Genomic DNA, 144,179 nt, shown 5'->3' with positions numbered 1-144,179 from the left:
TATAGAATATAGGGATAGCAAGTTGAGTGAAAGACACAAATGGACAACGCTATCAAATGCACACACAGAAAGTCACAGTTTGTACAATGCAGAGGTTATTACAGACAATAATACTGCACTGGACTAGCTTACACAGCTAAATAACAATAGATATAACAGTACTATAAAACCCTGACTAAGTGCACTCTTTCTTAACTATCACTGTCTAAAAAGGCAGGTAGAATGCTTAAGTGTCATATAAAGTCACAGCCTTATCCCCCTGCTGGCAAAACCACCGGGTACTGTGGGCGATATAAAATCGGTTTAGAGAGAAAACCTGACTTGCGCCCATGCCCTGGTGATCTAGTGGGATCACCTGTACTGCCACAGTGTCCACCGCCAGCGCGCGCGGCCCGCCTCCCACTGACCGCACCGGATCGTGATAAAGACCAGGTCCCGCAAGCGGGACCCACTTACCACCTTTCGAAGCGTGGCCACGCGATCCTGGACAGCCCCAGCCGTGTGTGTCTAACATGAAGAAAACCGGAGCCTCCGCTGTAGGTACCCGGCAACCAGGGCTCGGGAGTGTACAGCGCCGCTGGGGAGAGCTGGAGCAGCAGCAGTGAATGTCTCCTGACATTTACCACCGCTGCTACCCTTGAAGTCTTCACTTTTTCTTCACAAAAAAGCTCTTTTTAGGGCTGCCTGGAGCAGCCCCCCTGTTCAGTGCCTGCTTACTGCAGCACCAACTTACAAAACTGAGCTCCTGTGCAGGGAGGCGGGGTGACATAGGAGGCGGCGCTGTGCATTCTGGGAACAGTCAAAGCTTTGAGCCTTTTGGTGCCTCGGATCAAGATCCTACTCTACACCCCAATATCTATCCTTGTGGAGCCCAGTGTACCCCGCAGCAGAAACAGTGAGTACGACTGTACCTATTTTATCTTCATTCAAAACACTCTATCAACCTTATGAGATTCGCAGAGCATTCTACTGGGGGCAGCATGTTCTCCCCTAGAAATGATAATATTTTATAGCTTATGGACCAAAATATCTAAAATGTCATAAACATTTAAAAATTAATGAAATAAACTGAATTTTTGTAGTGTTAAAAAAGTTCTTCTATATTGCAGTGAACTATTTTGTTGCAGGAGAAAATATTAATTATGGGCCTAATTCAGAATGGAATGCTGCTGCGGCAGCGTTCACTATCTTATGGCCAGTGAAGTGTGCGCACACGCAAAAGCCGCATGGTGCATGCACACACAGTGAGATGCGACGGCATCTCACTTGTGCGATCGCCTCTGCCTGATTGACAGACAGAGGCGGTCGCGGGGCGGGATGGGGTGTGCAGCGGTGTAGGGCAGGTGCGATTCGGACAATGCAGGCGTGTCCCGACTGTTTGCGGGGCGGAACGCGGCGGACGGTGCACCCTAAACGTGGCGGGTAACTGTTTGCATGCCACCTTGTAATGCCTCCGCATGTCTGCTGTTGTGGGCGGGATATCGGGCTGGATCCGACATGCGTCCCCCGTAGGTCAGAGTTATTGATCGTAGATGTGCATTTTTTCGCACATTTGTGATCAAGTCTGAATTAGGCCCTAAATTCCTGGAAAATGATACTACAATATGTAATAAGTGCAGATGCACCCCACTGGTTTCTTTTTCTCCCCACCAGCCATGTGGACTCCAGATCCTGTAGAGAATGAGATACTTGCGATTATGGATATTTTGACTAGTTGTCTATGCTGTGGAGGGTTCCTCAAAAGGTGATCATATGATTGCCTTACAATGTGTGTTCATATTTGTTGCTTGAGCGGTGCAATTAATTGTGTTAATCCGTGTTTTGTGATTGGCTTGTTTACTGTATGCCCTAAACTCTGCATGGACCCTGACCACTGTTGTTAACTATCTGCATGTTCTCTGTCTGGATATTTACTCTGTTGCTATCACCAGTCCTAACCTTTGTCTGTGCCTTTACCACTGTCGTTATTGCTCTCTGGGGCAGATGTACAGGGTTGGACTGGCCCACAGGGGTACAGGGAAACCCCCAGTAGGCCCCACTGCCTGGGGGCCCACCTCCTGCTCTAGGGATCAGGTTCCAGATTGTGCACTTATATTATACATTATACATACGTTACCTTAGGACTATGGTGTACTTTCTACAGTTCATTGCTGTTACTAATATGGTACATTATCATGCATGCACTAGCAATATTTCCTATACTTTACTATACTAAATCAGCTAAACCTTTGTGGCAGCTGGTCATGCCCCCTCTGAAAACTGGCCACACCCCAAACAAGGCCCCTATAACTGCATTCCCCAGTGGGCCCTTCATGTCCCAGTCCGACACTGTGTACTAAGCCTTGGAGAGTGATAAAGTGCAGAGAGGTAAATGGGTCTATTTACTAAGCCTTGCATGGAGATAAAGTGGACGGAGATAAAGTACCAGCCAATCAGCTCCTAACTGCCATGTGACAGTCTGGGTTTGAAAAATGACAGTTATGAGCTGATTGGCTGGTACTTTACCTCCGTCAACTTTATCTCCATCCAAGGCTTTAGTAAACAGACCCCAAAGTACCAACCACCCAGCTCCTAACTGTCATTTTTCAAATACGGCTTGTAACATGGCAGTTATTAGCTGATTAGCTAGTACTTTATCTGTCTTTGCTTTATCTCTCTCCGAGGCTTAGTACATCTTCCCCCTACCTCTGCTGGTTTCTCTGCTTCTTTGACCGAACAACTACCTGTGTTTGTTGCGGAGCTGGTTTCTGAAGTTTTGTCTTCAGATTTTACCTGTGCCAGCATTAACCCTGCAGCAAGCACGTGGTGGCATATCTACAGCTGTGAACACATTCAGCCAGGGGCAGAGAAGGGGAGGGTCTGGTCCTCTATGGGAGGCCTGTCATGCAGGTGTAATCATGCCCCCAAGATGATGTGCTTGTACACAGGGAACCAGTTGGGAATGGTTGTGTCCACCCACTTGGCCACTCCACACTCACAATCCCAACATTCCAGAAGTCCACCTAGTGATAGAAACGGGTGCCGCTGTCTCCATCTTTAAGGGTCCTATGCAAACTCCAGCGGTAAATTAGTTTATTTAGAGATTGAGAGGCTGATTCAGAGGTGCCAGTCTGCGACTCTATGCAAATACTGCTACATACTGTAGCTCTTCCCTTGTGTAGATCCTTGCATCCTAGTGTGCAAGGACTGAGACACCCACTTCCAGTGTTCGTACATGCTGTAACATCATCCTCAGTTGCACCATCAAAACTTGCAACAGCTCTATGGTAAGTTCAGTTTCTCTATGGTCTCCTACGTGAGTGGTTGAGCATCTGTGTATTCAGCCACATTCACCGACATATCTGCAACACTCCCATAACATGCACATAAGACAGAGCCATCCCCGTGCGTGCACTAGTACACCTCCCTGTCATCGCCCAGGAACACCTTTACATTTTCAATACACTTGTAAGTGTGTCTGAATTCACAACTGTGACTTTGTATGAACACAATCGGGACATATGCGCTGCCACAGGAGCAAAAAACTGTACAGTACGTTCAATATCAGCAGTCTGCCCACCTCTGAATGAGGCCCTGAATGTTGAATGTTACAATGATATGCATACTTATGACATTTTATACTTTTATACTTCTGGTTAGGTATTTGTGAACCGGAAGTAATTAACTAACCTAGTGGATGACAAAATAAAACGAATAAAGCATAACGAAGAATATCAATCGACAATCACCCGTAAGAAAGCACAGTTCCTGTCAAATGAGATCACAGCAGCAAACAATAGGCCAGCTCAACTTTTCCGCACAGTGGAGATGCTTTGCAAGCCAGCATGCCTGCAGACTGATGAGACCCTCTCCAAGGCAAGATGCAACGAGTTTGCAAACTTCTTTGCAGATAAAATGTCCACCATCCGGGCTGGAATCTCCACAGTGCCATCAAAGTAGTGCCAAACTACAAAGCCTGCCAATATAAGCTACCTGCCTTCATGGACCAGTTTTGACCCAGTGGATGTAAAGGACTATGCTGAAATTGCTCGGATTTTGCGTCCCACCACCTGTGATCTGGACCCAGCCTCAACCAAGCTTCTAATAGGTTGTGTGGATATAATTGGTCCTGTCTTTGCAAAAATTGTTCAATGCTCTTTGCAGACAGACATTTTTCCTGGACCTCTAAAGGAAGCAATTGTTAGATCGCTTCTTAAAAAACCTAATTTAGATCCCGACTGCATGACCAACTACAGACCGGTATCAAACCTTCCTTTCCTAGGAAAGGTTATTGAGAAAGTGGTTGCAAATCAACTGGAAACCCGCCTGACAACCCATGATATTTATGATCCATTTCAATAAGGATTCAGGAGAAGACATAGCACTGAAACAGCCCTGGTGTGTGTGTGTGTTAAATGATCTTCTGATGGCAAGAGACAGAGGTGACTGTTCAATATTAATCCTTCTGGATCTCTCGGCAGCATTTGATACCGTGGACCATGGGCTTCTGATTGAGCGACTGATACATTTCTATGGTCTGGATGGCACAGTCCTAAGCTGGTTCAAATCATTTCTCACAGGCAGGTCACAGAGAGTATCATCTGGATTATACTCATCACCACCAGTGCCATTGCCATGTGGTGTCCCACAAGGTTCTATACTATCCCCCATGCTTTTTGCAGTATACATGCTCCCACTGGGCGAAATAATCAGGCGCCATGGCCTGGTCTACCACTGCTATGCAGATGATACACAACTGTACTTGTCCTTTGCTCCGGGCACTGATAACCCAATAGCAACCCTAAATGGCTGTCTAGCTGAGCTACAGGAGTGGATGAGCGCCAGTTGGCTGCGACTGAACCCGGATAAAACAGAGGTCCTTATAATACGACCGCAACATCAAAGGACAAGACTGCAGCATAGCCAACCAACTGGAATTACAGTCGGGGATTCAGAATTACAGACCAGTGATCGTGTGCGGAATCTTGGCGTTGTCCTGGATGGTGGCTTGACACTTAAACATGAGATATCAGCCACAATCAAATCCTCATTCTTTCACCTGAGGAACATAGCCAGAATCAAGCACTTAATTCCCTCAGATGATATGCCAAAAGTCATACATGCATTTGTATCATCTCGATTAGACTACTGTAATGCCCTCTACCTTGGTCTCCCAGCAAAAGAATTGCAACGCTTACAGCTGGTGCAAAACACAGCTGCCAGGCTGTTAACCAACCAGCCCCGTTCTAGCCACATAACACCCATCCTCTACTCCCTTCACTGGCTGCCTGTAAGATGGCGAATCATCTTCAAGATTGGCTTACTGAGTTTCAAAGCATTACATGACCAGGGCCCAAGGCACCTGAAACAGCTTCTGACCCCATACTGCCCCACTCGATTACTGCGATCTGTAGATGAAGGACTTTTAGCAGTACCTAGAATCTACCGTAGTTCATCTGGGGGTCGAGCTTTTAGTCATGCGGCTCCGACTCTATGGAACTCACTTCCACGCACAGTGCGAGAGGCCCCAACTATAGAATCCTTCAAAAGTAGACTCAAGACTTTCCTGTTTACTCAAGCATTTCCATAGTGTCCCTTTTAGTATCTTCATGCTTCTGTATTTTATGAAAATGTACTTCATTATTTTCTGTACTATATTATGCTATGTATCTGTTAAGCGCCTTGAGTCCTATTGGAGAAAGAGCGCTATATAAATAAAATTATTATTATTATTATTATTATTATTAACTGTTAGGGTATATAAGGCCTCATAGACCACCACACCACTATGCCTCTATGAAAGATCTGTCACACTGTATAGATCGAAACAAGTTGGTTTGTGGTGCTAGACCTAAAAGAAGGACAGATTGGACCTTGAGGAAGTAATATCACCTAGGGGATGTATAGAGATGCTCATATGTATTATATAACAATATTTTTCAGGCTTACACCATTATGTCTTTTATATGCATTGTTTGGTTAGTTATTTTGTGACATATTTGTTATGATTTTGATGTGTAAAATGTCCACTTTGTGGACATTTGTTACATTTGCATATACCAGTGGTTCCCAAACTGGGTGCCGTGGCACCTGCAGGAGTGCCCTGTGTTGGTATTTCAGGACTAACTCAAATTATTTATGGTCAATGTAATAGGCGAAACCAGTGCTGGTGAATTCCAATCATAAAATATGTGGGCAAACAGATGCAAATCCTGTTCCTCACCACATAACTTAACCTAAGGATGACATTTAAACACAATTTACTTAATTGAAATTTTTTGCCTGAATTTAGCAATAAGAAACTCTTGGCCTAGGGGTGCCGTGAAAAAAATTCTGATACTCTGGGGCGCCGTGATTCCAAAGAGTTGCGGTGCCACTGGCGTACACCATTTTGATGATCCGGAGAGGAGCCAAAAATTACAGAGGAACCATATTTCTACTAAATGATTTATTCCATCCTAAAAACTAGTTATTTTAAAGTAAGCATGCAACCATAAAGGGCCCCATACACTAGAACGATAATGCCCGATTTCAGCCAATTTCGGGCATTCAGGCCAATATATCGGGTGAAATCGTGCATTTTGGATATGTTTCCGATCCGCTGCGATCTGATGCGCGTTCCTGTGAGGGTCAGATTGGCTCCCCTAGATCGTTAGTGCTGCACTCGTGATATGTCGGTTCCTGCAGGCATGGCTGGGATCGCATACGATATATTGCATGCAAAATGTAACAAATCGTTTGGAATCGTATGGAACCTCTCCCGGGAAGCTTCCGGGAGAGTTCAAGGGAAATCGCCTCCGACTTCAGCCTCAGACATATCGTTCTAGTGTATGGGGCCCTTAAGAGTGACACCTTAGTGGAATTATAAAGATCAATTTGGACCTATACCTTTCATCTAGAAGAATACATTGGCACACTTCCTTAAGAGAGACTGTGCACATTTAATTTTCTGTATTATGCTATGAGAGGTTTTATGTTTTTTATTGCATGTGACATGTTATATCAGGAAAAAGAATCCTAGATGTTCCAAGGAGTCCAATCATCCAGATACGTATGTCAGATAAGGAACCTTGTATTTGTTTTTTTTCCTTGTAAATGTGTTCTAGCCCATTGAGTTATACTTCCTTTCATAAAATAAATAATGGAATAAATAAACATCTTTTTATTTAATAGTGCCTGATAACCATGGGCCTAATTCAGACCTGATCGCTAGCAGGCGATTTTTGCACTGCTGCAAACAAATAGTCACCGCCTACAGGGGGAGTGTATTTTAGCTGTGCAAGTGTGCGAACACATATGTAGCAGAGCTGTACAAACAGATATTGTGCAGTCTCTGCACAGCCCAGGACTTACTCAGCCGCTGCGATCACGTCAGCCTGTCCGGGACCGGAATTGACGTCAGGATCCCTCCCAACAAATGCATGGACACACCTGTGTTTTTCCAACCACTCCCAGAAAACGGTCAGTTGACACCCACAAACGGCTTCTTCCTGTCAGTCTCCTTGCGAACTCCCATGCGAATGGATCCTTCACACAAACCCATCGCTGAGCGGCAATCCGCTTTGTACTCGTGTGACGCACCTGCACATTGCGGTGCATACGCAAGCGCAGTTTAGACCTGATCGCCCTCTGTACGAAAACGCAGTCTAGCGATCAGGTCTGAATTACCCCCCATATATATGTTTTGATGACATGACCATCAAATCGCAACATTTATTTACTCATTTCTATTTCTGGAGTTTAGGTTTCATTATATATTTCTCCTCTTTGGAATTAGTTGCCTATATTATATAAACCAGAAAGTTTCATATAAATGAAACCTCATAGCATCTGTATTGGCATGTGAGTGCATCACAAAACTCCCCCCATAAGGGGAGAACCATTAAACTATGGGGCGAAGATGATGTTGGACATGACACACACACAATCCATTAATGAAAACATTTTAAATATTTTTTAAATCAGTAAGGGGTCTATTCATGAAGCAGTTAAAAGAGTGGAGACTAGTAGAGAAGTTGCCCATGGCAACCAATCAGCTTTGAAGGAGGCCTTTATCAAGTACCTTCTATAAAAAGGTAAGGGAGATGCTGATTGCTTGCCATGGGCAACTTCTCCACTGGTTTGTTTCTCCACTCTTTTCACTGCTTCATGAATAGACCCCTAGGCACCATAAGTAAAAGGCTTTACCAGTCCCCTTTGCTCTAACTAGTTGCAAATAGTAAAAATAATTTTATACTTATATATCTGGACCTCTGTGTCTCAGTGGCGGGCCTACATTTTTCAGACCCTGAAGCCTGAACTGCTATGGGGGCCCCTTCTCAACCAGCAACAACAGTGGGCCCCTTCCCTGGTTACAGCCCCCTCCCCCTTCTTTAATGTCTACCACTCACAGCACTCCCCACCTTCAGTAATCACCTCACAGCACTCCCCCCTTTCAATGATCACCTCACAGAAATCCCACTTCATTAATCACCTCGAAGCTCTACCCCCGTCCCCCCTTCAATAAACACATTACAGCACACACTGCTCAGGGCCAGCAAAATTACCTTATTATCCCGGGCTTCTTCTCACCTTTCTTTGCTCCCAGCCTCCTTCCTACGATGGGCCGTCTCAGACGCCGCCATTTCTGGGAATGTCACAAAGAGAAATTCTGCAGGCTGACGTGAATTGTAGTTTTAAACAGATACACGTTTCACGTTACTTACAGAGCGCAAATCACAGACTACAACTCCCAGCAGCTTCCACGGTACTAAGCGAAACGCATCCAAGCTGTAATAGCAGCTATGATGTGCTAGAAGCCTGGTTGTCATTGGTGAGAATCTGATTTTTGGTGTTAAAATGCACAAGCGAGACAAGTTTAATGATTCTATCACTAAAATAACCTTGTTTTACTTCAGGGCCCCTCCGTAACAAGGGGCCCTGAAACTTAAGCTTCATTAGTTTCAATGTAGGTCTACCACTGAGTCCAATCATCTCTTTTTCTTTTCTTCTTTTACAGATAGGGGGCGGGATGTACTACCATTGTTTTACTCATCTTTTACCATGAATCTCTGAGACTCCATAAGTGGAGTCACCAGGTAACCATGTAGGAGGCTTTAAGACACACCTTCATCGGTTCAAAGTGGTGTTTACTCCCTCTTTATTATTTTAGTTGTGTTCGTTCAAATATTTATAATAACGTATAATTTGTATTTGATTAATGAAATGACCATGTAAAGAACATGTAACTGATAGAGATGAGCGGGTTCAGTTTCTCGGAAACCGAACCCCCCCGAACTTCACCCTTTTTACACGGGTCCGAGGCAGGTTCGAACCTTCCCGCCTTGCTCGGCTAACCCGAGCGCGCCCGAACGTCATCATCCCGCTGTCGGATTCTCGCGAGATTCGGATTCTATATAAGCAGCCGCGCGTCGCCGCCATTTTCACACGTGCATTGGAGATGATAGGGAGAGGACGTGGCTGGCGTCCTCTCCGTTTATTGTTGAACTTGATTGCTTTATTGCTTAATTGTGGGGAGGACTGGGGAGCAGCTGTTAGGAGTACAGTGCAGAGTTTTGCTGATAAGTGACCACCAGTTTTTATCCGTTCTCTGCCTGAAAAAAACGCTCCATACCATATCTGTGCTCAGTGTGCTGCATAATATATCTGTGCTGAGTGCTCACACTGCTTAATTGTGGGGACTGGGGAGCAGCTGTATTATATAGCAGGAGTACAGTGCAGAGTTTTGCTGACAGTGACCACCAGTATACGTTGTCTGCCTGAAAAACACTCCATATCTGTGCTCAGTGTGCTGCTTTATTGTGGGGACTGGGGACCACCAGTATAATTAATATTATATAGGAGGAGTACAGTGCAGAGTTTTGCAGACCAGTGACCACTAGTATACTATATATAGCAGTACGGTAGGCCACTGCTGTACCTACCTCTGTGTCGTCATTCATTAAGTATACTATCCATCTACATTCTATACCTGTGGTGCATTTTAGTTTTGCAGTTTGCTGACACAGTGACCACCAGTATACTATATATAGCAGTACGGTAGGCCACTGCTGTACCTACCTCTGTGTCGTCATCCATTAAGTATACTATCCATCTACATTCTATACCTGTGGTGCATTTTAGTTTTGCAGTTTGCTGACACAGTGACCACCAGTATACTATATATAGCAGTACGGTAGGCCACTGCTGTACCTACCTCTGTGTCATCATTCATTAAGTATACTATCCATCTACATTCTATACCTGTGGTGCATTTTAGTTTTGCAGTTTGCTGACACAGTGACCACCAGTATACTATATATAGGAGTACGGTAGGCCACTGCTGTACCTACCTCTGTGTCGTCATCCATTAAGTATACTATCCATCTACATTCTATACCTGTGGTGCATTTTAGTTTTGCAGTTTGCTGACACAGTGACCACCAGTATACTATATATAGCAGTACGGTAGGCCACTGCTGTACCTACCTCTGTGTCGTCATTCATTAAGTATACTATCCATCTACATTCTATACCTGTGGTGCATTTTAGTTTTGCAGTTTGCTGACACAGTGACCACCAGTATACTATATATAGCAGTACGGTAGGCCACTGCTGTACCTACCTCTGTGTCGTCATTCATTAAGTATACTATCCATCTACATTCTATACCTGTGGTGCATTTTAGTTTTGCAGTTTGCTGACACAGTGACCACCAGTATACTATATATAGCAGTACGGTACGGAAGGCCACTGCTGTACCTACCTCTGTGTCGTCATCCATTAAGTATACTATCCATCTACATTCTATACCTGTGGTGCATTTTAGTTTTGCAGTTTGCTGACACAGTGACCACCAGTATACTATATATAGCAGTACGGAAGGCCACTGCTGTACCTACCTCTGTGTCGTCAAGTATACTATCCATCCATACCTGTGGTGCATTTCAGTTGTGCGCAGTAAATATAGTAGTAGGCCATTGCTATTGATACTGGCATATAATTCCAAACATTAAAAAATGGAGAACAAAAATGTGGAGGTTAAAATAGGGAAAGATCAAGATCCACTTCCACCTTGTGCTGAAGCTGCTGCCACTAGTCATGGCCGAGACGATGAAATGCCATCAACGTCGTCTGCCAAGGCCGATGCCCAATGTCATAGTAGAGAGAATGTAAAATCCAAAAAACAAAAGTTCAGTAAAATGACCCAAAAATCAAAATTAAAATCATCTGAGGAGTAGCGTAAACTTGCCAATATGCCATTTACGACACGGAGTGGCAAGGAACGGCTGAGGCCCTGGCCTATGTTCATGGCTAGTGGTTCAGCTTCACATGAGGATGGAAGCACTCATCCTCTCGCTAGAAAAATGAAAAGACTTAAGCTGGCAAAAGCACAGCAAAGAACTGTGCGTTCTTCTAAATCACAAATACCCAAGGAGAGTCCAATTGTGTCGGTTGCGATGCCTGACCTTCCCAACACTGGATGGGAAGAGCTTGCGCCTTCCACCATTTGCACGCCCCCTGCAAGTGCTGGAAGGAGCACCCGCAGTCCAGTTCCTGATAGTCAAATTGAAGATGTCACTGTTGAAGTACACCAGGATGAGGATATGGGTGTTGCTGGTGCTGGGGAGGAAATTGACAAGGAGGATTCTGATGGTGAGGTGGTTTGTTTAAGTCAGGCACCCGGGGAGACACCTGTTGTCCGTGGGACGAATATGGCCATTGACATGCCTGGTCAAAATACAAAAAAAAAATCACCTCTTCGGTGTGGAATTATTTCAACACAAATGCGGACAACAGGTGTCAAGCCGTGTGTTGCCTTTGTCAAGCTGTAATAAGTAGGGGTAAGAACGTTAACCACCTCGGAACATCCTCCCTTATACGTCACCTGCAGCGCATTCATCATAAGTCAGTGACAAGTTCAAAAACTTTGGGTGACAGCGGAAGCAGTCCACTGACCACTAAATCCCTTCCTCTTGTAACCAAGCTCCTGCAAACCACACCACCAACTCCCTCAGTGTCAATTTCCTCCTTACCCAGGAAAGCCAATAGTCCTGCAGGCCATGTCACTGTCAAGTCTGACGAGTCCTCTCCTGCCTGGGATTCCTCCGATGCATCATTGTAACGCCTACTGCTGCTGGCGCTGCTGTTGTTGCTGCTGGGAGTCGATCGTCATCCCAGAGGGGAAGTCGGAAGACCACTTGTACTACTTCCAGTAAGCAATTGACTGTCCAACAGTCCTTTGCGAGGAAGATGAAATATCACAGCAGTCATCCTGCTGCAAAGCAGATAACTCAGGCCTTGGCAGCCTGGGCGGCGAGAAACGTGGTTCCGGTATCCATCGTTAATTCAGAGGCAACTATAGACTTGATTGAGGTACTGTGTCCCCGGTACCAAATACCATCTAGGTTCCATTTCTCTAGGCAGGCGATACCGAAAATGTACACAGACCTCAGAAAAAGACTCACCAGTGTCCTAAAAAATGCAGTTGTACCCAATGTCCACTTAACCACGGACATGTGGACAAGTGGAGCAGGGCAGACTCAGGACTATATGACTGTGACAGCCCACTGGGTAGATGTATTGCCTCCCGCAGCAAGAACAGCAGCAGCGGCACCAGTAGCAGCATCTCGCAAACGCCAACTCGTTCCTAGGCAGGCTATGCTTTGTATCACCGCTTTCCATAAGAGGCACACAGCTGACAACCTCTTACGGGAACTGAGGAAGATCATCGCAGAATGGCTTACCCCAATTGGACTCTCCTGGGGATTTGTGACATCGGACAACGCCAGCAATATTGTGCGTGCATTACATCTGGGCAAATTCCAGCACGTCCCATGTTTTGCACATACATTGAATTTGGTGGTGCAGAATTATTTTAAAAATGACAGGGGCGTCCAAGAGATGCTGTCGGTGGCCCGAAGAATTGCGGGCCACTTTCGGCATTCAGGCACCGCATACAGAAGACTGGAGCACCACCAAACATACCTGAACCTGCCCTGCCATCATCTGAAGCAAGAGGTGGTAACGAGGTGGAATTCAACCCTCTATATGCTTCAGAGGATGGAGGAGCAGCAAAAGGCCATTCAAGCCTATACATCTGCCTACGATATAGGCAAAGGAGGGGGAATGCACCTGACTCAAGCGCAGTGGAGAATGATTTCAACGTTGTGCAAGGTTCTGCAACCCTTTGAACTTGCCACACGTGAAGTCAGTTCAGACACTGCCAGCCTGAGTCAGGTCATTCCCCTCATCAGGCTTTTGCAGAAGAAGCTGGAGACATTGAAGGAGGAGCTAAAACAGAGCGATTCCGTTAGGCATGTGGGACTTGTGGATGGAGCCCTTAATTCGCTTAACCAGGATTCACGGGTGGTCAATCTGTTGAAATCAGAGCACTACATTTTGGCCACTGTGCTCGATCCTAGATTTAAAACCTACGTTGTATCTCTCTTTCCGGCAGACACAAGTCTGCAGAGGTTCAAAGACCTGCTGGTGAGAAAATTGTCAAGTCAAGCGGAACGTGACCCGTCAACAGCTCCTCCTTCACATTCTCCCGCAACTGGGGGTGCGAGGAAAAGGCTAAGAATTCCGAGCCCACCCGCTGGCGGTGATGCAGGGCAGTCTGGAGCGAGTGCTGACATCTGGTCCGGACTGAAGGACCTGCCAACGATTACTGACATGTCGTCTACTGTCACTGCATATGATTCTCTCACCATTGAAAGAATGGTGGAGGATTATATGAGTGACCGCATCCAAGTAGGCACGTCAGACAGTCCGTACGTATACTGGCAGGAAAAAGAGGCAATTTGGAGGCCCTTGCACAAACTGGCTTTATTCTACCTAAGTTGCCCTCCCTCCAGTGTGTACTCTGAAAGAGTGTTTAGTGCAGCCGCTCACCTTGTCAGCAATCGGCGTACGAGGTTACTTCCAGAAAATGTGGAGAAGATGATGTTCATCAAAATGAATTATAATCAATTCCTCCGTGGAGACATTCACCAGCAGCAATTGCCTCCAGAAAGTACACGGGGACCTGAGATGGTGGATTCCAGTGGGGACGAATTAACAATCTGTGAGGAGGGGGATGTACACAGTGAAAGGGGTGAGGAATCGGAGGATGATGATGAGGTGGACATCTTGCCTCTGTAGAGCCAGTTTGTGCAAGGAGAGATTGATTGCTTCTTTTTTGGTGGGGACCCAAACCAACCAGTCATTTCAGTCACAGTCGTGTGGCAGACCCTGTCGCTGAAATGATGGGTTCGTTAAAGTGTGCATGTCCTGTTTATACAACATAAGGGTGGGTGGGAGGGCCCAAGGACAATTCCATCTTGCACCTCTTTTTTCTTTAATTTTTCTTTGCATCATGTGCTGTTTGGGGACAATTTTTTTGAAGTGCCATCCTGCCTGACACTGCAGTGCCACTCCTAGATGGGCCAGGTGTTTGTGTCAGCCACTTGTGTCGCTTAGCTTAGTCACACAGCGACCTTGGTGCGCCTCTTTTTTTCTTTGCATCATGTGCTGTTTGGGGACAATTTTTTTTGAAGTGCCATCCTGCCTGACACTGCAGCGCCACTCCTAGATGGGCCAGGTGTTTGTGTCGGCCACTTGTGTCGCTTAGCTTAGCCATCCAGCGACCTTGGTGCGGCTCTTTTTTTCTTTGCATCATGTGCTGTTTGGGGACAATTTTTTTGAAGTGCCATCCTGCCTGACACTGCAGTGCCACTCCTAGATGGGCCAGGTGTTTGTGTCGGCCACTTGTGTTGCTTAGCTTAGTCACACAGCGACCTTGGTGCGCCTCTTTTTTTCTTTGCATCATGTGCTGTTTGGGGACAATTTTTTTGAAGTGCCATCCTGCCTGACACTGCAGTGCCACTCCTAGATGGGCCAGGTGTTTGTGTCAGCCACTTGTGTCGCTTAGCTTAGTCACTGTTAGGTTCCTGGTGCTCAGAACAAGGGAGATGTTATGAAGCGAGTCCAGAGCACCAGGACGTAATGCTGGGAAAGGGGAATGGAAAGGGAATAGCCCCTGGCACCCTATCTCCGTTGTCTCACCCGTGCTGTCAGTACACTCTTGCGAGACTATGGTTGCTTGAGCCCATGGCAGCCGCGTTTGAAGGGCGGATTACGTCTGCCCAACTTCGATGCCCCCTCAGGTCTTAATGAGAGACAAAGAGTGAACCGAGACAGGGTGATAACAAGGGGCCCTCTGACTAAACAACAAGGCCAGGGGCTACTAACAAACCTAAAACCAAAGTATGTGCGGCTTGCCGCCAAAGGAAAAGAACAACAAAGGAAATGCTGACCACACGCCGACACAATACTTTTGTGTACCGGCGGTGACAGCATAAGCAGAACCCTCTGCAAAACACCAGTGACAGAAATAATAAGGGAATACAGTGGCCTAAGCCAACGGACGCGGCCGTGCCGCTACTCACGGAACCGGTACGAATACTGGCAAACGGACAGGAACTCCCAATGCTGCTGACACAGACTCTCAGAACTGGAGGACAGGCAGAATCCCAAACGACAGACCGGTGGACACCAAGAAGCCAGAAACTTGCACAGGCAAAGGTACTGGACCTCAGGACAGGAACCCCTCACGGCAGGACACGGAATCAGACATAGGAATCGACACAGGGACTGACACAGGAATCGACACAGGAAGCTCAGGAACTAGCAGGAACCAAGCTCAGAACTCAAGCAGACTGAAAACCCAGGAATATCACCAGCATCTGTGAATTGCAAACAGCCAGCATATAACAGAGAGGCCTAATTAATAATCCCATGCAGCTGCCTTGTTGCATGATTCCAAACTGACCAGATGCAATTAGCAGCCAGGTGAGGCTGAACACAAGGGAACAAGCTGCAATTACACAGACTCACCAGCGGCAGCAGACAAGAGTATTCTAAAACAGAGCAACAGGAAATCCTGGCATGCAAGACAACTTTATAAACATAAAATAGGAATGAACCACTACCTGTGGTTCATAACAGTATCCCCTCCTTAAGGGTGAGCTCCGAGCACCCCATGACACCTACGGGGAACATAAACAGAAGTATAACATGAAATACAGAACAAAACTGCAAAACAGGAATGAGCCACAGCCGTGGCTCATAACATCACCCCCCCCTTGAGGAGGGGTCAAAAGACCCCAAAATTCAGACTATCCAGAACAAGGGATACAAAAAAAAACCTGACACACTGGTCTAACAGACAAGAAAAAAAAAAAAACAAAAACAAGTTGTAGCAACAACTTGTAACAGTTCCCTTCCCTTGATGGTGGCCACTGGACACAAGACAAGGGAAAAAAATTCTTTTTTTTTTTATCAAGGCAAGAGTCAAAAATTATTTATTTTTCTTCTTCTTCTTTTTACAAAGCTCTTTAGGTCTGACCAAGGTAATTCCCCAAACATTGTCTGAACTGATGGTACCACCCAGCAAGGCTGCGTTCAAATCAGAGACAGGTCTCTTACCCTTGGGAGCTGAACTTTCTGGTAAAGTACTATTATTAGAAGAAGAAGTCAAAAAAGCACATCCTGCAGTCAAAACAAGTTAAACAACGGGCTGGGACTCTTGTGCAGAGTTTACAGTATTTGGTGGACTCTCAGCAGACAAGACGGGTGACTTAGAGGAATCTGAACCAATTTCTTTGGAACCGTATCTTTTAACAATTGCATCACAGAATGCTAGGGGATCCTGAAGAATGGGATCTTCAGCTTTCATTAGACTGGTCGCCCACTCAGAAGGCTCTCCTCTAAAAGAATAAATCAGATAGAGCCCAAGGTTTTCTGAAGTGATGCCCAGAAATGGTCTAGACAACATAATAGTGTAATAGTGTTTGAAAAGCGCCAGAAATTGGGCAAAGTCCCCATCAAAGGTTATGGATGTTGAGATATCAGAGTCAGGATCTGTTTCCTTCTCATCTGACTGACTGGAGTGCTTTGCTAGGACCTGGTCACTATTGACCTTACTCGAGGCTGAGACTCTCTGAACCCCACCCGGGGCTGAGACTTTCTGAACCCCACCCGGGGCAGTGACTTTCTGAACCCCACCCGGGGCAGTGACTTTCTGAACCCCACCCGGGGCAGTGACTTTCTGAACCCCACCCGGGGCAGTGACTTTCTGAACCCCACCCGGGGCAGTGGCCTCCGGGAACCCCGCTGGGGCAGTGGCCTCCGGGATCCCCGCTGGGGCAGTGGCCTCCGGGATCCCCACTGGGGCAGTGGCCTCCGGGAACCCCGCTGGGGCAGTGGCCTCCGGGAACCCCGCTGGGGCAGTGGCCTCCGGGAACCCCGCTGGGGCCAGCACCTCGGATTCTTTTACTGGGACCGGGCCGTTGACCTCCCTGACCTGGATCGGGCCATCGGCCTCCCTCTCTGAGTCGATAATTATTGAAAGTTCTCCCGGGACTATGACTTCCGGGACTTTTGCTGAAGCAATAACGTTCAGATCCTCCACTAATGCTATGCTTCTTAAGTTCTTTCCTGGGGAAGCGACTTCTAGACCCTTCTTTGGGGCTGCGTCTCTCGAGACCCCACTTGGGGATATTACTTCAAAGATCCCTTCTGGGGTTTTGCTTCTCGAGTTCCCCTCAAGAACTATGGTTTTAGAGACCCTTTCTAGGGTTGCGCTTTTCAAGTCCCTACCTGGGGTAACAGCTTCTGAGACCCCTTCCGGTATGGACACCTGAACTATAATATTTGATGTCCCTCTATAAGCTAGGGCATCGGGTACCGCTCCAGCACTCTGGGCATCGGGTACCGCTCCAGCACTCTGGGCATCGGGTACCGCTCCAGGACCCTGGGCTACGGGCACCACTCCAGGACCCTGGGCTACGGGCACCACTCCAGGACCCTGGGCTACGGGCACCACTCCAGGACCCTGGGCATCGGGCACCACTCCAGGACCCTGGGCATCGGGCACCACTCCAGGACCCTGGGCATAGGGCACCACTCCAGGACCCTGGGCATCGGGCACCACTCCAGGACCCTGGGCATCGGGCACCACTCCAGGGACTTGCAACTCCGCTTCCACAGGAACCTCAAGAGAGGAGAGAAACATTCTCTTTTGATTCCTGAATCTATAATGGGGCTCCCTTGCCCAAGGACCCCAATTATAGGACAGAGAGCCTTTTTGTGTGGGTTGTGTGACAAGTACCTCTGCCACAGTAGAGACAGGAGTAGGTCTTGTATCATGACTCAACTTGGCCAGAGGGCAAGACTCGTCACCACACTTTGGCTTGCGCAACTCACAGGTCTGCAGATAATGGCCTAAACCCCCACAATATAGGCATAAGTTTAAGTTTCTGTGACGCAGACGCTCCTCTTCTGAGAGCCTGGGCCGCAGAAAACTTTTAAACCTTTTCTCTTCAATTAAACCAGAGGATTCTCTTGTCACCATACTGTGAACAAGAGTCTCTTTAGAGATAGATGTACTCTCAACGACTTCTGGCAAAATGAGCAAGATTTTAGTCAGAAGGTTTTGCAGTTGCTTTAGGGATTGCTGCAAAACTTCTAGTCGCTCTGGTCTCAAAGCACTGAATACAGAGTTCAGGGCTGCGAGAGATGCCTGCAGGGCTTGCATAGTAGACATAGGAGGATTTAAAACTAGACAAGACAAGGCAAGGCAAGACTAAATTTTGCTAAACAAAACAAGACTTTTTTTTTTTTTTTAACACCGGACTGGATTCTAAACACCGGACTGGATTCTAAACACCGGACTGGATTCTAGACAAGACTGGATTCTAACACCGGACTGGATTCTAACACCGGACTGGATTCTAACACCGGACTGGATTCTAAACACCGGACTGGATTCTAAACACCGGACTGGATTCTAAACACCGGACTGGATTCTAACACCGGACTGGATTCTAACACACTGAAATCTAGACAGGACTGGATTCTAGACTAGACACTGGACTGGGCCAAAAAAGAAAAAAAGTTTTATTTCTTTTTTGTGGTATGGCTGGTGATAATGTTAGGTTCCTGGTGCTCAGAACAAGGGAGATGTTATGAAGCGAGTCCAGAGCACCAGGACGTAATGCTGGGAAAGGGGAATGGAAAGGGAATAGCCCCTGGCGCCCTATCTCCGTTGTCTCACCCGTGCTGTCAGTACACTCTTGCGAGACTATGGTTGCTTGAGCCCATGGCAGCCGCGTTTGAAGGGCGGATTACGTCTGCCCAACTTCGATGCCCCCTCAGGTCTTAATGAGAGACAAAGAGTGAACCGAGACAGGGTGATAACAAGGGGCCCTCTGACTAAACAACAAGGCCAGGGGCTACTAACAAACCTAAAACCAAAGTATGTGCGGCTTGCCGCCAAAGGAAAAGAACAACAAAGGAAATGCTGACCACACGCCGACACAATACTTTTGTGTACCGGCGGTGACAGCATAAGCAGAACCCTCTGCAAAACACCAGTGACAGAAATAATAAGGGAATACAGTGGCCTAAGCCAACGGACGCGGCCGTGCCGCTGCTCACGGAACCGGTACGAATACTGGCAAACGGACAGGAACTCCCAATGCTGCTGACACAGACTCTCAGAACTGGAGGACAGGCAGAATCCCAAACGACAGACCGGTGGACACCAAGAAGCCAGAAACTTGCACAGGCAAAGGTACTGGACCTCAGGACAGGAACGCCTCACGGCAGGACACGGGATCAGACATAGGAATCGACACAGGGACTGACACAGGAATCGACACAGGAAGCTCAGGAACTAGCAGGAACCAAGCTCAGAACTCAAGCAGACTGAAAACCCAGGAATATCACCAGCATCTGTGAATTGCAAACAGCCAGCATATAACAGAGAGGCCTAATTAATAATCCCATGCAGCTGCCTTGTTGCATGATTCCAAACTGACCAGATGCAATTAGCAGCCAGGTGAGGCTGAACACAAGGGAACAAGCTGCAATTACACAGACTCACCAGCGGCAGCAGACAAGAGTATTCTAAAACAGAGCAACAGGAAATCCTGGCATGCAAGACAACTTTATAAACATAAAATAGGAATGAACCACTACCTGTGGTTCATAACAGTCACACAGCGACCTTGGTGCGCCTCTTTTTTTGTTTGCATCATGTGCTGTTTGGGGACAATTTTTTTGAAGTGCCATCCTGCCTGACACTGCAGTGCCACTCCTAGATGGGCCAGGTGTTTGTGTCGGCCACTTGTGTCGCTTAGCTTAGCCATCCAGCGACCTCGGTGCAAATTGTAGGACTAAAAATAATAGTGTGAGGTGTTCAGAATAGACTGGAAATGAGTGGAAATTATGGTAATTGAGGTTAATAATACTATGGGATCAAAATGACCCCCAAATTCTATGATTTAAGCTGTTTTTTAGGGTTTTTTGAAAAAACACCCGAATCCAAAACACACCCGAATCCGACAAAAATTTTTCGGTGAGGTTTTGCCAAAACACGTCCGAATCCAAAACACGGCCGCGGAACCGAATCCAAAACCAAAACACAAAACCCGAAAAATGGCCAGTGCACATCACTAGTAACTGATGAGATGAATGTCTGAGATGAAATATGCATGGGAGGCCACATAAATAATGAGAGTCAAGAATATGAAATGATTGGGGGGGGGGGGGGGGGGGATAAGTACTGCATCTCAGCTGCCCTGCTTACTATTGAGAGGTAGTGGTGTTCATTAGCGGGATCTATGTACTGTAGCTAATCAGCTAATAACCGCCATGTTACAAGCCGTATTTGAAAAATAACAGTTAGGAGCTGGGTGGTTGGTACTTTGGGGTCTATTTACTAAGCCTTGGATGGAGATAAAGTCGCTGGAGATAAAGTACCAGCCAATCGGCTCCTAACCGCTATGCCACAGGCTGTGATTGAAAAATGACAGTTAGGAGCCGATTGGCTGGTACTTTATCTCCAGCGACTTTATCTCCATCCAAGGCTTAGTAAATAGAGCCCTAAGTCTTGGAAAGAGATAAGGTAGATGGACTGCCATGTACAGGCTGTTGGTTGGGACTTCATCTATGTCCACTTTATCTCTCTCCAAGGCTTAGTACATACAGTAGACCCCTTAATCCCTTCACTGCTGGGGCCACTGCTGTGTACCAAGTAACAAGGGTGGTGACTCCTTTCACAGGCGTCCACTGATCACAGAGTTTGATGCCTGAGAACGTGATTTGCTTCTGTAGCCTGGCAGAATTTGTAACCTGTATCTGGGAGAGAGAAAGTAGAGGCGCTGACCTCCATCTACTCGCAATGTCATGCCCTCCAGGTTGAATGCTCATCTGCCCGTAAAGTACGGTCACAACGCAAGTCACGTTCAGGGGTGCTGAGAGGAGGCCCAGTCCTGTATGGTGAGCTGAGGCTGCCATAGAGGCATACATAGCTACTCCCCTCAAGAAGATGTGGCATCATGTAGGAAGGGCCCTGGAATTCCCCACCCCCCACACATACACACATGCATGGCCAACCATCTCCTTGATGAACAGCCAAAAATATCTCATGTCAGGCTCAGTATATATTCAATCCTCACAAAAACAGGGAGCGCTGATGGGCAACATTGTGAAGACACCATTAGCCTCACTACACACCTTGCACTAATGGCATAATCAACTGGAAGCAAAATAGGAATAGTAGGCGCAGCTATGGTAAAACTCTATAGGGCTATTAGTGGGTCTGACAATAATAGGATATCATTTGAGATAGAATAATTGGGATCATTCAGAAACAACTCTCTTCACTTTCACTTGCAAAGATAAATATTATAATACATTCATAAAATAAGCTGGTCAAATACCTAACAGAAATGATGAAGATATTTTACATCCAGAATTTTACTAAAGGCTCTATAATAGTATTTTTTTTGGTGCTGTTATTTTAACTGTTGGCCGATATAAAGTAGAGAATCACGTGCCACCAATTAGTTTAACTGAATATAATAAACAAGTTGCACATGCTAATACTTAACAGGATAGACCGTGGGTGCACTATGATCTAGAAGCATAGAATTTGATGGCAGTTACTGTAAGAACCACTTGGCACATCTAGTCTGCCCTTTCTTTTTACTTATTGGTAACCTCAACCCTATTTGACCATTAGTTCTTTGTAAGGATATTCTTATGTCTATCCCAAGCATGTTTCAATTGCTCAACTGTCTTAATCTCTATCACCTCTGATAGGAGGCTATTCCACTTCTCCACTACCATTTCTGTGAACACATTTTTCCTCAAGTTTCCTTTAAACCTCCCTCCCTCTAGTTTCAGCGCATGTCCTCATGTCCTTACACGCCTCTTCTTTTAAAGAATGCCTTGTTAAAACCCTTGCTATATTTGAAAATTTCTGTCATGCCCCCCTTTCCCTTCTCTGCTCCAAACTATGGACCTGATTCAGTAAGGAATGCAAATTCTGCTAAGTAGCAGAATTTGCAATCCTTTGGATTGCATGCTGGGAGCCGCCCATCGCAGGGCAAGGCCGCCAAGCATGCTATCAGCCGGTCCCCCCCCCCCCCCCCCCCCTTGACTATGCTGAAATTGCGGTCGCACTGCAATTTCAGCGTGATCGCTAAAAATGAGGTAGCCTCCCGCCGCCATTTTTCTGATCGCAGCGGCTGCGTGTGACATCACGCAGCCACCCCGATGACTTCCCTGTCACGCCCACCGACTGGCGCCACCCCCATTTCTCCATCACCGCCCTGTCAATGCTCTGTCTCTGCCTTGGAAATGGAGCGTTGCCACTCCGTGAATGCCTCTGCCTGATTGACAGACAGAGGCGTTTGCATTTTCTGCGGGGTGCCTGCAGGAAATGTGGGCGCATGCACAGGACGGGCACTGCACATGCGCTTGCATCCTCTTCGTAGTTTTTGCGGTTGGATTGCGTATTGCGATCCAATCAGAATTAGGCCCAATGTATATTAATACATTTTAGTCTTTTTGAGTAAGTTTTGTGATGTAGGCCATTCACCATTTTAGTTACCCTTCTTTGCACAGTCTCTAAAGTATTTGAACACTTCTGTAAATATGGCCTCCAGAACTGAACACAGTATTCTAGATGATGCCGTACCAATGACCTAAACAGTGGCATTATTACTTCTTTCTTTCTGCTACTGATTGCAGCCAAGATTCTGACTAGCCTTCCTCATTGCTTTGCTACATTGCTTACTAGAGGACACAAGATGATAGTGGACTTAAGGAAGTGCACCTCCGCTAATGACTGCTGACAGTGTGGTATCGCTAGTGGACTCCTTCAAGTTCCTGGGGACCACAATCTCCTGGGACCTTAAATGGGGGTCCAACGCTGATGCCACTGTCGGGAAAGTGCAGCAGAGGTTGTTCTTCCTCAAGCAACTAAGGAAGTTCAACATCCCACAGAAGCTTCTGCTCCTCTTCTACTCCGCGATTGTGGAGTCGGTACTGTGCTCCTCGATACTGGTGTTGTACGGCTCCACCAGCACGAGGGACAGATGCAGGCTCCAAAAGGTGGTCAGGACCGCAGAGAAGATCACTGTGGCCGACCTTCCCTCAGTCCAGGACCTGTACCTGTCCAGAGCTAAAAAGCGGCCAACGAAGATAGTAAAGGACCAGCTACACCCCGGCCACAGCATGTTTAACTTTCTTCCTTCAGGCAGGCGTTACAGGGCCATCCCCGCCGAGTCCACCAGAAGCCTCAAAAGTTTCTTTCCCCAAGCGGTCCGCCTGCTGAACTCGTGAACATTGACTGACTAGACGTACATGTAACTCACTCGTGTTACTACGGTATACCTACCTGTCTGACTTGCCCCCACCCACACCTGTTTATCTGTTACCTACTTGGCTGTTGTATAGCAAACCGAAGACAAATTCCTTGTATACGCAAGTATACCTGGCCAATAAACCTGATTCTGATTACTAGCCTATAAGTTATCTGAAATAGTGACACCTAGATCCCTTTTATCTTCAGTATTTTCCATTAAGTGTCATTAAGTGCCTCGATTTAGCTTTTAGGATGTTGAGACCCAAGTGCATGATTTTGCATTTTTTGACATTACACTGTCCTCTAGCCAGGGGCGTAGTTAGTACTTTGTGTGCCCCATAGCAACATTTTGAAGGTGCCCCTGTTTCAGTGCTTCTTGAGAGACACATCTCTGTAGCAGTTTTTAATTTTATGCCTCATAATAGTGTTCTACTTTATTTTATAGACCACTAGCTGAAGTCCTCGGCGTTGCCCAGATTTAAATCTTCAAGTTATTACGGTATAAATAGTTGGATGTAACTGTCAACATTTTAAAAACTATTCAGAGGTTAGCAGCTCTTCCAACACACCCATGAGGTGGCTGTCCAGTGTCTTTTTTTGGGTGGAACGGGGGGTGTCACCAGTAGCCCTAATTCACAGCTTTCCATTCTGTTACATTTTATAATTACTTTTACATTGCGACATAGGTGTAAAGTTTTCCTTCTGTTACCAATGTTGCTATTCCAAGGCTTTTGGATACACAATATTGTGTGTCTTCCCACCTCCATTTCTGTCAGTTATTTAGTTAAATTGATTTATGGTTATTTCAGTCAGTTATTTCAGGTCACTGAATTATGGTTATTTCTGTCCGTTATTACCGTTCATTAAAGTTTTCATCCAAATACATCCAATGGAAGGCCCAGAACAGGCTCCCCGGGTCAAAGTTCTGCCCAGCGCATGCCAATGGGGGATCCGACTGGGCCCCCAACCCGCTAGTATGTCTTCTGGGATCCAGTGTTACCACTCTGTGATGTTTTCTTCCAAATCTATCCAGTGGAAGACCCAGAACAGACTCCCTGGTCACAGTTCTGGCTGACGCATTCCGCCTGGAGGTCCGACCATCACTTTAAAAAGAAATAACAATCTTACACTTGGAAAAATAAAAGGCCTTTATTTATTTTTTTAATGGAAAATAACAGCTTCATAAAATGAAAGAAAATAAATAAAAAACAAAACATAACTCCACAAATTAATATGGAAGATTTGTTCCAAGCTAGGACGTAGGCAAGGCTTTGATCTTAGTTATTATTCTTCATTTATAGGGTGCCACAACGTGCCTGCAGCACCAGAGTGCACACCTGAGTACAGTGAAAACATATCAGAACATAAAGTGCATACAAAAGGACAACAGGACATAAAGTGCATATAAATACAGTGCAGGCATATAAGGACAAAACATGGATTTCCTGCACTTCATGCAGTAAATATATGTACATGAGCTCATCAATCCAAATTTCAGTGAACTTGACAATATCACGAAAGGGACAGTAGAAATTTTAAGGGCTAGATTTATCGTGGAGAGATATAAAGTGGAGTGAGATAAAGTACCAACAGCAGAGCCGGCCCTAACCAAAATGATGCCCTAGGCAAGATTTTGGCTGGTGCCCCCTAGCACCACCGCTAGTTCCGCCTCTGACCCTGCACCCCTTTCCCAGCATGATCGCCCCTCACCCATAGCAGTCCTTATTTTGGTGTTCCTACCCCCTATATTTTAAATAAGAACAGTGTGCACATTCGGCGCACAGCCCAAAAAGGGGTGTATTTTTGCTGGCAAGGGGAATGGCCACACAATAGTAACCCCAATTCAAATTACGCCACACAGTAGTGCAACTTTATTCACATTTTATCATGCGATAGTGTACCTAATTCACGTTACATCACACAGTAGTACCACTTTACTTTTTATACGTTACTCCTCACAGTAGTGCCCATTATTCACATTATATCACACTGAATTGCTGCTTAGTCACATTATACCACACCATATTGCTCTTTATTAACATTAGACCACACAGTAGTGCCCTTTCTATACGTTACACCACACTGTAGAGCACCTTATACACATAATGTCACACATTAGTAATGCATTTATACACATAATACCACACATTAATGCCCCTTACACATATGACACACATTATTAATGTCCTAATAAACATAAGGCACCTTACACATTATGACAACCTTTTTTAATGCCCTTATACACATAATGTCCCTTACACATATGCCGCACATTAATAATGCCCCTATACACATAATGACACACATAGTACCTCTTACATATATGCCGCACATTATTAATGCCCTTATACACATAATGACACACATAGTGCCCCTTACACATATGCCGCACATTATTAATGCCTTTTTACATGACACACATAATGCCCCTTACACATATGCCTAACACTACTGCACAACCAACCCACTCACACACTGCACTCACACGTCCGCTAACACTGTGACCTCTACTCTACCTCTGCTCGGATACAGATGTGTCCTCATAAATCTTGTCTCAATGCTAACATCGGGCACCTTTTTTAATGAAAATGCATCTTATTTGCATTGCTATGTGGCTAAGATGCACAAGCAGCTTCTGCCGATTAGAATGATATGCAGCATGCCTATATACTGTGTGAGACTGTGGCTGTATCTGCATATGAAATGCTACGTACAGAATATAGGCATGCCGCATATCATTTTAATCAGCAGAAGCTGCTGATGCCCCTAGGCATACCAAGTGCCCTAGGCATTTGCCTAGTTTGTCTATGCCTGGCTCTGACCAACAGCATTCATGGGCCCTACACACTTAAAGATATAGCTGAACGATATGAATGTTCTCGTTCATTAATGAACGAGAACTCGTTCATATCATTCAGTGTGTAGGCACCAACGATGAACGATGCGCGGCTTCGCGCTCGTTCATCGTTGGTGCCAGCTCATTTATATATGCATGCCAATATGGACAATCTCATCCATATTAGAATGCAGGGCTATGGGGCCGGGTGACGGGCGAGTGAACAAACTTCATTCCCCCCGTCACCGGGTCGGCCGTCGGGCACCTCGGCGGCCAATCGTCTAGTGTGTAGGGCCTATAAGGATGGTGTAATGGTTAGCATTACTGCCTCACAGTACTGAGGCCATAAGTTAAATTCCCATCATGGCCCTAACTGTGTGGAGTTTGTATATTCTACCCATGCTTGCGTGGGTTTCCTCCCACAATCCAAAAATATACTGGTAGGTTAATTGGCTCCCAACAAAATGAACCCTAGCATGAATATGTGTGCATGTATATGTGATAGGGAATATAGAGTGTAAGCTCCACTGGGGCAGGGACTGATGTGAATGGCCAAATATTCTCTGTAAAGCGCCGTGGAATATGTGTGCACTATATAAATAACTGTTAATAAATAATAAATAAAAAACTAATCAGCTCCTGTCATTTAACAAACACTGCCTGTAACATTGCAGTTAGGAGCTGATTGGTACTTTATCTCTCTCCTATTATTGTTAATATGACCTGCTAATCCTGCTGCTATTGAAATGGTTGAATAGCACAACAACTGCAGACTCTGCATTTAATCGTCATGGTATCCGGATGGTAGATAAACAATACATACTGTAGATATTCAGTAGGACAACACCAGATGGTCTAGGGAGTCCCAGATCATCTCTGCCATAGTATTGCTGTTTATGTTCTCTTGCATAGACTGGCATGTTGATACATGCTGTAAGTGGGCATGGCTAGAATGAGAGTGGTGAAAACAGGTGACGGGTTTTGGGATATGTTCTAACCGATCATTTCACAGGAGCACTGTCAGCAAAGACCTTCATGAAGAGTTATGTACTGATTATCAGAAATAGGGGCCCATTTATCAAATAATATGTGTGGCTATGTCCCCGACAACACCCATTTTTGGGGGTAAGCCACAAATATTAGGTATCTCTGGTATGTATAAAGGAGGGATTGCAGCAGGTATCTCTGATACCTGCTACGATCCTCCATTTCCGCCCGCAGCTGCGCGCAGCCTTCCCGGCTCTCTGAGTGACCGGTTCGGCCCACCTGCCCATCTGGCCCTTCTGGCATGTGCTAGATGTGCCAGATGGCCAGTCCGGCCATGCTGTGGACATAGTGTTTACCGAAGTAAACCTGTTTATTTACTATACTTAGATGGACAGCTGGAAAATTCTAGCTAAAAAGCAGCCAATAACAGGGGCACTCTGTTACATCTATATATCAATTCTATAAGGTGTTTTACTGTGAGAATGAACGGCTGAACGTCAAAAACGGGATTTTAATACCTACCGGTAAATCCTTTTCTCCTAGTCCGTAGAGGATGCTGGGGTCCACTTCAGTACCATGGGGTATAGACGGTTCCGCAGGAGCCATGGGCACTCTAAGACTTTTCAAAAGGTGTGAACTGGCTCCACCCTCTATGCCCCTCCTCCAGACCCCAGTCATAGGAACTGTGCCCAGGGAGACGGACATTTCGAGGAAAGGATTTACTTTAATACTAATGGTGAGATTCATACCAGCTCACACCTCAACCATGCCGCACAACATGGCATTCAACATAACACACGCCAACAGGCAGGAACCATTTGCAGCAACATGCTGAAAACAAATGTAACACAACTTGTGTAACTATAATGAACAAACTGCAGGTAAAGTACGCACTGGGTCGGGTGCCCAGCATCCTCTACGGACTAGGAGAAAAGGATTTACCGGTAGGTATTAAAATCCTGTTTTCTCATACGTCCTAGAGGATGCTGGGGTCCACTTCAGTACCATGGGGTTATACCAAAGCTCCAGTATGGGCGGGAGAGTGCGGATGACCCTGCAGCACCGATTGACCAAACTTGAGGTCCTCATCGGCCAAAGTGTCAAACTTATAAAATTTAGCAAATGTGTTTGACCCTGACCAAGTAGCTGCTCGGCAAAGTTGTAAAGCTGAGACGCCCCGTGCAGCCACCCAGGATGAGCCCACTTTCCTAGTAGAATGGGCCTTCACTGACTTCAGTACCGGCAAGCCTGCAGCAGACTGAGCGTGCTGAATTGTCCCTCTGATCCAGCGCGCAATAGTCTGCTTAGAAGCAGGACACCCAATCATACTGGGAGCATACAGGACAAACAAAGCCTCTGTTTTCCGTATCCGAGCTGTTCTTGCGACATAAATTTTCAAAGCTCTAACCACATCTAGAGACTTTGACTCAGTGAAAGTGTCAGTAGCTACTGGCACCACAATAGGTTGGTTTATGTGGAAGGACGAAACCACCTTTGGAAGAAATTGTTGACGAGTTCTTAACTCTGTCCTATCTTTATGGAAGATCAGGTAAGGGCTCCTCCCCAAAATACCTATAAAGGGCTCTTGTGAGACAAGGCCCCCAACTCAGACACACGCCTTGCGGATGCCAAGGCCAAAAGCATCACCACTTTCCAAGTGAGAAACTTCAATTCTATCTCCTGCAGAGGTTCAAACCAATCTGATTGAAGGAACTGCAGCACCACATTAAGGTCCCATGGTGCCACTAGCGGCACAAATGGAGGCTGGATGTGCAGAACCCCTTTCACGAACGTCTGAACTTCTGGAAAGGAGGCCAATTGTTTTTGAAAGAAAACTGATAAGGCCGAAATCTGGACCTTGATTGACCCCAATCTAAGCCCCACATCCACCCCACCTGCAGAAAATGTAGAAAACGTCCCAACTCAAACTCTTCCATAGGAGCCTTCTTGGATTCACACCAAGATACATATTTTCTCCAAATACGGTGGTAATGTCTAGACGTTACTCCTTCCCTGGCCTGAATAAGAGTGGGGATGACTTCCTTAGGAATACCCTTTTGGGCTAGGATCCGGCGTTCAACAGCCATGCCGTCAAACGTAAGTCTTGATACAAGCACAGCCCCTGCCGCAGCAGGTCCTCGTGAAGAGGAAGAGGCCGGGGATCTTCTATGAGTAACTCCTGAAGATCTGGATACCAAGCCCTCCTTGGCTAGTCTGGGACAATGAGGATCGCTCGAACCCCCGTTCTTCTTATTATCTTGAGAATCTTTGGTATTAGTGGAAGTGGAGGGAACACATACACCGACCGAAACACCCACTGGGTCACTAGTGCATCCACTGCTATTGCTTGTGGGTCTCTCAACCTGGAACAATATCTCTGAAACTTCTTGTTGAGACGAGATGCCATCATGTCTACTTGAGGAACTCCCCAATGACCCATCACCTCTGCGAAGACTTCTTGGTGGAGGCCCCATTCTCCTGGGTGGAGATCGTGTCTGCTGAGGAAGTCTGCTTCCCAGTTGTCCACTCCCGGAATGAAAATTGCCGACAGAGCTCTTGCATGTCTTTCTGCCCAGAGGAGTATCTTTGTCACCTCTGCCATTGCCGCTCTGCTTTTCGTTCCGCCCTGACAGTTTATGTACGCCACTGCAGTTACATTGTCTGACTGGACCTGTATGGGTTGATCTTGAAGAAGATGCACCACTTGTAGAAGGCCGTTGTAAATGGCTCTCAACTCCAGAACATTTATGTGAAGACAGGTTTCTTGACTTGACCATCTTTCTTGGAAGCTTTCCCCTTTTGTGACTGCTCTCCAGCCTCGGAGACTTGCATCCGTGGTTACTAGGAGCCAATCCTGAATCCCGAACCTGCTCCCCTCCAGGAGGTGAGAACTGTGAAGCCACCTCAGGAACTAAATTCTGTCTATGGATGACAGGATTATCCTCTGATGCATGTGTAGATGGGATCCGGACCACTTATCCAATAGGTCCCACTGGAATACTCTGGCATGGAATCGGCCGAACTGTAGGGACTCGTAGGCCGCTACCATCTTTCCCAACAAACGTATGCATTAATGAATCGACATCCTTGTTGGTTTTACAATTTGTTTGACCATTCTCTGGATTTCCAGAGCCTTTTCCACTGGAAGAAATACCCTCTGTACTTCTGTGTCCAGTATCATCCCCAGAAACGATAATCTTGTCGTCGGTTCCAACTGTGACTTTGGAAAATTTAAAATCCAACCATGCTGTTGAAGTACTGTCAGGGAGAGTGCAATGCTCTGCACCAACTTTTCCTTGGACCTCGCCTTTATCAGGAGATCGTCCAGGTAAGGAATTATGTTAACTCCTTACTTTCGAAGGAGGACCATCATCTCCGCCATCACTTTGGTAAATACCCTCGGTGCCGTGGACAGCCCGAACGGTAACGTTTGAAATTGGTAATGACAATCCTGCACTGCGAACCTCAGATAAGCATGATGCGGAGGATAGATAGGAACATGCAAGTAGGCATCTTTTATGTCCACTGACACCATGACGTCCCTTTCCTCCAGACTGGAAATCACTACCCTTAGAGATTCCATCTTGAATTTGAACCTTTGTAGGTACAGATTCAGTGTTTTCAGGTTTAGAATCGGTCTGATCGAGCTGTCCGGCTTCGGTACTACGAAAAGGCTCGAATAAAACCCTTCTTCTTGTTGTGACAAGGGAACCAGGACAATCACTTGATCCTGACATAATTTTCGTATTGCTGCTGATACGACTTCCCTGTCTGGAACAGAAGGTGGTAAGGCCGATTTGAAAAATCGGCATGGAGGAACGCCTTGAAACTCCAACCTGTACCTCTGGCACACTATTTGTACGATCCATGAGTCCAGGCCAGATTGAACCCAAATCTGACTGAAGAGTTTCAGACGTACACCCACTTGAGCGGACTCCCGCGAGGGAGCCCCAGCGTCATGCTGAAGATTTTGCAGAAGCAGAGGTGGACTTCTGCTCCTGTGAACCTGGAGACGCCGTGGACTTTTTTCCCTTTCCCCTTCCTTTACCTGCAAAAAAAGGGGAACCTTTGCCCTTTTTGTATTTATTGGGCCGAAAGGACTGCATCTGAGAATGATGCGTCTTTTTTGCTGGCGCTGGAGCATTAGGGAGAGAAGTCGATTTACCTGCGGTAGCCGCAGAAACTAAGGCGTCCAGCCCATCTCCAAACAAAGCCTCGCCCTTGTACGGGAGAGCCTCCATATTCCTTTTGGAATCGCGTCTGCATTCCATTGGCGAATCCACAACGCCCTACGAGCTCAAATCGCCATGGTAGCAACTCTTGATCCCAAGAGACCAATATCTTTCACGGCTTCTAGCATGTACCTAGCCGCGTCCTTGATATGACCTAACGTTAGGAGTATCTCGTCTCTATCTATCGTGTCGATGTCTGATAACAAGTTCTCTGACCACTTTTCTATAGCACTACTCACCCACGCACAGGCAATGGTAGGCCTGAGTAGTGTCCCATTGGTCACATAAATAGATTTCAACGTAGTCTCTAACTTGCGGTCTGCCGACTCCTTTAGTGAAGCCGTCCCAGGCGCAGGGAGAATCACCTTTTTTGTTAACCTTGATAGAACACTGTCTAAAATGGGGGGTGACTCCCACCTCTTCCTGTCCTCTGCAGGAAAGGGGTAAGCTGCCTGAATCCTTTTGGGAATCTGGAATTTCTTCTCAGGGTTTGTCCAGACTCCCTCAAAGAGTCCGTTCAGTTCATAAGATGGAGGGAAAGTTACATTAGGTTTCTTCTCTTTATTAAAGTAAGCCTTTTCCTGTCTTAAAGGAGGGGGCTCCGTAACCTCTAACACCTCCCTTATAGCAACAACAATCATGTATTGAATGTTTTTTTGCCAATTTTGGATCAATTCCCCTGGAATCACTGGTGTCGACACAGGAATCAGAGTCCGTGTCGGTATCAGTTTGTACCACTTGTGCAAATTACCTTTTTTGTGAACCAGAGGGGTCCCCTGTGGATGAAAAGGCATAACTATGAAAAATCACATCTTCCACGGATTTTCTCCAGTTTTCTGCATGAGACTCAGATTTATCCAATCTCTTACTTATATTATTCACACTATCACGTAATTCTTTCACCCATTCAGGCTCATGGTGCGACGGCAGTGCCACCACATTACATCCTTGTGTCCCTAAAATGGCTTCCCCAAGGGAAGAGCTCCCTGCCTCAGACATGGTACACACGTGCAAAATCACACCACAGACACTCCGGGGCTACTGGAGACAGACCCACAGTAAAATCTGTCAGAGGGACACAGAAAGGAATTTGCCAGTCCACAACTAAGCGCCAAAATAAGAAATCCCTGGGTATCGTATTTTATACACAGAGACCCTTCAAGCACTTAAATAAAGCCAATAATAGGATTTAGCACCGAATAATACATTCTCCCCCCCTTTTGTGCACCCTGATACTTGGTCAGATTTGGAGAGGAGGATCAGCGTGTCTTCCCCTGCTGTGTGCTGGGCGGAAATGGCGCTGAGAAGTGTGCTGGCTGCCTGAGGAAGAAGCTCCGCCCCCTGCAATTGCGCATTTCCCCTCAGGCATTACAAAAGATCTTTATACTGGCGGGGGTGTAGGACAGTGTAAAACAGAGTATGCTACCTTTTGCCAGTGAGGGAAGGGTTCATGCTGCCCAGGGCGCCCCCGCGCCCTGCTGGGCCCTGTGTACATGGATAGCATGCTCGCGCAGCGTTCCCGCTCACTGCGCGGTACCTTAAGCCGTTACGATGACCGGAGGTCCCTCTCTGCAGATCACCGGTAACACTACTCACCTGACATCTTCTGACTTCTGGCCCTGTTAGGGGGGTGACGGCGTGCTGTGGGAGTGAGCGCATAGCCGTAGCTAGTGTTCAGTACCCTTCAGGAGCTAATGGTGTCCTGTCAGCAGAAGCAGAGCCATGAAACTATATAGGAAGTTGGTTCCTACTTCTTCCCCCTAAGTCCCACGAAGCAGGGAGGCTGTTGTCAGCAGTCTCCCTGTAAAATAAAAAACCTAAACAAAGTCTTTTAGTTGAACTCTGTAGAGCTCCACTAGAGTGCGACCAGTCTGCCTGGGCACATTTTCTAAACTGAGGTCTGGAGGAGGGGCATAGAGGGAGGAGCCAGTCCACACTCTGGAAAAGGCTTAAAGTTCCCTTGGCTCCTGCGGAACCGTCTATACCCCATGGTACTGAAGTGGACCCCAGCATCCTCTACGACGTATGAGAAAATAATAATAACAATAATATCTGTCGAATTCTACAGGTTTCCACTAGTTTCTTTAAATCCCACTACACACATGAAGCGGCTCCGCTGGGTGACAGGTCTCCCCCTGTGCCTAGATGCTAAAATCAAGTTGGAGAAAGGACCTAGGACATCATGGGGAGAAGCTACGACACCAGGGGAAGGAACTAAGCCAGTGGGATAGTTCTACTATCCACACCACCAACTACTCCCTTTAGTAACCCGCGAGGCACCGAGGCCGATGCGTGGCGAGCGAAGTGAGCCTGTGATGGTACATTTCAGGTACCCTGTTCGGCCATGGCTCCTCCCCCTGGTGACGTCAGAGGTCCGTACTCCAACTTGGTTTTAGCGATAACCCTACTGTAAAGGGCAGTGGTTCCGAAACTTGGTCCTTAAGGACCTCATACTGGGGGTCATTCCGAGTTGTTCGCTCGGTAAAAATCTTCGCATCGCAGCGATTTTCCGCTTAGTGCGCATGCGCAATGTTCGCACTGCGACTGCGCCAAGTAAATTTGCTATGCAGTTAGGAATTTTACTCACGGCTTTTTCATCGTTCTGGCGATCGTAATGTGATTGACAGGAAGTGGGTGTTACTGGGCGGAAACAGGCCGTTTTATGGGCGTGTGGGGAAAAACGCTACCGTTTCCGGAAAAAACGCAGGAGTGGCTGGAGAAACGGGGGAGTGTCTGGGCGAACGCTGGGTGTGTTTGTGACATCAAACCAGGAACGACAAGCACTGAACTGATCGCAGATGCCGAGTAAGTCTGGAGCTACGAGGTGTGTAATCGCAATATTGCGAATACATCGTTCGCAATTTTAAGAAGCTAAGATTCACTCCCAGTAGGCGGCGGCTTAGTGTGAGCAAATCTGCAAAAATCAGCTTGCGAGCGAACAACTCGGAATGACCCCCACAGTTCAGGTTTTCCAGGTCTTCTCACAGAATTGCAGGTGAAATAATCGGCTCCTCCTGTGGATCTTTTAAAATGTGTGAGAGAGTAAAGTACACCTGTGCACCTGCTGGGGGACCTGGAAACTGTGAGCTGTTGGGGGTCCTTGAGGACCACTGGTCTAGGGAAAACACCATCTTCCCACAGCCTAGATATGACCATAATGTGAACAGTCAGTGTGTCAGTAAGGCGCATCCTCTGTGCTATCTGACTCCTTTTCCGCTTACTACGTTACACGCCTATTCACGTCTATAGTCAGAGCACAGGAATCCTCCCGCATCGCCGCACACACTGCTAGTATCCACTATGCATGTCAACAGGAACACATTGAACACAAATGACACGGGGCCCGACCTGCACAAAGTGACATCGGAAGCATCCAATGTGCACAGAGTACAAGCTGAGCTGAGTGGGCGGGGCTTCCATTGCACCAGTGAGCGCAGGAGATGGGCGGACAGCAACAGCTGTGCACTTGTGTATACCTTGACGCCCGCTGTCTATGCTGAGCGCAGCACAGTGATCAGAGCTGTCCCCGGTCTCGGCGTACTGCATTACGGCGGCAGCAGCAACAGCAGCAGCGCACTAATAGCAACACTACCCCGTTGGCCACAGGCTGGCAGAGGCAGTAAGTACCCTGGGTGACATGGTGCTGGCCGGGTTACATTTGGAAGAGTCTCTTCTGTATAGCATGTTGGTGTATATTACTGTGTGTGTGTGTGTGTGTGTGTGTGTGTGTGTTACTGTTGTACAACTGTCTGTTGTTATTATTACACGGTCTCACTGGTCTCAGTCATAAAGTGCAGCAGAATATGCTAGCGCTATATGAATAGAAAGTAGATAGTGTATGTGACTGTATAATCAGAGCTGTAACTAGACTTTTTGGTGCCCTGTGCCAGGGAGAGAATTGGCACCCCACCATTTTTGCAATAGGGACATAAGATGCACGCCTAGTGGGAAAGGGGCATGAAAGACTGATCCCCGGGAAGCCCGTGATATGAGCTCCGTCCGATATTTTATTTTATATATACACACACAGTATATATTACACATACATTTATTTTCGGGCAAGAAAATGGATTTGGACACAAATCCTCTTTATACCACATTCATGCACTTAACTTGAGAGCCCGCTGTTATTGAGTTACAATAACCTTTATTAAATAACACATTTCAATATACTGCCATACTGGGGATTAAAACCTATAACCTGTTGAAATGTAATCACACACCCTACTCATTGAGATATTTGATCCTGCAAAAAAAACTATGAAATCTATAATTAGTTGCTGGTACTTTGCAAAAAAAATAATCAGCATTGCAATTGAGCAGATCTATGTAGTGTGCAGCCACACATCCAATCTCTTGCAGCCACACACTATATAGATCTGCTCAGCCGCAATGCTGATCATTTTTTTTTAACAAAGTATAAGGTAAGCTTCAAATAATTACAATTCTCTATCTTATGCTGGCCATACACTTGTGCGATGCCCCACGACGTGACATCGCGGGGCATTGCACCTGAACTGCCAAAGTGATTACCATGTGATCATGCGATAGATCGCATGGTAATCACGTGATGGGCACGTCACTGCCGAGTGGGAGCGGCCTCAGGCCACTCCCGGCGGGTGCCCTTCGCACATTGCAGTGCGATATATCTCATGTGGGCTTAAAACCACATGCGATCGCACTGCGATGCAAGAAATATTAAGTGCAGCACATAATATCTTGAGACGCGATATTCGACCGGCGTGCCCGTGCATCACGTCTCAATGTACTAAAATGTGCATAAAATCCTTCGATTTCTCTCACAGATGTGGTCGAAATCGAAGGCTAGTACCGATAATCTCATAAGTGTATGGGCACCATTAGAATTATCTATCTTTCTATTCAAGGGCAGATAGCTCAATTAATAGATTGTCTGACTGCTATGCCACAGGCTGTGGGTTTGAATCCCGGGTATATCAGCATCTTGAAATGTAATAAAGCACAGTGTGACTGAGGGGTACATTTACTAAGCAGTGATAACAGCGGAGAAGTGAGCCAGTGGAGAAGTTGCCCATGGCAACCAATCAACACTGAAGTAACATCTACAATTTGCATACTATAAAATGATACAGAGCTGCTGATTGGTTGATGGAGAAATTTCTCCACTGGCTCACTTCTCCGCTCTTATCACTGCTTAGTAAATGTACCCCTGAATAACAAAGAAATCTCAAGTTGAGTTTATGAATGTTATATATGTAATTAAAACAGATTAATGACAAGTGCTGCCAACAGCGCCCCCTACCCTACAGCGCTATGTGCGGTGCCCCCTCCGCACACACCTAGTTACGGCCCTGTGTATAATAGAGGTAGACTGGCACTGATGGGATTGTTAGGGCCAGATGTACTAAGCCTTGGAGAGTGATAAAGTACCAGCCAACCATCTCATATCTGTCATCTCTCAAACACATGCAAGAAAATAAATTACTTAAGCAATTGGTCTGGCGCCGATTATGGGCTAGTTTTGCTGTAAGCAGCTACAAGAGGTCTCGCATCTTCCAACACGGTAATAACATCTTCGCACTATCTGCATTTCCTAGGACTGTGGCTATACTCATAAGATGAACTACAAGTCCCAGCTCATGTGTTAACAATTGAAATCATCCTAAATATAAGCAGTGCTCTGATATGCCCATATCATTATTTTTTAGATGGTTTGTAAATATGTTGAAACAACCAATTATGTGGAATATGTAATAAATTTGTAATTTCTTTTAAACATAACCAGTTAATTAGTGCTGATTTATTTGTTTTGGTATTATTTCTCAAACACAGTCTGTAACATGGCAGTTGGTGCTGATTGGCTGGTATTTTATCTCTCTACACTTTATCACTTTTCATCTCCCCCTTAGTAAGAAAAAAAAAGATTTATTACAACCAAAAATTGACTTTTCAAACCTCTTTAAAAACTTGGGAGCATTTTCAATCAGTTGCCGACGTGTCGTATTTTATCTGCATATTATGGTAAACAGATTCCACTGACATCTTCATAGTCTGCAAACAGAATCTGCCGTCTCAATCTGCCGCTTATTAAAGATCACAAGGACTATCATGATGTATACTATTCTACATACGGGGCACCCAGGTATCACAGCATACACTATTCTACTGTACATAAAGGGGCACGCTGGTATCACAGCATACACTATTCTACATACGGGGCACCCAGGTATCACAGCATACACTATTCTACTGTACATAAAGGGGCATGTTGGTGTCACAGCGTACACTATTCTACATACAGGTACAGCTGGGTATCACAGCATACACTATTCTACATACAGGTACACCCGGCTATCACAGCATACACTATTCTACATACACGAACACCCGGGTATCACAGCATACACTATTCTACTGTACATAAAGGGGCACGCTGGTATCACAGCGTACACTATTCTACATACAGGTACACCGGGGTATCACAGCGTACACTATTCTACATACAGGTACACCCGGGTATCACAGCATACACTATTCTACATACAGGTACACCCGGGTATCACAGCATACACTATTCTACATACAGGTACACCCGGGTATCACAGCATACACTATTCTACATACAGGTACACCCGGGTATCACAGCATACACTATTCTACATACAGGGCACCCGGGTATCACAGCATGCACTATTCTACTGTACATAAAGGGGCACACTGGTATCACAACGTACACTATTCTACATACAGGTACACCCGGGTATCACAGCATGCACTATTCTACATACAGGTACACCCGGGTATCACAGCATACACTATTCTACATACAGGTACACCCGGGTATCACAGCATGCACTATTCTACGTACAGGGGCACCCGGGTATCACAGCATGCACTATTCTACATACAGGTACACCCAGGTATCACAGCATACACTATTCTACTGTACATAAAGGGGCACGTTGGTATCACAGCATACACTATTCTACATACAGGTACACCCGGGTATCACAGCATGCACTATTCTACATAAAGGGGCACCCGGGTATTACAGCATGCACTATTCTACAAACAGGGGCACCCGGGTATCACAGCATGCACTATTCTACATACAGGGGCACCCAGGTATCACGGCATACACTATTCTACATACAGGTACACTCGGCTATCACAGCATACACTATTCTACATACAGGAACACCCGGGTATCACAGCATACACTATTCTACTGTACATAAAGGGGCACGCTGGTATCACAGCGTACACTATTCTACATACAGGGGCACCCGGGTATCACAGCATACACTATTCTACATACAGGTACACCCGGGTATCACAGCATACACTATTTTACATACAGGGGCACCCGGGTATCACAGCATACACTATTCTACATACAGGGCACCCAGGTATCACAGCATACACTATTCTACTGTACATACAGGGGCACCCAGGCATCACAGCATACACTATTCTACATACAGGTACACTCGGGTATCACAGCGTACACCATACTACTGTACATACAGGGGCACCCAAGTATCACAGCATACACTATTCTACATACAGGAACACCCGGGTATCACAGCGTACACTATTCTGCATACAGGAGCACCTGGGTATCACAGCATACACTATTCTACATACATGGGCACCCAAGTATCACAGCATGCACTATTCTACATACAGAAGTACCCGAGTATCACAGCATACACTGTGCTACATACAGCGGCAACCGATTATTACGCATGCACTATTCTACATACAGATGCACCCGAGTATCACAGCATGCACTATTCTACATACAGGTCACCTGAGTATCACAGCATGCACTATTCTACATACAGGGGCACCCAAGTATCACAGCGTGCACTGTTCTACATACAGGGGCACGCAGGTATCACAGCGTACACTATTCTATATACAGGGGCACCTGAGTATCACAGCATGCAATATTCTACATATAGGGGCCCCTAGGTATCACAGCATGCACTATTCTACATACAGGGACACCCAGGTATCACAGCGTACACTAGTCTACATACAGGGGCACCCAGGTATCACAGCGTACAGTATTCTACAGGTAGGGGCACCCAGGTAGTGTAGCTGAGTCCTAGAATGTAGAGATTATTATTATTAGTATTATCCTTTATTTATATGGTGTCACAAGGGATCTGCAGCGCCCAATTACAGAGTACATAAACAAAATAATCAAAATGGGAAAATAGTGACTTACAGTTAAAGACAATAAAGGACAAGTACATAAACATAGCTGCGGCAGCAGATGACACTGACATAAGTATCAGGGTGGCAAAAATCTATGGGGTTATGTGCCGTCAAAGAAGGTTTAAGTAAAAGAATGATATGCACATGAGGGTTTGAGGGTCCTGCTCGTGAGAGCTTACATTCTAAAGGGGAGAGGAAGACAGGGATGACACAGATGGGGTAGACACTGAGCGAGGAACAGAGGGTTAGGATCAGATTAGGCTGGGTTTGGTGAAGAAGTAGGTGTTCAGAGTCTGTTTGACGTTTTTAGAGAGGTGGAGAGTCTAAGGGGTAGAGCTAGAGAATTCCAGAGAAAAGGAGCAGCACGTGTAAAATCTTGGAGGTAGGAGTGGGATGAGGTAATCAGTAGGCAGGAGAGGCAGCGTCCATTAGTGGAGCGAAGAGGACAGGCGGAAGTGTAAAGGGAGATAAGGACAGAGATGTAAATGGGAGAGGAGGATGTGAGGGCTTTGTAAGTGAGTGAGAGAAGCTTGATTTGGATTCTGAAGGGGAAGGGGAGGCAGTGAAGGTCTTGTAAGAGAGGAGAGGTGGACGTAGTATGTTTGGTGAGGAAGCTGAGCCGGGCAGCAGGATTGAGGATAGAGTGGAGTGGAGAGAGTCATTTGCCAGGGATGCCAGATTGGAGGAGATTACAGTATTCCAGTCTGGAGATGACCAGTGAGTGGATAAGGGTCTTAGTGGCATCCTGGGTGTGAAAGGGTCTGATTCTGGAAATATTTTTGAATTGAAAATGACAGGTTTGTGAGAGGTACTGAATGTGTGGTTTGAAGGAGAGGGAGGAGTCAAGGATTACTTCAAGACAGTGCACTTGGTGGCTAGAGGAGATAGTAGTGCCATCAATAGATAATGATATTGTGGGAGGTTAGATTATGTGGGAGGGTAGGAAGATGATCAGCTCAGTCTTATACATGGTAAGTTTAAGAAAGCACTGGGTCATCCAAGAAGAGATAGTAGAGAGACAGTTGGATACACAAGTGAGGAGAGTTTGGGAGAGGTCAGGGGAGGAAAGGTAGATTTGAGCATCATCAGCATAAAGATGACATAGAGATGATATTGTAAGTCAAAAAAGCTAATGAGCTCACCTAAAGAGGACGTGTGGAGAGAGATAAGTAGCAGACTAAGAACAGAACCTTGGGGGACACCTACAGTTAGTGGAAGTGTGGGGTGAAGTGGAGTCATGGGAGGAGACAGAGGAGGAACGGTCAGAGAGGTAGGAGGATAGCCAGGAGAAGGCAGTATCTCAAAGATCAAGGGTGTGAAGGATTTGCAGAAGGAGAGGGTGGTCCAAAGTGTCGAAAGCAGCAGAGGGGTCAAGAAGAATAAGCAGAGTAGTGGCCCTTGGATTTAGCAGACAGCAGGTCACTGCAGACTTTTGTGAAGGCAGTTCCAGTGGAGTGGAGAGTACGGAAGCCAGACTGGAATGAGTCAAGCAGCGAGTGGGAGGAATGAAAGGCAGTAAGACGGTTGTAGGCAATATGCTCAAGGACTTTAGAGGCAAAAGGAAGGAGAGAGATGGGTTGGTGATTGGAGAGAGTGGATTAAGGGTAGGTTTTTTTAAGAATAGGGGAGGTGCTTGAAGGCAGAGGGGACAGTGCCTGATGAGCAGGACATGAGGTGGGCAAGATGGGAACAGGAAGAAAGAGAGAGGTAGGTGGGGTGGTAAGGGAAAGGAGGGGCCGGTTGCTGATTGGTGGGATGTTATGTCCTGATGTATGGAGTCAATTTTAGATGTGAAATAAGTGGCAACGTCAAGAGCAGAGAGTGAGGAGGGAAGACGAGGTGGGGTGGGCAGAGGAGGGAGTTGAGAGTGTCAAAGAAGCGATGGGGGTTCGAAAACTGGGAGGGAGTTCTTGAAGTATGACTGTTTAGCAAGGTAAAGGGCAGCACTGAAGGATGACAGCATAAGTTTGAAATGGAGGAAGTCTGCCTTAGAGCATTATTCCCTCCACTGTCGCTCGGTGGTATGTGAGCATTTTTGTAAATATCTGGTACATTTGGTGTGCCAGGGTTGAGGGGTTGATCTGCGAGGGCGAATAGTGGTCAGTGCAGCGACAGAGTCACGAGCAGAAGTAAAGGGAAGCATTGTATAGGGAGGTGTCTTGTTCAGGGCACGAGAGAGACAGAGAAGTGAGTCGAGCAGGGGGATTCAGTATGAGATGCTGGCGGTCAGGAGACCGATGCCGGGATTCCAACAGACCGAATACTGGCAGCGAGCGCAGAGTGTCCCCTCACGGGCTTGCTGCGCTCGCCACGCTTCGGGCCCGCTGGGGACCTTCGGTCCCCGTCAGGTGGTGGCGTGGACCACCACTCGAGTGGGGATTCTGGCTGGTATTTCACCGGGTGTCGAGATTCCGGCATCGGTATCCTGACAGCCGGGATCCCAACAGCTGGCAAAATGCATGCTACCTGTGCCGGGAGACAAGGAAAGTGGTGTCGATAGCCTCAGTGTTACACTTAGTGATGGTTGCCTTAGGAGGTAGAGATGGAGAAACAGAGAAAGATAAGTAAAGAGAGCATGTGGTGGTCAGAGAAAGGAAATGGGGAGTTACAGAAATCAGAAATATCTCAATGGTGAGTGAAGACCAGATTAAGGGGGTCATTCCGAGTTTTCACTACTATCTGGGGGCCAATGTGTTTTTACTACTGTGTGGGGGCCAATGTGTTTTTACTACTGTGTGGGGGCCAATGTGTTTTTACTCCTGTATGGGAGCCAACATGTTTTTACTACTGTGTGGGGGCCAATGTGTTTTTACTACAGTGTGAGGGCCAATGGTGGTCATTCCGAGTTGTTCGCTCGCAAGCTGCTTTTAGCAGCTTTGCACACGCTAAGCCGCCGCCTACTGGGAGTGAATCTTAGCATAGTAAAATTGCGAACGAAAGATTCTCAAAATTGCGATTACACACCTCTTAGCAGTTTCTGAGTAGCTTCAAACTTACTCGGCATCTGCGATCAGTTCAGTGCTTGTCGTTCCTGGTTTGACGTCACAAACACACCCAGCGTTCGCCCAGACACTCCTCCGTTTCTCCAGCCACTCCCGCGTTTTTCCCAGAAACGGTAGCGTTTTTTCGCACACACCCATAAAACGGCCAGTTTCCGCCCAGAAACACCCACTTCCTGTCAATCACATTACGATCACCAGAACGAAGAAAAAACCGTGAGTAAAATTCCTAACTGCATAGCAAATTTACTTGGCGCAGTCGCACTGCGGACATTGCGCATGCGCATTCGCGACTAATCGCTCCGTTGCGAGAAAAAAATAATGAGCGAACAACTCGGAATGACCCCCTAAGTGAGCTAGTGTGGGGATATCGATAGGGATGTTGAAATCACCTAAGATAATGAAGGGAATGTCAGAAGAGAGGAAGTGAGGATGCCAGGAAGCAAAGTTGTCAAGGAATTTGGAGGGAATGCCAGGGGAACGGTAAATGACAACTCGAACGAATAAACAAGAACAAGTTCTTGCACAGATTTTGTACTTGTAGTATTTTTTTATAAAGTTTTTGCCTTCCATGTCATACTACTGTTTTTTTGTTACCTATAACTTGCAGAATAATCTCTCTCTCTCTCTCTCTCTCTAAAAGATTAAAAAACAAACAGTAGTGTGACATGGAAAACAAAAACTACATAAAAACATACTACAGGTTGAGTATCCCTTATCCAAAACGCTTGGGACCAGAGGTATTTTGGATATCGGATTTTTCCGTATTTTGGAATAATTGCATCCCATAATGAGATATCATGGTGATGGGACCTAAGTCTAAGCACAGAATGCATTTATGTTTCATATACACCTTATACACACAGCCTGAAGGTCATTTTAGCCAATATTTTTAATAACTTTGTGCATTAAACAAAGTGTGTGTACATTCACACAATTCATTTATGTTTCATATACACCTTATACACACAGCCTGAAGGTCATTTAATATAATATTTTTAATAACATTGTGTTTCAAACAAAGTTTGAGTACATTGAGCCACAGAAAACAAAGGTTTCACTATGTCACTCTCACTTAAAAAAGTCTGTATTTCGGAATATTCCGTATTTCGGAATATTTGGATATGGGATACTCAACCTGTATAGGTACAAAAGCCATGCAAGAACTCGTGTGTGGAAACAATAGGCTTTAATCCACGGATTTTGAATATCTGTGGTGCCAGTGGTATGTGACCACACTAATGAAATAAAACTCATACATACTCAGCACTCACCAGTTACACTCCAAACTGCATTTTACTTAAATTCAGTGAACGTTAGTTCCAAAATATTGCTGTATCTTCTTCAGCTGACCAACTACATCAAGGTCTCCCCTTACTGGCCAGTACCTACGGGTGTGGTTCATCAAATCGACAGTATCTAGGTCGACAATGTTTAGGTCGACCACTATAGGTCGACAGTCACTAGGTCGACATGGATGGAAGGTCGACAGGGTTTCTAGGTCGACATGTGCTAGGTCGACAGGTCTAAAGGTCGACATGAGGATTTTTTTTTTTTTTTTGGTGTCGTTTTCTTCGTAAAGTGACCGGGATCCCAAATTAGTGCACCGCGTCCCCTCGCATGGTGCCTTCGCTCCGCTACCGCTTCGCTCGGCACACTTTACCGTTCCAATCGTAAAAAAAAAGATTTAAGAAAAAAAAAACTCATGTCGACCTTTAGACCTGTCGACCTAGCACATGTCGACCTAGAAACCCTGTCAACCTTCCATCCATGTCGACCTAGTGACTGTCGACCTATAGTGGTCGACCTAAACATTGTCGACCTAGACAGTGTCGATCTTTAGACCGGATCCCGTACCTACACCTGACTGAGCGACTAATTCAGACCTGTTCGATCTCTAGGGTTTTATTGCAGTCCTGCGTTCACATAGTCGCTGCCCATAGGGGAGTGTATTTTCGCTTTGCAAGTGTGCAAACGCATGTGTAGGAGAGCTGTACGAACAGATCTTGTGCAGTCTCTGAGTATCCCAGGACTTACTCAGTCGCTGCGATCACTTCAGCCTGTTCAGGACCGGAACTGACGTCAGACACCTGCCCTGTAAATGCATGGACACGCCTGCGTTTTTCCAAACATTCACAGAAAATGGTCAGTTGACACCCACAAACGTCTTCTTCCTGTCAATCTCCTTGCGAACGCCCATGCGAATGGATCCTTCACACAAATCCATCGCTGAGCGGCGATCCGCTTTGTACCCGTGCGACGCGCATTGCGGTGCATGCGCAGTTTAGACCTGATTGCCCGCTGTACGAAAACGCAGCCTAGCGATCAGGTCTGAATTAGCCCCAAAAACATATGATTATTACTTTGCATCAGGACTCAAAACAGAATTTATACACACACTATGGGGTAAATTTACTAAGATGGGAGTTCTATTTAAGATGGGATGTTGCCCATAGCAACCAATCAGATTCCAGGTATTACCTTCTAGAAGGTGCTAGATAAATGAGAAGGGGAATCTGATTGGTTGCTAAGGGCTGCTAAAATGAGGGCTGCTAAAATGAGAGTAAACAATCCTAAATAAACTCATATACTGTACATAGAAAGAAGTAACAACGCTATTACAATCAGTACGTTATATACATTTGACACACAGATCGCTAATAAATGATATTAATAAGAATGTAATAGAGCAATTCACCACTAAAAAGGTGCATGTGACAAAAGTATATAAAGCAGTTATAAAAACAATTTCACCAAAGCAATTAGTCTATAAAAGATAATCAGTCCCCAGGTAGATAGACAGGATAATAGCCTGTTCTTATTGATACCTCCGATCTTAATCGCAGTCAAAGGTTCATATTAGTAAATATAGGGTTTTGTAGTGGGTATATAGTTACCATCAGCTTTCACCGCTAGAGGGATAATTCCTTTAATAGATGAAGTCTTGTAAAACCGGAGCCCTCCAGTGGACACGGTGAAGTGGATCTTGTCCATAAATAACGCAAAGGTATCCCAAAGGCTTGTGTAGCTTATGAGTTCGGAGGTTGGTCCAGGCAGGAGTCTTGGGGTCTTTTATATAGCAATGGATGGTGAATGAAAGTAATACTGACTCGTTTCGCTGTCCCAGGTTGGCAGTTTTATCAAAGCTTTTGGGATACCTTTGCATTATTTATGGACAAAAATAAAATACATTGTCCCCAAAAGGAAAAAGAAAACAGTAAAAAATAAATAAATTGCCTCAGCCCACTACCTGTTGATGTATGCAGGGTGTGTGATAAACTGAAAAGAATGTTATACAACACTCACTGAGCCCATGTGACAGAGTGGCTGATGAGGGGTGCATGGGACACTTTGATTTCACAATGAGCCTGGTGGTTGGGCAGCCGGCAGCCTGTGTCAATTAGCCAGGTGCTGTGGCAAGCTGCTGAGGGGAGCAAATGGTCTGTTCATGTTTTCCCTGTAGATAGCTCAGTGGCTGCACATAGCAGAACACAAAATAAAATAGCTGGAATGTTGTGTAAAAAATCAAATCATTCTATTGCCAATACATAAAACCAAGGTAAATAGGCTTATCTGGTATAAGTAAATATGTACTGTTGCTGATATGTTCTACTGCTATACTGGTGTATGATATCAGCCCATGTTTCCATAAAATATTAACCATATGCAAGTCAGTCCTGTGGCCATTGCCATTTCAGTGGTGGAAATAACTTATACATACATAAATAGGTTATTTAAATATATGTACACAACAAACAAATACCGGGAGGGCGCTCAATGATATATAGTAACAACACTTTAGAGCTCATTCAGAGATGGACGAAGAATGCTGCGTACGCAGCCAGATCTGCGTCCATCTCTTCATATGCTGGTGGCCGCCCAGCACATGGCAAGGCCGCCTCCTGATGCGTTTGCAAAACTCTGTATCGGAACTAAGGTTGACTCCTGGCAGAGCATCCCGGCTGCACTGTCAGGCGGTCGGCTGCCATTTTTGTAATCTGAGCAGCTGTGTGTGATGGTCCCGGCCCACCCCCTTTCGGCCCACCCCACCTCCTCAACGCCATGTCGCTGCCCAGCGATCGCCCGCCTTCGTCAATCAAATTGCGGTTGCATCTGTCGGGGATGCGACCGCAATGTGTATGCCCACGCAACCGCGATGCGCTCGCTGCACATGCGCAGTTTGTCTTCATTGGGAAACTGCGCTGCGGCCCGCATCAGACCCCCTTAGTGCTTCTATCAGTGTAGTTGACCGTATTAAACACCTAAAACTATGTAATGAGATGTTTAGGGTCACAGAGTCAGGTTCCGATGCTAGTGTGTTCGGAGCCACTGTGCAAACTATAACTTTGCCCCCTTCTACAAATATGTACTCCTGACATGTCCCTTTACAATGTTTCATATTTTCAAATGTAACTGACAATATATTGTACAATAAGTAATAAGGGATACAGTAGTATGGTTAGAGGGGTAAGGGTACAGTAGTGTGTGCAGGCTTAGGGGGGCAAGGGTACAGTAGTGCGTGCAGGCTTAGGGGGGTAAGGGTACAGTAGTGTGTGCAGGCTTAGGGGGTAAGGGTACAGTAGTGTGTGCAGGGTTAGGGGGGTAAGGGCACAGTACTGTATGCAGGGTTAGGGGGGTAAGGGTACAGTAGTGTATGCAGGATTAGGGGGATAAGGGTTCAGTAGTGTGTGCAGGCTAAGAGGGGTAAGGGTACAGTAGTGTGTGGAGGGTAAGGGCACAGTAGTGTGTGCAGGGTGTGTGCAGGGTTAGTGAGGTAAGGGTACAGTAGAGTGTGCAGGGTTAGGGGGGTAAGGGTACAGTAGTGTGTGCAGGGTTAGGGGAGTAAGGGCACAGTAGTGTGTGCAGGGTTAGGGAGGTAAGGGTACAGTAGTGTGTGCAGGGTTAGGGGGGTAAGGGTACAGTAGTGTGTGCAGGGTTAGGGGAGTAAGGGCACAGTAGTGTGTGCAGGGTTAGGGGGGTAAGGGTACAGTAGTGTGTGCTGGGTTAGGGGGGTAAGGGCACAGTAGTGTGTGCAGGGTTAGTGGGGTAAGGGTACAGTAGTGTGGGCAGGGTTAGGGGGGTAAGGGCACAGTACTGTATGCAGGCTTAGGGGGGCAAGGGTACAGTAGTGCGTGCAGGCTTAGGGGGGTAAGGGTACAGTAGTGTGTGCAGGCTTAGGGGGTAAGGGTACAGTAGTGTGTGCAGGGTTAGGGGGTAAGGGAACAGTACTGTATGCAGGGTTAGGGGGGTAAGGGTACAGTAGTGTATGCAGGGTTAGGGGGATAAGGGTTCAGTAGTGTGTGCAGGCTAAGAGGGGTAAGGGTACAGTAGTGTGTGGAGGGTAAGGGCACAGTAGTGTGTGCAGGGTGTGTGCAGGGTTAGGGAGGTAAGGGTACAGTATAGTGTGCAGGGTTAGGGGGGTAAGGGTACAGTAGTGTGTGCAGGGTTAGGGGGGTAAGGGCACAGTAGTGTGTGCAGGGTTAGACCGGTAAGGGTACAGTAGTGTGTGCAGGGTTAGGGGAGTTAGGGCACAGTATTGTGTGCAGGGTTAGAGGGGTTAGGGCACAGTAGTGTGTGCAGGGTTAGAGGGGTTAGGGCATAGTAGTGTGTGCAGGGTTAGACCGGTAAGGGTACAGTAGTGTGTGCAGGCTTAGGGGGGTAAGGGTACAGTAGTGTGTGCAGGGTTAGGGGAGTAAGGGCACAGAAGTGTGTGCAGGGTTAGACCAGTAAGGGTACAGTAGTGTGTGCAGGATTAGGGGGGTAAGGGCACAGTAGTGTGTGCAGGGTTAGGGGTGTAAGGGTACAGTAGTGTGTGCAGGCTTAGGGGGTAAGGGTACAGTAGTGTGGGCAGGGTTAGGGGGGTAAGGGCACAGTACTGTATGCAGGGTTAGGGGGGTAAGGGCACAGTAGTGTATGCAGGGTTAGGGGAATAAGGGTACAGTAGTGTGTGCAGGCTTAGGGGGGTAAGGGTACAGTAGTGTGTGTAGGGTAAGGAGGGTAAGGGCACAGTAGTGTGTGCAGGGTTAGGGAGGTAAGGGTACAGTAGTGTGTGCAGGGTTAGGGGGGTAAGGGTACAGTAGTATGTGCAGGGTTAGGGGGGTAAGGGCACAGTAGTGTGTGCAGGGTTAGACCGGTAAGGATACAGTAGTGTGTGCAGGGTTAGGGGAGTTAGGGCACATTATTGTGTGCAGGGTTAGAGGGGTTACGGCACATTAGTGTGTGCAGGTTTAGAGGGGTTAGGGCACAGTAGTGTGTGCAGGGTTAGGGGAGTAAGGGCACAGTAGTGTGTGCAGGTTTAGAGGGGTTAGGGCACAGTAGAGTGTGCAGGGTTAGGGGAGTAAGGGCACAGTAGTGTGTGCAGGGTTAGACCGGTAAGGGTACAGTAGTGTGTGCAGGGTTAGGGGGGTAAGGGCACAGTAGTGTGTGCAGGGTTAGGGGGGTAAGGGTACAGTAGTGTGTGCAGGGTTAGGGGGTAAGGGCACAGTAGTGTGTGCAGGGTTAGACCGGTAAGGGTACAGTAGTGTGTGCAGGGTTAGGGGGGTAAGGGCACAGTAGTGTGTGCAGGGTTAGGGGGGTAAGGGTACAGTAGTGTGTGGAGGGTTAGAGGGATTAGGGCACAGTAGTGTGTGGAGGGTCAGCACATTTTTGTGATCACCATACAATCCTGACAACATTTTTGTGACCGCCATTCATAGCGCAGAACGTTTTGGTGGTCATCATACAATCCTGAGAGCGATTTTGTGGCCGCCATACACTACAGACATCATTTTTGGGACTGCCATATAATACGGAGACCACTTTTGGGGCTGACGTGTAATACAGAAAGCAATTGAATGACCACTATACAATTCAGCAGAGTTTTGAGCCACACAACATTATCTTCTCATAGATAGAGTGTATTTATTGGAAAATATTAATGCGTGAAGCAATCATTCTTTCAATGTATGATTAAACTGAAATGAACCCCCCCCCCCACCCAAAAAATAAATAAATTAGGTTGTAAAATGTGTGTCTCATTTGTACATTGAGGTGACTACAAACATGCAAAGAAGGTGGAAATAGAAGCAACAATGGGGCAAACCAGAGTATATGTAGAAAGAATAGAAACGATGGGGACAATACAGAAGGGTGTAGTATGGTATGCCTGCGGCCGGGCTCCCGGCGACCAGTATACTGGCGCCGGGAGCCCGACCGCCGGCATACCGACAGCGTGGCGAGCGCAAATGAGCCCCTTGCGGGCTCGCTGCACTTGCCACACTGCGGGCACGGTCACGCTATTTATTCTCCCTCCAGGGGGGTCGTGGACCCCCACGAGGGAAAATATGTGTCGGTATGCCGGGTGTCGGGATTCCGGCGCCGGTATACTGTGCGCCGGGATCCCGACATTCGGCAACCAGAAAACCACCCATACAGAAAAAGATGGGAAAGGATAACAGAGACTAGGGCATAATAGAGCAGACAGGGAACTGAGGGCTCCTTGGACACACTTACTGACACAGACACCTTGCTGACACAGGCACTGCTTACTGACACAGACACCTTGCTGACACAGGCACTGCTTACTGGCACAGACACCCCTTACTGACAAACATTGATACGGACACCCCTTACTGACACAATCACATTGACACAGACACACTTACTGACACACAGACACTTTTGACAATGACACCGCTTACTGAAACAAACTTACAGAGACAGACACCTCTTACTGACACAGACACACTTACTGACAGAGTATATTGACCAGTAAAGGCTCTATTAATAGGATGTTGCGCTTCAAGCCTTCTCATTACAACTAAATCCAATAAATAGTGGGATACATTTATTTTTAGATCGTAACTATTGAGTTTTATTTTATGCTTTTGTCTTATATACAGCAGCGCTAACAGTTTCCTTTGTATGTACGTCTTCTCAGTGGGGCTGCCTCAGGTACATCTATCTCACTTGCATTAACTGTTACACCGATAAACACGGTCCTCTGCAAGAATGCTAATTTCTGCTCTCGGTAATGGGCAGGTGGGGAATTGTGATGGCATTCTGTATGTACTCACATATTTGCAACAGCCATTACTGTACACTGTCTTAAAATTAAATTCATTAAAATGAAGATTTAATTGCTACACTTATCATTCAGCTTTATGTATGGAGTTTTCCAGTCAAATAAGGATCTTGCATGTATGTACAGTAAGAGTGACTAATAATCCAATGCTATAGTTTGATGTGGTTATTGTTTTAAAATGTAATGAAAAGGATAAATTAAAGGAAGATGTTTAAATGCTATGAAAAGCCAATGGACATCGCATAAAGTTAAACGAATTCCTGATTCAGTCCCTACTATGAGTTAAACCAGGGGTTGCCAAAAGGTAGATCGTGATCTACTGGTAGCTCGAAGAGCATCTGCAGGTAGATCATGACCAACTTAACTAAACTTAACCAGCTCCCAGTAGTGCAGCGCGCCGGTGATGTCGTGATGTTACCCACGCGCTGTAAGGGGCCCACTACTGCTGCTTCTCTTCCTTCTACTGCCCGGCCTGCCTGTCATGGGGAGCTGCTGTACCGCCTGGCTGCCTGCTCGGCAGTTAGTATGTGTTATTTAAGTGTTATATGGAGAAGGTAGAGGGAGGAGGACCCGGGGACTGATACAATTTAATATATATTTTGTTTGTTTGTGGGGGACATTTTTTTTCTTCTTGTATGGAGCAATATATTTTTCCTACTCTGTGGGGATAATATATTTTTACTACTGTGTGGGGACAATGTATATTTACTACTGTGTGGGGACCAATATGTTTTTACTACTGTGTGGGGGCCAATGTGTTTTTACTCCTGTATGGGAGCCAACATGTTTTTACTACTGTGTGGGGGCCAATGTGTTTCTACTACTGTGTGGGGACCAATGTGTTTTTACTACTGTGTGGGGGCCAATGTGTTTTTACTACTATCTGGGGGCCAATGTGTTTTTACTACTGTGTGCGGGCCAATGTGTTTTTACTACTATGTGGGGGCCAATGTGTTTTTACTCCTGTATGGGAGCCAACATGTTTTTACTACTGTGTGGGGGCCAATGTGTTTTTACTACTGTGTGAGGGCCAATGTGTTTTTACTACTGTGTGGGGGCCAATGTGTTTTTACTCCTGTATGGGAGCCAACATGTTTTTACTACTGTGTGGGGGCCAATGTGTTTTTACTACTGTGTGGGGGCCAATGTGTTTGAGGTTTTTACCTGTGGAGGGCCAATTTGTGATTTTGGGTGAGACAGTCCCTACACCCTGTGCAGCGAGGAGGTACACCCCCTTTTTGTCTTACCATGCCCCTTTTTTGGATGCGCACCTATGTCGCACGCTATTGTCCCACATAGGTAGATCATGAAAGCTATTTAGCTTTCAAAGTAGATCGCCAACTCCAAAAGTCTGGCCACCCCTGAGTTAAACCCTGGAGAGGTAATTCAGGACTTTTAATTGAACTGTTAATTCATAAAACACATGAAAATCTTTATAGAATGGGAACATGCATTGACTGTTTTCTTGCAGGAATAATGGAAAACAATTGTTCCTCTGTGGATTAGTAAAACGAGAAAGGACATAAAAATGGGTCAGCTCCAGTTGGTGGAGCCAGTGATGGCAGTCTACTGCTTTGCAAGTTTTGTGAGCTACCCGATAATGCAGCAGTTTGTATATCAAAGGCTGTGGGAGGAAGAGTTTAATACTACTGTCATGTACAATGACAACACATCTGCTTGTGAAACAAACCAGAGTAACCCCAACTATATACATCGAAAGGTAAGACTGTGCCAAAATATATTTATTTTTTGCAGTATTTTCTTTCCAGATTAGTAGAATGTAAAACAGTACTCAGTACCCAGTAAAACAGGGGCAGACTCCATTAGCTGTAGTTTGAGACGCGCTGTCTGCTCCTGCAGATAGAGAAGTGGCCGGAGCTATTCCGTTTACAGATCCGCGAGCAGCCCTGAGGCAGGAGATCACCGTTATCGCTGCTCGCACCCTCCAGCTGATCGCAGGTCTGTAATTGAATAGCACCAGACATTATACTTGCAGGATCAGATCAATGTGACTCAAGGGAGGCAGTCAATTTACCGCCTCACGGGATCCCGGCGGTCAGGATACCGACGCCGGAATCCCAACACCAGCCGGCTGGTTACCCCTCTTGGGTGGTTTTCCACGCCACCACCCGGAGAGGAATAGAACCCTCTGGCGACGCAAGGTCGCCACCGGGCCCGAAGCGCGGTGAGCACAGCAAGCCCGCGAGGGGACACGCTGCGCTCACCGCCGGGATCCTGGCTGTCGGGCTCCCCGTGTCGGTCACCTGACCGACGGGATCCCAACTGCTGGGATCTCATACTGATCCCGACTCAAGCCACGGCTAATTGAATCTGGCCCTAAATATTATTTGAACACACTGGAATAAATGCAAACTAGGAAAGAAGATATATTTTACATATCCAAAAACAGACACTCATGGTGGGATGTTTTGAAGTCCGAGGTCGTTGGAGGTGCAGGATGCTGGCGATCTGGGACGTTTTTCTTAAAGGGGCAATCACGGTTTTGCCTTGTAAGTGATTTCTCCTTTAAAAAAAAGTCAGAGATCAGGTGGCATCCCGCACCACCGGCGACCTCAGACTCTATTACATCCCGCCGTGAAAATTTAAGAGATTAAGCAAGTCTTAATTCGGGCTTGTATGCGCTGCCAAAGTTTTTTCAGCCAGGCGATTATCAGCAGACTGCGCATGTGCCGCGATCGCACTACGCACGTGCCAAGGTACTTCTGCAGTCACGCTCACACTGACATCTTATGTGCAGAGTGAGTGAGAGTAAAGTTACATTTGGGGGAGTTAACGTGGGAGTGGCGGCAAAAATGCAGGCGTGTTATGGCCGTTTTCGAGGTGTGTATCTGCCTTCAGCTGAGATCATGTAAGTAGAGAAACATGGCGTCAGCGTCATTACTGCCACAGCCAGTCTGTGTAGCCATAGGTTAAACCTAGGAGTCGATGTTCCTCGTTATTGCGTTGGTGCTATGTATGAGTACGCAATTGTGGAAGACTTTGCAATGGCTCCGGTGGGGGCGTCTGTCATCTTTCCTGGGTGGCAGCTTCACTAGAAGTTCCGTAACCTAGAGAAACGCAGCGGCCTGTGCATTTGTGCACAAACGGGTATTAGGCCCAGAGAGTGTAGGATCTGCCATTGGGGAGAAGACACCAAAGGTACAGTAAGCTTGCTCTGTATACCACATCTGTATACCATATAGAGAGTGAATGTATCCTGTGGCAATAAAACTAAACAGCTCTGCCTGATAACATAAATACACAGATACAAAATATGAATCCAGAAAGTTAATGAAATGTAGTTAGTAAAACATAAAGGGGTATATGCAATTGCGGTCGAATTCCCGAAATTGTCGAATTTCGGGAATTTTTCGCCAAAAAAAAAATTCGACAATGCAATTCAGTACTTTCCGACAAAAAAACGGACTTTCAAAATTCGACTTTTGACAAATTCGACTTTTTTGCAATGATACACATGCTGCAATTCGACCAAAGCCTATTCAATGGAAGTTTGGAAATTCGACAACAGTGCTTTTAGACAGTAAATTCGTCATTTTCAATCCGCCACACTTTGGAGGGTGAAACTAATAAAAAAATTTTAAAACATGTTTTTTTTGTGTTTTTTTTTCTTGGTAATATCATATCTATTTATATTAGAAGGGATTAGGTACTTGGTTTGTCTTTTTTGGAGGCACAAGTATTATTTATATATTTTTAAAAATAATATATATATATTTTTTTTGGATGGAATGGTAAAATCCCTGAAAAAAATGGCGTGGGGTCCCCCCTCCAAAGCATAACCAGCCTCGGGCTCTTCGAGCTGGTCCTGGTTCTAAAAATGCGGGGGAAAAAATTGACAGGGGTTCCCCCGTATTTTTAAAACCAGCACCGGGCTCTGCGCCTGATGCTGGTGCAAAAAATACGGGGGACAAAAAGAGTAGGGGTCCCCCGTATTTTATACACCAGCATCGGGCTCCACTAGCTGGACAGATAATGCCACAGCCGGGGGTCACTTTTATACAGCGCCCTGCGGCCGTGGCATTAAATATCCAACTAGTCACCCCTGGCCGGGGTACCCTGGGGGAGTGGGGACCCCTTCAATCAAGGGGTCCTCCCCCCCAGCCACCCAAGGGCCAGGGGTGAAGCCCGAGGCTGTCCCCCCCATCCAATGGGCTGCGGATGGGAGGCTGATAGCCTTGTGAAAAATGTCAGAATATTGTTTTTTCCAGTAGTACTACAAGTCCCAGCAAGCCTCCCCCGCAAGCTGGTACTTGGAGAACCACAAGTACCAGCATGCGGGAGAAAAACGGGCCCGCTGGTACCTGTAGTTCTACTGGAAAAAAAATACCCAAATAAAAACAGGAGACCGACACCGTGAAAGTAAAACTTTATTTCATACGTCGACACACACATACTTACCTATGTTCACACGCCGACATCGGTCCTCTTCTCCAAGTAGAATCCAGGGGTACCTGAAAAGAAAAGATAAATACACTCACCTCATCCATGGTCCAGAGGTAAATCCACGAACTTGTCAAAAAAACAAACCGGACACCCGTACCACACGGACTGAAAGGGGTCCCATGTTGACACATGGGACACCTTTCCACGAATGCAGAGAGACCTCCTCGTGACAGCTGTCACTGAAAGGTCTCGTAAGCCAATCAGCGAGCGCAACGTCCTTGCACTCTGCTGATTGGCTCTGTGCGCGTCTGAGCTGACAGCGCATCGCAAAGCCTCTCCATTATATTCAATGGTGGGAACTTTGCGGCTAGCGATGGGGTCACCCGCCGTTCAGCGGCTGACCGCGGGTAACCCCACCGCTGACGGCAAAGTTCCCACTATTGAAAGTAATGGGAGAGGCTTTGCGATGCGCTGTCTGAGGTCACACGCGCACAGCCAATCAGGTGAGCGCCACGGAAGTAGCGCTTCCGGATTGGCTGAAGGGACCTCAGTGACAGGAGTCACGTGGTGTCCCGGCATTCGGGGAAAGGGGTCTGATATGTAAACATGGGACCCCTTTCAGTCCGCTGGTACGGGTGTTCGTGTTTTTTTTTTAACAAGTACGTGGATTATCTCCCGGACACTGGATTGAGGTGAGTCTAATTTTTTTCACAGGTACCTCGGATCGTCGGAGACTGTGGCAGTCGGCGTGTCAAGTATGTGTGTGTCGGCAGTGTGTAATAAAGTTGTACTTGTCACGGTGTCGGTCTCTTGATTGAAGGGGTCCCCACTCCCCCAGGGTACCCCGGCCAGGGGTGACTAGTTGGATATTTAATGCCACGGCCGCAGGGCGCTGTATAAAAGTGACCCCCGGCTGTGGCATTATCTGTCCAGCTAGTGGAGCCCGATGCTGGTGTATAAAATACGGGGGACCCCTACTTTTTTTGTCCCCCGTATTTTTTGCACCAGCATCAGGTGCAGAGCCCGGTGCTGGTTTTAAAAATACGGGGGATCCCCTGTCAATTTTTACCCCGCATTTTTAGAACCAGGACCAGCTCGAAGAGCCCGAGGCTGGTTATGCTTTGGAGGGGGGACCCCACGCCATTTTTTTCCGGGTTTTTCCCGTTTTCCCCCGTTTTTTTAATTCGCGGCAAAATCCGGCAAATCGGCCGTTTTTCGCCCGCGGGACTGTCGAATCCGTTTTTCATTGAATATGGTGAATTCCGGCAGCCACCTGCCGGAATTCACCTGTCGAATTGTGTCGAATTAAAAAACGGCGATAATTTGCCGCGATTCGCCGTGAATTGCATATACCCCAAAGGAGGATATGTATAAGTCAGTACATTTGTGTCATCCTCAGGTGGAAAGTCAAGGATCACTTCCCAAAGTAACATCTGTCTGTGCCTGGGCCAAGGAGATTGCAGAGTTCAATAGGTTCTCTCCAACCACTTAACTGGCTCATATTTCTTCCAAAAATTGCTTAGAAATTGTCAGAATTTTTTATGATTGAATTAGATTAAGAACATCAATTTGAAACTCATCCAACATTATTTAATTTAAAAACATTTTTTTTCCCTCCCACAAATTTTGTGTCAAATATCTAAAAAAAAAAACCCCACAAACATAAAACCATCGGTGACCGATACATCAGACCTTTGATGAACGGACCATCGCAACGATTGATGGCTTCTCCTGTTTGCAGCCGCTGGTCATACACTGTGGGGCTGGGTGCTGCTTTATTTACATTTACCTGGCAGGTGCTCCTCTCTGCAGCCGCCAGGTGGAGGTGCAGCCAGACTGCCCGATTAGCAGTGATCCGGTGCACAGCAGGCACTGATGAAGGGATCAAGGATGCAGGGAGGCCAGGAAGTCCTTCTGAGATTTGCGGCAGCTGGAATATTATCTTCCAGCATCCGCCCACTGGCTGATTCTGACTGGTCACATCTGATGTGACCATGCCAAGCAAGTGGTTAAACTGTACTTTTTTTTTGATCCCTTATAATGGGGGTGATTCAGAAGTAGATGGTGGTAAAGCACTGGGTGCAAGCACCCAATGTTTTCCCTCTGTGTGTGGGTCCAAAATACAATTTGCATGCATCCCGATGTTACTGCTGGGAGACGCAGGTCAAAATTGAATCAAGATCCATTTCATTTTGATGGCCGTTTATGGGCGGTAACTAAGGGGGTGGCACGGCGTGTCAGGTCAGTGACTGAGTCTGAGGACGCAGTAGCACTGAAACCGGCGGCCATGGTCACTCGGACAGTCTGAAGGTGTGGCCAGTGGTGCACCTATAGTGCATCTGTGTACACACATGGGCGGATTTGTGCTGCAGCTGGTGTGCTTCTCAATTGGATACCCATTGGATGCCTCATTAGCATAAAGATGTAGTAGGGGCTGCACCCACCTCTGAATCACTCCCAATAAGTATATGCTATACAGATGTGGGCTATTTCACATGTTTGTTATATCCAAAGGTGCCCCCCCAATAGTACAGTCATCCCCACGTTGTAGCAAAAATGAGATTGTCCAGAAGTATAGTTAAACCTGTAATTGGGCAGTTACTATAATTGTAATTCACTGTAAAGTCAGTTGATATGTTATATAACTGCAGTAAGCCATCATGTTCTGAGGGTGCGTAGCACAAATTAGCAGGGGATTAGCACAGATTAAGGCAGAATGCACGTTTATTTGCACCGTGACAGATAAATGTGCCTATGTAATCAGTGGTTATGGTGGTTAGCAGAAAGGAGTGTCACGCTGAAAGCTGCGCTGTTGCTTACTGATAAGTGTCTGGGAGCCCCAGATACTGTGCTATAGGAAGGACGTAAGACATTAATCATAAGCATTTTCCTGTAATGGCCCTTCTGCATTAGGCTGCAAATTCCAGCTAATAGACTGACCTAACTTTAGCCCTATATACTTTTTTTATTAGAATTTCTTTCTCTATTTGTTTAATGTAAACTTTACACAGACTTGTATAAAAATGCCCTAGTTTATTTGTCGGTGCTAGTAAGTCTACGTGCAGACTACATCATGCCGTAGAGTGTCCATTGTCTTCTGTACAACCAATGCACTTTCTGGCAATCTTTTTGTTAAGGGTTTGTCCAGTTAAGGGCTTTCCTGCTCCGTATGACCACCAGATAAGTGCACTTTCTTTCAGTATTTCTCCACTGTTAACAAGAACACCTTTGATGACTAATGTCAGTGGGTGGTGTCCTGCCACAGGAGCTGGCAGCCCTCCGATACCCTGGCCAAAACCTAACACATTTTTTAGGATGGCCTGTTCTTGAAAAATTAGTCCGTGTGTAAAGTGACAGCAGTACAGTGGTAATCATTGGAGGCTGTATAAGGCTAAACAGAGGTGTTCTCATACATCTAACCCCAATATGCCACACTGCGCCAGATGCCTTGCGTGAGTGAGCCGCCAGGTCCCAAGGAGACTGTGCTGAATAATGTGATATATGACACTTATATATTGTGTGTGACTGAGTCTGTATATGGAGCAGAACAGAACTTTTATTTGAAAATAGCTGCTACATTGTAGCACTTCATGTACAGATTCAGAGACTCAGTCACACACAGATATACGAGTGTCATATATCACATTATTCAGCACAGTCTCCTGGTGCATCTCATTGTGTTGTGACTAATACCCCTTTTCCACTACTGAGCACGGGTCGCAGCCGGGAGCCTGACACGGGTGCTACCCGGCTGCGGCCCGTGCTCAGCCCCCTTTCCCACTGCGCTGACCAACTCGGCATATTGCCGAGTTGGTGACGCTGCTAGTGACGCGGCAGGGGCGGCACTGGGTGGCGCTGGGAAATCACATGATCTCCCAGCGCCGCCCTTCCATACAGTGTAAACGGGAGCCGTGTTGCATCGACACGGCTTCCGTTTAAACTACAACCCTACCCGGATCATTCCCGTGTCCTACCCAGGTAGTTACCCGGGTAGGATTCACGGGTCACTTGATCCGGGTTTTTGTGGGGGGACCCTTTTCCGATAGCAAAAAACACGGGTAAATGCGCGCCCCGTGCATTTATCCGTGTTTTTTGAGCTAGTGGAAAAGGGGTACAAGATGCATTTTCGGCAAAGAAAGAAGCAAAAAGACTCATGACACTAGAAGACTCTCACATGACCTGGCGTGCCAAGAGAGGCTGTTTGGCGTGACTGCAGCAAAGATGTATGAGGACATACTGTATATGTATGCTGGTCAGTGGCGTCATGAGGTGGGTGCGGGGGGTGCGGCCCGCACCCGGGTGTCACCCTTCAATAGGGTGACACCAAAGCGAGCCGCACACTCACACGCACGCAACCCCATCCCCTGACATGACAAAGACAAAGTCTGGTCCACGGCTATGGCCACACCCCCTCCTCCCAGGCCCCGCCTCCTAAAGCCCGACATTCTCACCTGTCAGTGAGATCAGCAGGCAGCAGCCACAGAGCCGTGCAGGCAGTGCTCTGGCCGCCCCTCCCCTCTCCTCCAGAGTCCACTCGGGTCCTGACTGAGCCTGACAGTGACTAGTGATGTGCACCTGAAATTTTTCGGGTTTTGTGTTTTGGTTTTGGGTTCGGTTCCGTGGCCGTGTTTTGGGTTCGGACGCGTTTTGGCAAAACCTCACCGAATTTTTTTTGTCGGATTCGGGTGTGTTTTGGATTCGGGTGTTTTTTTCAAAAGACCCTAAAAAACAGCTTAAATCATAGAATTTGGGGGTCATTTTGATCCCATAGTATTATTAACCTCAATAACCATAATTTCCACTAATTTTCAGTCTATTCTGAACACCTCACACCTCACAATATTATTTTTAGTCCTAAAATTTGCACCGAGGTCGCTGGATGGCTAAGCTAAGCGACCCTAGTGGCCGACACAAACACCTGGCCCATCTAGGAGTGGCACTGCAGTGTCACGCAGGATGGCCCTTCAAAAAAATACTCCCCAAACAGCACATGACGCAAAGAAAAAAAGAGGCGCAATGAGGTAGCTGTGTGACTAAGCTAAGCGACCCTAGTGGCCGACACAAACACCTGGCCCATCTAGGAGTGGCACTGCAGTGTCACGCAGGATGGCCCTTCAAAAAAATACTCCACAAACAGCACATGACGCAAAGAAAAATGAAAGAAAAAAGAGGTGCAAGATGGAATTGTCCTTGGGCCCTCCCACCCACCCTTATGTTGTATAAACAGGACATGCACACTTTAACGAACCCATCATTTCAGCGACAGGGTCTGCCACACGACTGTGACTGAAATGACTGGTTGGTTTGGGCCCCCACCAAAAAAGAAGCAATCAATCTCTCCTTGTACAAACTGGCTCTACGGAGGCAAGATGTCCACCTCATCATCATCGTCCGATTCATCACCCCTATCACTGTGTACATCCCCCTCCTCACAGATTATTAATTCGTCCCCACTGGAATCCACCATCTCAGGTCCTCGTGTACTTTCTGGAGGCAATTGCTGCTGGTGAATGTCTCCATGGAGGAATTGATTATAATTCATTTTAATGAACATCATCTTCTCCACATTTTCTGGAAGTAACCTCGTACGCCGATTGCTGACAAGGTGAGCGGCGGCACTAAACACTCTTTCGGAGTACACACTGGAGGGAGGGCAACTTAGGTAGAATAAAGCCAGTTTGTGCAAGGGCCTCCAAATTGCCTCTTTTTCCTGCCAGTATACGTACGGACTGTCTGACGTGCCTACTTGGATGCGGTCACTCATATAATCCTCCACCATTCTTTCAATGGTGAGAGAATCATATGCAGTGACAGAAGACGACTTGTCAGTAATCGTTGGCAGGTCCTTCAGTCCGGACCAGATGTCAGCATCAGCAGTCGCTCCAGACTGCCCTGCATCACCGCCAGCGGGTGGGCTCGGAATTCGTAGCCTTTTCCTCGCACCCCCAATTGCGGGAGAATGTGAAGGAGGAGATGTTGACGGGTCGCGTTCCGCTTGACTTGACAATTTTGTCACCAGCAGGTCTTTGAACCTCTGCAGACTTGTGTCTGCCGTAAAGAGAGATCCAAGGTAGGTTTTAAATCTAGGATCGAGCACGGTGGCCAAAATGTAGTGCTCTGATTTCAACAGATTGACCACACGTGAATCCTGGTTAAGCGAATGAAGGGCTCCATCCACAAGTCCCACATGCCTAGCGGAATCGCTCTGTTTTAGCTCCTTCTTCAATGCCTCCAGCTTCTTCTACAAAAGCCTGATGAGGGGAATGACCTGACTCAGGCTGGCAGTGTCTGAACTGACTTCACGTGTGGCAAGTTCAAAAGGTTGCAGAACCTTGCACAACGTTGAAATCATTCTCCACTGCGCTTGAGACAGGTGCATTCCACCTCCTTTGCCTATATCATGGCCAGATGTATAGGCTTGAATGGCCTTTTGCTGCTCCTCCATCCTCTGAAGCATATAGAGGGTTGAATTCCACCTCGTTAACACCTCTTGCTTCAGATGATGGCAGGGCAGGTTCAGGTGTTTTTGGTGGTGCTCCAGTCTTCTGTACGCGGTGCCTGTACGCCGAAAGTGGCCCGCAATTCTTCTGGCCACCGACAGCATCTTTTGCACGCCCCTGTCATTTTTTAAATAATTCTGCACCACCAAATTCAAGGTATGTGCAAAACATGGGACGTGCTGGAATTTGCCCAGATGTAATGCACTCACAATATTGCTGGCATTGTCCGATGTCACAAATCCCCAGGAGAGTCCAATTGGGGTAAGCCATTCTGCGATGATCTTCCTCAGTTGCCGTAAGAGGTTTTCAGCTGTGTGCCTATTCTGGAAAGCGGTGATACAAAGCGTAGCCTGCCTAGGAACGAGTTGGCGTTTGCGAGATGCTGCTACTGGTGCCGCCGCTGCTGTTCTTGCAGCGGGAGGCAATACATCTACCCAGTGGGCTGTCACAGTCATGTAGTCCTGAGTCTGCCCTGCTCCACTTGACCACATGTCCGTGGTTAAGTGGACATTGGGTACAACTGCATTTTTTAGGACACTGGTGAGTCTTTTTCTGACGTCCGTGTACATTCTCGGTATCGCCTGCCTAGAGAAGTGGAACCTAGATGGTATTTGGTAACGGGGGCACACTACCTCAAGAAATTGTCTAGTTCCCTGTGAACTAACGGCGGATACCGGACGCACGTCTAACACCAACATAGTTGTCAAGGCCTCAGTTATCCGCTTTGCAACAGGATGACTGCTGTGATATTTCATCTTCCTCGCAAAGGACTGTTGGACAGTCAATTGCTTACTGGAAGTAGTACAAGTGGTCTTCCGACTTCCCCTCTGGGACGACGATCGACTCTCAGCAGCAACAACAGCAGCGCCAGCAGCAGTAGGCGTTACACTCAAGGATGCATCGGAGTAATCCCAGGCAGGAGAGGACTCGTCAGACTTGCCAGTGACATGGCCTGCAGGACTATTGGCTTTCCTGGGTAAGGAGGAAATTGACACTGAGGGAGTTGGTGGTGTGGTTTGCGTGAGCTTGGTTACAAGAGGAAGGGATTTACTGGTCAGTGGACTGCTTCCGCTGTCGCCCAAAGTTTTTGAACTTGTCACTGACTTATTATGAATGCGCTGCAGGTGACGTATAAGGGAGGATGTACCGAGGTGGTTAACGTCCTTAACCCTACTTATTACAGCTTGACAAAGGCAACACACGGCTTGACACCTGTTGTCCGCATTTCTGTTGAAATACTTCCACACTGAAGAGCTGATTTTTTTGGTATTTTCACCAGGCATGTCAATGGCCATATTCCTCCCACGGACAACAGGTGTCTCCCCGGGTGCCTGACTTAAACAAACCACCTCACCATCAGAATCCTCCTTGTCAATTACCTCCCCAGCGCCAGCAACACCCATATCCTCATCCTGGTGTACTGTACTTCAACACTGACATCTTCAATTTCACTATCAGGAACTGGACTGCGGGTGCTCCTTTCAACACTTGCAGGGGGCGTGCAAATGGTGGAAGGCGCAAGCTCTTCACGTCCAGTGTTGGGAAGGTCAGGCATCGCAACCGACACAATTGGACTCTCCTTTGGGATTTGTGATTTCGAAGAACGCACAGTTCTTTGCTGTGCTTTTGCCGCAAGTCTTTTCTTTTTTCTAGCGAGAGGATGAGTGCTTCCATCCTCATGTGAAGCTGAACCACTAGCCATGAACATAGGCCAGGGCCTCAGCCGTTCCTTGCCACTCCGTGTCGTAAATGGCATATTGGCAAGTTTACGCTTCTCCTCAGACGCTTTTAATTTTGATTTTTGGGTCATTTTTTTACTGATCTTTTGTGTTTTGGATTTTACATGCTCTGTACTATGACATTGGGCATCTGCCTTGGCAGACGACGTTGATGGCATTTCATCGTCTCGGCCATGACTAGTGGCAGCAGCTTCAGCACGAGGTGGAAGTGGATCTTGATCTTTCCCTATTTTTTTAACCTCCACATTTTTGTTCTCCATATTTTGCGCACAACTAAAAGCCACCACAGGTATACAATGTAGATGGATGGATAGTATAGTATTACTTATACTTATGGACGACGAGTGACGACACAGAGGTAGGTACAGCCGTGGCCTACCGTACTGCTGCTTAGTGCTTATATATAAATATAATATACTGTATAACGGACCTGGTGGACAGTGTCAGCAGCAGACTGCTAAACTAGTATGAAGAAAGAAAAAAAAACACCACAGGTATACAATGTAGATGGATGGATAGTATAATATTACTTATACTTATGGACGACGAGTGACGACACAGAGGTAGGTACAGCCGTGGCCTACCGTACTGCTGCTTAGTGCTTATATATAAATATAATATACTGTATAACGGACCTGGTGGACAGTGTCAGCAGCAGACTGCTAAACTAGTATGAAGAAAGAAAAAAAAAAACACCACAGGTATACAATGTAGATGGATGGATAGTATAGTATTACTTATACTTATGGACGACGAGTGACGACACAGAGGTAGGTACAGCCGTGGCCTACCGTACTGCTGCTTAGTGCTTATATATAAATATAATATACTGTATAACGGACCTGGTGGACAGTGTCAGCAGCAGACTGCTAAACTAGTATGAAGAAAGAAAAAAAAAAAACACCACAGGTATACAATGTAGATGGATGGATAGTATAGTATTACTTATACTTATGGACGACGAGTGACGACACAGAGGTAGGTACAGCCGTGGCCTACCGTACTGCTGCTTAGTGCTTATATATAAATATAATATACTGTATAACGGACCTGGTGGACAGTGTCAGCAGACTGCTAAACTAGTATGAAGAAAGAAAAAAAAACCACCACAGGTATACAATGTAGATGGATGGATAGTATAGTATTACTTATACTTATGGACGACGAGTGCACTGACGACACAGAGGTAGGTACAGCCGTGGCCTACCGTACTGCTGCTTAGTGCTTATATATAAATATAATATACTGTATAACGGACCTGGTGGACAGTGTCAGCAGACTGCTAAACTAGTATGAAGAAAGAAAAAAAAACCACCACAGGTATACAATGTAGATGGATGGATAGTATAGTATTACTTATACTTATGGACGACGAGTGCACTGACGACACAGAGGTAGGTACAGCCGTGGCCTACCGTACTGCTGCTTAGTGCTTATATATAAATATAATATACTGTGTGTATAACGGACCTGGTGGACAGTGTCAGCAGACTGCTAAACTAGTATGAAGAAAGAAAAAAAAAACACCACAGGTATACAATGTAGATGGATGGATAGTATAGTATTACTTATACTTATGGACGAGTGATGACACAGAGGTAGGTACAGCCGTGGCCTACCGTACTGCTGCTTAGTGCTTATATATAAATATAATATACTGTATAACGGACCTGGTGGACAGTGTCAGCAGCAGACTGCTAAACTAGTATGAAGAAAGAAAAAAAAAAAACACCACAGGTATACAATGTAGATGGATGGATAGTATTACTTATACTTATGGACGACGAGTGATGAGTCGACACAGAGGTAGGTACAGCCGTGGCCTACCGTACTGCTGCTTAGTGCTTAATTATATATATAATATACTGTATAACGGACCTGGTGGACACTGCAGTGTCAGCAGACTGCTAAACAAACTAGCATGAAGAAAGAAAAAAAAAAACACCACAGTGTTTTTCAGGCAGACAAACGTATACTGGACTGGTGGTCACTGTCAGCAAAACTGTGCACTGTACTCCTGCTATAACTGCTCCCCAGTCCCCACAATTAGGCAGTGTGAGCAGTGCACTCAGCACAGATATATCATGCAGCAGTGCAGCACACTGAGTGAGCACAGATATGGTGGAGCGTTTTTTTTCAGGCAGAGAAACAACGGATTAAACTCAAAACCCTGCACTGTACTCCCTAACAGCTGCTCCCCATCCCCAATCCTCCCCACAATTATAACTAACTAAGTTCTAATATAATACAACGGACTCGGAGAGGACGCCAGCCACGTCCTCTCCCTATCAATCTCAATGCACGTGTGAAAATGGCGGCGACGCGCGGCTCCTTATATAGAATCCGAGTCTCGCGAGAATCCGACAGCGGGATGATGACGTTCGGGCGCGCTCGGGTTAACCGAGCAAGGCGGGAGGATCCGAGTCGCTCGGAACCGTGTAAAAAAAAGGTGAAGTTCGGGCGGGTCGGATTCCGAGGATCCGAACCCGCTCATCACTAACAGTGACACACACAAGCTCCGCCTCCCACACTATGCTACAGGAGGAAGGAGCTGTTGCTGCTGATATTGATGCATGATGCCAGGTAACTTCTGTAAATGCTCCACGATGAGCAGAATAGATTTATGAAATGTATGTGTGTGTGTGTCTGTATGGGGGTGAATGTGTTAATGGGCATTGGGATGTACAAATTGTTGGTTTGAGTTCTAGGTGGGGGAGCTAATTGGGGCTGTGTGAGTTTAGTATGAGTGCTGTGTGAGTGTAGTATGAGTGCTGTATAGTATGACTGCTGTGTGAGAGTAGTAAGGGTGCTGTGTGAGCATAGTATGTGTGCTGTGTGAGAGTAGTATGTATGCTGTGTGAGAGTAGTATGTGTGCTGTGTGAGAGTAGTATGGGTGCTGTGTGAGAGTAGTATGGGTGCTGTGTGAGCATAGTATGGGTGCTGTATGAGCGTAGTATGGGTGCTGTGCAGTATGGGTGCTGTGTGAGTGCAGTATGGGTGCTGTGTGAGTGTAGTATGGGTGCTGTGTAGTATGGGTGCTGTGTGAGAGTGGTATGGGTGCTGTGTGAGCGTAATATGGGTGCTGTGTGAGAGTGGTATGGGTGCCGTGTAGTATGGGTGCTGTGTGAGTGTAGTATGGGTGCTGTGTGAGCTTAGTATGGGCGCTGAGTTTAAATGATTCCAGGACTAAGGGATTCACCTTTGCATGATAGGAAGGGACAGACTAAGGTTATAAGGTGATGTCTAGTATCCAGCTGTAGGGTATTTTAAGGGTAACATTCCGGTGTTGGTTAGAGGAAGATCGCATGTTCCTGCGTATAGTTATGTGCAGAAGTAGAATATAGATATAAACTGTATTTACTGTATATTATGTATGCGGCGGGAATCCAGAGGAGACCACCCACAAGAGCAGTTGGGAAAGACATCGCCCACCTTTTCAAATCAACCTATGACCTCTCCTGTAATGTAAAGATGCATCTCTGTGTCCAATAGACAAAGGGATTACAGTAACCATTGTATTGCTTATGGAAGTAGTGTATAAAAAGCCTGTTGCTGCCTGGCCGGTCAGAAGACTCTGAACGCTATCTACCTGATGAGCGGAGGACTGGTCCAGGTTGCGCAAGCGAATATTCTAACGTATGTACATTGACTGTAGCCATTATTCTGTTGTAGATTTATCTTGTTAGCCTTGTAGTGTATAATTTGTATTATTATCCCCTTTCAAATAATCCACTGTGGCGTTAGAACCCAGTGTTTAACTACAAATCGGTGTTGTGTCCTCTTTTCCCTGCTAGGGTTTAAAAGCGTATTTAACTGTGTAGGTTTAAGGTGTAACATCATTGCTTTGCTTACTAATATGGTTTAAAGTTTATCAAGAGTGTGTGCGCGCGCTGTGCATACTTTGTACCCCCAGCGCGGCGTGTGTATGCTAAGTCCGTACAACGTACGGGACTCTGTACGCAAATAGCGTACAAAGTGCGTACCGTGTGTATTAAGTCTAGCGGCCGCATCGGCTCCATAGTAAAAGTGTGTTTAAAGGTATAGCTTTATGGTTTAAGATAATATCGACATTATCAATTGGGGGCATCGTCCGTTTTTTCCTCATACCCACAACCTAGCAGGTGAAAGCAGACTTTATCAGCAAAGGGCGGACAGGTATCCTACGTAAGCCTTTTCCTGGCCGTAGAATACACTGGTAAACCCTATCTCAATTGCTGATAAGATGGCATCTGCTCTGCATGGTTTGTAGGGATGCTGGTGGGATCCGTAAGGTAAATACGCAAAGCTATTTTAAAAAATATGTGAATTTCTGTTTGGCGCCAAATGTGCACACAACACACGCATACACCTGTACTTTGTAATATGTATACCTGCTCGCATTGTTGCCATAAGTATTGATTATTAGATTTATTTTGACCTATGCTGAGAAATTTGTTGCTATTTAGTTAAAACATAGACTAGATATTAAGGAAGTAAACGTAAAACACAAATACAGTCTGGCCTAGTTAAACAGGTTTATACAGAAAGATACTGTGTTGTGTTAAGTAAACGATTATAGGTAATATCGCTTACATTTATAGAAGTGTGGGATTTGTACTACTGCGGACGTACGGACTTTGTACACGTGTCTCGGACAAAGTACGGGACTGCGTACGCAATGTAAAGACGTACGCGCGGTCGCGTGTTTACACAACGTGCGTAAGGGTACGGCCGCTAAGTACAAATTACACAATAGCATTGTTTAGTTTAGGCGCGGGACGGTAGCCACGCGACAATAGCACAAATTGCTCAGTTTCCAAGATTTAGTTTAAATAATACCTTTTTTTACTGTATTACCTCTGGTACTAAGGCTGTTTATCTGAATGAAAGTTAATTTTCTGTACAGAAAAACCAAAGTGTATTTGAGTGAACGAGCGTGAGTGTGCAAACATAATAAAGGTTTTGTGGACCCAGTGAATTCGGGATCCCATAGAGGTGGTAAACCAGGTGAGTGGAGACTTGGTGGCGTGAGAATTAGCTGGCTCATGTTAATATAAATTGAAGTACAAAGGAGCAAGGTAGCAGATACCGCAGGCCAGAAGGTCAGCAAAGTTTTTGTTTAGATACCGCAGCCCAGGGGGTTAGCGAAGATACCCATATAGGCCTTTTGATTGATACGCTCCGGCTGAGGTTTCGCAGCCTGAAAAATCGATTCCATTGGTCGTACGGCGGATAAGTAACAGTTACCTATACGCTGTGCGATTGGACCGCGCGTTCGTGGGTGCAATACTTAGCGCAACGTGATACCCTTTTTACGAGCTTTGCGTAAAATTGCGGGATCATTAGCGCTGGATATAGCATACGCAAGCGTGATTTGTGTAAAAAAATTTTTTAAGGGAGTTTCGCTGGTCACTCAGGAAATCTCCAACAACCAATATTTACTGGAAAGGGTAAGTCACTCCCAGATACTTCCAGTAAATAGAGGTTACATGGGGGCCCTAGGTTGGGTACGTACCTTCGCTGACGACAGTGTTTGGTAGTATTGGCCAACGTGGGCGGTGAGTGGGTGAAAGCACTCGTAGAACTTTCACCGTTGCCTTATATTGAGTATTTTGGTTTTTTGTAGGATTAGCCGGGACGGCAATACGTGCAAAATATGGGGGCCAGTTGCTCAAGTAAGGGACGTTCAACCAGGGTTCAGGTTGACATTCCGCGGCCCAGAGGGTCAGCGAGGTTCATAATGTGTGAGAAGCATGGACCACACGCAGAAATTTTGTGCAATGAATGGGAACGTATGACTGCGGAAGATAGGGAACCATTCCCTAAGGTAGGCAGTTTTGAACCAGAGGTATTGCAGAATTTAAGGGTTAGGATGTGTCTGATAAAATCCCGAAAGCAAAGGGTCAGACACACAAACTGTTTAAATTTATGGCAGCAAGAGGGCGATATGCAGAGGGAACTAGCTCACGCAGCAGGTTCCAAACCTAGCAGGAAAATGATGGCAACCGCACCACCACCACCGTATATTGTAGGGGAGAAAGTTGCTACAGACAATGGCATACTGGTATCTGATAAGAGTATAGTTGATAAATGTACTAATGCTAAACCTTGCAAGTTGTATCCCATTTTAAACTTCCCTCAGGACTGCGAGCAAGAAGATGAGCCCAGCACGATATCGGCACTCTCTCTAGCAGCCACCATACAGAACACTCAGGTGGGCACGGCCCAACCAGTAAGATCAGTAGTGAGGCCCCCTAGCGGAGGGATAAGTGAGGTCGTGTCCACAGGTAAGTACGGTACCATACATTATGCAGAGACAATAGCACCTCAGATTGTGGAGTCAACTCAGAATGATGTAATTGAATTGAATCCTGTCAGGGTGATCGCAGTCCCCAATGGGAAGACTGACGCTTAGGGAGTCACTCCCATCAGGAACATTGCTATGCATTGTCCTTGGTCCCGGACAGAATTGAGGACAATTATGTCTGAATTTCCCGATCCCAGAAAGGATCTAGTCGCATGCCAGAGGTTTATTAAAGAATTAGGTAATGCCACCGAACCCACAAACCAAGATTGGCGAACAGTGCTACGGGCTTGTTTACCCTCCAATATTGACCCCGTGAAATTAATTACTGATTGTAAATTAGAAGCAGAAGTACCTCTCACTGATGAGTACACTCAGGAGAACGTACGACAGATCAATCTGCAATTAGGAGTATATTTCCCTACTGTTGTCAAATGGAATAAAATCTTTTCCATAAGACAAAAAGAAGGTGAAACGGCATCTGAATATTTCCACTGAGCACTGCAGGAAATGGCTAGATACACTGGGGTTGAGGACATTAAGGAAAATGTACATCACAGGGAGGTAGCTGTGACAGTATTAATGGACGGGTTAAAAGAAACGTTGAGAACAAGGGTACAAACCACTCTACCTAACTGGAGAGGTATCTCGGTGGCTGCATTAAGAGAGTCCGCTATCGAGCACGATCGAAACATCATAAAGCACAGGGAGTCACAGGGGGATAAGCTGATGACAGTAAGTATTAATGCCCTTACAACGAAGCCGCATCAGCCAAAACCCCAGACCCCTGATGGTAAGTTCCGTGTAGTGGTATGCTATAACTGTAAGAAGGAAGGACATTATGCACGGAATTGTAGGTTTAAGGACACACATAAGGTATACCGACCCCCTAGACCAGGATATGAACCACATTATGATACACGTAATTGGGATCAGGGATCACATAGGAAAAATTATGAGCCACACGCAGGGGAAACAAGGAGGTATCCACCTAGGAGGGACTGGCAGGTCTCCGAATATTCTCAGTTACCCCCCTCACATATTGTAGCTGCCAGCGCGCTGCGGGAGGGTCACAATATACAATAGGGGTTAGGCCACACCTGTAGTCTGCAGCCAGAAAAGTTGATTGCTAGCCTTGGTAGTGAACCTGAGGTCACAGTTGATGTAGCTGGTAGATCATTACCTTTTCTTGTAGATACAGGGGCGGCCAGGTCAGTGTTAAATTCGACGGTAGGTATGAAAACCACGGGTAAAACAATTTCAGCAATGGGAGTAACAGGAATAGTGCAACACTACCCTTTAAGTAGACCAGCGGAGATTACGATAGGGCCTTTGCAGACCAAACATTCATTTCTGCTGGCTGCATTGGCTCCGACTAATCTACTTGGGAGAGATTTATTGTGTAAAATGAGGTGTGTCATATATTGTACTCCTGAGGGTGTCTTCTTGGATATACCCGAGAATCACGTTCAGGAAGTGCAGGATATGTTAGACACCCCACAAAGGTTCATGTCACACTCTGCTGTTATAGACAAGTGTCCATCCAAGGTAGAGGCAATGATCTCCCAGATACCGGAATCCCTCTGGACCAAAGATGGACAAGACACTGGATTGATGGCAAATGTAGCTCCTGTAGTAGTGCAAGTAAAAGATGGTAGGATAGCTCCAAAAATCCCTCAGTATCCTCTGAAGCCAGAGGTGGAATTAGGAGTTTACCCAGTCATAGAGCGCTTGCTACAACAGGGCATCCTAGTTAGGACGTCCAGCACTGCCAATAGTCCCATCTTCCCTGTGAAAAAGAGTGGGGGGAGGGGTTACAGACTAGTGCAGGATCTAAGGGGGATAAACAAGATAGTTGAGAGCCAATTCCCTGTCAAAATCCAGCTGTCATTCTCATGCAAATTCCCCCTACTGCAAAATTTTTCACTGTAATTGACCTCTGTTCTGCTTTCTTTTCTGTCCCTCTGCACCCTGACAGCCAATACCTGTTTGCATTTACATACAGGGGAGTACAGTATACCTGGACTCGTCTCCCCCAAGGTTTCATTGACAGCCCAAGTATTTTCTCCCAGGCATTACATGACTGTTTACAATCCTTTCAACTTGAGAGCGGATCAGTATTAATACAGTACGTAGATGACTTACTGCTGTGTTCTGATTCACTCGAATCGTCCTTGAAAGACACGAAACAGCTTCTGTTTCACCTTTCTAATACGGGACACAAGGTTTCAAAGGATAAGTTGCAGTTGTGCCAGACCAAGGTAAAATATTTGGGACATTGCTTGACACAAGGACTTAAGACACCTCACCGCTGATAGAATACAGGCGATTCGCGACATGACTCTGCCACAAACCCAGCAACAGATCCGCACTTTTCTTGGAATGTGTGGGTACTGCCGAAACTGGATCCCAGGGTTCTCCATACTGGCTTTACCTTTGCAAGAAATGGTCTCCTCGAACAAACCAGATCGTATCTCTCACACAGATGAGTCCGAACTGGCATTTGAGAGACTTAAACAGTGCCTATCACAGGCACCTGCATTAGGCATGCCAGATTATGGGAAACCCTTTGAATTGTACGGTACGGAAAGTGCTGGGTGTGCGGCAGGTGTCCTAACCCAGAGACATGGTGATGCCAGCAGGCCGGTAGCTCACTACAGTGCACAGTTGGACACCGTAGCGCGGTCTCTCCCCACATGCTTGCGAAGTGTTGCAGCGATAGCCTTGCTAGTGAGTAAAAGCAAAGACGTAGTGTTAGGACACAACCTGACCATCCATACACCTCATGCAGTGTCAGCCTTACTGAACTCTGCCCAGTTTACAAGGTGGGAATTAGCACTAATGGCCCCTGTAAACATCACCATAAAGAGATGCAGCGCACTAAATCCTGCAACTTATCTGCCAGGTGTGCCTGGACAGGCACAAAGGGTGGAGGATGAGAATGATGGTGAAGGAGGATTTAGTACAGACACTGACACGCATGATTGTATGGAATATCTGAACCAGACTTTCACTGCAAGACCCGACATTAGTGACAACCCACTGGAAGGCGTAGATTTTACTTTTTACACTGACGGTAGTTGCCACAGACAGACGGACTCGGGAGACCTGTGTACTGGATACGCAGTCGTAGATGACAGAGGTATCATAGAAGCTGAGCCCCTGGGCCCACCGCACTCAGCACAAGTTGCTGAGCTGGTCGCCCTAACCAGAGCGTGTGAATTGGCCAAGGGAAAGTCAGCCAATATATATACAGATTCTAGGTATGCCTTTGGAGTAGTGCATGATTTCGGGGCCCTATGGCGCCTCAGAAATTTCATGACGGCAGCTGGCACACCTGTAGAGCATGCATCCCATATAAAAAGGCTTCTAACAGCGATACAAGAACCAGACAGAGTGGCTGTTATCAAGTGCAAAGCCCACACTTACAGTCAAGACCCAGTGTCACTTGGTAACAGCCGGGCAGATGAAGCTGCTAAATCAGCAGCCAGCACCCCCATACAAACAGATATCACATCACTGATGATATTCAACACCGTCAACACACAAAAATTAAGTGAAATGCAAAATTTGTTTTCTCCACAGGAAAAGGCAGTCTGGAGGTCAAAGGGGTATGGCCAGGAGTCCTCAGGACTCTGGACAGATGGACAGGGTAAGCCAGTGGCCCCCAGAGCATTTCTTCCAAGCTTAGCTGAGGCGGCACACGGTCTGACTCATCTGGGTAAAGAGGGTATGTGTAAGCTGGTAAGAGCCTACTGGTGTGCGCCAGGATTCTCTTCTCATGCGGGTAAGAGAGCAATGACATGTCTTATTTGCTTGAGGAAGAATATTGGAAAGTCAATACCAACAGAACCATCCCATATCCCGCCGACAGACGGCCCTTTTCAGGTAATACAGATTGATTTCATACAGTTACCACCCTGTAGGAATTTAAAATATGTGTTAGTCTGTATTGATGTGTTTTCCAATTGGGTAGAAGCGTTCCCTGCTGCCACAAATACTGCTACGTTCACTGCAAAGAAAATTGTGCATGAATTTGTGTGCAGATATGGTATCCCCTGGATAATTGAAAGCGATAGGGGTACCCATTTTACAGGTGAAGTCTTTCAGGTTATGTGTAAACTGATGGGAATTAATAGCAAGCTGCACACTCCTACCGCCCACAGGCGAGTGCGAAAGTGGAAAGAGTAAACAGCACTATTAAGAACAAGTTGAGCAAAGTGATGGCTGAAACTGGATTGTTGTGGCCAGAAGCTTTGCCACTAGTATTGTACAGCATCAGAACCACTCCCAGGTCCCCACTTAACCTATCACCCTTTGAGATTCTTTTTGGTCGACAACCCCATGTAATGATAGACCCCCAGGATGATTTGAAATGCAATAACGAAGTGACTGTAAAATATTTGGTTAAGATGAGCCAGCAGCTGAGGAATCAAAACAGAAATCTAAAGCTGGTGATTCCTGACCTACCGAACAGTAATTGTCATGACATTGAACCTGGGGATTATGTAATGATTCAAAATTTTCTACGCTTAGGTTGCCTCATTGACAGGTGGGAAGGACCGTACCAAGTCTTACTAACCAGCACGACAGCATTAAAGGTTGCCGAAAGAGAGACTTGGGTCCACTCGTCCCACTGTAAGAAGGTCGCTGACCCAGAGAGAACCTGTGACAAAGAGCAGAGTGTAGAAAACATCGTATCACTGGAGTGTCTGTTCCGGGAAGGTTGAGAGGCAGGACTGTTGTCACGGCACCTGAGCGCGGAGAACAACAAGACCAAGAGGCGGTTGTCGCACCAGTTTTTCTTTTTTTTTATTATTTTCTCCATCTCCCACTACCCTCCTTCTCTCCTTCCCTTTTCCTCTCCCTTCTTGTTTCCTTTCTCTTCCCTTAACAAGATGGACTTACCCCAAGAGACTGCGATCCGGGTTTTCCTGTTAACCCTGTTGTTGACCAGAACAGTCTGTTTCGGTGAGAGTCCCAGAGAGGTCGAGAAAGGATCTGGAATGGGTTCTGATAGCGAGGACGGATTTGTAGAATTCCAAGAGCAACACATCACTCGAGCAAAGGCGAGTATCAGAAAACGATCTGGTAGCCAGGGGACTAGGAGGCACTGTGAAGGGTTATTAGCTGAGGAAAATTGCATTTGTAAAAATTGTGAGAACATAGTTGAGGATGGGTGCATCCAGAGATGTCAGTCCAGCCTTAATATCAACATGGACCGTCATCCATTGAGTGATTACTCACTAGTGGGTAAGGTCTTAAACCAGACAGAATGCTGGGTGTGCTCACAAGTACCTCCAGGTCAGAGCAAGTCAGGATTAGTACGTACCCTTTAGCAATAGATGAGGTACTCGAATTACGGGGTGGGAGACCGGTGGACAAGAAATGTAATATTTCTAGGCCCCCTAGTTTGAAGCTCCACCAGTGTCATGTAGATAGATCCTTAGTGTGTTTCAACATTTCCAATTCCCGAAAACCAGGAAATTGGGAGGTGACATGGAATAATCAAAGCATGGCATTTTCGCATAGAGCTGATAGGATACCCGTAGACACTGAACTTATACGCCAAATAGCCAGCAGTGGAAGGTATTTTCGGTATAGGTATACTCAAGGAAGCAAGACCATGCGGGTTGGAGAAGTATCACCAGGGTACTGTGCTCATATCATACAGCCTGATACTTGTACTGAACAGATGAGAGAGTTAGGGATAGGATTTTTTACTTGGAAGGTTTGCAATATGGTAATGTCATATTCTGTCCCATATGTTCTCCCCGATGATGCCTATTTCATATGTGGGAGGAAGGCGTATAAGTGGCTTGCCCCAAACTCAGAGGGATTGTGTTACATTGGAAGAGTGTTGCCAGAGGTCATGACCATAACCCATGATAAGATGAAAGACGTTCACCGCAGTGCTCAGGCTCCTTATACTCATACTCATTATGAACACATCGTTAAGAGACACCTCATAGATAGGACAGAGCACGCAGCCTCTGATTTGATCCAGGAATCCACCGGGATTCAATTCCTTCTCGCATTAGACATCACCCGTACTGCCAGAGGAATTATAAATTATAGATATATCCATGCGCTAGCAAACTTGATAGATAATATCACTGAGATGTATGATGACACCTTCAGGTATACGGGTAGGGAGTTGCAAGCTTACAAAATGGAACTGATCCAGCACAGGATGGTCCTCAATTATATCACAGCCGTGACGGGTGGGTACTGTGTCACTTTGGCAACTCAATATGGTGTGAAGTGCTGCACGTATATTACAAACAGCACTGATGACCCAACCGAGATCATCGATCAAAAGATGGACGATATCTTGCAGTTGAAGTGGAAGTTCCGAAGGAGACACAACCTTACCCTGACTGCTGTGAGTAATGAACTGACCGGCTGGGTCTCATGGTTGAACCCACGCAATTGGTTCTCAGGTTTAGGAGAATGGGCTCAAAATGTTATTATGAGTGTAGGAAAGTTTCTCCTTTGTATCCTGGGAGTCGTCATAATTATTGGCTTGATATTTAGGTGTGTTCGAATTCTAACTCGGCGCAAGCACGGCACAAATTTGATGAGTTTAAGGAGCGGGGGCATTGTTACAGCAGCAGATTTAATTTACGACCCATCCATAGAGACAATGTTATGATAAGACATGATTGCAAATGAATTCCATGGCCCGTTTCTTTCACCCGTTTTTCCTTTGTCTCCCCCTTTGCCCAGATACATCGATCCGGAAAAGACATCAACTACACCCAAGAATGTTTATGAAAATGTTATGTAAATGTATTTTAGATATGTGTCTTATCTTCATCTCTACAACCTTCAGTTAGTGACACACATAGTCGACAGGTGATATCCACATATATTAGCACTCACATATGTTCCCCCTCCATGTATCATCAACTAAATGTGCACCCCATTTGTTGGAACAAGAAGCCGAAAAGAGCTCGGTAGTGTTTGTTGGCCCACTTACAGACCCTTAATACGGGATAAGAAGGATTTAATGTATACTTCGCAATACCTCGAAGCTTATTTAGAACATATACGGCACGATGATACATGCCCCTCAGACATGAATTCATACATACATGCTTTTACTATCCCACTAGGTCATACATTTCCCACCTACACCTCTCCTCCTACCATCCAATCATCTGTAGATATTGTATTGTATATTTTTCTGTTTAGTGTTTAGATAGTGGCAGTTATTGTTGACTGCCAAATGGTGGACTGTCAAAGTCGAAAAATATTGTAGCACACACACCACGTACTAACCACACACACATGCCCGCTGCGCGTGCACTTGTTCCGCTGTGCGTGCACATATCCGCAATTTGCGTATGATCGCTCCCGCGGTCCTGCGCGTGGTATGGGAATTTACGGCGGAGTTTGTGAGCGCATAGAGGGTTATCAGAACATTACATATTTAACCCAAATAGTGCACATTGTACACATAGCCCCCCTGCACCACATCAGCAAGTACCAACAGTTTAAATGATTCCAGGACTAAGGGATTCACCTTTGCATGATAGGAAGGGACAGACTAAGGTAATAAGGTGATGTCTAGTATCCAGCTGTAGGGTATTTTAAGGGTAACATTCCGGTGTTGGTTAGAGGAAGATCGCATGTTCCTGCGTATAGTTATGTGCAGAAGTAGAATATAGATATAAACTGTATTTACTGTATATTATGTATGCGGCGGGAATCCAGAGGAGACCACCCACAATAGCAGTTGGGAAAGACATCGCCCACCTTTTCAAATCAACCTATGACCTTTCCTGTAATGTAAAGATGCATCTCTGTGTCCAATAGACAAAGGGATTACAGTAACCATTGTATTGCTTATGGAAGTAGTGTATAAAAAGCCTGTTGCTGCCTGGCCGGTCAGAAGACTCTGAACGCTATCTACCTGATAAGCGGAGGACTGGTCCAGGTTGCGCAAGCGAATATTCTCACGTATGTACATTGACTGTAGCCATTATTCTGTTGTAGATTTATCTTGTTAGCCTTGTAGTGTATAATTTGTATTGTTATCCCCTTTCAAATAATCCACTGTGGCGTTAGAACCCAGTGTTTAACTACAAATCGGTGTTGTGTCCTCTTTTCCCTGCTAGGGTTTAAAAGCGTATTTAACTGTGTAAGGTTTAAGGTGTAACATCATTGCATTGCATTACTAATAAGGTTTAAAGTTTATCAAGAGTGTGTGCGCGCGCTGTGCGTACTTTGTACCCCCAGCGCGGCGTGTGTACGCTAAGTCCGTACAACGTACGGGACTATGTACGCAAATAGCATACAAAGTGCGTAGCGTGTGTATTAAGTCTAGCGGCCGCAGTGGCTCCATAGTAAAAGTGTGTTTAAATGTTTAGCTTTATGGTTTAAGATAATATCGACATTATCAGGGTGCTGTGTAGTATAGGTGCTGTGTGAGCATAGTATGGGTGCAGTTTGAGTGTAGTATGAGTGCTGTGTGAGCATAGTATGGGTGCTGTGTGAGAGTAGTATGGGTGCTGTGTGAGCATAGTATGGGTGCTGTGTGAGCGTAGTATGGGTGCTGTGTGAGTGTAGTATGGGTGCTGTGTAGTATGGGTGCTGTGTGAGAGTGGTATGGGTGCCGTGTGAGTGCAGTATGGGTGCTGTGTGAGCGTAATATGGGTGCTGTGTGAGAGTGGTATGGGTGCCGTGTAGTATGGGTGCTGTGTGAGCGTGGTATGGGTGCCGTGTGAGTGCAGTATGGGTGCTGTGTGAGCGTAATATGGGTGCCGTGTGAGAGTGGTTTGGGTGCCGTGTAGTATGGGTGCTGTGTGAGCGTAGTATGGCCGCTGTGTGAGCGTAATATGAGTGCTGTGTGAGAGTAGTATGAGTGCTGTGTGAGCATCGTATGGGTGCTGTGTGAGAGTGGTATGGGTGCCGTGTAGTATGGGTACTGTGTGAGCATAGTATGGGTGCTGTGTGAGTAGTATGGGTGCCGTGTAGTATGGGTGCTGTGTGAGCTTAGTATGGGCGCTGTGTGAGCGTAGTATGGGTGCTGTGTAGTATAGGTGCTGTGTGAGCGTAGTATGGGTGCAGTTTGAGCGTAGTATGAGTGCTGTGTGAGCATAGTATGGGTGCTGTGTGAGAGTAGTATGGGTGCTGTGTGAGAGTAGTATGGGTGCTGTGTGAGCATAGTATGGGTGCTGTGTGAGCGTAGTATGGGTGCTGTGTGAGCGTAGTATGGGTGCTGTGTAGTATGGGTGCTGTGTGAGTGTAGTATGGGTGCTGTGTAGTATAGGTGCTGTGTGAGCGTAGTATGGGTGCAGTTTGAGTGTAGTATGAGTGCTGTGTGAGCATAGTATGGGTGCTGTGTGAGAGTAGTATGGGTGCTGTGTGAGCATAGTATGGGTGCTGTGTGAGAGTAGTATGGGTGTTGTGTGAGCATAGTATAGGTGCTGTGTAAGCGTAGTATGGGTGCTGTGTGAGCGTAGTATGGGTGCTGTGTAGTATGGGTGCTGTGTGAGTGTAGTATGGGTGCTGTGTAGTATGGGTGCTGTGTGAGAGTGGTATGGGTGCCGTGTGAGTGCAGTATGGGTGCTGTGTGAGTGTAATATGGGTGCTGTGTGAGAGTGGTATGGGTGCCGTGTAGTATGGGTGCTGTGTGAGCGTGGTATGGGTGCCTTGTGAGCGTGGTATGGGTGCCGTGTGAGTGCAGTATGGGTGCTGTGTGAGCGTAATATGGGTGCCGTGTGAGAGTGGTTTGGGTGCCGTGTAGTATGAGTGCTGTGTGAGCATAGTATGTGTGCTGTGTGAGAGTAGTATGGGTGCTGTGTGAGCATAGTATGGGTGCTGTGTGAGCGTAGTATGGGTGCTGTGTGAGCGTAGTATGGGTGCTGTGTGAGCGTAGTATGGGTGCTGTGTAGTATGGGTGCTGTGTGAGTGTAGTATGGGTGCTGTGTGAGTGTAGTATGGGTGCTGTGTAGTATGGGTGCTGTGTGAGAGTGGTATGGGTGCCGTGTGAGTGCAGTATGGGTGCTGTGTGAGTGTAATATGGGTGCTGTGTGAGAGTGGTATGGGTGCCGTGTAGTATGGGTGCTGTGTGAGTGTAGTATGGGTGCTGTGTGAGCGTGGTATGGGTGCCGTGTGAGTGCAGTATGGGTGCTGTGTGAGCGTAATATGGGTGCCGTGTGAGAGTGGTTTGGGTGCCGTGTAGTATGGGTGCTGTGTGAGCGTAGTATGGCCGCTGTGTGAGCGTAATATGAGTGCTGTGTAGTATGGGTGCTGTGTGAGAGTAATATGAGTGCTGTGTGAGCATAGTATGGGTGCTGTGTGAGAGTGGTATGGGTGCCGTGTAGTATGGGTGCTGTGTGAGAGTGGTATGGGTGCCGTGTAGTATGGGTGCTGTGTGAGCTTAGTATGGGCGCTGTGTGAGCGTAGTATGGGTGCTGTGTAGTATAGGTGCTGTGTGAGCGTAGTATGGGTGCAGTTTGAGTGTAGTATGAGTGCTGTGTGAGCGTAGTATGGGTGCTGTGTGAGCGTAGTATGGGTGCCGCTGTGTGAGCGCAGTATGGGTGCTGCTGTGTGACGTAGTATGCGTGCTGCTGTGTGACGTAGTATGGGTGCTGCTGTGTGAGCGTAGTATGGGTGCTGCTGTGTGAGCGTAGTATGGGTGCAGTTTGAGCATAGTATGGGTGCTGTGTGACATAGTATGGGTGCTGCTCTGTGAGCGTAGTATGGGTGCAGTTTGAGTGTAGTATGAGTGCTGTGTGACGTAGTATGGGTGCTGCTGTGTGAGGGTAGTATGGGTGCAGTTTGAGTGTAGTATGAGTGCTGTGTGACGTAGTATGGGTGCTGCTGTGTGAGCGTAGTATGGGTGCAGTTTGAGTGTAGTATGAGTGCTGTGTGAGCGTAGTATGGGTGCAGTTTGAGTGTAGTATGAGTGCTGTGTGAGCGTAGTATGGGTGCAGTTTGAGTGTAGTATGGGTGCTGCTGTGTGAGCGTAGTATGGGTCCTGTTTGAGCGTAGTATGGGTGGTGCTGTGTGAGGGGAGCTTTACATGAGCTGATAGTGTGGGTGGATTAATGTGCTAATGGGTGTTGGGAGGCGGGATTGATGATGAATTGGGGAGAGATGGGGTAATGGATGCACGGAAACGGGGGGGGGGGGGGGGGCTACAGTAATGGGTTCTTGGACAGGGATATGTTTGCGGTTGCTGTTTAGGGGAAATTGGTTAATCAGTGCCACCACCAAGTAAATCCCATGCCACCTCTAAGACAACACATGATACCCCATGTCACCTCTAAGACACCACATGATACCCCATGTCACCTCTAAGACACCACATGATACCCCATGAAGGCTCTAAAACAGCACATGATATCCCATGTCACCACCAAGACACCACATGATACCCCATGCCACCACCAAGACACCACATGCCAAGACACCACATGATACCCCATGTCACCACCAAGACACCACATGATACCCCATGTCACCACCAAGACACCACATGATACCCCATATCCTCACATGATACCCCATTTCACCACATGATACCCCATATCCCCACATGTCATCACATTTCACCAGATGAGCTGCGGTTTAGTATGCTAAGGGGGAGATTCAATTGTTTGAAAAGTCAGTTGGGAGTCTGTTTTTTCCTATCTAATAGACAGACACCCAACCGACTTTTCAAACATTTGAATCTCCCCCTAAAAGTAGCAAAGCTACAACTGCTTTCTCTAGCATGAGGGGGGGCCGCCCAGCACTTCCGCCCTTCCGCTGATACACGAGTGTATTGCTATACAGAGATGCGCTCGCATTTTAAGGGTAGCCCTCTGCTTCTGCACCCTAGCTGTGAAGGCAGTCGCCGGGCCGCCATCTTTTGGGTCGCAGCTGCTGCGTGTGCCGTCATGCAACCGCTGCGGCCCGCCCGACAAATGGTCCAGAAACGTCTGCGTTGTCCAGACCACGCCCCTCAAACGGTGCGTCGCCGCCCCATCACCTCCCCCCGCCAGGATTCCTTATGGTGTGATAGGGGAGGAGGTCCATGGGGGGTGACACCATGAGTTACCACACCGGGTGACACCAACCCTAGTGACGCCTCTGATGCTGGTAACAGTGAGCTGTCTCTTTATCCACGGGGAGGCAGAACATAAGAGAGAAGTCTGAATGTCTGCAGTCAACAGATGGATAATATACATAGGATACATAGCACAAACTCTTAATTTATCCTTGGTATGTTTAAATTGGCAATACACAGCTGCAGTACAGTGTAATGTCCAATAGTAATGCTAAAGGCTATGGGCCTAATTCAGACCTGATAGCAGCAGCAAATTTGTTATCTAATGGGCAAAACCATGTGCACTGCGGGGGGGTGGCAGATATAATGTGCAGAGAGAGTTAGATTCGGGTGGGGGGTGTTTATACTTAAATCTAAATTGCAGTGTAAAAATAAAGCAGCCTGTATTTACCCTGCACAGAAACAATATAACCCACCCAAATCTAACTCTCTCTGTACGTGTTAGATCTGCTCCACCTGCACTGCACGTGGTTTTGCCTATTAGAGTACAAATTTTCTGATGCGATCAGGTCTGAATTAGGCACTATGGGGGTGATTCCAAGTTGATCGCAGCAGGAAATTTTTTAGCAGTTGGGCAAAACCATGTGCACTGCAGGGGGGGCAGATATAACATGTGCATAGAGAGATAGATTTGGGTGTGGTGAGTTCAATCTGCAATCTAAATTGCAGTGTAAAAATAAGCAGCCAGTATTTACCCTACACAGAAACAAAATAACCCACCCAAATCTAACTCTCTCTCTGCAAATGTTATATCTGCCCCCCCCCCCTGCAGTGCACATGGTTTTGCCCAACTGCTAAAAAAATTCCTGCTGCGATCAACTTGGAATTACCCCCTATGTCCACTATTTTGTAAATACAACTTCATTACCATATTTTATTATTGGTTAGATACTATAGCAGAGATTGTATCTAATGGTATCCATTTTTATAGGCTCTGCCCTACAGGGCTCTGAGACTATGCTTTATTCTGCATATGTCTGGCCTCCACTACTACACAGTTTGCTCCGATCGCCATTGGCTTTTTACACACTATAGTGAATAGAATCCTTGTACTAATACAAGGGATCATTTAAAGCAGGCCCAGAATAAATGTATCCAAAAGTTATCATTCGGGGTCAAAAGTTATTAAAAGACTTCAAAGGCACACAGCTTTTTTGGGGTAGGAAGGTTATGTATAGCCAGCTTGTACCCTGCATAATAATTATAGATCAGCCTCTATTGTTACTACACCCACTTATTTTCCCCATAGAAGCATCAGATTCTAGGTCCTATAAAATACATATATGATTCATACTAGAGAACATCTTTAACAATAAATGTCAGGAAAGGATTGAATTCACAGATATATCCATTTGGGCCTTAAGGCTATAAGATAACGTCTTCCTTGCTGTTTATCTGCGGGGCAAAAGCGTTAGAAACATAACACCAAGCGCCTCTGTTACTATTTTATGTTATGAAGACATTTTAGCAAAACTGGAAAACACCTAAATTATAGCTGAAACAGTATATCTAGTTTCACTTTTAAAGTTAAACAGGAAAAAAGCAAAGGTCATTTATGAGCTGCCAAAGTGAAAGTATCTGGTACAAATGCTTTTGTTTTTGTGCCCCAGACCTAGTAACTAAGGGGAACACATGGATCTACAGGCCAAGAGGTCAAAACTAGAGTTCATGTAAAGGCATGGGATTATATAATTTAGTTAATTGAATAGAGGCACCTTTTCAGGGTGTTCTCATTTTCAAGAGGGCAACCTGCGTTTTCCTCCTTTCAAAAGACCTTGAACTGGGTGACCATAGCTTCCTCAAAGGTCATGGAGATCAATGGATATATTTACTGAAGTGTGGGTTTATAGAAATGGAGATGTTGCCCATAGCAACCTATCAAATACTTCTTATCATTTATCTAGCAACTTCTAGACAGAAGATAATAGCTAGAATCTGATTAGTTGCCATGGGCAACATCTCCACTTCTTGAAACCCGCACCTTAGTAAATATACTCCCAGGTCTCACTTTGCAACTTTCAGTTCTATTTTTCTGGGAATCTGCATTTTCACACCTGCAACAAACTGTTTCTTAACCCACAAGTAAAATATATTGAATACGATATTGATGCATACATACTTTATGTAATCATTTAATTAATTAATTTATTTATTACAAGTTATTTTTCTCTAACGTCCTAAGTGGATGCTGGGGACTCCGTAAGGTCCATGTGGATTAGCGGCTCCGCAGGAGACTGGGCACAACTATAAAGAAAGCTTTTAGACTACTGGTGTGCACTGGCTCCTCCCACCAAGACCCTCCTCCAGACTTCAGTTAGATTCTTGTGCCCGGCTGAGCTGGATGCACACTAGGGGCTCTCCTGAGCACCTAGAAAGAAAGTATATTTAGGTTTTTTATTTTACAGTGAGATCTGCTGGCAACAGACTCACTGCAGCGAGGGACTAAGGGGAGAAGAAGCGAACCTACCTAACAGGTGGTAGTTTGGGCTTCTTAGGCTACTGGACACCATTAGCTCCAGAGGGATCGACCGCAGGACCCGACCTTGGTGTTCGTTCCCGGAGCCGCGCCTCCGTCCCCCTTACAGAGCCAGAAGCAACGAAGAGGTCCGGAAAATCGGCGGCAGAAGACTTCGGTCTTCACCAAGGTAGCGCACAGCACGGCAGCTGTGCGCCATTGCTCCTCATGTACACCTCACACTTCGGTCACTGATGGGTGCAGGGCGCTGGGGGGGGGGGGGCGCCCTGAGGGCAATATATGACACCTTGGCTGGCAAATATACATCATATATAGTCCTAGAGGCTATATAGATGTAAAATTACCCCTGCCAGTATTCCAGAAAAAGCGGGAGAAAGTCCGCCGAAAAGGGGGCGGGGCTTCTCCCTCAGCACACTGGCGCCATTTTTCCCTCACAGCTCCGCTGGAAGGAAGCTCCCTGGCTCTCCCCTGCAGTCTGAACGCTACAGAAGGGTAAAAAAGAGAGGCGGGGCACTAAATTTAGGCGCAGTATAGATAATATATATATATAAGATATATAAAAAAGCAGCTATAAGGGAAAACACTCATTGATAGTGGGATCCCATTGTTATATAGCGCTCTGGTGTGTGCTGGCATACTCTCTCTCTGTCTCCCTAAAGGGCTTTGTGGGGTCCTGTCCTCTGTCAGAGCATTCCCTGTGTGTTTGCGGTGTGTCGGTACGGCTGTGTCGACATGTTTGATGAGGAGGCTTATGTGGAGGCGGAGCAGATGCCTGTAAATGTGATGTCACCCCCTGCGGGGTCGACACCTGAGTGGATGGTGCTGTGGAAGGAATTACGTGATAGTGTTGACTCCTTACATAAAAGGTTTGACGACATACCAAATGTGGGACAGCCGGCTTCTCAGCCTGTGTCTGCCCAGGCGTCTCAAAAGCCATCAGGGGCTCTAAAACGCCCGCTACCTCAGATGGTTGACACAGATGTCGACACTGATACTGACTCCAGTGTCGACGACGAGGAGACTAATGTAACTTCCAGTAGGGCCACACGTTACATGATTGAGGCAATAAAAAATGTGTTGCACATTTCTGATGTTACCCCCGGTACCACAAAAAAGGGTATAATGTTTGGAGAGAAAAAACTACCAGTAGCTTTTCCTCCATCTGAAGAGTTAAATGAAGTGTGTGAAGAAGCGTGGGCTTCCCCTGATAAAAAGCTGGTAATTTCTAAGAGGTTACTAATGGCGTACCCTTTCCCGCCCTGAAGGAATCTGCTGATAGAAAGCAGGAGGCTATCCTGAAATCTATATATACACACACAGGTGTTATATTGAGACCGGCTATAGCTTCAGCCTGGATGTGCAGTGCTGCTGCTGCGTGGTCAGATTCCCTGTCAGAAAATATAGATACCCTAGACAGGGACACTATTTTGCTAAACGTAGAGCATATAAAAGACGCACTTTTATACATGAGGGATGCACAGAGGGATATTTGCCGGCTGGCATCCAAAATTAGTGCAATGTCCATTTCTGCCAGGAGAGGGTTATGGACTCGGCAGTGGACAGGTGATGCAGATTCCAAACGACACATGGAAGTTCTGCCTTATAAGGGTGAGGAATTGTTCGGGGATGGTCTCTCGGACCTCGTTTCCACAGCAACAGCTGGGAAGTCTACATTTTTACCCCATGTTCCCTCACAACCAAAGAAAGCACCGTATTATCAGGTACAGTCCTTTCGGCCCAATAGGGGCAAGCGGGTTAAAGGCGCGTCCTTTCTGCCCAGAGGCAGAGGTAGGGGAAAGATGCTGCAGCATGCAGCCAGTTCCCAGGAGCAAAAGTCCTCCCCCGCTTCCTCTAAGTCCACAGCATGACGCTGGGGCTTCACAGGCGGAGCCAGGTACGGTGGGGGCCCGTCTCAAAAATTTCAGCAATCAGTGGGCTCGCTCACGGGTGGATCCCTGGATCCTTCAAGTAGTATCTCAGGGGTACAAGCTGGAATTCGAGACGTCTCCCCCCCGCCGTTTCCTCAAATCTGCCTTGCCAACCACTCCCTCAGGCAGGGAGGCAGTGTTACAGGCAATTCAAAAGCAGTATTCACAACAAGTGATAGTAAAGGTGCCCCTACTTCAACAAGGAAGGGGTTACTATTCCACAATGTTTGTGGTACCGAAACCAGACGGTTCGGTGAGACCCATTTTAAATTTGAAATCCTTGAACACATATATAAAAAAAATCAAGTTCAAGAGGGAATCGCTCAGGGCGGTTATTGCAAGCCTGGACGAGGGGGATTACATGGTATCGCTGGACATCAAGGATGCTTACCTACATGTCCCCATTTACCATCCTCACCAGGAGTACCTCAGGTTTGTGGTACAAGATTGTCATTACCAATTCCAGACGTTGCCGTTCGGTCTCTCCACGGCTCAGAGGGTCTTTACCAAGGTAATGGCGGAAATGATGATACTCCTTCGAAAGAAGGGAGTTTTAATTATCCCGTACTTGGACGATCTCCTGATAAAGGCGAGGTCCAGAGAGCAGTTGTTGATAGGGGTAGCACTATCTCGGGAAGTGCTACAACAGCACGGCTGGATTCTAAACATTCCAAAGTCACAGCTGGTCCCTACGACACGTCTGCTGTTCCTAGGGATGGTTCTGGACACAGAACAGAGAAAAGTGTTTCTCCCGGAGGAGAAGGCCAAGGAGCTGTCATCTCTAGTCAGAGGCCTCCTAAAGCCAAAACAGGTGTCGGTGCATCACTGCACGCGGATCCTGGGAAAAATGGTAGCTTCCTACGAAGCGATTCCATTCGGCAGGTTCATGCAAGAACCTTTCAGTGGGACCTGTTGGACAAGTGGTCCGGATCGCATCTTCAGATGCATCGTCTTATAACCCTGTCTCCGTGGACAAGGGTGTCTCTGCTGTGGTGGCTACAGAGTGCTCATCTTCTAGAGGGCCGCAGATTCGGCATACAGGACTGGGTCCTGGTGACCACGGATGCCAGCCTTCGAGGCTGGGGAGCAGTCACACAGGGAAGAAACTTCCAAGGACTATGGTCAAGTCAAGAGACTTCCCTGCACATAAATATTCTGGAACTAAGGGCCATTTACAATGCCCTAAGTCAGGCAAAACCCCTGCTTCAAAACCAGCCGGTACTGATCCAGTCAGACAACATCACGGCGGTCGCCCATGTAAATCGACAGGGCGGCACGAGAAGCAGGACGGCGATGGCAGAAGCCACAAGGATTCTCCGATGGGCGGAAAATCACGTGTTAGCACTGTCAGCAGTGTTCATTCCGGGAGTGGACAACTGGGAAGCAGACTTCCTCAGCAGGCACGACCTCCACCCGGGAGAGTGGGGACTTCATCCAGAAGTCTTTCAAATGATTGTAAACCAGTGGGAAAAGCCACAGGTGGACATGATGGCGTCCCGCCTAAACAAAAAGCTAGAAAAATATTGCGCCAGGTCGAGAGACCCGCAGGCGATAGCTGTGGACGCTCTGGTAACACCGTGGGTGTACCGATCGGTTTATGTGTTCCCTCCTCTTCCTCTCATACCAAAGGTACTGAGGATAATAAGGAGAAGAGGAGTAAGAACCATACTCATTGTTCCGGATTGGCCAAGAAGTGCGTGGTATCCGGAACTTCAAGAAATGATGTCAGAGGACCCATGGCCTCTACCGCTCAGACAAGACCTGCTGCAGCAGGGGCCCTGTCTGTTCCAAGACTTACCGCGGCTGCGTTTGACGGCATGGCGGTTGAACACCGGATCCTGAAGGAAAAGGGCATTCCGGAGGAAGTAATTCCTACGCTGATTAAAGCTAGGAAAGAAGTAACCGCAAACCATTATCACCGCATATGGCGAAAATATGTTGCGTGGTGTGAGGCCAGGAAGGCCCCAACGGAAAAATTTCAGCTGGGCCGGTTCCTGCACTTCCTACAGTCAGGGGTGACTATGGGCCTTTAAATTGGGTTCCATTAAGGTCCAGATTTCGGCTCTATCGATTTTCTTCCAGAGAGAATTGGCTTCACTACCTGAAGTTCAGACTTTTGTTAAGGGAGTGCTGCATATTCAGCCCCCTTTTGTGCCTCCAGTGGCACCTTGGGATCTCAACGTGGTGTTGGATTTCCTAAAGTCACATTGGTTTGAGCCACTGAAAACCGTGGATTTGAAATATCTCACGTGGAAAGTGGTCATGTTGTTGGCCTTGGCTTCGGCCAGGCGTGTTTCAGAATTGGCGGCTTTGTCATGTAAAAGCCCTTATCTGATTTTCCATATGGATAGGGCAGAATTGAGGACTCGTCCCCAGTTTCTCCCCAAAGTGGTATCAGCTTTTCATCTGAACCAACCTATCGTGGTGCCTGCGGCTACAAATGACTTGGAGGCTTCCAAGTTGTTGGATGTAGTCAGGGCCCTAAAAATTTATGTTTCCAGGACAGCTGGAGTCAGAAAGACTGACTCGCTCTTTATCCTGTATGCGCCCAACAAGTTGGGTGCACCTGCTTCAAAGCAGACTATTGCTCGCTGGATCTGTAGTACGATTCAGCTTGCACATTCTGCGGCTGGACTGCCGCATCCTAAATCCGTAAAAGCCCATTCCACGAGGAAGGTGGGCTCTTCTTGGGCGGCTGCCCGAGGGGTCTCGGCTCTTCAACTTTGCCGAGCAGCTACTTGGTCGGGGTCAAACACGTTTGCTAAATTCTACAAATTTGACACCCTGGCTGAGGAGGACCTTGAGTTCTCTCATTCGGTGCTGCAGAGTCATCCGCACTCTCCCGCCCGTTTGGGAGCTTTGGTATAATCCCCATGGTCCTTACGGAGTCCCCAGCATCCACTTAGGACGTTAGAGAAAATAAGAATTTACTCACCGGTAATTCTATTTCTCATAGTCCGTAGTGGATGCTGGGCGCCCATCCCAAGTGCGGATTGTCTGCAATACTTGTATATAGTTATTGCTTAACTTAAGGGTTATTGTTGAGCCATCTGTTGAGAGGCTCAGTTGTTATCATACTGTTAACTGGGTATTGTATCACGAGTTATACGGTGTGATTGGTGTGGCTGGTATGAGTCTTACCCGGGATTCAAAATCCTTCCTTATTGTGTCAGCTCTTCCGGGCACAGTGTCCTAACTGAAGTCTGGAGGAGGGTCTTGGTGGGAGGAGCCAGTGCACACCAGTAGTCTAAAAGCTTTCTTTATAGTTGTGCCCAGTCTCCTGCGGAGCCGCTTATCCCCATGGTCCTTACGGAGTCCCCAGCATCCACTACGGACTATGAGAAATAGAATTACCGGTGAGTAAATTCTTATTATACAGCGCACACATATTCCGCAGCGCTTTACAGAGAATATTTGGCCATTCAGATCAGTCCCTGCCCCAGTGGAGCTTACAATCTATATTCCCTATCACATGTACACACAGGCACATTCACACTAGTGTTAATTTTTGTTTTGGAGCCAATTAACCTACCAGTATATTTTTGGATTGGAGGAAACCGGAGTACCTGGAGGAAACCCACGCAAGTACGGGGAGAATATACAAACTCCACACAGTTAGGGCCATGGTGGGAACCGAACCTATGATCTCAGTGCTGTGAGGCTGTAATGCTAACCATTACGCCATCCGTGCTGTAAATGTAATGCATAAGTGAAGTCAAATGGAGACGTATTTTAGGAGAAAATCAAGAGTTGAAATGACAAGTGGGCAGTGGCCCTAAACTTGTAGCTAATTGGATGTTTAAGTCACGTGACTAATCCATTCTCTGTTTTCTTTCTGTAGGTGGTTCAAAAACGAGCATCCATTTTCTCTACAACAATTGATTTAAGTTCACTTATTCCAAGTCTTTTAACGGCTTTAATACTGGTATCATATGGTGACCACCATGGACGTAAAGCTTCTATAGTGCTACCCTGTGTGGGTGGCTTCCTGACCATCGTTGGATTCACTGCAGTTTCGTTCTTTGACTTACCTCTTGAAATCTTATATCTCTCAGCGGTGTTAAGTGGATTCCTGGGTGGCTTTGCAACATTAATTGGAGGCTGCTTTGCTTATGTAGCTGACATTGCTAAGGACGTCCGGAAAAAAAATGTACGCATAGCTTTTATGGACATGGTCCTGGGTGTGTCAAGTGGCATTGCAGGGATCGTATCAGGGTACACTATCAAAGGACTAGGATTTAGGTGGTCCTTTGCCCTTCCAGCATCTCTTCACATTATCAATATTTTATATATCATTTTTATCCTGAAAGAATCCGTGAAAAGGTCAGAATTTCAGCAGCACGTGCTGAGCAAAGAAGGGTTTACCGAACTTTTTTCTGGAGTTTATACACTTTTTAAGAATGCGTCTTGCAACAAACGGGTTACCATTAGCCTCCTACTCTTTGCCTTTATGGCATATTTGCTTGCAAATATTGGAGCCCTAGGCCTTTTTACTCTGTATGAGTTGGACTCTCCTCTCTGCTGGGATCCAGTCCTAGTTGGATGGGGGTCAGCCCTTTCCACGTTCTGTTTTGTGGGCAGCTTCCTTGGCGTGTTCTTTTTCACCCGCTGCATGAAAGATGCTTACATTGTCTTCATTGGAATGGCATCATGGATTGCAGGGATTACTATGGCTGCGTTTGCGACAACAACCATCACCATGATGTTAGGTAAGGTACAGTGGGGGTGGGTGGGTGGTCTACACCTTAATTTCAGTACAGGTAAAACATCTGAAGTGAAATGACATGTGCAGGAAGTAGTTACCAGTGGAATGAAAAAGAGACCAAGGAGTATATTATTTTCTTAGTGGCTTTTCTAACCGCCGCATGTTACAGTTCTGCCCGGGGAGATTTAAAATGGTAATAATCTGATATGCAACACCAGGTGTATTTTGCATTTAGGTGGTCATACCAAGGGGTTCGCTCGCTGCAGTTTTTAGCAGAATAGCGATCAGGCTAAAAACCGGCAATTCTGCACATGCGTACGGGCCGCAGGGCGCACGCGCAAAGTACTTTCACACAAAACTATGCAATTTTACACAGGGCTGTGCAACGCTTTTCAGTCGCTCTGCTGATCGGTGAGTGATTGACAGGAAGTGGGTGTTTCTGGGTGGTAACTGAGCGTTTTCCGGGAGTGTGCTAAAAACGCCGGCGTGCCAGACGAAAACGCAGGAGCAGCTGGGGAAACGGGGGAGTGGCTGGCCGAACGCAGGGCGTGTTTGTGACGTCAAACCAGGAACCAAACAGTCTGCAGTGATCGCAATCTAGGAGTAGGTCTGGAGCTACTCAGAAACTGCAGGGAAATATTTAATAGCAGAACTGATAACCTTTCGTTGGCAATTCTGCTATGCTAAGATACACTAACAGAGGGCGGCGGCCTAGCGTTTGCAATGCTGCTAAAAGTAGCTAGCGAACGATCAACTCGGAATGAGGGCCTTAATCTTATTGCTGTTTTAAATCCCGTGGCCAGAACCATGACAAGCGGCGGTTTTAAAAAGCTACCACTTAGTAAATACAGTATTCCTCATATGAGAGCAAGTATTTTCTATTCTGGCCATTATTAGTGTTTATTGGGGCTAATTCAGGCCTGATCGTAGATGTGCTAAATTTAGCACATCTACGATCAGTCACACAGACATGCGGGGGGACGCCCAGCATAGGGCTAGCCCGCCCTGCATGTCAGTTCCTGCCCCTGCGCACAAGTACAAAAGCATCGCACAGCGGAGATGCTTTTGTACTTCAGGAGTAGCTCCCAGCCAGCGCAGCTCCTACGCGCTGGCAGGGAGCTACTCGTCGCTGCCCGGCTCGCAGCGGATGCGTGTGATGTCACGCAGCCGCCGTGGCCCACCCCTCAATGGTCCGGGCACGCTTACATTGCCCGGACCGTGTCCCCTAAACGGCGGCTAAACGCCACGGGCCCGCCCACCGACCTATTCTGCCTGTCAATTAGGCAGAGGCGATCGCAGGGCTATGACAGCCGTCGGCTGTCTGCCATGCGCCGGCGCACTGCGCAGATCAGAGCTGATCGCTGCTGTACGAAAACGCACAGCACCGATCAGGTCTGAATCAGCCCCAGTGTAAGGTGATTTATAGATTGATTTGCCTGTAATAGTTAATGTGGTTAGGAAATCAATCTTTGAATCACACATAAAAGCTATTTTCTGCTGCGGGGTACACTGGGCTCCACAGGGAATGACATTGGGGTGTAGAGTAGGATCTTGATCCGAGGGACCAACAGGCTCAAAGCTTTGACTGTTCCCAGAAAGCATAGCACCGCCTCCTCTATAACCCCACCTCCGTGCACAGGAGCTCAGTTTTGTAGTTGGTGCCATGCAGTAAGCAGGCATACAACAGGGGGGGCTGCTCCAGCAGCCCTGAGAAGAAACTTTTAATGAAAAATGAAGACTTCAAGGGCTGTAGCAGAGACACTGACTGTGTTAGATGTCAGTCAGACATCTCCTGCTGCAGCTCCATCACCTCCCCCATCGGCGCTGTATACTCCCGCGCCCTGGTTGCCGGGTACCTACAGCGGAGGCTCCGATTTCTTCCAGTTAGTCACACAGACACTACCGCTGTTCTCCTGGATCACGTGGCCGCACTCAGGGAGGAGGTAAGTGGGTCCCCTCGGCGGGACCCGCTGTAAATGCGATCCTGCGCGGCCGGTGGGAGGCAGGCCACGCGCGCTGGCGTGGACACTGTGATAGTACAGGGACCCCACTAGACCACCAGGGCAAGGGCACAGGTCGGTTTCCTCTCATAAAACATTTTTATAAGCCCACAGTACCCGGTGGTGAAGTCCAGCAGAGGGATAAGGCTTTGACCTGTAGCCCCTCCCCCAGCCCCAGGGCGCATTTAGAGTAAATGTTCCCGCCCTGGAGCTGCATCTCTCTCTCGCCCTCACTCCCTGTCAGTGTTTGGGCGCCATTAGGACAAGCTGAGCTGATGCTGGGACTGTTTGGGCAAATCCTCCTCTGTAAAGCCGCCTGCATGTCAGCGCTGTGCATTTTACAGGACACTTAAGTATTCTACATGTCTGCTAACAGTGTTAGTTAAGAGAGAGTGCATTTAGTCAGGGTTATATAGTACAAGTACTCTGTGATATACATCCAGCCTTTACTGTGCATTGTTATATCTATTGAGTGTATAGCTATACTTAGTACTACTTTGTATTGCTAGTCCAGTGCAGTTTTATAGCATGTCATAATTTCTGCATTGTGTAATGTGACTCTGTGTGTGTGCATATAGCTGCTGTGTGACCTCCATTTCGTGTATCTCACTCAGATTGCTATCCCTATATTCTATAACCTGAGGGAGCTAAGTGCGTCAGGTTTATCATTTAATAAAGGTGTTTCACAATATATACTCAGTGTGTATTTTTCTCTGTGATTTTTAGTCACCATATTCCTCTTGAATTCCCTGTTTGTGCTGTTACACTGCACAGGGGGTTCTTGTCAGCTATAATGCTGCTGATATTGTACTGGGTTGCCCTGCATTGAGCTTTCGGATATGTCAGCTAGAAGGGGCAACGGAGCTGAGGCTGATCCCACATTGTGTGGTGGTGACACTGCAGACGCATTTGAGGAAAATATAGCAGCTGAGGGTTCAGGTTCTGGGGGCTCCTTACCCCCCAGTGGGATCGTAGCAACGGGGGTTCAAAATGACCCACCTTGGGCTACTTTCTCCACGCGTTTGAATACAATGGTAACTAGATTAACGCCCCCTATGGGACCTCCTGTGCCAGTACAACCGCTTATGGTCCCTGCGGTTAACCCGCCATGGGCAGATCAACTGTCTGCTCAGTTACAGCAATTGAACCAATCACTGACTACTCAGAAGTCTAACCCTCGCCCGCCTAAGACCAAAGGGTCCTCTAAGCGGGCCATTACTTCCTCACAGTCCACTAACGTCCCAGACACCTCGTCTGATGAGGATGCCGTTTATACTGACCCCACAGATTCTGACGCTTCTGATGGGGAATCTGCTTCACAGGTGGATGTTCCTGATGTGTTGGAGGCAATCAGGCTCATTCTTCAAATTACTGATGACTCGGACGCTGCCCCTAAGAAGCCGGACAGATTTAAACGTCAGAAAGTGGTTAAACAAGTTTTGCCTCATTCTGACCATTTAGTTGACATATGTCAGGAGTCCTGGGAAAATCCAGGAAAGAAATTCACACCTCACAAGAAGATGTTGGCTCGCTATCCCCTTGCTGTGGAGCTAAGTAAAAATTGGGAAACACCCCTGCCAGTGGATTCGCAGGTGGCGTGGCTGGTGGTATCCTCAGCTCTGCCAGTAACTACCGTCACATCTCTGAAAGAAACGACGGATAAGCGGGTGGAGGGTTGTTTAAAGCTGATTTACACCCTAGCAGGTGCTGCACATCGGCCCACCATTGTAGCGACATGGGCTGCAGAGGCTCTTGAAGCGTGGGCTCAGGAGTTGGAAGCTGAGATGTCTTCCAACGCTTCTGATCATGCTAGACAATGCTTATCGTATATTGTCACAGCTTCTCATTACATTAAAGAGGCGGCTTCTGATGCCGGTATTCTGGTGGCCAAGGCTTCTACTACGTCCATACTGGCTCGCCGGATTCTATGGTTGCGGTCCTGGTCTGTGGATCTGGACTCTAAGAAAACCATGGAGGTACTCCCTTTTAAGGGAGACATCCTTTTCGGAGAAAACCTCAACAAGATAGTGGCTGACTTAGCTTCTGCTAAAACAGCTTGTCTACCTAGTACTGCTCCTTCTGTACCGAAGGCTAAGAGTACTTCCTTTCGCTCCTTTCGTCCTTCAGGGAAAGCAAAGGTTCAGGCGTACCCGAAACAGGCTCGCACTTCCAAACCCAATAAGCCCAAACCCAAACGGGCCTGGGCTGCCCATTAGCCTGCTTCCAAGACTGACAAGCCTGCCGCATGATGGGGTGGGCCTCCCTCTGGGGGATCCCAGGGTGGGGGGCAGACTTCTTGGGTATACCCAGGAATGGTTGAAGACCACTTCCGATGCCTGGGTACAGGAAGTCGTCACTCGAGGTTACGCCGTATCCTTAAAAAATCATCCCCCTCATTGATTTTGCCTGACAGACATACCTTCGGATCAGGTGAAGGCAAAAACTCTTTATTCGGTGGTACAGTCCCTCCTGGACACAGGAGTGGTAGTACAGGTGCCTCTATCTCAGAGAGGCAAGGGGTACTATTCACCGCTGTTCCTAGGCCCAAAACCGAATGGGTCCTCCTGGCACATTCTCAACCTCAAGTCCTTGAACAAATTTGTGCGGGTCTCCAAGTTTCATATGGAAACTCTTTGCTCTGTTGTTCTGGCATTGGAACCTGAGGATTGTATGGTCTCCCTGGACGTACATTATGCCTACCTGCATATTCCCATTGCAATGTCGCATCAGCAATACCTGAGGTTTGCGGTTGGCAACCTCCATTACCAATTTTGGGCGTTACATTTTGGTTTAACCACGGCTCCGCGAGTCTTCTCCAAGGTCATGGCGGTAATGACGGCGGTACTCCGCTGTCAAGGGGTCAGGATCCTACCGTACTTGGACAACTTGTTGATCCTGGCAAATTCCCCAGGAGTCCTCCTACGCCATCTGGATCTGACCATCCAGTTTCTGCAAGCCCACGGGTGGCTCATCAACTGGAAGAAATCTTCCCTGGTCCCTGCTCAGAGCATGGTGCACCTGGGGGCATTGTTGGACACTCACAACCAGCGGTTGTTCTTGTCTCAGGAGAAAGTCCTGAAGCTTCAGGACAAGATTCGATGCTTCCTATCTCGTCCACAAGTGTCGATACATTCGGCGATGCAAGTGCTAGGTCTCATGGTGTCAGCTTTCGACATGGTGGATTATGCTCAACTCCATTCCCACCCTCTGCAGAGAAAAGGGTGTGTACCAGCGCTGGCTGAATAAATTTAAATTAATATAATATCAATAGTAATACGAATAGTAATGATAATAACCTTAATAATATAATTAATAATGGTGGTAATAATAAACGGATGGTTTGTTCTATATAAAAGAATGATAATTTAATAGCATGTCACATATAACAACTCTAAAAAAGAAGGAATTCCTCTTGCCACAGTGTGGCAATAAAAGCTTGAATGTGTTTATCTGGATAAAATTTGATATAGTTCACATTCTCCACTGTTTATATTGTCCATTCCTATAGGCTAGGACAGCCTCCCTTTGTATATTCACTGTACTCAGTAGATATTTACCAGATCCCCTTGTTAGTGAGCATCAGCCTCGGAACAAGTCCCTTGTGTAGCTGTAGGGGTAGGTCGGTTTGGTAGAGAGATCCAGTGATGGGAGAAGAGTCCAAATATTGCCCAGGAGGACACGGCTTTTGCGGGCCAGTGTGGAGAGCAGAGTCCAGATAAAGCAGGTGGATTTAGGTCAATCAGAAAAAGCTCAATCCAGATCTACCAGTGAAACGCGTTGAGCTTTTTCTGATTGACCTAAATCCACCTGCTTTATCTGGACTCTGCTCTCCACACTGGCCCGCAAAAGCCGTGTCCTCCTGGGCAATATTTGGACTCTTCTCCCATCACTGGATCTCTCTACCAAACCGACCTACCCCTACAGCTACACAAGGGACTTGTTCCGAGGCTGATGCTCACTAACAAGGGGATCTGGTAAATATCTACTGAGTACAGTGAATATACAAAGGGAGGCTGTCCTAGCCTATAGGAATGGACAATATAAACAGTGGAGAATGTGAACTATATCAAATTTTATCCAGATAAACACATTCAAGCTTTTATTGCCACACTGTGGCAAGAGGAATTCCTTCTTTTTTAGAGTTGTTATATGTGACATGCTATTAAATTATCATTCTTTTATATAGAACAAACCATCCGTTTATTATTACCACCATTATTAATTATATTATTAAGGTTATTATCATTACTATTCGTATTACTATTGATATTATATTAATTTAAATTTATTCAGCCAGCGCTGGTACACACCCTTTTCTCTACTGTCCAGTTTTGAGGGATTGACCTTCCTCCTACCCGCTGCTGTTGGCCGCGCACTTGCATATTCTTTATTGTCCACCCTCTGCAGAAGCTGATTCTTGCCAAATGGGACGGCCTGCCTCACCGGATCAGGTCTCAAATGATCTCATTGTCTCCGGAGGTTCGTCTGTCACTGATCTGGTGGTTCAGGACCAACGATTGAGCAAGGGTCGTCCCTTCTGGATATCCAACTGGGTCCTTCTGATGACGGATGCCAGTCTGAGAGGTTGGGGCGCGGTGTTGGAGCAACACTCACTTCAGGGTCAGTGGACCAAGGAGGAGTCTCTCCTCCCGATAAACATTCTGGAATTGCTGGCGGTGTTCAGCTCATTGAACTTGGCCCAGCATTTAATACAGAACAGACCTGTGCAAGTACAGTCGGACAACGCCACCATGGTGGCTTGCATCAATCATCAAGGCGGCACTCGAAGCCGCATGGCAATGAGGGAAGTATCACGGATTCTTCAGTGGGCGGAACGCTATCTGCCAGCCATATCGGCAGTATTTATTCCGGGGGTCCTAAACTGGGAGGCGGACTTTCTCAGTCGTCAGGACGTACACGCCGGAGAGTGGAGCCTCCATCCAGAGGTGTTTCAACTCCTCGTGGACAGGTGAAGCCTTCCAGATGTGGACCTGATGGCGTCTCGACACAATCACAAGGTTCCGGTCTTCGGAGCAAGGACAAGGGATCCTCAAGCAGTGTTCGTGGACGCACTGGCAATTCCATGGAACTTTCAGCTGCCATACGTGTTCCCTCTGGTGTCACTCCTGCCCAGAGTAATAAGGAAGTTCAAGCAAGAAGGAGGAATCCTACTTCTGATCGCTCCCGGCGTGGCCCAGACGGCATTGATTCTCAGACCTTCAGGGTCTCTCGATAGAGCGTCCCCTTCTACTTCCACAGCGCCCAGATCTTCTCGTTCAGGGCCCCTGTGTATATCAGGATTTAGCCTGGTTGGCTTTGATGGCATGGCTCTCGAAGCTTCCGTCTTCAGGCCAAAGGATTTTCTGAGGCGGTCATTCAAACCATGTTGAAGGCCCGGAAATCGGCTTCTGCTCGGATTTACCATAGGGTCTGGAATTCTTACTTTGCTTGGTGCGCATCTAACAATCATGATGCTTACAAGTTTAGTACGGCCAAACTTTTGGCCTTTCTACAACAGGGCCTGGACTTGGGCCTTCGTCTGGCCTCCATAAATGTTCATATTTCTGCCTTGTCGGTTTGGTTCCAGAGAAAAATTGCAACTTTACCTAATGTACATACGTTTACTCAGGGTGTGTTGCGGATTCAACCTCCCTACGTCCCGCCTGTGGCCCCTTGGGACTTGGTGGTTTGGGAGGCATTGCAAGGGTCTCCGTTTTAGCCTCTTGAATCTGCAGACCTTAAGTGGCTTTCTCTTAAGGTATTGTTTCTGCTGGCTATTGCCTCTGCTAGACGGGTGTCGAATTTGGGTGCCTTGTCTTGTAGGTCACCATATCTGATTTTTCACCATGATCGGGCAGTTCTTTGAACATGCTTCTGAAGAAGGACTTTACGTCCGATACGCGTTAAGCGTGACCTTTGTTTTATTCTATTATTGACTCTGACACCAACGGACTTTACCACCTGTCTGGAGAACGACCCTGTTTGCTGCTAGGCATCCGGAGAGCCTGTCTGCATCCCACACTGGTTACATCTGTGGTCCTGGGTCCTCCTTGGTGATATACCCGCTGTGAAAATATATGGAGTCTTTATTGACATGCTGTTTTATTTTAACTTTCTTGTAAGTTTAATCTGTGGCATTAAACCTGTGCGTGTTTTTAATCTGTACTACACTATGGTCTGCCATTTTTCAGTACCTCTCTAAAATTCTCATTCATATTGGGAAGAGAGGTACTTTTTTGTTTCAGGATATATCAGTCCTACCTGTGCCCTGTATGTGAAGGAAAAGATCTTCCCAGGAAATTACTATTCCATTTTGATCTACCATTGAGGATCATCATCCTACTAAGGGTGAATGTATTTAGTCCTTATCATTTTGTCCGTCATGTCACACATGGGGTTAATATGGTAATTGGTGAGCGCTTCATCTGTATGTGCACAATCTCTGCCTCTATGTAATTGAGTTCTTTGAACACGCGTCGGGTATTTACCTAAGGTGGTGTCTTCTTCAGGAGATTGTGGTTCCGGCCTTTGCCTCTCCTGATTTGTCTTTCAAAGAGCGGTCTTTGGATGTGGTACGGGCTCTCCGTATCTACGTGAAGAGAACTGCCTCCATCAGGAAGTCGGTTTCTCTCTTTGTTCTGTTTGGTTTTCACAAACGTGGCTGGCCTGCTCACAAGCAGACCCTGGCCAGATGGATTAGAATGGTGATTGCACATGCTTATGTACAGGCTGGCCTTCCAGCTCCTGCTACCATAAAGGCCCATTCTACTCGGTTGGTTGGACCTTCTTGGGTGGCCCACCGTGGTGCGACCCTTGAACAGTTGTGCAAGGCGGCTACGTGGTCCTCAGTGAACACGTTCATACTGTTCTATGCCTTCGATACTTCCGCTTCCCAGGATGCTTCCTTTGGACGCCGGGTTCTTGTGCCCGCCACAGTGCGTCCCCTCCCATAAGGAGCTGCTTTAGAACATCCCCAATGTCATTCCCTGTGGAGCCCAGTGTACCCCGCAGCAGAAAAATTAGATTTATGGTAAGAACTTACCGTTGTTAAATCTCTTTCTGCTAGGTACACTGGGCTCCACAGGGCGCCCACCCTGACGCACTTAGTTTCTTTGGGTTGGTATGGCATTAGCCGCTGACACTTTCTCCTGTCGTGAGAGTGTGGTGTCTGTGGCTACTAACAGTTGTCGTCTCTTTTGCCTGCTACTGCATTGGACTGGTTAACAAAAACTGAGCTCCTGTGCACGGAGGCGGGGTTATAGAGGAGGCGGCACTATGCATTCTGGGAACAGTCAAAGCTTTGAGCCTGTTGCTGCCTCGGATCAAGATCCTACTCTGCACCCCAATATCACTCCCTGTGGAGCCCAGTGTACCTCACAGAAAAAGATTTAACAACGGTAAGTTCTTACCATAAATCTTGTTTTTTATGACCTTTAGTAGATCACATGCTGATTGTTTCATTTTAACTACGTAGATCCAGTTAGATAGGCTAACATGTTGATCTTTGTCCATGGAGACTCATTTATTTACTGTTCTGTTATCTGTCTGCGATAAGATTTCATAATGATAGTTTATCTTTCCAGGACTTGTTGTATTAAAAGTGTATGCACAAAACATGGGATAATCAATGAGGGATTTCTTGCCCTGCTTCATTGATTTATTTACTTTGTATTTGTTATATCATTTATGTATCATTTAAAATAAAATGGCTGCTGGGTGGGTGCGGAGTAGGGAGTGGGCCTGTGTCTGTGTGCGTTTGGGGGGAGGACAGAATGGTTCTTTTCTAAAATAATATTAACGTTAAACTGTAGAATCAGTCCTAACAATAGCATAGATTTTCAACACTCCCAGTATTCCGTTGACATGTAAACATACGCATCAGGCCTTCCTATGCACCTTGCTGAAAACAGGGCTGCTGAGACTTATGGTGCGCCAAAAAGATTGTGGCCAAGCCTGATTGGGAAGAGTCACTATGAAGATTGTGCCGGCTGCCATGAGTCAGGAATGTGTGTATGGGGGCGGTCTTGGCTCGGCCCTCCCAGACAAACCTGGGTGATCAGTACCCTAGCTGACAAAGTATATTGTGAACCTTTGTAAACCATACCTGGATTAAAACTATTAAACTCCATAGACAAAACATATGCCTTTCATTTTAATGTGCCCATTCATTTGGTTGCTATGGGCTACTGATTATTTCTGCAGTTACATCTGCAGCAGTTTTAACGGCAATGAGGCAGTCACGGTGCATTATCTGGGTGTGGATCGTTAGGTCGACAGTAACTAGGTCGACAGTGACTATGCCGACCACTAGTGGTCGACAGTGACTAGGTCGACACCTGAAATAGGTCGACATGGTCATTCGGTCGACATGGACAAGGTCAACATGGAAAAAGGTTAACATGAGTTTTTTTATATTTTTATTGTGTAGTTTTCTTCGTAAAAAGTGATCGGGAACCCCAATTAGTACACTGTGTCCCCTCGCATGGCTCACTTCGCTCGCCATGCTTCGGACAAGGTGCTACGCTTCGCTACCCCTGCGCTCGACACAGGTTACTGTTCCCAATCGTAGTCCACGTGGGTTGTAAAGTATGAAAAAGTTCAAAAAATTAAGATTTTGTTTTGAAAAACTCATGTCAAACTTTTTCCATGTCGACCTAATGACCATGTCAACCTATAGACCATGTCGACCAATAGTGGTCGACCTAATTAGTGTTGACCTAAGTGCTGTCGACCTAAAGACTAGATACCATCTCTCTATCGTGGCCAAGTGCAGATCAGATATCAGTGATTAGCAGCACACCTTAAAAGGTAAAAGTGCAACGCTTCAATGTGTTCCTACGTCTAAACACTTTAATGTGGAAGAGTATTCCTAATACTAAATAGCTCTGCATGTTTATACCTTTTGTTTATGGAATCACACCTAACATATGGCCAGTGCCAGGCCTTTAACTGAGGAAACAGGTCATAAAACTTTCCATGTAACATAGACAGAACACCTCAAGGGATCCGGTCATGTGACCGGCACTCAGGATCCCAGCGGTCACCATGCCAACGCCGGGATCCCGTCTGCTTACCAGCCTGACAGTTCATATGCTGATTGTCAGGGACTATTCCCATGGTGGGTGTCACCCACAGACTGGGAACAGAACCTGTGGTGAGTGCAGCGAACCACCGAGTCTGCTGTGTGGCGAGCCTGCAAGGGTCTTTGCTGCACTCACCCCCCCTCCCCGTCGGAATTCTGCTGCCGGAATCCCGGGGTCAGTATGCTGACCGCCGGGATCCCCAGCGCCGATCTCCCAGCCCCAACCCCACCTCAATACCTATAAAAGCATATCCTATAATCAGGCATTCCCAAACACTCAGTCCTCAAGGCACATTAACAGTCCTGGCTTTAGTGATATACATGCTTGAGCACAGGTGACTTAATTAGTACCTCAGTTATTATGATTTAACCATCTATTCTGATGCCTGGATATAACCATCTGTGCTGCAACCTGGATATCATTAAAACTAAAATAAACAAGTCCACCCACAATACTGTATATACGTAGTTTATCTGTCATCCCTTCCCCCAGTTTAATGACTGTTTGTTTTTCTTGCAGATATAACCATGGGGCAGATGTATGAAGCCTGGAGAAGTGATAAAGCAGTGATAAGTACATGGTGATAACGCACCAGCCAGTCAGCTCCAGTGGCGCCGAGAGAGGGGGGGGGGGGGTACAAATTACCTAGGCCCAGGTCTGAAGGAGGGCGCCCAGTGGGGGCCCAGGCCCATGCCCCCTTTGATTAGGCCATGTCCCCTGAAAAGTACCTAGGCCCAGCCAGTCTCTACTGCCCTAGCTGGGATGCATGCCATGCTCCTTTGAGTGGGTGCTTCTAATGTGCTAGACACGTCCCCAAAGAATTGTGGCCATGACCCCCCCCCCCCCCCCCCCCCCGCATGCTGTGGTCACACCCCCTCCAGGGGGGCCCAGAAAGTGGTTGTACCGGGGCCCAGGATTTCTCTTGGCAGCCCTGCTCCTAACTGTCAATTTACAGATTGGAGCCGATTGGCTGGTGCATTATCACCGTGCATTTATCACTGCTTAATCACTTCTCCAGGCTTAATACATATGCCCCAATGTGCTGCACCACATATTTAATGGATGTGAAATAAGCTGCTAACTTGTCATTACCGACGAGCTCATATAATGGTTTAGACCAGAGGTCTAACCATTAACACTGACTAAATATGAAAAATTCTAATATTATTTACATTTTCTGTTAAAAGCATATTTCATACCTATTATAAGACACCATACTGTAATATAAAGGGGGAGTTAATTGTGCAATTAATATGGAAAACTATGTAAATTTGGAAAATTGAAATCAATAGGAGGACACATTAAATACAAATTCTGATTCAAATCAATCTTTAGGATTTGGCCAGCAAAATCTTATACTTTGGGGGATATTCATTTGTTTGAAAAGTCGGTTGGGTGTCTTTTTTTCCTGTCTTTAAGATAGGAAAAAACAGATACCCAACGGACTTTTCAAACAATTGAATATCCCCCTTTATTTCCCTTTGGTATTAGAGCTTAGTCCTGAGTTGCACGCTCCTGCGACTGCTTTAGCATCTTCTTCCCGTAGTTGCGTCTGTGACTATATGCTACTGCTGGTAGCAGCCTTCCTCATGGTGTACAGCCACGTGTCTGTGACTATGGGGGTCATTCCGAGTTGTTCGCTCTGTATATTTCTTCGCATCGCAGCGATTTTCCGCTAACTGCGCATGCGCAATGTTCGCACTGCGACTGCGCCAAGTAAATTTGCTATGCAGTTAGGTATTTTACTCACGGCATTACGAGGTTTTTTCTTCGTTCTGGTGATCGTAGTGTGATTGACAGGAAGTGGGTGTTTCTGGGCGGAAACAGGCCGTTTTATGGGAGTGTGTGAAAAAACGCTACCGTTTCTGGGAAAAAAGCGGGAGTGGCTGGAGAAACGGAGGAGTGTCTGGGCGAACGCTGGGTGTGTTTATGACGTCAAACCAGGAACGACAAGCACTGAACTGATCGCAGATGCCGAGTAAGTTTGAAGCTACTCAGAAACTGCTAAGAAGTGTCTTTTCGCAATTTTGCTAATCTTTCGTTCGCAATTTTGATAAGCTAAGATTCACTCCCAGTAGGCGGCGGCTTAGCGTGTGCAAAGCTGCTAAAAGCAGCTTGCGAGCGAACAACTCGGAATGACCACCTATATGCTACTGCTAGTATCAGCCCTTTCACCAGTGTACAGCTGCGTGCCTGTGACTATATGCTACTGCTAGTATCAGCCCTTCCCCCGGTGTACAGCCGCGTGACTGTGACTATATGCTACTGCTAGTATCAGGCCTTTGTGAATACCAAATTGCTTTCTAACAAATATTTAAAATGCCCGCTCTAATATATATTGTAAACGCCTGCACATCTTATTACCATGTGCCATGAATGTGCGCTATACATCGCAAAACACTGCATCCCATAAGAGAAAACAATACACCCACACATTATCTGAGTTCCAAAGCTCATTGATGTATATATTTGTTATTAAAAGGATATGTATTCAATATATCACAATGTACAGTATACATATAGTTACATGATTACAATTTATACAGTAAGCAGTTAATACATACAGTTACAGGCCAGCGATACAATTACCATATCTTTCTCATATAAATTCGTCTCTCCATATCACTCTCTCTCTCTGTAAAATCATGCAGGAACTAGTCAGACAGCATCTCCATCATCATCTGGGACAAAACAGCAACTGCCACTGTGTGTCTCTGTAATGTGTTATCTAGTTTTGGGGGAGGGAACTTTCTCATTCATGATGAGTCACTAGTCTGTTCGTATGCTAAACAGGTTCAGCCTTGAAGACATCAAAAGGGGCTGGCATGAGTTTCCTGCCCACCACCTGTTTGGAATATCTATTGTTCTAATAAAAGTGATTTTAGCTTTCATACATTTAATCATAACTATTTGTTGCAATGTCCTACAACTTAATAAGTATCAAATGAATCTACACATTAATCTGGTTGCTATAATACCAAATATGACAGGTGTATCTTGCTTCGTTCCAATAATACACATACATGACATTACTCCATTATATAATTTTAAATCATCATGATGTCTGGCGCTTGATATTATTATAATTATGTACTGTATGAAATGAGTGTCGAATCCATCTCTGTGGCATGTCTGTGTAAATGCGTGTGTTACCATATATTGCTGTGCTCGCTGCGCGTATTTGCAAGTATAGCGACTTATAATGTGTGGATTCTGTATGTTCTTTCTATGTAATATTTTTTATTTCGACAGTCCACCCTTTGGCAGTAAACAATACCTGCCATCAATTATTAACATAAGAAAAAAAAATATTTCAGGCAATAATCGGTGATTTAGACACAAGTATGTATTCATTTCGCAAATCAGACCCTTGACTATATTTGTGGAAGACAGGGAGAAGGACGAGACATCCTTTATATGCACTCGGCGGTCACGGGACCACTGGTTGGGTGTGGGACAACATTCAACCTATAGAGTATGCTGGGACAGTGCTTTGGCCTATAATGTCTGATTTACGATGAACATTTCACACATACATGTACCTACGTCTTTTTACACTGATGTTTGGATTCGATTGAGGCTCTGCTGGGTAGATGAAGAAGACACAAACAAATCGTGAAAGTGACATATAACATTTTCATGATCTACATATTCCTATCATTTTCTGAACATTGTTTCCATTTCCGGAACGTATGCTAGGTCTGTTTAATCATTGAACAAGGGTTATAAGTAGTGTCCTTCCTAAATAACATAAACCATCGGAGTTCGGGGAGAGCCACTCATAAACCTTTCTTCCACATATATTAATGAGCTCTTTATCTGCAATGTGTGAATAGCCATTGTCTGATTGTTCCTGATTACCTCCGAACTCCATAACTACTAGACCTTTGATTTTTCTCTGGCTTTAACAAACTGATCGGCTAATCCTGGGATCCTATAAGGAAATCACTCCTTCCTCCAGAACCAGTTCCAGTCCCACACTCGACTCCTCATAAAAAAACCCTCCCAAAAATAGAATGTCCTGAAAAAAAAATGTTTGTCAGCGGGAAAGAGAGAAAAGAGAAATAGAACAAAACAACTCTTGTTCATAACAAATCAATTACAGTGACTGGTCTTTCTGCAATCCTTAAGTACGCTCAGGTAGTGTTCAACAGTGCCGCCTCTCAGTCTTCACGGAACAGAGTCTCAAGTGATACTTTTGCGATCTCACTCCATTTACGAGTTCCTTCCGGACTACCGACTTTCCTGCAATGGGAATCGTGGACCCAAGTCTCTCTCTCGGCTACTTTCACTGGGATAGTGCTGTCAACAAAACTTGGTAGGGTCCTTCCCACCTGCCTATTAGGCAACCTGAGCGTAAGAACAATCACACAGTCTCTTGGTTCACAATCAAGACAGTTAGTATTTGGCATACCAGCAATCAACAGTTTCAAGTTCTTTTGTCAAGTTCTCAAATGCTGGCTCATCTCGATAAAGTACTGTACTGTCACCTCATTGGTGTATTTCTGATCATTGTGCGGATCAATCATGACATGAGGTTGTCTTCCAAAAACAACAAAAAAACAAATACCAAAACAAAAACAAATTTCGAAAAGGGTGAATCGTTAAGTAAAGATCTGGAAGTGGTTCCGATGCTACATAATACTAGTGGCAGTATCTATGATTACAATAGTACAATTTCAAGCTTTGCTCCTACTTCTAGGGGTACCATTATCTACACAAATTTCTGCGCAATTTTTCTTTGCGGTAAACACAGCAGCATCCGTGGCGGCAGGAAATGCCTCTACCCAGTTTGAGTAAACATCAGTGCACACCAATACATAACAATAATTCCTAAAGGGTGTTAACTGTACGAAGCCATTGTGTGTTTGCAATGTAGAGTATCTTGAGCATAACTCAAAAAAAGAAAAAGAAAAAAGAAACATCTGTAGAGGAGAGAAAGAAGAAGAAAATGAAAAAGAAAATGTCAGGTTTGCCATTCACCAACAGGCATATCAGTGTCTATACAAAATTTCCCTTCACCAGTATTCTCATCCTTCCTCCACCCTTTGTGCATGACAAGGCACACTGCAGTAATACTTGTGTTATCGTGCTGTTGAGATATACTGGGTTTGGGCAGAACTTTGAAGGACCTAGGCATATGGAGTTTGAACTGTACTTGGGTCCATGTATTGTACCATCCTGTGTGAATGCAAAAGATGAAGAGGAAACTGTAGAGAAACAGAATAGAGGTTGGTGACAGATGAGTTTGTATAGGTGGAGAAGATTTTATAAAAATTTGACAACTCGATTGGGCACTACGGGGAAGTGATTCTCTACTTGGTCTACTCCCCTTAAAAAAAATTCTATGTGTCATATCTCTACTGGGACTATCCCAGCCATCAATCCAGTGTCCTGTCCATCCTAAGTTCATAGGGAACCCGGTATCTGTGAGATAATTTTCTCTACCTGTAATGGATATGCATCTAGAACAGTAGAATGCGACATTAGCCTTTGAGGGGTGTCTAGTATATCTTGTACTTCTTGAGCATGGTTCTCAGGTATATCCAAGAAGACACCCTCAGGAGTACAATATATGACACACCGCATTTTACACAATAAGCCTGCCGAGTAGATTAGTCGGAGCCGATGCAGCCAGCAGAAAAGAATGTTTGGTTTGCAAGGGCCCTATCGTAATCTCTGCAGGTCTACTCAAAGGGTATTGTTGCACCGTTCCTGTTACTCCCATTGCCCGAATCTGTGTTTTCTAATATGGCTCGTGATTCCTTACTATATGTCCCTTGGTCCCCTCTATGTGTTTAATAATGTGGCTTGTGTTTTCTGTCTAGGGGGTCTATATTGACTATGTGTTCTACTACTCCTACAATCTCTGGCAAAATGCCCTTCCTTCCTACAAGTGTAACATATTATTGACCATTTGGGATCTGGGGTTTGGACTGATGGGTCTTTCCTGTATGTGCCAGTATACTTACCGTCCTCAATCTCTCCACCTGTTGTTCTCTGCGCCTAGCACTATTCTTGTGATGTTCAATAGCACACTTTCTAAGATTAGCTACTGTGACCCCTTTCCAATTTTGCAAAGAAGTCTGCACCCTGCCCTCAATACCTTATTGAGCCCGTCCATTAGCACAGAGACAGCCACCTCCCATTTGCCGAATTAGTGATTACCAGTGATCTTATCCAGATGGAGTTTTCTATTACTGCAAAAGACAAAAAAAAAAAAAGTTTAACAAGCTTCTAGGTCTTGCGAAGTATTCTTTCAATCCTTCTCATCCCGTATTAAAGGTCTGTACATGGTCCAACAAACATTTCCGAGCTCATCTTGACTAGGGGCATTACTAGGAATGAATACTTCTTATATGGTAACTGAAAGAAATACCCGGGGATTACCTTGTCTCTGTCCGCTTTCCTACTGGCAAATACTAATGTGCGGACAGGTTTTTCTCCATTTCTGACGTTAATTTCTTGATTTTTGTTTTATTTTTGGGTTTTACTATATATGTACACGAATGATACCATACTTACCTGTTCCACTGGTCTCAGCCACTTCCCCCACAGGCTACTGCTCTTCTTTTACCGGTTGGATACTCCTCTGAGTGCATGAGAGATGGCTGAAAACAATCAGGTCACCTCCTCCTAAATAAAACTTCAACATTCATTAGTACATATATAGGTTACAGTCATATTTTTCATATTTTCTATAGTTTGTATGCTGGCCGTAACTGCTTCCACATCTACATATGGCGGTGTACTTGCATTCTCTTTTTTTTCTTCCTACTTGTTTATTGTTGCTACAAGTTCAAACAGTTCTTATATTTCCATTCTTGTCTTATATGACTTTGTTAGACCTGCAATACCTTAGGATCAAACTCACCAACCCCTCTTGCTGCCACAGGTTTAAACAATTTGTATGTCTGACCCTTTGTTTTCTGGATTTTATCAGACATATCCTTATCCTTAAGTTCTGCAATACCTCTGGTTCAAAGCTGCCCACCCTAGGGAATGATACCCTATCATTGTCAGTCATATGTAACCATTCATTGCAAAAAGCCTCCGTGTGTTAACCATATTTTTCACACATAATAAACCTTGCTGACCCTCTCGGTCGCAATTCTAACCTTCTCGGTCCCACTTCAGTCTGAACCCTAGCTACCAAACGCCCACTGCTTGTGCAATTGGATCCCATCGCGGACTTTTTGCCAATAAACGCAATCCCCAATGCACACCGCAAATGGACGGTGAAAGACACCTAGCGCTTTCACTCGCTCTTTCTCCGCTGAGTACCACGACTCACTCCAATAGTGAACACCGCGTACCCAGTGAGGCCCTATTGGTTTCTATTTACTGGAAGTGTTAGGAGTGACTTACCTTTTCCAGCAAATATCCACCGCTGGAGATTTTCCTGAGAGAGACCAGCGAAAACTCCCTATACACTTTTTATACACAAATCACGCTTGCGTAAGCTCTACACAGCGCTAATGATACCGCGATTTTACGCAAAAGCTCGTAAAGGGGTATCAAGTTGCACTATATATCGCACCCACAAACGCGCGGTCCAATCGCACAGCGTATAGGTACTTGTTACCTATCTGCCGTACAACCACGGGTCGATGTACAAACTGCGACCCTTCAGCCGGAGCGTAACAAAAAATCTTTTTACTTCAATACTACACAATGCACAATTCCTGATTACGCTCCTCTGCAAATCTCCTCACGATTTGCGTATTTCAATCTATATTAACGTGAGTTCAGCCGCCTCACGCCACCAAGCCTCCACTTACTTGGTGTACCACGGGACCCGATTTCCGGGGTTCAAATCCACTCACTCCGCTTTCGCTCACTCAAATACACTTTGTTTTTCTGTACAGAAAATTTTCACTCGTTCTGATTCGCAGCTTTACCCCCAGAGGCAATACAGTTTAAACAAAAGTTTTATACTAATCTGCTTTAGAAACCGGGTAGTTTTGTGCTATTGTAGCACGGCTACTGTCCCACCTTTTAACTAAACAAATATCGTGTGGTTTTATTATGCGCACACAACCCTACGCAAACTTGCGTAATTACGCAACCGTGCGTACCTCTATGCCACGTGTGCGGCCTTGCGCCACATGCACGTTTTTGTACGCTGTCCTCACGTTCCGTACCACGTGTACCAATGTGTGTACGCAATAAAACAAATCACACAACTCTATAAATGTGAGCAATACTAACTATAATCGCTCACTTAACACAACACCCAGTTTTTTCTTAACAACCATGCCAGAACTGCGTTTGTGTCTTTACACTTACTTCCTTAAATACTGTTATTTCAGATTTACCTATATAGCAACAAATGTATCTGATTTCGCACAGATCTATAATGACTGCAATAATCTATAATTTAAATGATATGATTCAGATTGGATAGCTATCTTACAGAACATACACTGATATAAGTACAATAATAAGTATAATTACAATTATATATGTGTGTGTATATATATATATATATATATATATATATATATATAAAATTTACTGGCCTCCTATGAGACTCTAATTTGCATATCAAAGATGTTTTGCCTGCCTGTACTAGTGGTTGAACCAGTTAATTAACATTTCAATGCCTATCTTATAGCAATCAGAGTTAACTAAATTCTGGGAAAGAAGAAGAAAAAAAAAGTATTTTTCTTTTTTTTTTCTGTGTGCAATTTCTTACACCAAGCCAAGCATTTATCTCACCATTTACTCTCACTAGGCCCAATTGAAACTATTTGTAATTGACTATGGCATGGGATAAATAAATGCATTGGTAACTCATAAATGGTGCTTGATGTGACAAAGGAAACTGATTGTTCTGAGCAGACTGAAAATCAGCTATTTAGAAAATGACCTTCCTAAAATGGCCACTGCTCCTCTCCCTTCCACATCCATGAGGTTTACACAAGGCCATGTGGTTAGTCCAAAATGGAGGACAGACCATGCGGCTTCCTTTGTCACAAAGAAATCACACATTATACAAGCACCAGAAGTTATTTTAGGCCTGAGTTTAAAAAAAAAACTATATCAAGGCTATGCAGCAACTTTTAAATGTACTTTTAAATCTACTTAACAGATAAACAATCCAATCTGAATCAAACACACTATGCCTTATTTGAACTTTGTTTTGCAACAATAAAAATACGCTTTAGCATCTTAAATATTATGAGAAACACAATGTCCCTTGAATTTTCATATCATTGGCTTACTGGTAGCACAACAATACACGTGGATGTTATTCATCAGCGTCGCGATGCGTCCATCGGAGCCAGTCGATCACAGCCGCGTTTGTAATGTACAGTGCATCATTAAGACCATGATATCCCGGACAAGCTCCCATCTGTGAATACCAAATTGCTTTCTAACAAATATTTAAAATGCCCGCTCTAATATATAGCTCTAATATATATTACAATATATATTAAACGCCTGCACATCTTATTACCATGTGCCATGAATGTGCGCTATACATCGCAAAACACTGCATCCAATAAGAGAAAACAATACACCCACACATTATCTGAGTTCCAAAGCTCATTGATGTATATATTTGTTATTAAAAGGATATGTATTCAATATATCACAATGTACAGTATACATATAGTTACATGATTACAATTTATACAGTAAGCAGTTAATACATACAGTTACAGGCCAGCGATACAATAACCATATCTTTCTCATATAAATTCGTCTCTCCATATCACTCTCTCTCTCTCTGTAAAATCATGCAGGAACTGGTCAGACAGCATCTCCATCATCGTCTGGGACAAAACAGCAACTGCCACTGTGTGTCTCTGTAATGTGTTATCTAGTTTTGGGGGAGGGAACTTTCTCATTCATGATGAGTCACTAGTCTGTTCGTATGCTAAACAGGTTCAGCCTTGAAGACATCAAAAGGGGCTGGCCTGAGTTTCCTGCCCACCACCTGTTTGGAATATCTATTCTAATAAAAGTGATTTTAGCTTTCATACATTTAATCATAACTATTTGTTGCAATGTCCTACAACTTAATAAGTATCAAATGAATCTACACATTAATCTGGTTGCTTTAATACCAAATATGACAGGTGTATCTTGCTTCGTTCCAATAATACACATACATGACATTACTCCATTATATAATTTTAAATCATCATGATGTCTGGCGCTTGATATTATTATAATTATGTACTGTATGACATGAGTGTCGAATCCATCTCTGTGGCATGTCCGTGTAAATGCTTGTGTTACCATATATTGCTGTGCTCGCTGTGCATATTTGCAAGTATAGCGACTTATAATGTGTGGAGTCTGTATGTTCTTTCTATGTAATATTTTTGACTTCGACACCTTCCCCCGATGTACAGCTGTGTGTCTGTGACTATATGCTACTGCTAGTATCAGCCCATCCCCCGATGTACAGCCGTGCGTCTGTGACTATATGCTACTGCTAGTATCTGCCCTTCCCCCGGTGTACAGCCGTGTGTCTGTGACTATATGCTACTGCTAGTATCAGCCCTTTCCCCGATGTACAGCCGCATATCTGTGACTATATGCTACTGCTAGTATCAGCCCATCCCCCGATGTACAGCCGTGTGTCTGTGACTATATGCTACTGCTAGTATCAGCCCTTCCCCCGGTGTACAGCAGTTTGTCTGTGACTATATGCTACTGCTAGTATCAGCTCTTCCCCCGGTGTACAGCCGTGTGCCTGTGACTATATGCTACTGCTAGTATCAGCCCTTCCCCTAGTGTAAAGACGTATGCCTGTGACTATATGCTACTGCTAGTATCAGCCCTTCTCTCGGTGTACAGCCGCGTGTCTGTGACTATATGCTACTGCTAGTATCAGCCCTCCCCCCGTGTACAGTCGCGTGTCTGTGACTATATGCTACATCTAGTATCAGCCCTTCCTCCGATGTACAGCTGTGTGTCTGTGACTATATGCTACTGCTAGTATCTGCCCTTCCCCCGTTGTACAGCAGTTTGTCTGTGACTATATGCTACTGCTAGTATCAGCTCTTCCCACGGTGTACAGCCGTGTGCCTGTGACTATATGCTACTGCTAGTATCAGCCCTTCCCCTGGTGTACAGACGTGTGCCTGTGACTATATGCTACTGCTTGTATCAGCCCTTCCCCTGGTGTACAGCCGTGTGTCTGTGACTATATGCTACTTCTAGTATCAGCCCTTCCCCCGGTGTACAGTCGCGTGCCTGTGACTATATGCTACTGCTAGTATCAGCCCTTCTCCCGGTGTACAGCCGTGTGCCTGTGACTATGTGCTACTGTTAGTATCAGCCCTTTCCCCGGTGTACAGCTGTGTGCCTGTGACTATATGCTACTGCTAGTATCAGCCCATCCCCCGGTGTATAGCCGCGTGTCTGTGACTATATGCTACTGCTAGTATAAGCCCTCCCCCGGTGTACAGCCGCGTGTCTGTGACTATATGCTACATCTAGTATCAGCCCTTCCCCCGGTGTACAGCCGTGTGTCTGTGACTATATGCTACTGCTAGTATCAGCCCTTTCCCCGGTGTACAGCCGCATATCTGTCACTATATGCTACTGCTAGTATCAGCCCTTACCCCGGTGTACAGCAGTTTGTCTGTGACTATATGCTACTGCTAGTATCAGCCCTTCTCCCGGTGTATAGCCGTGTGTCTGTGACTATATGCTACTGCTAGTATCAGCCCTTCCCCCGGTGTACAGCAGTTTGTCTGTGACTATATGCTACTGCTAGTATCAGCCCTTCCCCTGGTGTACAGAAGTGTGCCTGTGACTATATGCTACTGCTAGTATCAGCCCTTCTCCCGGTGTATAGTCACGTGTCTGTGACTATATGCTACTGCTAGTATCAGCCCTTCCCCCGATGTACAGCCGTGTGTCTGTGACTACATGCTACTACTGCTAGTATCAGCCCATCCCCTGGTGTACAGCCGTGTGTCTGTGACTACATGCTACTGCTAGTATCAGCCCTTCTCCTGGTGTACAGACGTGTGCCTGTGACTATATGCTACTGCTAGTATCAGCCCATCCCCTGGTGTACAGCCGTGTGTCTGTGACTACATGCTACTGCTAGTATCAGCCCTTCTCCTGGTGTACAGACGTGTGCCTGTGACTATATGCTACTGCTAGTATCAGCCCATCCCCTGGTGTACAGCCGTGTGTCTGTGACTACATGCTACTGCTAGTATCAGCCCTTCTCCTGGTGTACAGACGTGTGCCTGTGACTATATGCTACTGCTAGTATCAGCCCTTCCCCTGGTGTACAGACGTGTGCCTGTGACTATATGCTACTGCTAGTATCGACATGGTGACCTTGCAAGATGATTTCAACAAGACCTAAACCAAACCCTTCCCATCTCCTGAATAAAAATGTTTATATTCTGATTTAATGTAAACATTTTCATGCATTGACAAGGGACAATCCCATATATTAGATGTGGCACAGCTGTTATTACCATATCCCATATCCCTCAGCAGCTTTTTACTTATACCTCTCTACTTTTCCTATAACCTGTGTAGCAGCAGAGCCACCTCTTTTTTTCACAGACACTTTAGTGTTGACATCTTGTGATGCAAATTTTACAGAGACTTGAAGCCGGAATACAAATATTATTTATTAATTTTACTGCTGCCTGGCATGAAAAATGAAGGGTTATGTATTTACAGAAAGATGATTATCATGCCCTTTCCCTCTAGACACCACAGAATATGATTTCATAGTTTATACTTTTGATACTTGGTGGCGTAGTTACTAAAGATTGTTTTCTTCAAAGCTGACCTTTTACCTCTGTGTCTTTGAAAAAACAATCTTTATCATTCATCTTTAGACATTGAGGGCCTCATTTCAGGTTAGTAAATCAAGCTACACGGTGGGATTTTGCACTTTGGAATGTTACCCTGTGAGAATGGTGTCAATGCTAAATTCCTCTGTCGTATAAACAACCCTTTATGAAGCTAAGAACACTGTACGCTGTTTACTTAAGAAGTACCGTAATGGTACGCTAGTTGCGTAACGATCGCTCAGCCGTAGGCGAGACGCTCAAGCGTCACGTTCGCTCACGGCCCAGGGATCACAGGACACGTTATTGGTTATGTCTAGGGTAATGATTCGCTATGGCGTAGCTTACGCTCGAGACCACGAGGAGGTCACCAGCGATGCAGACGCTCACAACACTATACCTTTATGATTAAACCTTATACCAATGAAATACACTGAATACCTTAATGTGAGTACAGGGTGTAAGTGCAACCTTGTGTAACCTGACTAACTACAAAGCTGCTTGAGCGTCACCGACGCTCAAGTGAACACTTAACACTATAGGAAATACACAGATGCTGGTTTAGGTTCCAAAGCCTATTAACTGTATTATATCTAATATACTTGTAAAAGGGGATAACAGTACAAATGATACACTACAATATAACAGAGACTTCCTAACCACAGAACTAAACAATAAATACAAAAAGACAATACTACACTGACCTAAATGCAATACAATACAATACTATCTAATACAATACAATACTAGCCTAGTCTAGGGGAGATATGAGAGAACAGAACAGAGAGAGAGAGAGAGAGAGAGAGAGAGAGAGAGATGAGATGAGAGAAATTGGCTCACAGAAAGACAATGATAACGGAGAGAAACTTACGCACAAAGGGTATGATCGCCTGCGCCTCGATATCCAGCTCCCGGCTATCAGCAGATAACCGTTGATGAGAGAGTGAGCTGGATGTGGTCGGCCTGCCTATTTATGCCCCACACACAATGCAATCTCCTGGTCCTACAATCCCATTGTCCATTGGCCGAAGGAATTCGGCCCTGCATCATAACAAAAGGTCATAGGGTGATTCATACAGGTGGGCTGTGACGATTTCCAACAGCTCAGGTGGGTGGGAAACTGGGTTTCCCGCCGCATACCTGAGTATGTGTAATTAATAGAAATGGACATAAACTTCTTATGTCCATAACTATTCGCACGAGCGATTAATACGCTCCAAACCAACACCGGGATATTGCTAATTAAATACTCTTCCGATGGGTACCAAACACTGCTGTATGATTCCTGTTAGACCCTTCGTACGATATAAAGAGGGATTCCTCAGCTCTGGGACATTGTATTTTAACCAAACTTTCAGAATCTATCAAAGGGACCATGATTTATAAACTACATTAATTGTGAACATTTGTAACGAATGAGTCGCACGCTACGACTACATAAACTCTACCGTAAATACGCATACCGCGCCTGCGAGTGCACGTTATTGCGGGTATGCGAATCCACGGGAGAGCGCATGCACGCGCAGCGCGGACCAGTGTGCGGTGCAAATATGGCAACGTGCATTGAGACATTTTTCTGACTTTGACAGTCCACCCTTTGGCAGTCAATAATAACTGCCACAAAACATTTAAGGAGAAAAATGTAAGTCAGGGGTTAATTGATTTCCATGGTTGGGTAGGGGAGGAGAGAGGAGAAGGTGTGAAGAGGGTATGACCTAGTGAGATAGCAGAAGCATGTGTGTATGAATCCATGTTTGGGGGGTCATGTATCATCGTGCCGTACGTGTTGTAAATCAAGCTTCGAGGTATTGCGAAGTATACATTTGAATTCCTTCTTATCCTGTGGTACAGGTCTGTGGATGGGCTGTCAAACTTTACCGAGCTCATTTCGGCTGTGGTTGTAACAAAATGGGGATGCACATTTTAGTTGATGATACATGAATGGGGGAGGTATGTGGTTGCTGATATCTGTGCCTGTATTCCCTATCGTCTATGTGTGTCGCTACCTGAGGGTTGTAGAGATGAAGATAAAGAACACTTACGAAAAATGCAATGATATTCTATGTCAGGGAAATGTACATCTGTCGTCGAAGTTGTTTTCGGTATCTGTTGAGAGTCGTCTTCTTTGCGCTGTTTTGCTCCTTAGGCATGAGCAACAAGCTTTGTCAGTGCCATCAGATTTACAAAAATGTTGGGCTAGCGTGAGTTTAAAAATACTAGGGAAACTGGGGATCCATGGCAAAGTTCATCAAGTGTCCATATTTAAAGTTGTCAAATCTTCTTCTTTGGTGCTTGTCTGTTGTCTGTATACATCTCGTCTCGTCAGCTTCCTCGTCCAAGGGGGTCTTTGTATCTTGGAGAAAAGCAGAAAAACAGGTGAAAGAAACGGACCGTATAATTGCATTTTCATCACATCCTGGTTTCTATCATTGGGTCATAAATCAAATCCAGGTTAATTACAGTTTCCTCACTCCTCAAGCTCATCACTTTTGTACTTTGTTTGCACCTCATTAAAGCCTGCCCGCATCTAAATATCAATCCAATCGATATAACGACACCCAAGATACATAGTAGAAACTTTCCAACATCCATTATGACTCCTTGAGCCCAATCTCCTAAACCGGAGAACCAATTTTGCGGGTTCAACCATGACACCCAACCAGTCAGCTCATTACCTACAGCAGCAAGGGTGAGATTGTGTTTTCGACGAAATTCCCACTTCAATTGGAGAATATCGTCCATCTTTTGGTCTATGACCTCTACCGGATCCTCGGTGCTATTTGTGATATACGTGCAACACTTTATGCCGTACTGTGTTGCCAATGTAACACAATATCCGCCTGTTACTGCTGTAAGATAATTAAGAACCATCCTATGCTGAACTAGTTCTGTTTTGTAAGCTTGAAGTTCTCTTCCAGTGTATCTAAACGTGTCATCATACATTTCAGTGATATTATCTAACAAATTGGCGAGTGTGGAAATATATCTATAATTCATCACTCCCCGAGCGGTACGAGTGAAATCTAACGCTACCAGAACCTGAATCCCGGTGGATTCATGGATAAGATCAGAGGCCGGATGCTCTAACCTTTCTGACAGTTGTCTTTTAACCCGGTGCTCGTAGTGAGTGTGAGTATAAGGAGCTTGGGCACCACGGTGTATGTCCTTCATTTTGTCATGTGTAACAGTCATCACTTCAGGCAATACTTTTCCAATATAACACAATCCTTCAGAGTTTGGGGCAAGCCACTTGTACGCCTTTCTCCCGCATATGAAATATGCATCATCGGGGAGAACATATGGGACGGAGAAGGACATGACCATGTTACAAACCTTCCAGGTGAAATCTCCTGACCCTAATTCTTCCATCTGCCTAATGCACGTATCGGTTTGTACGATATGAGCACAGTATCCTGGTGATACCTCTCCAACTCTAGTAATCCTATTCCCTAAGGTATATCGATACCGGAAAGATTTTCCTCTACTGGCTATGTGGCGTACGAGCTCTGTATCTGTAGGCATTCTATCTGCTCTGTGTGAAAAGGTCATGGTAAGGTTGCTCCATGACACTTCCCAATTTCCCGGTTTTCTGGGATTGGAGATGTTAAAACATAAGAGGGACCTATCCACATGGTATTGGTGGAGCTTCAAACTAGGAGGGCTGGAGATATTAAACCTCCGGTCCACCGGTCTCCCACCACTTAGCTCAAGTACCTCCCCTAACGTTAAAGGAAATGGTACTAGCCCTGATTTGCTGTGTCCCTGAGGTACTTGAGAGCATACCCAACAATCGGTCTTATTTAACACATTACCCACTAAGGAGTGATAGTCACTCAATGGATGCCGGTCCATATGGATATTAAAACTGGATTGGCATTTCTTTGTTACAGAGCCTACAGATACAACTTTCTTTTTGAACTAACATTCCTTCACAGTTGTTTACAAATAACATGGTTGTTAGATCGTGCCCGGTACTCGCCTTTGCTTGGTGATTGGGTTGCTATTGGAAATTTACACCTCCGTCTCAGTCATCAGGACCTTTCTGGATCCTTTCTCGACCTCACTGGTACTCTCACCGAAACAGACTGCTCTGGTCAACATCATGGTTAACGGGAAAAATCCATATCACAGTCTCTTGGGGCAAGTCCATCTTACAGGAGGAGAAAAGAAGAAATTTGTAAATGGGGTATAAGAAAATCAGTTTGAGGGGGAGAGAACTCGTTACGATAATAAGTTCTCTCGTCTTGTTGTTCTTCTTGTTCTGCTGTCCTCTCAAAGGTGTTGTCTCTCAGTCTTCAAACGAACATTCTGGTGATGCAATATTCCTTCCTAACCGGCGATCTTTCTGTAAGGAGCAAAAATCTGGCATTACCATTGGTCCAACTGAGGGGTGACATACCATCTTTAAACCATGAAAACATGAGTGAGAAGAGAGAGACAACAAAAAAACAAAAGAGATAGAGAACAATTCATATGCATATATATATTACATAACTCGACATTAACCATCAATAGGAAAAGAGAAACAAAGCATTTTTAAACATTGTCAACATTAAGAAAACATTGTCAGACTATTTGGCTGTCGTATCTACGTGTCTAATGGTTTCCTTGAGCAGTCCCTCCCCACCAGCACTTGCATTATTCCACTGTCTGTATCTGGCCAGAATACATTGTGGTGGATAGGTCATGCTGGGGTTTGGTAGACTTCTGCAAGGACCAAGCGAATATGCAATGTTTGAATTCTTACCAATAATCGTCAGAGATGGGGATAGAGAGAGAAAGAAAAAACATTTTTCACAAATACATTTACAACGTTTAACCTGGTCATTCCTGTGTCTTCAGTGAATGACCTCCCAATTTACTAACCGTTACCTCAGGCTTGCCTCCATTCCTAATAATCACCTTTCCTGCCTATGTGATCCTTGATTATAATGGTGTGTATTGTAATTTTGCTCATTTCTTGGTCTAGGGGGTCTAACTTCATGTGGGTTATTACAGTTGCTAGCATAATGCCCTTCTCTCCTACAATGGTAACAAATCCTGGGCTCCCTCCACGTGTCAATGACCTGAGGTTTTGGTTGATTTGATGCCTCCTCAAACGCTCGGATGCTCATCATCATCAATCGTTTCCCCTGTACTTCCCTGGTTCCTTGGATACCATGATTATGTCGTTGTCTTTCTCTTGATCTACAATCTCTTGCAATGTGTCCCTTTTTATGACAATGGTAACAGACTACCATATCTGGGTTTCTCGCAGGGGTGTGGGGCTTTTGTTGGGGTGGTCTTGTGGTTTGGGCCTGTATATTTGCTGCCATTAACTTATCTCTTTGTGACTCTCTGTACCTGGTGATATTCTGGTCATGATTAATGACGGCCTCTCTTAGTGCGGCCACCGAGATCTCTCTCCAGTTTGGGTTGGTGGTCTGTACCCTTGTTTTTAATTCATCCTTTAAACCATTCATTAATACCTTAACCGCTATTCCTTTATGTTGTGCATTTGTCTTGATGTCTGCGATCCCAGTGTTTCTAGCCATTATTTGCAGTGCTCGATTGAAATAATTAGAAACATTTTCCTTTTCGTTTTGCCTTATGGAGAAACTTTCACTCCACTTGACAGTGGTTGGGAAATATATTCCTAACTGTCGGTTAATCTGCCTAATACATTCCTGATTGTGTTCCTCCATACAGGGTACCTCCATGTTTAATTTACAATCAGCAATGAATTTTTCAGGGTCAACCCTGGAGGGCAAACATGCCCTCAGCACTGTCCGCCACTCTTTGTTGGTGGGTTCTGTGGCGTTTCCTAGTTCTTTAATAAACCTTTGACATTTGGCTAGATTTTTCCCAGGATCAGGAAATTCGGACATAATTGATCTCAATTCGGTCCGGGACAAGAGACAGCGCATTGCACTGTCCTTGACGGGAATGATTCCCTGATCGTCAGTCTTCCCATTGGGGACTGAGATCACCCTGGCCAGATCGAGCTCAGTTACATCATCTTGTGTTGGTCTTACAATATGGGGTACATCTGTTTGTGCGTGATATGAAACATTGTACGTACCTGTGGACACGACCTCACCTGACCCTCTGTTAGGGGGTTCGATTATTGCCTTTACCAATTTGGTCGTGTCCACCTGGATGTCTTGTAGGATGGCTTCTGGAAGAGGTGCCGACATCGTTCTGGGCTCACTTTCTTGTTTGTATTCCTGAGGGAGGTTTGACATGGGGTGCAGCTTGCACAGGTTAATAGTTGTACATTCAACAGTATTACAATAATCATGGTTACATTTATTACACTTATCCTTATAATCTATATTACAGTTGCTAAGAGCGTTTTTATTGTTCCACTTTTGTGCTTTTCTCTCCGCAATCAACTCCTCTCCTGCTGCCATATCTCTCCTCTCAAGATAAGAGTCAGAAAAGTCAATAGACTCTTTTTGTAATTCACTTTCCTGTTGCCATAACTGTAAATATTCATAATGTTTATTTTGTCTCTTCGTTGGTTCAATGAGACTTATCCTCCTCCTTAAATTTTGTAACACTACTGGACTGAAGCTACCTATTCTTGGGAATTTGTCCCTGTCTTGTACAGTCATTCTCTCCCATTCATCACATAAAACTTCAGCGTGATTTCCATATTTCTTACACATCACATATCGTGCCGACCTGATGGATCGGTTCTCTGAATCAACCCGAACCGAGGTTGATCGCCCCCTACCTGAACAAATGGCCCCCATAATCTGCAGGCGTTGCCTATTCCTCCTTGAATATCAAGGCTTTCAGCGAACCCTTACAAACAAACCAAGATGTCCTTGGGCAGGCCGGCGGTGGTGGTTTATCAAGTACCCCACTTACTTCTCGCCCACGTTGGCCTGTGCTGCAATCACTGTAGCCAGAGCTGCTGTACCCAACTTAGGGCCCCTGTGAACCTTTATTTACTGGGGCGTGCTGGACCTACCAGTCCCCAGTAAGTATCGGTTGTTGGATAGTTCCCGAGTGACCAGCGAACTTCCCTTCCAAAAATAAAAAATTACACAAATCACGTCAGAATGTACAAATAGCGTTTGTGACCACTTTACTCTAATGGTATTAGGTCAGATTACTAACTACTGCACACAATTACGTGCGGTCCAATCGTTCAGTACACGAGCACTACTTGTCATGTACTGAAAGATCAATGGAATCTATGTTTCCGGCTGCGATTCCTTCAGCCAGAGCTTGTATGGCCTATATGGGTTCTGCACCAACACCCCAGGCGTTGTGCCACTGGACTTTTATAGCGGACCTCTTTGTTACCTTATGACCTCCTGGTCTTGTTACCTTATGGTCCGCTATACTCTAATGCTCAAATATTATTTAACCAGGGATGCCTCCCTAGCCACCGTATATGTCACTTACACGTATGTCCCTTGACGAGTACCCGGCTTTCCTTTTGGTTCCACCTTAAAGTTATATAAACTTTTGTATACAAAACACACTCACTCAACACATGTACACTTTTGTTTCTATATCTATTTCTGCGCAGAAATTTGTCTTTAGCCCAACAGTGTTACCAATTAGGAGCAGGATCTGTTAAACTAAATTTCCGATTTTCCAAAAATAGATTTGCGTTATTTACCGCTTCGCGTTATCTACCGCTGTGCGTTAATTATCGCCTTTGCGTTACTTCACTTTATCACAACTTGAGCTACGTGGGCGTAACCGGACGCTACGTTGCGTAATGAACGCTGCGTGCGTCTGCCTTTTGGATTGCGTACGCTAGTCTTTGTTAGCGACACGTGTACGCAATGCAAAGGATCCACCGTAACACAATATATTTTTATCAATGTAAATGATCCCTGATCATCTACCGCAATCCACACTGACTGCCTTGTATCTCAGACAAACCGTGTGTTTGTTCTATACTTTAACTATCACCTCTACTATGAAATAACAGCAAATCTCTTTTTAGCACTTTCTATCAACTATAAAATTGGCAAACAGGAATAGTGATATACGAAAATGAAACAGAAATGCAGATATATGCGTGCGTACGCAAGACAAAAGAAAAATAAACAGTTTAAAAAAAAAAACACAAGCGTTTTGTTCTTACTTCCGGTTACCGGGTTCCTTCAGCACTCTTTATCTAAGCGAAGCAGACGCTTATCCCGCCAGCACTATGAGACAATCTCCCACCCTTTGCTGGGGGATAATGTCTGCTGATCTACCTAGTGCAGATGTGAGAAGTATAGGACGAGCCCGCAATTGTCAATGCTAAATTCCTCTGTCGTATAAACAACCCTTTATGAAGCTAAGAACACTGTACGCTGTTTACTTAAGAAGTACCGTAATGGTACGCTAGTTGCGTAACGATCGCTCAGCCGTAGGCGAGACGCTCAAGCGTCACGTTCGCTCACGGCCCAGGGATCACAGGACACGTTATTGGTTATGTCTAGGGTAATGATTCGCTATGGCGTAGCTTACGCTCGAGACCACGAGGAGGTCACCAGCGATGCAGACGCTCACAACACTATACCTTTATGATTAAACCTTATACCAATGAAATACACTGAATACCTTAATGTGAGTACAGGGTGTAAGTGCAACCTTGTGTAACCTGACTAACTACAAAGCTGCTTGAGCGTCACCGACGCTCAAGTGAACACTTAACACTATAGGAAATACACAGATGCTGGTTTAGGTTCCAAAGCCTATTAACTGTATTATATCTAATATACTTGTAAAAGGGGATAACAGTACAAATGATACACTACAATATAACAGAGACTTCCTAACCACAGAACTAAACAATAAATACAAAAAGACAATACTACACTGACCTAAATGCAATACAATACAATACTATCTAATACAATACAATACTAGCCTAGTCTAGGGGAGATATGAGAGAACAGAACAGAGAGAGAGAGAGAGAGAGAGAGAGAGAGAGAGAGATGAGATGAGAGAAATTGGCTCACAGAAAGACAATGATAACGGAGAGAAACTTACGCACAAAGGGTATGATCGCCTGCGCCTCGATATCCAGCTCCCGGCTATCAGCAGATAACCGTTGATGAGAGAGTGAGCTGGATGTGGTCGGCCTGCCTATTTATGCCCCACACACAATGCAATCTCCTGGTCCTACAATCCCATTGTCCATTGGCCGAAGGAATTCGGCCCTGCATCATAACAAAAGGTCATAGGGTGATTCATACAGGTGGGCTGTGACGATTTCCAACAGCTCAGGTGGGTGGGAAACTGGGTTTCCCGCCGCATACCTGAGTATGTGTAATTAATAGAAATGGACATAAACTTCTTATGTCCATAACTATTCGCACGAGCGATTAATACGCTCCAAACCAACACCGGAATATTGCTAATTAAATACTCTTCCGATGGGTACCAAACACTGCTGTATGATTCCTGTTAGACCCTTCGTACGATATAAAGAGGGATTCCTCAGCTCTGGGACATTGTATTTTAACCAAACTTTCAGAATCTATCAAAGGGACCATGATTTATAAACTACATTAATTGTGAACATTTGTAACGAATGAGTCGCACGCTACGACTACATAAACTCTACCGTAAATACGCATACCGCGCCTGCGAGTGCACGTTATTGCGGGTATGCGAATCCACGGGAGAGCGCATGCACGCGCAGCGCGGACCAGTGTGCGGTGCAAATATGGCAACGTGCATTGAGACATTTTTCTGACTTTGACAATGGATTTAGAGTTTGGATGAGGGAATGGCCAAGCTAAACTCTAAATTGCAGTGTTACTTGTTATGTGCTACATTTGTGCAAGAATAGCATATGGACCCCTTGCATCATGTCTGAAGGATATATAGAGGCATTTGGGTTGGTCTAATGTGCATATACTGTAGGCAGGTGTGAAGGGCATGTATAGGCATACAGAGGTCTGGTGGACATGTAGGGGGCATGGGGGGTAGCCGGATGTCGCATGTGGATGTCTGATGAGCATGTAAGAGAAATGTGGGTAAGCCTGATTGATGGGATGGTATCGGGATCCCGGCGCTCGAGATGCTGGCAGTCAGTATGCCGACAGCGGCATCCGGGCGCTTAGGATCCCGACGCCTACAAGGTACCTATGCCACCCCTAATCCCTAACCTTTCTAACCCTAACCCTCCACTTCTGCAGCCTGACCCTAAACCCCACCCACAGCCTATCCCTAACCATCCCTGGTGGTGCCTAACCCTAACTCTCCCTCCACTGCAGCCTATCCCTAACTCTCCCTCCACCACAGCCTAACCCTAACTCTCCCTCCACCACAGCCTAACCCTAACTCTCCCTCCACCACAGCCTAACCCTAACTCTCCCTCCACCACAGCCTAACCCTAACTCTCCCTCCACCACAGCCTAACCCTCCTCCCCACCGCCTAAACCTAACCTCTCACCCCATGGCTTACCTCGCGGCAGAGCCGGCAACCCTTAATTCATGATCCCGGCACCAGCATTGCAATCCATGTTGGGATTCCGGCATCGGTATTCCGAGCAGTGTTAGAATTCTGGTGTCTGTATTCCGACTGCTGGGATCCCAAACGCTGGGATCCTGACCGGATCTCTGATTGACATGTAAGTGGCATATAGGGAGGCATTTATTGGGTAGTGTGTACAGTACCTAGCCTAAGAGAGATGCCTATAGGCATGTGGAGATGTCTGCTGGACATGTAAGTGGGATGTCGGTAGGTCTGATGTGTATGTAAAGGGCATTTGGGGATGTCTGATAGCTGCAAAGCGGTGGTCTTCAGGTTGCCAGTGGCCGGGCTCCCGAGGACCACCATACCGGTGCCGGAATCCCGACCGCCGGCATACCGACAGATTTTCTCCCTCTTGGGGGTCCATGACCCCCCTGGAAGGAGAATAACCGTGCCCGCAAGGGGCTCATTTGCGCTCGCCCAGCTGTCGGTATGCCAGCGGTCGGGATTCCGGCGCCGGTATGCTGGCCACCGAAAGCCCGACCGCCGGCATCTCATACTACACCCCTGCAAAGGTCTAAGGGGAATGCAAGGGGCATATGCAAGGTCTGGGCGTTGCCCACTGAGTCAAATTTTCAACACAAAAAGTTAAGTAAATATACATTATTATTGTTTTGTCTTACCTAGATATTGTTAATTACATATTCACTGTATGTGTGGTATGTATGTGTGTGTATAAACTCTGTATATGTACACGCAAATGAAAAGTACTTGGCTCACTGCAGATGATGATGATGCATTTAGTCCACCTGCTAATTCACTGCAATTTGTGTTGATGTAATTATGCGCACCACATAAGGAAGGAGAGACGGCTATCAGCAACCGATAAACACTGCATCATTATATTCTGCTAAATATTTTAGACTTGATTACCGTTACAAAGTTAAACCACTTTATTGCATTCAGTCTTCATCTTCTTCACCTCTGGTCCTCTGTTTTCCAATGTGCGGAGAATTCAGTTGTGTGCGCTATTTGATCTCCCAGGGCTATCTAACTAATCCAAAGTTAGCCTGATGCTGGAATTTATCATGGTTTTTTTTTTCCGGGGCTGCTGAGGTCCCAAAAATAAAGGGGCTAATTCAGGTTGGATCACAGTGTGCGATCCAAACGGAATTTTTGCTGAAAAGATGCAGGTGCATGCGCAGCGCCCATCCTGCACATGCGCCTGCATTTTCTGCGGGGGGTCCGCAGAAAATGCGATCGCCTCTGCCTGTCAATCAGGCAGAGGGAGGGCGGGCAACGCTCTGTTTCCAGGGAGGAGACGGAGCCTTGCGGGGGCGGGGCAACCCGAACGGTGGGTGGTGCGGCACGAACGGGGGCATATCGGGGCCTGGTCACGGGGGCTGTGTGACATCACACACAGCCGCCACGACAGGTAAGATGGCGCCGGGACTCCTTACTGAATTAGCCCCAAAATCCCCTATAATTTATCATGGATCCTATGTGTATTTGCCCAAAAAGAGGTAATTATTCGGGCAGTAAAAATGGGATCTAATTGGATTGCCCCAAAAAAAATGTATCGGGGCCATTTGAATTCCCCCCCAATGTGGGAACAGAGCAACGTGTAGCCAGCCATTTGATTATTCAGAGCAGCACAGGGGGTTTCAGGTGGTATCCGGTCTCTAGGTTGACAGTAACTAGGTCGACAGTGTCTAGGTCGACCACTATTGGTCGACAGGGTCTGTAGGTCGACATGTTCTATGTCGACAGGTCAAAAGGTCAACATGAGGTTTTCTAATTTAAAAAAAAAAAACTTTTTCATACTTAACGATCCATGCGGACTACGACTGGGAAAAGTAACCTGTGCCGAGAGAAGTGAGGCACCTTGCCCGAAGCATGGCGAGCCATGCGAGGGGACACGGTGCACTAATTGGGTTTCCGGGTCACTGTACGGAAAAAACTACACCAAAAAACATTAAAAACTCATGACGACCTTTTGACATGTCGACTTAAAGACCCTGACGACCAATAGTGGTCGACCTAGACACTGTCGACCTTCCATACCACACCCGTTTCAGGTGAGCTTGAGTGACAGTGAAGGGTCCCCTGGTGCTGTTGTCTAGGGACAGGGATGCTTGTGAGAGTACATGAGGTATTCTTCCTAAAGTGCGGGTTTATAGAAGTGGGGATGCTATTCATAGCAACCAATCGGATTGTACTTATTTATCTAGCACCTTCTAGACGATAATAGCTAAAATCTTCTTCTGTAAGCCCACACATAAGTAAATATACCGCTAGTGTCACTGTATGAGGAGGTAAGCAAGATGCCACAGACTGAGAAGGTGGAGGGAGCAGGATTCTCAGACAGCACAGTATTGATGTCAGGATCTATATGTGAGAGAGTTGTGGTGTTAATTGTATTTTTTATAAGACGGGATGTTCACATATCCACCTTCTGTGTTACAGTGAGACTGCCTATGCTGTTTGCTTCGATGCCTCTTCCTGTCATGAGGTCAATGATGTCCAAAGTGGTTTTAGAAAATGAACAAGGTAATATCACAAATGATAATGGTTTGTATTTTTATGCCTGGGCAGAGTATTAAATTCAGAGCAATGGCCACAAGGTACCTCTGGAATGGTCAGGTGTAGGCACCGCTGACCAGTAACATCACTGATTGTCCTTTCCTCCCCATAGAGGTACCTATATATAGGAATACTACCAAGGTTTGGCAGCTGTATTAGGCGTAAAAACATTTGAAAAATATTCCTGTTTATCTGTAATACAGCAATAATCAGACGTTTATTAACAAAATCTAAGATATACATATATATATATATATATATATATATATATATATGTATATATTATATACACACGTGTAGCCGGCACTCTCTCTCCTTTAAACGAACTCAGGCCGCAGTGCTCTTTAAAGAATCATGCACATCCTCCAAGATAAGGCACTCAAGCGGGCTTCCCAATAAAGAATCACTCCATAACACAAGTTAATGTGCTCATGCACATTAACTTGTGTTATGGAGTGATTCTTTATTGAGAAGCCCGCTTGAGTGCCTTATCTTGGAGGATGTGCATGATTCTTTAAAGCCCGCTTGAGTGCCTTATCTTGGAGGATATATATATATATATATATATATATATAATGCTTCAAATGAGGTAACCAGTACAAAACCAGACAAGGGTGTAATGGTTAGCATTACTGCATACCTCCCAACATGACCCTCTCCAGGAGGGACATAATGCTTTGCTCCTGGACTTCCCTCTTAATTTATGATTGCAAGCACCTGTGTTGAACAGACTAATGGATAAGAAAAGTGTTTCACCACAGGTGATGGCAATCCTAAACTAAGTGGGAAGTCCAGGAGCAGAGCATTGTGTCCCTCCTGGAGAGGGTCATGTTGGGAGGTATGTTACTGCCTCGCACGGAGGGTGTAATGGTTAGCATTACTGCCTCACAGCATTAAGGTCATGGCTTCGATGCCCAACCAATGTGGTTTGTATATTTTCCCCAAACTTGGCTTTCCTCTGGGTGCTCCGGTTTCCTCCCACAAATCAAAAATATACTGGTAGGTTAATTGTGAATTTGTGTGCCTGTATTTGTGATTGGGAATATAGATTGTAAGCTCCACTGGGGCAGGGACTGATGTGAATGGCCAAATATTCTATGTAAAAGCGCTGCAGAATATGTGTGCGCTATATAAATAACTGGTAATAAATAACTAGCTGCGTTTTCGCACAGCTGGCGATAAGATCTGAACTGCGTATGCACCGCAATGCGCAGGCACAACGAACCGCAACAACGGGGATTGCCGGTCAGCAATGGGTTTGTGCAAAGGATCCATTCGCACGGGCGTTTGCAAGGAGATTGACAGGAAGAGGGCATTTGTGGGTGGCAACTGACCGTTTCCAGGGAGTGTCTGGAAAAACGCAGGCGTGTCCAAGCGTCGGAAGGGAGAGTGTCTGACGTCAATTCCGGTCCTGGACAGGCTGAAGTGATTGCAGCGGCTGAGTAAGTCCTGGCCTGCGCAGAGACTGCACAATATCAGTTTGTACAGCTCTGCTACACATGCGTTCGCACACTTGCACAGCTAAAATACACTCCCCCAGTCGGCGGCGACTATCTGATCGCAGGGCTGGCCCAGCGATCAGGTCTGAATTACCCCCATGGAACGCTGTGGAGAGAACCATACTCGAGTCAGAGAAGATGTAAATAAAATGAATACTTTGGCTTCAGAACAGATTCTTGAAGGAAAACAAAATAGATTTTCAGCACTTGTCTGGGTTTTTATGAAAGCGAAACATTCCATGGTTCCATTCCCATCTCTCTCATCCAATATCAGAAGTGCTGGAGGAGGTTACTGTGGGTCCTTCCAGCTGAAGTTATTATTATTATTATTATCCTTTATTTCTCATACGTCCTAGAGCAGTGATTTTCAACCTTTTTTTTACTCGCGGCACACCAAACAATATTTTAAAATTGCCAAGGCACACCATCAGTTCCCCACAGAAAAAAAACAAAAAACACACATTGGCTCGGCCCTCATAGTAAAAAAAAAATCCACACATACAGCGGCCTACACAGAAAAAGCAATCACATTGCTCCCCACATAAATCTTATTGCTCCCCACATGAATTATTCACATTGTCCCCCCCCATAAATCCTTTTTCTCCCCACATAAATCCTATTGTTCCCCACAGGAGAAGAAAAAAAACAAATATTAGCCCCTGCCGGTCAGCTGTCCTCCTCACACTGGTTGAAAAAGCCTGTCCTAGAGTATGCTGGGGACTCTTAAAGGACCATGGGGTATAGACAGGATCCGCAGGAGATATGGGCACTTCAACACTTTAAATGAGTATGAACTGGCTCCTCCCTCTATGCCCCTCTTCCAGACCTCAGTTAGATTCTGTGCCCAGAGAGACTGGACACACACCAGGGAAGCTCTCCTGAGTTTCTCTGGAAAAATACTTTTTTAGGTTTATTGTTTTCAGGGAGCACTGATGGCAACAGGCTCCCTGCTTCGTGGGAGTGAGGGGAGAGAAGCAGACCTACTTCTGTGAGTTAAAGGCTCTGCTTCTTAGGCTACTGGACACCATTAGCTCCAGAGGGTCTGATCAGTTGGTATAGCCTAGCTGCTCGTTCCCGGAGCCGCGCCGTCGTCCCCCTCACAGAGCCAGAAGAAAGAAGCCGGGTGAGTAACCAAAGCAAAGAAGACTTCATTACAGACGGCAGAAGACTTCAGTCTCGGAGGTACTGCGCAGCGATCGCGCTGCGCGCCATTGCTCCCACACACAAGCGGCACTACATGGGTGCAGGGGGGGCACCCTGGGCAGCAATAATACCTCACATTCAGCCTGGCAAAAGTAGTATACAGTGCATAGGCACTGTATACAGACCCCCGCCAGTATTTTGAAAAAATAGTGGGACATAAGCGTGCCATGAAGGGGGCGGGGCTTGGTCCCTCCAGCTCTATTCAGCGCCATTTTCTCTCCACTGTGAGCTGCAGAGACGCTGGTCCTGGCCTCCTACACTTCTGTCACAAGTAACAGGGTGTTAAACGGGGGGGGGGGCACGGCAAATTTTGGTGTTGATTATTATTTTAAACAGCGCTGACAGGTCTGGGGCATTATTATATGCTGTCAGACTGGGTTGGGCGCTGGGTGTGAGCTGGCAAACTCCCTCTGTGTTTTCTCTGATAAGCCTTATTGTGGGTCTGTCCCCTATAGCCGGTGTGATAGTGGTGTCGGTACGAGTGTCGACATGTCTGAGGCTGAAGGCTCTTCCCAGGAGGCTGGTGTGGGGACAGAGCAGTGTGGGGGAGTCAATCTGTCGGCACCGCCGACTGCTGATTGGGTAAATATGTTGAGTGCCTTGAATACAAATGTGGCTTTATTGAATAAAAGATTGGATAAATCTGAGGCTCAGAACCAAACATGGAGACAATCCATGGAAGATGCTTTATCCCAAACGCAGTCTTCCTCAGGGTCACAGAAACGGCCGTTTACCCAGATACCGACACGGATTCGGATTCCAGTGTCGACTATGGTGATGCCAGGTTGAATCCTAAACTGGCTAAGAGCATTCAGTACATGATTGTGGCAATAAAAGAAGTGTTACATATCACGGAAGAGCCTGCTGTTCCTGAGACGAGGGTCTGTATGTTTAAAGGAAAGAAACCTCCGGTAACGTTTCCTCCCTCTCATGTACTGAACACTCTTTTTGAAAGGGCTTGGGAAAATCCTGACAAGAAGTTGCTGATTCCCAAGAGAATTATTATGGCATACCCGTTCCCCTCTGAGGATAGGAATAAGTGGGAGTCAACCCCCCAATGTGGACAAGGCTCTAGCACAGCTGTCCAAGAAGGTGGCGCTTCCGTCCCCTGACACTGCGGCCCTAAAGGATCCTGCGGATCGTAAGCAGGAAACTACTTTGAAATCTATTTACGCCACTACGGGTATGCTGCTCAGACCTGCCGTAGCATCGGCATGGGTGAGTAGTGCAATTGAAAAGTGGGCAGATAACTTGTCATCTGACTTGGACACCCTGGATAGGGATAGCATTCTTTTGACACTGGGTCATATCATGGACGCTGCAGTCTATCTAAGGGAGGCTGCGAGAGATATTGGTCTCTTGGGATCAAGGGCCAATGCCATGGCAATCTTGGCTAGAAGAGCATTATGGACTCATCAATGGAATGGTGATGCGGACTCTAAGAGGGCTATGGAGGCTCTGCCGTATAAAGGTGGTGTTTTGTTTGGTGAGGGCCTCGCGGACCTGGTATCTACAGCTACCGCGGGTAAGTCATCTTTTCTACCGTATGTCCCTGCACAACAAAAGAAAGCGCCTCTTTATCAGATGCAGTCCTTTCGGTCTAATAAATTAAAAAAAGGACGAGGGTCCTCCTTCCTTGCTGCTAGAGGTAGGGGAAGAGTAAAAAAGTCGCCGACTGCGGCAAGCTCCCAAGAGCAGAAGTCCTCCTCGGCCGCTGCCAAATCCACCGCATGACGCTGGGGCTCCACTGCTGGAGCCCGCACCAGTGAGGGCACGTCTTCAACTCTTCAGTCAGGTCTGGGCTCGTTCGGCCCTGGATCCTTGGGTGCTAGAAATAGTGGTCCAAGGATACAAACTGGAGTTTCAAGACGTGCCCCCTTACCAATTTTTCAAATCGGACTTACCGGCTTCTCTTGCGGAAAGGGAGATAGTATGCGCTGCGATACAAAAGCTGCGTCTACAGCAGGTTATTGTCACGGTCTCCCCGTCACAGCGAGGAGAAGGTTTTTATTCAAGCCTAATCGTGGTCCTGAAGCCGGATGGCTCGGTCAGACCGATTCTAAACCTAAAATCCCTCAATTTCTTTCTAAAAAAATTCAAATTCAAGATGGAATCTCTCCGAGCAGTAATCTCCAGTCTGGAAGGGGGGGATTTTATGGCGTCAGTCAACATAAAGGATGCCTACTTGCATGTCCCAATATATCCTCCACATCAAGCTTTCCTGAGGTTTGCTGTTCAGGATTGTCATTACCAGTTTCAGACGTTGCCGTTTGGTGAAAACCCTCGGAGCCGTGGAAAGACCAAAGTAATGGCGGAAATGACGATGCTCCTGCGCAAGCAGGGTGTCACAATTGTCCCGTACTTGGACAATCTCCTGATAAAGGCGAGATCAAAGGAGCAGTTACTAAGAAACGTTGCGCTCTCCCTGACAGTCCTGCAACAACATGGTTGGCTCCTAAATTTGCCAAAGTCACAGTTGGTTCCGACAACATGGCTGTCATTCTTGGGCATGATCCTGGACACGGAACTGCAGAGAGTGTTTCTCCCAGTAGAAAAAGCTCTGGAAATCCAGAACATGGTCAAGGAGATTCTGAAACCGGCAAGAGTGTCGATTAATCAATGCACGTGGGTGCTGGGGAAGATGGTGGCAGCATACGAAGCCATTCCGTTTGGCAGATTCCATGCCAGGGTGTTTCAGTGGGACCTGTTGGACAAGTGGTCCGGGTCTCACCTGCACATGCACCGGAAAATAAGCCTATCTTCCAGGACCAGAGTATCTCTCCTGTGGTGGCTCCAAAGTTCTCACCTCCTGGAGGGGTGCAGGTTCGGGATCTGGGTCCTGGTGACCACGGATGCGAGTCTCCGAGGCTGGGGAGAAAAACATGCAAGCACTCTGTCAGCGGTCTTCATTCCGGGGGTGGACAACTGGGAAGCAGACTTCCTCAGCAGACACGATCTTCATCCAGGAGAGTGGGGTCTGCATCAAGAGGTCTTTGCAGAAGTGACAAGTCATTGGGGAATTCCTCAAATAGACATGATGGCGTCTCGCCTCAACAAGAAGCTTCAGAGGAATTGTTCCAGGTCGAGGGACCCTCAAGCCAGTGCAGTGGACGCCCTGGTGTCACCGTGGGTTTTTCAGTCGGTATATGTGTTCCCTCCGCTTCCACTCATTCCAAAGGTGATAAGGATCATAAGAAGAACAAGGGTTCAGGCGAAACTCATTGTTCCAGATTGGCCACGGAGGGCCTGGTTTCAGGAATTACTCATAGGAGATCCCTGGCCTCTTCCTCTGAGAGAGGACCTATTACAGCAAGGGCCGTGCGTGTTCCAAGACTTACCGCGGTTGCGTTTAACGGCGTGGCGGTTGAACGCCAAATCCTAGCTCGGAAGGGTATTCCCGGTGAAGTCATCCCCACTCTACTTAAAGCTGGAAAGAAAGTAACGGCGAAGCATTATAACCGTATTTGGAGAAAATATTTGTCTTGGTGTGAATCCAAGAAGGCTCCTACGGAAGAATTTCAGCTGGGTCATTTCCTCCATTTTTTGCAAGCAGGTGTGGATGCGGGCCTAAAGTTGGGCTCCATTAAAGTGCAGATTTCGGCCTTATCGATTTTCTTTCAAAAAGAATTGGCCGCCCTTCCAGAGGTTCAGACTTTCGTGAAGGGAGTGCTGCACATCCAACCTCCTTTTGTGCCCCCGGTGGCACCATGGGATCTTAACGTGGTGTTGCAGTTTCTTATGTCACACTGGTTTGAACCTTTACGAAAGGTTGAGTTAAAATTTCTCACTTGGAAAATCGTCATGCTTTTAGCCTTGGCGTCCGCAAGGCGGGTGTCGGAATTAGCGGCTTTGTCTCACAAGAGCCCCTATTTGATCTTCCATGAGGATAGAGCGGAATTGAGAACTCGTCAACAGTTTCTGCCAAAGGTGGTTTCTTCATTTCACATGAACCAACCTATTGTGGTGCCTGTGGCTACTGAAGCCTTGGCTGATTCAAAGTCTCTCGATGTAGTAAAACTTTGAAAGTGTATGTAGCCAGAACGGCTCGTATTAGGAAAACAGAGGCTCTGTTCATCCTGTATGCTCCCAACAAAATTGGGGCTCCTGCTTCTAAACAGACTATTGCACGCTGGATCTGTGATACGATTCGGCATGCTCATTCTACGGCTGGATTGCCGTTACCGGATTCGGTGAAGGCCCATTCTACCAGGAAGGTTGGCTCATCTGAGTCTTGGCAGTTCAACTTTGCCGAGCAGCTACTTGGTCGGGTTCGAACACTTTTGCTAAGTTCTACAAGTTTGATACCCTGGCTGATGAGGACCTCATGTTTGCTCAATCGGTGCTGCAGAGGCGTCCCCACTCTCCCGCCCGGTCTGGAGCTTTGGTATAAACCCCATGGTCCTTTTGGAGTCCCCAGCATCCTCTAGGACGTATGAGAAAATAGGATTTTAATACCTACCGGTAAATCCTTTTCTCTTAGTCCGTAGAGGATGCTGGGCGCCCGTCCCAGTGCGGACTCTGGCTACAGTACTTGTTCGTAGTTATTGCTTAGGTTACACGACGGTTGTGTTTCGGTTAAGATCAGCCTGTTGCTGATTTTGGTTCATGCCGTTAACTGCTGTTAGTTAATAGCCATGTTGTACGGTGTGTTGTGGTGTGAGCTGGTGTGTATCTCACCCTTGGTTTAACAAAAATCCTTTTCCTCGAAATGTCCGTCTCCCTGGACACAGTTCCTATAACTGAGGTCTGGAGGAGGGGCACAGGGGGAGGAGCCAGTTCACACCCACTGAAAAGTCTTAAGAGTGCCCATGGCTCCTGCGGAACCGCCTATACCCCATGGTCTTGATGTGGTCCCCAGCATCCTCTACGGACTAGGAGAAATGGATTTACTGGTAGGTATCAAAATCCTGTTTTCTATAGACATTTGAGCTTCTACTCTATATAACACTATTGTCGTATTTCCTGTATTACAGGAGCACTGTTTGCTTGCATTGCTGTTCTGGAGAGTTTAACTGGAAGCATCACAGTTGCAGTCTTTAATGGCATCTACGCAGCTACAGTCCTGTGGTTTCCTGGGTTCTCCTTCCTGTTATCAGCTTTTCTCTGCTTAATTCCATTTGGTGTAGTGTGGTAAGAAAGTCTCGTGTTTAGAATCCATGTCTGCAAATCTAATTTATTTATAAAATTGTTTATTCATTGACATGCTGCATTAAGTAAACCAAATTTAATTTTAAACTGGAGATTTTATAATTAAATTAAAACAATGAACTTGCTTAGTATAATTGGCTTGTGATTTAACAGCAAGTACGAGCTGTGCACTAAGTTCCTTATTATATTATGGAAGGTGAACTCCCTCCTTATATTCCTTTTTATGAAAGGAGAAGCATGTTGTATAAATACAGATTATATGTTATGCAGAAGTGAGAGTTTATAAGGTCTTATACTTGCGCTGTGCAGTTTCTGCATAGAATCTGAATTCAGGGCCTGATTCAGACTTGTAGGCTAATCTGATGGTTAACGTACAAGTCCGATGGTGGGGACACTGCGCATGCAGTAGCCTCTAAGCCCCAATCTGATTGACAGGCTCGGGGCATTTAGGGGCAGGGAAGGAGCAGCGACCGGGTCCGTTCCTCAAAACGCAGATTTGGAGGTGCAGATTTACTGTCCTCAGCTATGGACCTGAGACGGAAATTGAAGGTCACTCAGATGACAGATGGTCATGCAGAGTGATTATTTACACCAGAAGCCTGCTGTATTTGCACAGTAGTTGTATGGTATTGCATAGGCACTTCCCTGTGGCTATGCAATATTGTACAACTGAATCAGGCCCATAAATCCGGTGCAGCAGTGAGATGATACGGGGACATTGCAATGAAATGCTGCATGTTGGGGTCAGTGAAAGATAATGCACATCTGAATGTAAGCTCTCCATACATAAAACAAACTGCTTACAATCTAATAACTCCTGTATCACCAAAGGCGTGCTGTTACATGGCATGTGCAGTCTGACAAGCTGTTATACACGTTATTACATGAATTTCAGATAAAAGAAGTTTGAGACAGGGTACGTGACTGTCATTGAGGGGGCGTGTCCATATCACAATAGCAACGCTCCATTGGGCATTCACCAGCTAGACTGACCTGTCCCCCCAATCACAGTTTCACTGCAACATACTAAGCAGAGCAGCAGTAAATGAGACATACCTCCCCGACTGTCAGGCCAGTCAGAGCAATCCAGTCCCGATTGTAACGGAGCCCTCAAACTAGGACCGTCCTGCAAAAATTGGGAGGTTTGTGAGGTATACACAATGGAGGTCGCCCTTACGATAGCTGATTTACTTCCAATCCGGTGGTTCCTGCAAAGCGTGTTTCAAAACATTTGTTTGACACATGGTGCAGTGTCGAATAGCACAAAGTCAATAGTTAAGTAGATTAGGGAAAGGAGAGGAGAATAAGCCAATTGTAAAAAAGTAGATTTTATTTGCAAACAATATATTCTGACGTACATCTTAAAAAAACAATACATAATGCCTGCATTATTGGAAATTGTTGTAGCAGTCAGTGCTGTGACAGCCCATACTCAGAACTGGAAGTGGGTGTCACGCGTTTCAGTGACATCCACAAATAGTGCAAACGCGTTTTTGAATAACCTGCTTTCTCAATGGCTCTGAGCCTTTACAGTTGTCTTCTTCCCTCCTTTTCTTGTTCGATGATCGTTAGACATAAATGCTGGCAAATAGAGGCAGAGCCTTGAGGAGGATGCCTGGAAGCTGGGAAAAGCACAACAGGGGTCCCTACACAGGCACATAAATACTGATTGAAAAGGAAAAACTGAATTTGGAGTAGCTGCTTTGTATATCACCTCAGCTGTAAAGTAACCAGAATAGCGCTAAACCCTACTCATTTGTTTCATTTCAGGCTCCTGCTCTGCATCGGGTACCAAGAAAGGGACCATGTTCTTCTTGTTAATGAAGAGGAATCTTGATTTACATAATTCCTGAGTTGAAGGCACTTTAGGAGAGCTCCTAGCTCAGTGCATATTTTCATGAAATAGAGTGGTGTGTTATCAGGTAGGAAATTTCTCATTGCAACAAGAATATCTGCAGAGGACTATGTTCTGCTCAGAGACTGACCATGACCGATGTGAAGGTCCACCAGCAAGTTTGCACAGATTTATCATTCAATATGTAATGGATACATATTATACGGACGCACATAAAGCACACTATACAGACATGACAAAGTCATGGGGAATAAATAGTCACTGCTCTACCATTTCCCTGCACTAAACGTATTAGAATATCTCACAAGTAGATCTTCCAATAACCTAAATAGTAACATCCTGTCTGATTCACACTTAAAAATGAAATGATTTTATCGCACTATACTGCTACTGTAAGAGCGGATGTGCCCTCTTCTACCTATGCAGAAACCTTTACTGGAGGGTCCCACTACATGAAGGAAAACAATATGCTGCAAAATACAGCATGTTTCTGTGCCTGTCTGAAGGTCTCCCTTAAACCCCAAAATATTGACTGTCTAATTTTAGCTGGACGTACTGATGAGTCATGTCTTCCACCTATGCCCAGTGATATGAAGGGGGCATCTTCTGCCTTCCTCTTCTCACCAGGACAGTAGTAGTGCTTGTCTAAGCCAGCCTTATCAGTTCCGATGTGATAGTGCACACTTGTGGCATGGGGGCGCTTAAGCTTCCAGTGAACGCGTCAAAAGCAGCAAATACTTTACTAATCAGGCTCTACCGGAGGTTTGTAAACTCAGGTTATATTTTTCCACAGTTTATATTCTGATCCCCCCTCCACCAAGTCATAGATTTGTACAATACCTGAAAAGTGCTGTATGGAATGGTTAAAAATGTGGTTCCAATGGTCATGTAACCATCACCTACAGGTCAGACCTCTGATTCTCCGGCGTTCTGGTTTTTTGTCCACTATCCCTAACCCCTTGCTCTTTCTCTAGTGCCTAACCCAGAGGTTCCCAAACTGTGTGCCGTGGCTCCCTGAGGTGCCTCGGGGACACTTGCAGGGGTGCCCTGGGTTGGTGGTCCAGGACCAATTCAAATTATTCTTGGTCAATATAATAGGCAAAACCAGTGCTGGTGGCTGTCAGTCATACAATATGGTGAAAAACAGAAGCAAATCTTGTCCCTCACCACACAATTGAACCTAAGGATGACATATAAATGCGATCTAGTTAATGTAATATTTCTTTCTAAATCTCTCAATAAGAAATTTTTGGCCTAGGGGTGCCGTGAAAAAAAATCTGATATTCTAGGGTGCCGTGATTCAAAAAAGTTTGGAAACCACTGGAACCCTAACCGCCCGCAGCATAACCTCAACCCTGTGGTGCCAACCTTTTGACTACATTCATCTCATGTTATATCATCATTTTCAGATATTTCCAAGGAAAAAAGAAATGACATAAAGGTGTACTTAATGTCCCACTTTATACGGGGAAAATCAAGTTTTAAGCATTTATGCAGGATGTATAATATTAGGGCTCTGTAAGCAGCAATTATGTTACAGTATAGGTAATGTGGCCATAGAGTTAGCACAGGCTGTAATCCATGGCACCTAACTAGATTTATGCTCTGAACTGTTCTGTAGAGGTACAAGAGTGTATTGCTCATACTGCACACATTTTGCACATTACACCCAGATAGGGTAAGCCAGGCTCTTCAGTCCACTCAGCGTGGGGAAATTATTATTGCCAAAGATATGTAATATATACACTTTCATGCATTTTATATTCCTTTTCATACAAACGTAATTTGAGGCTAAAGACAATTGAGCTTGTTTGTACTTGTATAAACACAAATATGTACAAGAACATGTATAAAGGGTGTGTCAGGATACAAATGATGATGTATAAAATACATAGAGCTAAATTAATTTTCAAATGCAATACATGTTTTTAATTAGAATTATTTTTATTAAACTATGTAAGATAAATCCTCTTTGTGTGTTATTTAGTTTAAATGGAAAACCAAATCCCAGAGACAATATTTTTTATTTTTAAATAGTGGGGCTGATCTCCTTTCCCACCCACAGGCAGTGAGTGTAAGCGCACTGCGCATGGGCAGAAGCCGGCGAGTGTAAGCGCATTGCACATGGGCAGAAGCCAATTTACACCTTTGTGTATCCCTGGGTGAGTTGGATGGATCATGACTGGGTCTCTCTGCGTGAAATGTGCGCTTTGGTCGATGAGTGGATGGCGTCCGCGCCATTGCACAATACTATTTGTTTCCTTGGAATGTCATTTTTCTGAGCTACAGTGAAGAGAAGCCCGTTTCTGATGGAGAAAAGGCACGGAGTAACATTGGGAGAGTGCAACAAGGGAGTGCTCATACAGTTGCAGATCAGGACACACATGCATACACATCTGAGAAAGACGTATTATTTGCGGGTGATTATGGGCAGATGTGAATTCTGAATGATGAATAGCAAGCCACTTCTGATTAGCTGTTCTTGAATGCAAGGCAGATGCTGATTTGTGGTTAATTCATTTCTGGGGCATATATTATTGATATTGTGCATGTACAGCATGTTGGCATGTGTTCCCATACACAAGACAGCAAGACACTGCGTTGAAGCAGTTTAAGTCCTCGCGCATATACAGAAGTGCTGACATCGGCAAATAGCGATTTCAGCACTTCTGCGATTGATGCTGAATTAGGCCCAATATCATGCATATTTGCAAGGGAATAAAAGGAGGCCACTGGCTCTATTAAGGCACTGGAACACACTCTTCACAAGTCCAAAGCTATGCTCTAATGACACAGAGAGGTAATATGTGAATCATTCATTTTGTGCTCAGAAGGCGTCTAAGGATTCAGCAGTGGTGTAATTAGCCATGGGCGGCACCCATTTCCTGCCTCACCTGACACATACAATACATATTAGGAAATATTTCATTTAGCACGTATGAGCCATACAGCACAACCTATGATTGTTATTGTATATCAGGTATTTCCACTTACTGATAAGCACCAAATACACATGACTGGTACAGGATATAGGAGACAGCCTGCCACAGCCTTATGATGTTTGCAGTACAGACCACCTGCACATAGAGGGATAGTGACATTCCCACAAGCTTTTGTCATGGTTCTAACTCCCCCCTTTATGTTGGATCTTCTCTGCTACCTTTCTTGAACTTGAGAGTTGTGCTTTCCCTGAGAGCATGAAGCGATTCAATATTACCATCTCTCGGTATAGGGAAAAAACAGACCTATATTTACGTACAGTATCTAGGCCACCACCTTCACAAGCATGTATCAGATGCTCCTCTCTTCACTTACATGTACTTTGCTCTAACAAAGAAAGACAAAACCAGTTTGGGGACCCAGGCTTGGGTAGGATGGGTTTGTAACTATAAAACCACTTTAAAAAGACTTCATCATCTATAGATGGGATATTTCTTCATACACTTACCACATGCTTCCTATGGAGTTTGGTACATATGTCCGACATTTTGGAATGTCAACACTGACTATGTCATTATGTTCACAATGTCAGCACACAGGTTCTTACAGATTCCCTAATAGGGACACAAGCTGAGGACACACCTAGATTTATCTGTCTGTTGGGAATAAAAATCTGGTAATGTCTGGGAGAAAAAGACAATCAACCATTTGCTCCCAAATGCTGGAAAGCGGACAAAAATGAATGTTCAAACGGATTTAATCAACTTGCCTGAACGACCATTGTCTGTTTTCCAGTGTTTGGGATCAAATGGTTAATTATCATTTGCACCCAGATATTACCAGATTTGTGTTCCCACCAGCCAGATTGGCTTAACACTACTGGAAAATTCAACATTTTAAAAATGTTGACCTTCTGCTGTCGACGTGGTGACCGGAGAAAAGTTACTGCATACCATTCTATGGTCCTGTACCAATCTGCTATGATTCATTTCTGCATCTGTACTTTGCACTGTAATTCAGATGATAACTAGGATCATTTTAACAGGGATGAAATACAATTTTCATGAAGCTTCTCCCTTCTGCAGACATTCCACACAGAGGGGGCAATTCAATTGTTATCGACTCATACAGTCACATCTTTTCAACTAAGAGGGTGGTGTATTACCCCTATTCTATTTTACACTCCCTTTATCTCTTCCTCAGAGCTTTCCTGTGCTTCCATAGCTGGTGATCTGTATGGCTTTAGGTTACTGGTTTGACAAATAGATATTATTCTTTGATAGTTTATGGAGATATATATATCTATACACATACAGATTGATATCCAAAATGCATGGGAAGTATTTTGGATTTCAGATGTTTCCGTATTTTGGAATAATTGCATACCATAATGCTATATCTTGGAGGAGGGACCCAAGTCTAAGCACAGAATGCTTTTATGTTTCATATACACCTTATACATATAGCCTGAAGGTAATTACTAAAAAAAAAATCAATTACGTATTTTAGAATTGTGCGTCCTTTTTACTTCTATTTAAATATTCTACTAATTTGCCACTTGTCTTAATTTGGCAGCATAAGAACTGTTGTGAATCACAATAAACTTTACTTTAAATTGAAAGAAATTTTCTTGCAACAACGTTTTATTCTGTGGTCATCTGCCTGATTAATCACAGTAAGAAATAGATCCTGCCTCCTGTACAGATGACTTGAGGTCTCCTGGCATCTTACACAGCAGCTACAACAGTGACTAAGCAGTTCTGAACCTGGAAATTTAGAAGACGTTGCAAAACTGTAATCTGTAGTATCACAAAGAGCTTCGGAATTGAAAAGAAACCCGCAGTGTAAATATGGTTCTCCTCTCGTGGGAGCTGAATAATGACTAGCAGTAAATTAATCCGATAATAAGCAGTGAGGACTCAGGTCTTATCCTCATTTAACTCCTACTAATGTATCTCATTTATACTGAAAGTAGACAATCTGGTGCAGCTCATTATCTGTGGATATATAGATTGGTAAATGCTCAATTAGCTTAGTGATATCATTCAGGTGCTCGAAAGGAAGGGGTATTTCTGAGCATTATGGGGTTGCTCCAAGGTAGGTAGCTCTTAGCTTAGACATATTTTAGTAAGGAGCCATTATCATGTGGCTCCTCGCTGGTTAATATTAGACCCAGATTGGGGTAATGGAGGTGTGAGGTGTGGTGCCTCTGGACTGGCTGAGCTGGATGGCTTTAGTGTGGCATACCTTTACATTCTATTAACACTTTTCACTTATTAATTTTCTAACACTATTTCTCTATTTTAATTACATTTCATGTTTGTATCACCCTCTCTATAGCTTCGGCTTCCTAAATACTAATTTATTAACACTATAGTTTTTTACACTGGTATGCCACGCTGGGCTTTCTGGCTCATTCTGGTGTTTTGGGGTGCCACACCCTGCACCTAGATATAGCGCTAGGGACCCCAAATATACAGAGAGGCCTTGATGCGGCTTTGGGGCTTAACCACACATTTGCGCAAATATGTGTAACGAAGATCTCTGAATTCTATTATCATGTGGGATTTATATCTGGTTACTGTTATCATTCAGGGTGCTGGGGAAACCAATTTCTTTTTTTCTTGCTCATTATCTGTGGATACCTGCTTATTTTCATACAGTATTCTCACCTAATTATCCATGGCACCCTTAATAAAAATAGAAGTTAGCTCTGGCAAATTAGTCCTTGCCCCACACAACCTTATAATCTAATTTCCCTTCTTTATTTATTGATTAACAGATTCTTATATAGCGCAGCATATTCCGTTGCGCTTTACAATTAGAACAACAGTAATAGAACAAACTGGGCAAAAACAGACAGACACAGAGGTAGGAGGGCCCTGCTTGCAAGCTTACAATCTATATGGAAATAGGCATTGATACACAAGGATAGACGATACCTATTGCATAATGATCCACCAGATTGCTAGATTCTTAATGGGTTGTATGACATGATCACCGAGCAATTTTGGCCAAGTGTCCGGAGGGTGTGTGAGTAAAGAAAATAGTATTTTAATTACCTACCGGTAAATCCTTTTCTTGTAGTCCGTAGAGGATAGTGGGGATCCATTTAGTACTATGGGGTATAGACGGGTCCACTAGGAGCCATGGGCACTTTAAGAATTTGATAGTGTTGGCTGGCACCTCCCTCTATGGCCCTCCTACCAGACTCAGTCTAGGAAACTGTGCCTGAGGAGACGGACATATTTTGAGAGTAGGATATATAAGGATAGTGGCGAGATTCCGAACCAGCACACACAAACAAGAGGAAAGCCATGCTAACCAAACTTGGAACAGGAACAGCAACGGCTGAACCAACAATACTTAACCAAGTGACAGTGCAGGACGAACGAAGCACCGGACGGGCGCCCAGTATCCTCTACGGACTACGAGCAAAGGCTTTACCGGTAGGTAATTAAAATCCTATTTTCTCTTACGTCCTAGAGGATCCTGGAGATCCATTTAATACCATGGGGAAGTACCAAAGCTCCCAAACCGGGTGGGAGAGTGCTGAGGTTCCTGCAGAACTGATCGACCAAAC

The 144,179-nt window shown here is 45.8% G+C and overlaps 1 protein-coding gene across 1 annotated transcript; it reads left to right on the top strand.

Moving 5' to 3' along the window:
- The first annotated feature begins 35,138 nt into the window (after positions 1 to 35,138).
- SLC46A3 (solute carrier family 46 member 3) lies at positions 35,139 to 139,622 on the top strand. Its single transcript, XM_063951736.1, has 6 exons — positions 35,139 to 35,333; positions 52,452 to 52,700; positions 90,217 to 91,084; positions 127,835 to 127,918; positions 135,627 to 135,783; positions 137,572 to 139,622. The coding sequence occupies exons 2-6, from the start codon at positions 52,509 to 52,511 to the stop codon at positions 137,636 to 137,638; spliced, it is 1,368 nt and encodes a 455-aa protein (XP_063807806.1). The 5' UTR covers positions 35,139 to 35,333; positions 52,452 to 52,508; the 3' UTR covers positions 137,639 to 139,622.
- The last annotated feature ends 4,557 nt before the right edge of the window (positions 139,623 to 144,179 follow it).

The sequence above is a fragment of the Pseudophryne corroboree genome, chromosome 2 (genome assembly GCF_028390025.1).
Source record: "Pseudophryne corroboree isolate aPseCor3 chromosome 2, aPseCor3.hap2, whole genome shotgun sequence".
Taxonomy (NCBI): domain Eukaryota; kingdom Metazoa; phylum Chordata; class Amphibia; order Anura; family Myobatrachidae; genus Pseudophryne; species Pseudophryne corroboree.
Note: the sequence above shows the minus strand (reverse complement) of the source record. Positions and strands in the feature narration are given on the sequence as shown.

Coding starts and splice junctions, on each gene's coding strand:
- SLC46A3 (XM_063951736.1), top strand. CDS start 52,509: ATGGGTCAGCTCCAGTTGGTGGAGCCAGTGATGGCAGTCTACTGCTTT. Junction 52,701..90,216: donor CCAACTATATACATCGAAAG/GTAAGACTGTGC, acceptor TTCTTTCTGTAG/GTGGTTCAAAAACGAGCATC. Junction 127,919..135,626: donor GGTTTTAGAAAATGAACAAG/GTAATATCACAA, acceptor CCTGTATTACAG/GAGCACTGTTTGCTTGCATT.